Genomic DNA, 144,179 nt, shown 5'->3' with positions numbered 1-144,179 from the left:
ATGTATTGGCAGCTTCAGGGCTGGATAATTGCAGTGTGATGTATGTGGGGCTACCCTGGAACTGGGTTCAGAAACTTCACTAGCCCAAAATGCAGCAGCTAGGTTGCTGAAGGAGTCACCCTCCTGTGAGCTTATAATATCTGTTCTGAAAGCATTGAACTAGCTACCAGTTTGCTACTGAGTTCATTTCAAAGCATTGCAATGATATATAATGACCTGTAGGAGTGCCTACTGTCTGATATATTTGCCAAGCAGCACCACTTGCGCAGAGATGCTCTCTTGAGAATCTTGTATCTGCCAGCAGTTTGCTTTGTGATGACTCAGCAGAGAGCATTCAAGCACACCGGTTCCAGAATTCCCTTCCTGTGGCATAAGATGGTTGTCACTTAGTCTGTTTTGGGTTAGCGGAACTCCTTCAGCCTTCCAATCTATCCTGATCTGGTCTGGTACATGAGTTTTTAAACAGTTTTTAGATTTAAGCATATTATTTTTAGAGGTTTGTACTGAATTATTAATCTTTTAATTGGTCTAGTTTATTGTAAACAGTCTTTTGCTAATTTGCCACTTTGGGATTTGCATTTTAACATTCACAAATAGGTTAAAATATGCATAAATACATGAGACCTTCAGTACAATCTGTATGATTCTCCATAGTCCTTTGTGGCTAGAACACATTCCAAAAAGTAAAGTAGAAACAGAAAAAAAAAAAAAAAGGAGACCAGGCAGACACATTAAATTAATCTATGAGTCATAATGAAATTGGCAACATACAGATTTGATAAATACATGAAAATAAATAAATCTGTAGGGGGTGGGGAGAAGATACAACTGCAGTGCCACATGGACATGGTATGCTTCTGACCTCTATTTAACAACCAGTATCATGCAGAATCATGCATAGCTTTATTCAATGTATCTTGTATTCAATATAAGCACCTACTTTCCCTTAAATCAATTTTAAAGTACAGTCTACCATAGAAGGTGTTATAAATTAGAGAACCGTTCCCCACCCTATTTAAATTGGAAGCAACATATACCTTGTGAAAATCCAGCACAGCAATTTGCACTGTTTTTCAGAACAAGGGTAGGGGAATTCCTATTTATTTAATTACAATGGTTGTCACTCTTTCTTTCTTTATATTTATTATTTATATAATTATGATTAAGTGACTTTTAAGAAACCTGAAGGAAGGTTTGATACTTTGATACATGTGGTGGATTTCGGCTCTGCCGCTAGTTCTCAGGAAGGAGGGAGCACATTCCAAGGAGATAAGAGGATTCACAGTCTGGAGAGCAATGGTGGGAGAACCAAAGGTTCAGGATAGCCCCGCCTAGAGTCTCCCAGGTTATTTCCCCTTAGGTCAGTTAGAGTAGCTTCAGCCTGGCAAGATTCCGCCTGTACGGTGAGAGCAAATAAAGAACTGGAGTTTGAATGCACTTGCTCGTCGTTGTTCTTGGGCTGAGCCTGACATCAATCTTGCCAGACTCAAGCTACTCTAACTGACCTAAAGGGAAATAACCTGGGAGACTCTAGGGTGGGGCCACCTTGAACTTTTTTATTTTCCCACCAATGCTGTCCAGACTGTGAGTCCTCTTATCTCCTTGGGATGTGCTCCCTCCTTCCTGAGAACTAGCGGCAGAGCCGAAATCCACCACATCACCCCCCCTTCAGGGACACATTCGGTCACATACAAAATAAAATCAAAATTAACTAGGATCTCCATTATTTATCATGCTGATTTTTTAAACAAAAGAACTTTTAAACAGTGTTTCATTGTCAAGTACTTAATTGATAAAAAGACGAGCGCTGGGGCTCAGTTGTGGTTATAAGTTGAATGCTTCTCATTATGAAATTTGAAGTTTTCCATTCCATAATGCTGAACCCACTGCTTCAAAGAGTGAGTCTGTTTCAATTAAAATGTCTTCTATGCATGTAAAGAGCCATAGAACATATCAGGAAGCTTCAGAGAAGCTGTACAAAGTGTGGTAACTCAGCATTTTGAGTTGCAAGTTCCCAAAGCATCCTTCTGGATGGTTCATGCAATGATGTATGTATGTAAGTATGTATGTATATGTACAGACAGTATGTATGTATGTGTATATGTATGTATGTGTATGTATGTATACACACACACACACACACACACTGGACTTTTGATCCATTTCATCCTGTTCTAGCATTAGTCTCAAAGAACAGGCTGCTATGGATTATCATGTCTTATGATTCAGTAGGCATTAGTCATGATCTGTATAAGGTACTGATTATATTTATTTCCTTTTACAGTGGAACTTTGATCACAACATGTATTATATATATTTCACAGTGAAAAAAAAAAGTATTTCCTGCTCATTGTTCACTTGAAATGTAGATTTTTCAGTAAAAGTATATGCAGTAATCACATTTGTCTGAACTGTCCTTGATGGATCCCGGCATTACCTTGCAATTATCTGATAGAGTGACAGAGAATTGATTTGGAGCTGATTTTTCCAATACCTTCCCCTGATAACAATTCAGGTAAGGAGCGGATAAGTACTTTAATATAACTTAGGAGCTATCCTGATAAAGAATTAGGCTGGATTTATAGCTATTCTATTCTGTATATAATTTTACTCTGGAATTAATGAGATTTTATGGTTTGATAGTAAAGGTGTACATTATCTTAAGAACAAAAGAACTTTGCCAAGGATTGAAGGAAACACTTCCAACGTAATGAAATTTGCTGTTCTGAAGGTTCTTAATATCCAAAAAAAACAGTTAACAAGTAATTTCCAGAAGTGATTAAGAAAGGAAGTAAGTATGTGATCCCAGTGTCCTCTGGAAGGTGCCGACCGTGGCTTGAGCAAAAAGATGGCTATTCCATCATCTTCCAGAGCTCTAACCCCACCAGAGACCATGGTCTTATGGTCTCTTCATGGGGAGCTACTGTCTGGAACCCAGTGGGTGTCCTGAGTCTTCTCTTTGTCCGGAGAGGAATTCGGAGAAACTGATCCATTCACCAGCTTCTCACTGTGAGCAGTCATCAGCTCTGCTCTCAGCGGAGTCATCTTCAGTTCACCACTGCTTTTTTCTTTTTATATTTTTCTTAGTTTTTCTTAGTTTTTTATCTTTGTGTGTGTAAACTGTAGTAAAAATTATTATAGATCTAAAAAAGAACAGAAGTATTAACACCAAAAATAGAAGCTATTCACTAAACAGGTACAGTATATACTTCCCAACATATTTTTCTATCTATATAAAGAGCAGTAGCCCAGGTAAAAGATATAGAAAATGCAGCCATGATATTTAACAATCAGCTGTTGTGATGATTTCCCTCTCCCCCCCACCCCAGTGAAAGTGAAGCTTCTGTATCCCAACCCAAAGATGAAACACAAGATTTAGGCAAATTAGGTCCACGTTCCATATTTTTGTAAGAGATCTGCTAAAACAACTATAACCAGCATTTCTAGCTATAGTTGAGACAAGAGTTTATTCATGGTCTATTCACCGAGGTTTCCTGAGTGAGCACAGCATGCCCTGGACAAAAATCAACATATTACTTAGCTTTACACAATCAGATATCCCTTTAAATGTTGAGAAATGCCCTTGGCTTTTGCCTGTAAAGAATGTGAAAATCTTCTGGTTTGCAAATGAATGGAAGCACACAGTACACTAAAACAGGAATAGACGGTCAACCAGAGAATGAATCTAATGATTATGATTACTATTAAATTTATATGCAACCTGGCTCCCAGCAACTCTGAGTGGTTTACAATTGGTAAAAATATTTACGAACACAAAAGAATACAAAAAGACACAAAAAAAGCACAAAACAATAGAACAGTGATGGCAAAGAAAACAAACCCAGATGGGAACAAAAAGGAAGAAAAGGGCAGCAGTCATCCTTGCCAAAGGTCTGGTGATACTAGTAAAGCTCATCCCTTCTTTTTAGGTGTGCTTTACAAACCTCTGAAATTCTTTTTTGAGATGGACTATAGAGCAGCCACAGAAACCACTTTGGTGTAGTGGTTCAGGCACCAGGCTAGAAACCAGGAGACTGGGAGTTCTAGTCCTGCCTTAGGCCCAAAGCCAGCTGGGTGACCTTGGGCCAGTCATTCTCTCTTAGCACTAGGAAGCAGGCAATGGCAAACCACTTCTGAAAAACTTTGCCAAGAAACCTGTCCAGGCAGTCCTCAAGAGTCAACACTGACTTGAAGACACACGCACACACACACACACACACACACACACAGAGGGATATTCCTTCATCACTAAAATCTAACCTTAGCACAAAAAAGGATCCAGTCACAGGGGCTATATTCTCCAACAAGACAAAGAAAGAAGATGGCATACAGTCCTGGTAGGGATCAGTCCAGGTTCTGTTTCAACTTACGGGGGCTAATGGAGATCCAGATATAGCTTCATAGTTAGCTTATATCCTGAAAAATACCTAAGCTTCAAACTAGATGAGAAAGTGGATATGTATGATAAAATCTGTGGTAAAAAACTGCCTCTTTAGATTTAGTAAAGATCTGTAAGTGACAATAAGTTGTAGGAAGATATGTTATTTTTAAACACTGTCCCTCATTATCTTAGTTATTCACCAAAGTTGCTATTTTTCCTTGATAGGGAAAACAACCCAATCTATCCATTAATTTGGTTGAGAATGCAAGTAATGGCACTGGATACAGGGAAGCTTTCACTGAGGAAATAACATAAGGTTTAAAACCTCTCCCTTGCTTCCATGATGCTGATTTGAATGGAGAATCTCAGCATTTTTTAACAGAATGTAAAGAAAGAAGGTTTAATAAAAAATTCATAATCAGTGTCCAATTAATGATATTTTAAACATTGCAAATATGTTAGAAAAATCCGATAAGGTCTTTAATTGCACTCTTTTGAAAAAGAGTGATCTTTTTTATTAATGTGTAAGTGAAAACTGCAGCTTTTTACACTGGACTACATTTGTAGTTATAACCCTGAACAAAATTAAGAAAAAAATGGATTTTACACCTTATCAGATTGCATCATCTTAACGCTTGACAAGTTGTCAGCACAGGAGGCAATTATTTCAAGCAAAGCATTAAGAACAACACTTATAATTTTTGTACGGATGGAAGGACCAGGAAAGGCATTAATTTAATAGGAGTCCAAACTTCTTCTTTTTTTTCTTTTTAAACTTTCAATTAATTAGTTTAATCCTGCTTGGCCCTTGGGGAAAAAAATAGGATTGAGAAATGGCAACTGCAAAGTGGCTTAGGAGGCTCAAAAGAAGGCTTATATTTATGGAATGGAGAGATCATATTTCCAGTTTGCTAGGCTCATTGATTGCAAGAACAGTTTGTGTAATAGAAAGAGCATAGATCTCACCATGGTGGCAAGTGGGTCTCTGGAGGGCAATGGGGAAGAGTTTGAAAGGAAGCAGAGGTAGTTATTAGGAATGGAGGAGCTATGATTATTAGAAGATTTTTAGCTTGTTGCGGTGTTGTTGTTTTTAACTGAGCAATACTTCCCAGAACAGCAAGCAATTTTAAACTAAAACCTCAAATGCCTAAGAAGCCTAAGGGGGTTGAAAAACATGTCACTGAGTGGCAAGAACTTGGAGAGCATTTCATTTCAGCTGTTAGTGGAACAGTCGAACAAGTTCTATCAGTGGACATATAGCCAATACTTTTATTTTTTTGCAAAACAAGAGAAAATGGGAGACACTTGACCTAATTTCATGTAAGAGAGAGAGAGAAATGTATGGCACAGGGAGATAAGCAGGCTGGATGGCACTGAGAAATGCAAGGAAGGATGCAAACTCCACCCATTTTCACATGCTTTCTGCTCATTGGCTCTGTGGCTACTCACCATAGAAGAGCTCCTCTTATAGAGTGGCATAAAATAACTCCCCTCATTTTATCATCCAAAATCAGATGTGTGAGATAGGTTGGGCTAAGATATTGTGACTCTCACCCAATCACCTCCATTCTCAAAATCCATGCCCGCAGTCTGAGGCAGCCTTTTTCAACCTTCTGATTCTGGAGGAACCGTTGAAATATTTTTCAGGCCTCAGGGAACCCCTGCACATTCAGCCTCAAATATAGGCCAGAAGTGACAAAAAATATTGTATTTGTTTCATGTGTGGGCCTGTATATATGCATTAACAGTGTTCTTAAACTAAAAATCAAAAATGAAACCTACCTCTTTGATGTGAAGTTGCCCAAATTTGAAATATTTTTTTGAAATATTTCCCAGGGAACCCCTAATCACCTCTCCATGGGAACCCTGGTTGAGAAACCCTGATCTAAGGCCATCGTCTAATATGCTATACCAATTCTCATAGATCAGCATCTACAGTATATCTATATGCAGTGTATATCTGTACTCTCCCCTTTAACTCTCTTACAGTTAAAAACCACACAAGGCCAGTGTAATGGTTGCCTATCCCAAACACTCAGACTCACAAGAGGTTACTTAAATGAAATCTGATTTATTAGGGAAATTATGGCAGATACAGAGAAAGCTGAGAATGACTAAAAGCGCACCAAATACAAACTAAAAACCCTCGGCTCCAAACGTAATCCCTCCCCCCTACCAGCCATAGCAACCACCCCCCTCCCAGGTGCTGGTAATCATTTTCCACACATCCTGGGAAAGCAACCTTGAACACATGAGATAACCCAAACACATTCCAATCCAGCGGCCAACAGATAACCACTCCCTGACGAGGAATCCTCCTCTCTCCCGAGATCAAACACGTATCAGGCAAATGACATGCAAAACGTTACGATGTACCAAGCACATTGAAATGGTGAACATGACAGCCAGCAGCAATCACCTGTAGAACAGTTTTAAAAGAGGGCAGGGCTTCAATCATACCCACTGTTGCCTTTTTTGATGCCTCCCCTGTGGACACTCCTGCACAAAACACAGCTAAATTATACAGGAAGGAGAATTAAAATATATGGGGCAGAGTTTTTAGTCCCTGATGTTGATGATACAACTAGATTGCAGTTTTTTCCTTCAAGTTGGGGAGGACAACTTGACTTGGGAGCTGATGAGAGTATAGATAGTAATTGTTTTTATTTTCTTATTTATTTGGCTTCTTTGAATATACTTTTATGTTTTTAATCTGGAAGCTACCTGGGGAAGCCTGGAAAAACCAGTTTCCTAAAATGAAATACATTTGCTAGGTCAGTCTGGCCTTCATCATTTTTCAGGTACTTGGAGATTAAGTGATAAACATATGTGTGGGGTGTGTGTTGTGTATGTGTGTGTGAGCATCCATATCCATATCAAAACTATGCATTTCAATAATTGATGTAAAGAGGGCCTTTCATTCTTCTTATATGATAAGTAAGGTCTACCTGCTGAAATGGCTGTTGTTCCACTCAATCCTTGAGTGAATTTGTGAAAAATAGGGTGGGGGATTGGGTCGATCTGGGTCCTAGGATCAGCCTAATCATATCAGATGTACGCTCTAGCCAGCCAGCATTGATTAATTTTCCTGCATTAAGAACACATTGGACTCTGATCCATTTTCTCGGGAGGAAACAATTCATTCTTGTGCCAGCAAGCTCTTGTTGACACCTTGCCTCAGAATAGCGGCAGATTCATCAAGAGAATATGGAAGAAGGCTTGTGTAGTCCTTCACCTTTGTCCTGATTGACTGGACATATTCTTCTCCTCTGGTGCACTTTCAAATAATCATATATTTTTTTAACACAAATCTAATTTAAAACCAACCACAACAAATCCAAAGCCTTTACGAAAGTGTTTCAAGTCCCAATCATCACTTGGCCTTTTGATTTATTTACTTGGATATAAAGAACATACTTTTGTATATGTTATGTGCAAACTGGATGTTTTGTGGTTGTTTAGGAAGAAGGTTATTTTGAATAAGAAAGCTGCAAAAACATTTCTATTTTTTTTCAGTTCACTGGCTTTTCTGTTCCAAATCACCGTCCTCAAATTTCTCCCTTCCAGAACCAATACCTGAATAACTCTCTGAAAAAATATACTTGGATCTAGAATTTTTGGTGGGAAAAGAATCTGCTATGTAGCATGGAGCAAAAAAGAGACACTTTTAGGCTGATCTCAGCAGTGATCTCATGGGGTGGTGGAGTTGTTGCTCATTGTTTGAAATTGAGGACCGTTGTCCCATTATTTATAGTGCAGGGAAACCTCTCTGTCATCTTATGTTGGGCAACTAAATATTTCTGTAAAGCTACCTATTTGCCATCTCTGGCAGCTGCAAAAGGGATACCATATATTTGAAGGCTGGATGTTGAGATTATGTGTTCCTCACACTTCCAATTTTATCTCTGAATTTTCTGTTAGGTGATACTTCAGCTCTATCCTACTTTGAAATGACATTAAGAAAGATTCCAGTGTCATTCTGTTCTGGTTCTGACATTATTTATAAGATTTTAGAAAAGCCTGTCTGAAAATCTTTTGAACCATGAATTAAACATTTTATCCACCTCTGTTCTGCTCTTAGATATAAAATATATTTTCTGTTTTTTTTAAGTAACTTGTTTTTATTTTTTTTTCCATTTAAATATAGCCCCTGTATTAAAATGATACTATTCATTACATGAAATGTTGATACTTAATTCTTCAATCACCTGATATTTTCATTCCTCAATCACCTTTCTTTTGTTAGTGCTTCTTATCCTTTCCCAGAATATCCTATGTGAATTATAACAGGTACAAGGAATGTGAATATTCAGTAGAAGAGATCCATCCCCAGAATTTTAAGTAAGCTTCTAGAATGTTACTAATTGTAACTGTAGGACTGGGATGATAGAAAGAACAATGTTCACCATCTAAAGGAGTACTGAAATGATGGGGAAATCAAATGCACTCTGTGTTCAGATGCCCAGAAAATGACTGGCTGCAGCTGGATATTAGAAACATGTGCATATTTCCACTAAACAAGATCATGACAACTGAATAGGACTGATAAGCAGCACTACGGACAGCTCATTTTCTAAAAAGCCTGGCTTGTTGAAAATACTACTTGAGAGCATTTTCATTCAAATGCCAGCACTGAATGAAACCTGATGGAATCCATCTAACTCTGCACAGTTAAATCCAAGCCAAATGTTTATTTTCATGACAATGAAAGATGACTATGTTAGCACAGCAGAAGTGGGTACCAGAGGGAGTTGAATGGGGGAAGCATAAGTTCTTCAATTAGACTGGCATCAGTGGGAGACATGGCATTTCCAAGGGAGGGAGCAGTTTCCCCTGGATGATCCCTAATTCACAGTTTACTAGCATCAAAAAATACTAGTCTCTAGCCCTTTTAGAAACTGGGGTATAATGCAAACTATGTAGTCAATTTTCTGCCTGTTTTCTAGGAAGTTGATGCTTAGTATTTTTAGCCATTTAATGAATACTCCTAGCAATAATTGACATACACACTGACTTTAGAGGGAAATTCCCAAGTATTTTTTATATATATATTGGGGTGGGGGTAGAATATTTCTGGTGGGAACTGGTAGCTGAATCAAAAAAGACAATCCAGAAATCTTTTTTTTATTATTATTTATTTATTTATTTATTTATTCATTCATTCATTCATTCATTCATTCATTTATTTATTATGGAGAAAATCAATCTGTGTGGTCAAATTTATTATTCTTTTTTATTATTCTTTCTTTTTCCTTTTTTCCCCTACTTTTCTATCTTTATCTTGATTTCTTTTTCATTTTTCTCTTACTTTTCTCTATTGCTCTTATCTTTAAAGTTAAAATTTGTATTGTTTTCACTCCCTGGAAAAACTTATTTAATAAAACTTCTCCCTCTCTCTCTGTCTCTTTCTGGGTGTGTGTGTGAGTTACCAAAAACACATGCATAGGTCATGTCATTTGTGCTGGAATGTCACAATGCAGGTTTTGCCATTTACCCCCTTTGTGGGGATCTATGAGGACAACCCTGCAGAATAATCGAGTGTTGCTATTTCATATCCATCTCTCTCTCTCTCTCTCTCTTTGTGTGTGTGTTTAGGGGACTACAGGTGTGGGGTCAAAGTTAACTGACTTAGTGTAAGGATTTGAGAGGTTTCTGGTGTTTGCATTAAGGGCATTAAGCAAAACCAAAGCTTTTTCTTTCTCTTGTCCCCTGGGTGGGCCTTCCCTTCTTTTAGGCCAGACTGTCTGGCATGGATTAAAGCATGGCTGCTTAGAAACTGATACCTTGTGATGTCCTGTAAATGCTCTGTTGTGAAGATATCTGATGTTACCTGGAAAACAGAGCCGAAGGGAGGACTCCAAGCTACACTAAGAGACATTGCATAGCTGAAAGAAGCCAAGGAAAGTAGTCATTTATTTGTTATATATCCTGAAAAATGGTACTCAGTGTAGTTAGTAATTGTTTGATATATCTTTCAAGTGACCAGAAATTTCTGTCAAATTCAAATTAAGCAACAATTTGCTTTCTTTCATATAGCCCATGACCTGATATGACAGACTGTTTTAGGGCTTGAATAACTTCTATGGATTCAACCCTTGAGAATTCTAGCTCATGTGGAAAGAGATTGCCTAGATCTCAGCTTGATGATGATTATGTGTCATCAAGTTGTTTTCGACTCCTAGTTACCACATAGATAGATTTTCTCCATGATGATCTATCCCTAACCTGTTCTTTCAGATTTCCCAATGGTGCACTCATTAGCACTGTAACTGAATCCATCCGCCCTGCTGCTGGTCGTCCTCTTCTTCTCTTTCCTTCCACCTTTCCCAGCATTACAGCCTTCTCCAGGGAGCTGGGTCTTCACATAATGTGTCCATAGTAGAATTAATTTAGCCTGATCATTTGTGACTTTAGTGAGAACTCTGAGTTGATTTGTTTGATAATCCATTTGTTTGTTTTCTTAGCTGCCCACAGTATGCTCAACAATCTTCTCCAACACCAAAGTTCAGAAGCATCAATACTGTTCCTGTCTTCCTTTTTCAAAGTCCAACTTTTGCTTCCATAGAGTGCCACAGGGCTTCTACGATTCTGATCTTTGTAGGTATAAGACACATCACAGCTTCCTGTCAGGGTTCTCTAGGTTTGGAGGCATATTACTATTGGGAAATATTACTGCCCCTGCTAAAAGCTGAGAAAGATGGAAGGGCTAACTGAGCTGAGGATTTCTGATTGCTTTGAATAGCTTTCCCTGATATTGAGACTTATCTCTATTTATTTCATCATGTAACTGAATGACTGTTCCATTTCAGAGCTCACATTGTCCATAAATATTCAGCACTACTTAAGCCTGAACTCATGAACAGGTTCCCAACTCACATTAGTAATCTTCCAGATGCTATGGATACCAACTTGCTTGACACCAGCAGCACAATTGGATCTCTTCCTAGCTGTTGTCCTGCTCAGACTATGAGGCGGCCAGGCAGAATTATTATCAAAACACTCTTTATTAAATGTTTACAATAAATAAGCCCTTATGGTCAAGAGGTAGGCTGGTTCCGATCAAGACCAACTGGGTAATAACAAGGAAACCGGCAAGGTTGCAGGAAGAGGCTGTAGTAAAACAGTGGAACAGGATTCACTGATGAAGGCTGGAAGACTGGAAGAAGCTAGGGCATGTGGCAATGCTGAAACTGGAGACGAATGTCCACAATCTGGAACACCACTTGGACTAGGCTGGCACCAGAAAGCTGGGCGAGGCAGAACTGGACCCACTGGGCAAGTCTTTTCTACAGTGGCAGTGACTCAGCCTGGACTGGAAACTCTGGGCTGGAGACTCGGAATGAGGTGGAAAACTTGAAGCAAGGCTGGATCTGCTAGGGATACTAGGCTAGACTGGATACTCAGGGCTGGAGGCTTGGAACAAGGCTGAGGACTCGAAGCAAGGCTGGACTCGTCTGAAGATTCCTGGCTGGGCTGGAAACCAGGCACACAAAAAAACTGAACTGGAAGCTCTGGACTTGACGAAGGACTTGGAACAGAACTGGACTGGACCACTGGTTCTAGACAAGGTCACAAACCTGGTTCACAACAAGATAGATGTGATGTTCCTGAACAACATCGGGCAACCAGGGCATGGCTAGACTAGACTGGAGATCCAAGGCAAGGCTGGAGATCAAAGGCACCATGAAGCTGTACTGGAGACCGTGAACAAGGCTGGGAGCTAGAAGCATTACAAGGGTGAACTGGAGATTCAAGGCAAGGCTGAGGACTTGAAGCACAATGAGACTGGACTGGAGACTCTGGACACAGCTGGAAACTCGAAGCAAGGCTGGAAGCACGCCTGGAATGCACACAAGGAAAACACAGAGGTCCGAAGCTGGATGCGAGACTGAGGCTGGGTTCAGTGAGGAGAAGATCCTCAGTGGCAGCGGAAGTAGGATCCAAGTCCTCTCCAATAGGAAACACTGATGCTGATTCCCCTCCGGTTACAGATGATGTTTCCGATGCAGGTAAGGACTCTTCTGCTGGAGCTGCAAGCTCGAAAGATCAGTTGTCTCTGTCAGCTTGCTCAATGTGCATCTGCCTTTTATGCCGATCCTTTGCATGCCTATTCCTTTCTGCAACCAATTGGGCTGCATTCTCCTTCATGTGCTTTTCTGCCCATCATTCACATGCACTGATTGGAGGATTCAAATCCTCCTTCGAAGACTGACCAATCAGCATCTGTGACCTTTCCCGCACTGCAGACTCATTTCTATGTTTTGCTTTCCTAGTTTCAGCCCATTAAGTTTCTGACTCAAAAAGAGTTTCGTTTTCTGAGTCAGAGGCTGGCTGGAATCTCACAGCTGTTTTATTTCATATATTAGTGAAATGTGGTCTGTCTGTGCCTAGACATGTGTGTGTCTGAATAAAGAAGAGGGATGAAGCCTGTTTGTGATTCAGTGAGATAATTTTGACAGCAAAAGCAATCAGATGTTGATTGGGGTGATTAGCACAGCTCTTTGCTGTCACATTGTATCTCAATGTTGAGTTCTTCAGTTCAGTGTTTGTCATTTGTAAATCTGCCAACACTACAGTGCCTCAAACATCAGTACAATATTTCTGGGGATGCTGCCAAAGGGGAATTGCTTTCCTCTGGTGGTCCTTTTCTATTCCCCATATGGTGATCTGTAAGGAGGGGAGGTTTACATGGAACGTCATAACCTCCCCCTCTAACTGCTTGGGCAGGGTATAAAGTGAAAACTTAATCCTGCCCATGTTAATAATTCTTGCATTCTTGCTAACCTTTCTAGGAACAAATGGAGACCATTAAAGTTGTTGTTCAAATGCATGATTTTCTGGTAGTCAGCTTCACAAGGCTTGTGTGTGGCGGGGTGGGGGGTATGTGCGGATCTTTGAGTCAGTCTTGACTCCTGGAAACTGCCTGGGCAAGTCCCTGCAGTTTCCTTGGCAGCATTATTGGAAGGGGCTTGTCCTTGCCTTCTTCTTCCAAGGGCCGAGAGAGAGTGACTGGCCAAGGTCACCCAGCTGCTTTGTGCCTAAGGCAGGACTAGAACTCAGAGTCTTCTGGTATCTAGCCCAGTGTCTTTAACCATTACAGCAAGCTGGGTCTTTTACAAAATTCCATGGAACTTATTTTGAAGTAGGCAAGTATAAGATTAGACTGTACATGCAGTTATGGCTAAAATGCCAAAGATATGAATTAATATTCATTTTTGTATTTCATTTATATTCTGCCTTCCCTCTGAGGAGCTTCCCTCTAGAGCAGTGTTTCTCAGCCTTAGCCATTTTAAGATGTGTGGACTTCAACTCCCAGAATACCCCAGCCAGCAAAGTCCACACATCTTAAAATGGCTGAGGTTGAAAAACACTGCTCTAGAGTGCTTAAGGTGGCATGCATGCAATAATCCCTTATCAGAACAATCTTGAGAAATTGCTGAGATACAATGATTGGCCTCATGTTTAAGTAGGAATTGCTATCTGGAATGTTTTTATTCTCAAACAAATGCTTGAACTCTTATACTACAATGGTGCTTGGTATTATCTTAATAACTATACAACTCCTGAAGAAGTTGTAGGATTTAGGAATGTGAAGGTATACTATCTTAGATTTCATTTTGCACATAATATCTTCATCTACAGTACTTAAGTGGACTTCACCACAGCATCAACTGCACAGCAAATATACTTTGCTGTTGGTTTTTGCATGCATGCGTTCTCTCTCTCTCTGTTTTTTTTTTAAATTAGTTTTGAAAATTGCATAAACGTAGCACTTAACTGTGGTATAGTTGCATACAAGATCTTGTGTATTTGGAGCAGGTGCATAAAACATTAGGTTAATTATTGTGTACATAAATCTGTATATTAGGGAATGTTTTATGGAGGTGCATACAGAAAGCAGAATAGCATAAATCACATAAGAAAATGCGTACAAAAATGTACATACTAAAGAAACATATCCCACAATCCATATAACAACAAATATAGATATTCTTGCTTTCTTTAGTGATTTGCTGTATCTTTTAAAAAAGCATTTTAAATTGCTTTTTGATGGAAGGAATTCTCCTTTCCAAAAGGAGTGGACATAACAAAACTAAAACAATCTACCTTAAAAAATTGCAAACTAAAAGATCAGAGTTAAAGTCTTCAGACTTTTTGTTTTTTTTTTAAATTAAAAGCAACTTGACTGCTCTAAGGGATGGGATTTGGGCTACATGATCTACAGCCACTGGGTTACAAGTAGTATTTCCAAAGTCTTTCTCCAGCTACATCTATTTCATCCTTTCTTCTTTGGAAATGGAAAGATGGGAAATGTTGAAAAACTAAACCCTGAACTAGAAGCACAGGAAGATGCTTTCTGCTGAGTCAGGCTGTTAGTCCATCTAGTCCAGGATTATGGATGCTGAGTGACTGTAACCTTTTCATCTTCCAGACAGGAACTTTTCCAGCCCTATCTCAGGATGATGGGATTGGACCAGGGATTATTTGTCTGCAAAGCAAATACTCTGTTCCTGAGCAATAGCTGGTTCCTACTTCATATAGCATTTAGACTTCACTGATGTTTGAAAAATCTGTGCTGGAGGCTCTGATGGAGTCATAGTATGTGGGGAGGTGGGTTTTGATTCTCATGCTGTAATCTCGATGTAAATCTGCCCCCACACTTTGCTATGTGAGAAGCAGTGTGATACAGCAGTCAACCCAGGTTCTACTCCAACATACCCTGGAAGGTCACTGGGCCATTTTCGATTAGCTATGCTCTCACTTGAGGAAATGATATTAAAGGCAAAACTGAAATACTTTGGCCACATAATGAGAAGACAGGACACCTGTCATGTCCACCGTTCCAATGTTGCTGGTACATCGTAATGTTTCGCATGTCATTTGGCTGATGCGTGTTTCGTCTGGGAGGGGAGGAGGATTCCATCTCGTGGGATTGAGATATGCTGGGCTCAGCAAGGGTTCCCGCACTGCTGCACACAATGGAAAGACTGGTCAACGTGCCTGGGAAGAGGAGAGAGAGCGCCGCTATGCGAAAGGACAATGCCTCCGATGTGGGAAGGAAGGTCACCGAGCGGCGGCGTGCCCGAAGGGAAAGACCAATGATCGTCCAGGAAAGTCATCGGGGAAATCTCCCTCTTTACCCAGGAAAATGAAGGCAGCCATGGCTGAAAATGAAGTGGAGGAGATTCCTTACTTTGGGGACGAAGGGGAGCCCGATCTACTCCAGCCAGCGGAAAATGCCAGGCACCTGCTTTAAAGAGCGCCTCTGGGCAGGTGGAGGGGGAGGGGCATGACCATATTTCGATGAGTGGCAACTATCCCACACTGACAGTGAAAGTGAAGCTAGGCTCCTGCACAAGAACCGTTGAAGTTTGGGCATTGATTGATTCAGGGTGTTTGCGTTGCTTGATGCACCCTGACATGGTGGCTGCTTTGGAGGTACCCAGCTTTCCACTAAAACATCCCATGATTTTTACCCAGCTGGATGGTTCTATGGCAGGGGGGAAGCCAGTCACCCATTCCACGGGCATGGTGGCATTGCAAATGGGCAGCCACCGTGAGGGGCTGCCGTTTGTAGTGGCTCCGGTGGGGGGTCCCTTAGTCATTCTGGGGATTCCTTGGTTGGTCCAACAAAACCCATATATAAATTGGGTGCACAGGACTTTGACTTTTGGGGATGGTTTCTATCAAGCCCCTGGGGAGGACGATGCTCCGCAGGCGGCAGTGGGGAGGGCGGCGGCAGCAACCTCACATTTTGCTGTCACACCACTGGAGGGCTTGCCGGAGCAATAAGCTTTGCGGATGTGTTTAGTGAGAAGGAAGCGGACCAACTTCCACCTCATCGAAAAACTGACTGTGCGATAGAGTTGGTCCCTGACGCGCAACTGCCCAAACCAAAAATCTATGCCATGACGCAAAAGGAACTAGTGGCATTGTGGGAGTTTGTGGACAAAAACTTGGCCAGGGGTTTTATTGAACCAGCAAATTCGCCAGTGGGCGCCCCCGTCTTGTTTCGAGCGAAGAAGGATGGGACATTGAGACTTTGTACAGATTACCGCAGATTAAATGCGGTCTCGATATTAAACAAATATCCTCTGCCAATAATAAAAGACATGTTAGCACATCTGGCTAAGGGGAAAATCTTCTCTAAGCTGGATTTGAGGGAAGCCTCTTTCCGTATCCGCATACAGGAGGGGGATGAGTGGAAGACTGCTTTCAATTGTCCTCTGGGTTCTTTTCAGTACAAAGTTTTACCTTTTGGGTTGGTGGGGGCACCAGGGGTGTTCATGCAATTAATCAATGAAGTGTTACATGAACATTTGTTCAAGGGTGTACTGGTCTATTTGGATGATGTTTTAATTTATACTGAAATGGAGGAGGAACATGAGCGCTTGGTGAAACAGGTGCTTAGCAAACTGAGAAAGGCTGAGCTTTATGCTAAACTTTCTAAGTGTGAATTTCATCAGACTCAGCTTGACTACCTGGGGTACAGGATCTCTGACAAGGGCATTGAAATGGATCCTGCGAAGATTCAAGCTATTTTGGGGTGGGAGCACCCGCGTACCCGCAGGCAGCTCCAAAGTTTTCTTGGCTTTTCCAACTATTACTGCCAATTCATCCAGGGGTTCACAGAAATTGCATTGCCTCTCACTGATTTGTTATGTATGAAGGGGTTGGGGGACACACGCAAGGTAAAGAACCCGGGGGCATTGCTCAATTGGACAACTGACTGCCAGTTGACTTTCGACAAACTCAAAAGCCTGTTCACTGCTGAACCCATTCTTCAACACCCTGATCCCGCTAAACCCTTTGTGGTTCAAGTGGATGCTTCCAATTTCTCAATTGGAGCGCTCTTGCTGCAAGCGGATGCTGCTGGCCGCCTGAAGCCCTGTGCGTATCTGTCCTGGAAATTTTCCGAGATGGAAAGGCGATGGCATGTTTGGGAAAAAGAAGCTTTTGCAGTCAAGACTTCTTTGGAGGCATGGCGCCACCTCTTAGAGGGGGCTAAATGTCCTTTTGAGGTTTGGACTGACCACAAAAATTTGGAAGTGCTCAGCACGCCCCATAAGCTCAGTCCTAAGCAGATCTGCTGGGCTCAATTTTTCAGTTGCTTTGACTTTAAGTTGAAGTTCATTCCGGGCAAGAAAAACTTCCTGGCTGATGCACTTTCCCACCTGCCCCAGGATTCAGCCCAGGCACCTGACATTGTGGGTACAGTGTGGACAGCACCCCAATTGGGGTTGCAAGCTGTCACACGCAGTCAGACCCGTGCACAGCTGCCCCCAGCTTTGGTTTCACCGACTGGGGGAAGAACACCAATTCCCTCGCAATTGCAACAACAGTTTCTGCTGGAGGAGAAATCTGACACTTGGTTGCAAGCGAATAGAGACAATGTTACATTTGACAGAGGCTTCGCTTGGAAGCAGAACCGCCTCTATGTCCCTGACAGTTTGCGAAGGGAAATTTTGATTAGGTCTCATGATGATAAAGTGGCTGGTCATTTTGGGTTTGTCAAAACCTTACACCTTGTGTGCCGCCAATTCTGGTGGCCCACATTGAGACGTGATGTAAAAAGTTATGTTGCTTCTTGTCCTGTCTGTGCCATGTCTAAACGGAAGGGGGGCAAACTGCAAGGGCTACTGCAGCCGGTGGCCAGCCCCTCCCGTCCTTGGGAGGAGGTTTCCATGGATTTCATTGTGGATTTGCCTCCTAGTCAGAGAAAGACTGTGATTTGGGTAGTGAAGGACTACTTTTCTAAGCAAGCCCATTTTATTCCATGTGCTTCCATTCCGTCTGTGCAGCAATTGGCCCGCCTTTTTCTAGTCCACATCTACCGGATTCACGGGAGCCCCTCCCGCTTGATCACGGACTGCGGAACACAGTTTACTTCCCAATTTTGGAGGGCATTTTTGAAGCTGGTGGGCACCAAGCAGGCGTTGTCCACTGCGTCACATCCGGAGACTGACGGATCTATGGAGGCTCTTAATTCAACCCTGGAACAATATTTGCAGGCATTTGTCATCTATCAGCAGGACAATTGGGTTGATCTGCTGCCTTTTGCTGAGGTGGCTTATAATAACGCTGTCCATCAGAGCACAGGGCACACCCCTTCCCGTACTGTGTTTGGCCGGGACTTTGTTCCCATTCCTGACTCTCCTCAGCCCTCCACACAGCCCTCCTCCGCTTCTGATTGGGCTGCTCACCTGGCTGATTCATGGCCGGTAATTCAACAGGCAATGGTTGATGCCCAATCTGCCTATAAACTGCACGCTGATAAGCGACAAGCCCTTCAACCTGCTTTTAAAGTTGGTGATAAGGTCTACCTTTCCACCAAGTTCATTAAATCCCCTCAGCCCTTGAAGAAGTTGGCTCCTAAGTTTGTTGGACCTTTTCCCATTGTGGGAGTTGTGAACCCTGTCACATTTAAACTGGATTTGCCACACAATCTGAAGCGTTTACATCCTGTTTTTCATTGCAGCTTGCTCAAGCCTGTCAACCACTCCGATCATTGGCATCCGCAACCCCCACCTCCTGCTCTGATCATGATTGACGGACAGCAACATTTTGAGGTGAAGGAGGTCCTTGATTCTCGCAGACTTCGTGGCACCTTGCAGTACCTCATTCGGTGGAAACACTTTCCCCACCCTGAGTGGGTGTCTGCCCGTGATGTTCACTCTCCTGTTTTAGTTAGACACTTTCATCTAGCTTATCCTATGAAACCTGCTCCTTAAAATTTTTGGTGGGGCGGTATATCCTGTTCACCGTTCCAATGTTGCTGGTACATCGTAACATTTTGCATGTCATTTGACTGATGCGTGTTTTGTCTGGGAGGGGAAGAGGATTCCATCTCGTGGGATTGTTATATGTTAGCAGCTGGATTGGAATGTGTTTGGGTTATCTTGTGTGTTCAAGGTTCCTTTCCCAGGACATCAGCAGAAACAGTTACCAGCACCTGGGGGCGGGGGGGGGGGGGAGTGTGCAACGGCAGGGTGAGGGGAGGGATTACATTTGAGCCGAGGGTTTTTAGTTTGTATTTGGCACGCTTTTACTCATTCTCAGCTTTCTCTGTATTTGCATACTATTCTTTAATAAATCAGATATCATTAAGTTCCTACTTGTGAGTCTGAGTCTATTAGAGTAGGCAATCATTACAACACCCTGGAGAAGATGCTGATGCTAGGGAGAGTGGAGGGCAAAAGGAAGAGGGGCCAACCAAGGGCAAAGTGGATGGATGATATTCTAGAGGTGACGGACTTGTCCCTGGGGGAGCTGGGGGTGTTGACGACCAACAGGAAGCTCTGGCGTGGGTTGGTCCATGAAGTCACGAAGAGTTGGAAGCGACTAAATGAATAAAAAACAACAACATGCTCTCACAGCCCATTCTAACCCAAAGCATGGTTGTAAGGAAAACTGGGAGGAGGGTGCTACTGTATGTATGCTGATTTAAGCTCCTGGAGGAGGAATGAGATAGAAATCTGATAAACAAAGAAATAAAACAAATATGTATTTAGCACAGGAGGGCAGCTTGCATTTAATTATTCCTTTTATTAAACCTGGGGTGGTGGCATTTATTTGACATCAGCCCTTTATCCAACAGGCATGGGAAGAGACATGGAAAATTCAAATACAACAAGCAATTCCAAGTGGGATAAAACAAACATATCTTAACAATCAACTAAAAACAGAGCAAGGCCATTGTTCCAATGAAATTAGAAGATTCTATTAAAAGCTTGCCAGCGCAGCATATACTAAATTCCCCATCTAACCTATTATAAATTGAGTTTAAAGAGTTAGAGAGTTACATAGTTGCTGCTAGAGGAAAATCCCTTTCTCGAGTGTTTATACCAACTTCTTCCCAGACTGAATGACATATAACAGGGTCTTTGATGACAATTCCAGATGACAGAAAGGTGCATACAGTATGCAAAGAAGCCATTTTTTAAAATTTCCTGTCCTGAAATTATTTAGATCTTGAGATTTCCTGAACACTAACACTGGGTAGGTAGGAATGAAACTAATTTAATACCTTTGATAGTGCCTCTTATCTTTCAGAGGCTTTTGAATGAAGCTAATGTAGGGCATGGGTATGTTTTGGTTGGTGCCTTCCATACATGACCACTATTTTGGAATCATGATTAGTGTGTGGCAAGTGATGGAGTTCTTGAGGTACCTTTTGTTGCTTTATGTATTGGTGTTCCTACTGTCTTTGACTTCATTGCTGAGTTCAGAACCCTGACCAGATGACACTAGAACAAAATTGGATTCACTCTTTCACTAACCTGCATAATCACCCCCCTCCTGTGCAGTCCTTTTTTTCCTTTCACAATTTGTTTGGAATTGAAACAGAGATACCGGATATTTACATTTATATTAGCCTTAAAAAAATCCACTCCACCATACAGTTCTTCCCTGAATGGAGGAGAGTTAAATACTTATCATCAATCTTCATCTCTTGATTTTGTCAATTTCAATGAAAGCACTGAAATCTTTTTACAAAAGGAAATGGTCAAGGTCGAGAGATCTCCACTTCGATCTTTTTTTCACAGCTCTTTCAAAGAGCCATGCAATTCCTTTCCCATTCAAATGAATGGTCCAGTGTCTCTCCTTATCTTAAAAAAATAATAAAATAACAATGCACTAATGAAATAAAATCACTGAACTTCAGTTTAGTTATAGTTTATTAATGGGGGGGTTGTGGCTAGATTCTGTCTGGAAATATTCATTTTTAATTTTAAGAATAATCATTCTATTCTGTTCATACTTCTCTTTGAGATTTCCTTTGGGACTGTTCTTGTAGATCCTGTTTCTGAGATAAAAAGCATTTATTAAATGAGTACTGGATAATAAGCTTACAACAGACTCTGGATCTATAATATGGCTGAAATCTGATTCAGATACTTACAAGGACATGTGAACAGCTATGTATCATGTAGAATAGGAGGGTAGCAGAAAGCTGGGGAAAGTGACAGAAACCCCCATGACAGTCAAGAGCAGTCAACCATGGCAACTTTAAGATGTGTGGACTTCAACTCCCAGAATTCCCCAGCCCCCCAGTTTGGCTGGGGAATTCTGGGAGTTGAAGTTCACACATCCTAAAGTTGCCAAGGTTGAGAAATACTGGTCAAGAGACGCAGCATGCTGTGATGAACAATGGCATCATCATGTCAATGACATTACAGCTGATTGTCTTCCATCCTTGCACTACTGAAATTCTGGGGTTTGTGCTGGTACCCAAAGAACAGTGCAGCTAAAACCTTTTGTGTGATAGGGAAATACCTATGTAATTTTTTCCAAATGTAAGGAACCTGGGGATAGTGTCTCTGAGAGAGAAGCCAGCAAAGTTCACTTGGCACAAAAATAAGTCTAAAGGGCCACTGCTTCCATCTCGGGAGAGGTGAGCAGGAAACCCTCCTGAGTTCTTCATTAAGTCAGGGAAGACTTCAATCTTAAGCTCTGCTGCTAGAGAAATTCTGCTTGTGGCCCAGAGTTCACTTTACGTGACTTTCTGCCTCAGACACCATCCACCACCTTGCTCTTCCTAGTGATAGTTCTTTAGTTCAGCTTCTTAATCCCAGAGGCATGGAGGGGAATCACTCTCTGCGTTTTAGAGCCAGTTAAATATGGACCACAGTAGCGGGGAGGAGAACTAGACTATCACAAGTCTCAACTTCTGTTTTTGACTCATGAAGACTAAGATTTCTGACTAATCTTTTTTTACAGTAACTTTTCTTTTGATATTTTTTGTTTGGTTTATAGGAAATTCATCATTCCTCTACTTATAATTATGGTAGTTGTTCCATCATGAGAAGGAGTCAAATACTTACTTCAAGTATTTGGGGTGTGTACAGTGTTGGGTAAATCCATCTGTTTTCCCTTTCTCCAAAATTCAATGATTTGAAAAGCTCAAGTCCTTTCTGTCCCAGAAAGATGTGAATTTTGATACGTTTTTATTATAAAAGTTGATCTAAATAGAATATGTTTTTCTTCTCTGGATAAATGCAACAGGTGCAGCTGTTCCCAGCAAAGAAAGTGCACTGCTTTTGAAGATAAATCCTTTTCAGAGGGGGAAAAAAAAAGAGGGGGAACTCCAGTGGCTGAATACATCACAGTTCAAATAACAGTGTTAAAGATTTACTGTATATACACACTCAGACAGCTAAATATTTCATATTCTCTTGGATTCATTTTTTTAAAAAAATACTTCTTTTTGTTTTCCCTCCTGTTTATGAATACATTTGCAAACAAAAGAAATGTGTTAACAGACATACAATCAAATGAAATTCTCACCCATTCTACCATCTCTAACCGCATTTAACTAGTGGAATGGGATTGTCTTATAAAACCCCTTATGAACTGTATTGAATTTCATTTGGTACAAAGATCTGCAAATGCATTGTGACATTTCTTATTATGTGAAATTTAGTGGCAATTCTAGTTCTGAGTTGTTTCAACTTCAGTTGTTTTGAGAGAGGCAATGACTAATACCAACTTAGCTTTAAAACATGAGTTCATGGTTCCATAGGATGCATGGAAGAGTAAGTAGAAACTCACAGACACATTTTGAAATTCTTTAGATTAGGGACCATGGATTGTTCTTTAAACACACATACACACAAACACAGAATTCAACAAACCAGTACATGAAGAAGATGCTATTTGTAGGAAATTCTGATTCCTAATGCATGTTTAGGAATGTCATACATGTTTAAATTCTTCTCCTGCCCAAGATATGAACTTGAACATAATGCAAAGCTTAAGATCCTTTTCTTCTGTAACATTTATTGCAGATTTTTAAGGCAAATTATGACCACCCATAGTACTATATTTCACCTACCGTATTGTGAGGATAAAATAGGGATATGTGTTATTTTATTTTATGGTTCTTGAGGATCCAGTCTATCCTAAGATTGTCTTCAGAGCAGATCTTCCTAGTGGCAAAAAGATGATAGATAGATAGATAGATAGATAGATAGATAGATAGATAGATAGATAGATAGATAGATAGATAGATATAGAATAGATATGATGCAAAAAAGGAAACATACACACACATACACATATCATTCTGACTGGACTTTGCAGTGGAGATTAATATATAATCTAGGCATAGCTTTCTTCATAGAGAAGACTGCTAGTATCAAGACATATACAATGGAAAAATATCTAGTGCAGTACTCAGCAGTCAAAACCTATATGTAGGTCCATGGTCCAAGTTTTAAATTCCATAGTTTTCCTACCCGGCTCTCCAAGCCAGTGGATATTTGACTGTTCTCTTCAAAACTATGGGAGCCAGCTGGGATAGCTTGATGCAGGGATTCTCTCAAGCTTGGGAACCACTGCTTCCTGGCTCACCAGTTTCATTTTTAACACTGACTGTGGATTATTTCAGACTGATATTCAGTCAGTACTTTGGGCAGTTTCAATTGGAGATCAGACTGGAGAGTCACATAGAAGCATAGCAAGCATTAGTAAATTTGTCTGTCAGACATTTAGGATGACTGCAGTGTGCCATCTGTAGGCCAGAAGTTATGGCAGGAGCTTCTGGAGGAATGAGATCACAGGTTAAATGCTGAAGATTTTTATTTCCCTACTCCATATCCTTCTTGGCACTCAGGGCCTGACTATAGAGATGTCTGTGTGCAAGACTCAATTTTATTTTTAAACAATTATGTTGACAAGGACAAAATACCAGTCACTTAAATTGGACCATCATTGTTTGTCAATGGTCTATGGCATGCAGCTGTCATCCAACTTCATTACAATACCAAAATTAGCACTAAAAATCAACTTAGGACAAATGAAGCACAAAAGTGTGAGGATGTTTTGGAAATGGTGTTCGAATTCTGTAATGCGGTCTTGGAAAGGCTACAGAGCAAGCTGTTCAGCAGTAGAAAATGTGTCAAAAATTCAGAGAGCATTTTTTCTTAATGCTGTCACAAGTAAATAAAGGTACAGAATAAAATCTGAGTTTATTGAACAGAATTATAGGTATTATTATTCAGCAATAGCAGCTGGTGAATTCCTGAGATGATATTGTGAGAACTTTCAGCAGGAGACATGGCATTTTCTTTTTTGATATCATCTTTACTAAACAGGTAAGTAAAGATTTCTAAAAGCAAATAGATGCCTATTTGCAGTGTCATCTTCTAGTTTTAAGCTTACCCAGTTAACATGAAATTCTGCTTGTTCCCCCTTCCTTCCTCCTTATAGAATGAACTGTGTCATTAAACTGATGCATTGCTGTATTTATGCAGTTATACTGTATAATTTGTTTTTGCTATACATCCACCTGACAAAAGTTCATGCTATGTTAGTGCCTTCTGAACTTCTGTTATTGGAAAAATGAAAAAAGCAAGTTCTATTCATTCTCTAAAATATATTTAAACTTCAGTCAATGATACCCATAACCAATTAGCACTGTCTTCATATCAAATAGCAATACCTAAGTCAGACTTGATTAGTTTTGGGATGGGAGCTTAGCAGGAAACCCTAAGGATGTAGTCTAGATAGGAAAATTTTAAAAAGCATCCCAGAAGGCAGTGGTAAGCCTTTTCTATTTCTTTGTCAAGAAAGCATGTGGACATGTCCTCATAATGATCAGAAGTTGAATTCAACAGAGTCTGTCTTTTTTTTTTTTCCAGGACTACCAAAAATGATGATTGTTGTTCCAAATAGTGTGCCTAGCAGTGGCCATGTTTTAGCTGAAGTGAGAAGTTTATAGCAAGAATCCAAGTTTCATCAAACTTGAGATCAAGGAAGAATCAAAATTTAAGCTAGGCAGAATAGGTTAGGCCAGAAGAGCAAATCCTTTACACAGCAACATTTCAGGCAGGAAAGTCATATTAGCGAGGTTCCAACACTGCTTTAGAAATAGATCTTGACTATAACTCAAAAGTGTGTTGCTGCTGCAGCTGCTCAGCTAATTCCATGCTCAGTGAAAGAAATTCCAACAGTTAAACAAGACTAATCTGAAATAAAAGAATCAGAATGGATTTTTATATTGCAATGGAGATTATGTGTTGTTTGAGGGTTTCTGGACTGTCATCCTCTGAGTTAGAAGAGGACACCACAATGTTTTTAAATCAGGGAGAAGCTGTTAAAATGAGCTTTTTTTGCAGTGGAGCAATGGACCAGGGGCCCTGCTCATAGTCAGTCATGCCCTTTTCTGTTGTGGCACCTGCCCTTTGGAACATCATCCTTTCAGAACCTGCTGGCCTTTTGCAAGGTCTTGAAAACTTGGTTTTGTGCCTGAGCCAAGGGCCCCAGGTGTGGGGCAGAGCCTGTCTCCTAGTTATGTTAATGGTGATTTTTTTTTTATGATTTGCAGCTGCTGTATGTTTTTATGTTTTATGGAAGGGCCAGCATGCAGGTTTCAGCACTCTTTATCTTGACGTGAGCCAGTTTCCTTATTTAAATTGGATGTCCATTTCTCTTTTTAATGTCCATTTATCATACAAGGAAACAACATTTCAGGAAGTTATATTTCCTACTTTTGCACATCAGGCCTTTCTATTTATATAAATATGAATAAATTAACAGTATTAATAGATCTTTCTTAAAATAAGAAAATATCATTAACTTTAAAAGAGACGCTTTGTCCATCTGCCCCCAAGTGTTCCTGATCTGATAGTACTTTAAATTGTCCCCTGATCATGATTCTTTCATATTTCCTGTGCTTATATATATAAAATGTTGAAACAAATGTAGTGGGGTGAGATAGAAAAGAGAACATTCCTGGGAATTCAGATAATGGAAATGATTCACATTGCATTGTCTCCTCTGCTTTCCAGAAATAAAAGATACAGATAAATAAAAGATAAAAGGCAGAATAAGATAAAATACTAGCAACTGTTGGTATTTCCTTGTTTTGCAAGTAGCAAGCCACTAAGTTACTATGGTAACAGAGTGATTACTCTGGCAGGGTGACAAGGTTGGACTTAAGTATCCTCAGTTTTGGGTGAAAAAACACGACCATATAAGGTAAAGCTCCTGATTTGCCTAGAGGAAGCTTGCCTGGACTTGTTTCAGTTTCCTTTTTGTTGCCTCCCCTTCCAGTCCTGCCCAGAGCGCATGTGCGTGCATGAGCTTGTAAAACTTTTGTGCCTATCCAGGATATCTGGATATGAAACTGTTTATGTTTTGGTGCTTTCTGTAAATACATTTATTTTTATAGAAAAGCCTGGTGTGTGTTTTTTCTGATCTCTCAGGCCAAATGCTTTCCAGCATTCTGCTAACAGCAACAAACTGCTAACCTGGTTAATTTGGGGGACAATGATTCTACACTGAAAAAGTGAAGAACTTCATTTGCTATTCCACCTCAGGCAGTAAACTTTTAGGACCAGGCCTAAAAATGGAGCAACTAATCTTTTTTCCTCCCATAATCCTCCGTCTTGCAAAATTAGGGAAGCTTATGATCCTGGAGAAATAGGTACAACAGTCTTCTGTTACTGCATATATGCAATCTGCAGACCACCTATTAAGATAGTACCTGCCTTATTTTTGAACATGGTTAGGGACACTCTTCCTGCTTTGATGGAAAGGCATGTTTCTTTTGAACTGAAAATTCACCTCCTAAGGTAGAATATTTCTTTCTTCAGTAGACTCAAAGCCGTGGATTACTGACATCTTTGCTAGAGTGCAGAACTGCTACATCTGAAATGATCACACATGTGCATTTCTGTCTGGATCTTCCCTAAATAATTCATGCGAAAAATGTGTGGTTCATTATCCATAGCAATATCACTTTCTTGCTGTGAATCCAGAAGTGAGAATGGGAAGTCAGATGACATCATAATAAGGTACATGTTATATTCACAGAAATCTGCTGCAACTTTTGTCTGGGCATAGTTGATGTTCCACTTTAGCTAAATAATTGGAGCTGGTTACAAGGCAGAATTCCTTTTTTTAAAAAAACCCAGTGCTGTTTCATTTATTAAAAAAGAAATGGATTGAAACATCACATTTTGTAAATAAAAAACAAATCTCTCACCATAGGTAAGCGTATGGTTGTTGGGAATGCACACCTTTTGTTTCAGAACACTTATTCCTGTCTCCCTGCAGTTTTAATGGAGAATTCTTGGAAAGACTAAGTTTTATGCTGCCAGTCTGCTCACCTGCCAAATGTCCATCCAGGCCATAAAGCCTTATTTTCCTTTGGGCACAAAACTCATTGGCAGTGATTCATTATAGTACCATTTTAAACCAGATGCCGGCTTTGTATAATTCTTTTTCTGTCTCTTGGGGGAACGAGAAAGAGGGCAGCTCCAACAGTAAATCTGCTTTTTTCCATAACTTTTGGAGAATAAATACATGGTTTTAAAAATTGAAAGCTTGAAATTAAGATTTATAAAGTAATTTCCAAAAATATGCTTAGATCAGCATTCCATCCAATCCTTAACTTGGGGCAGGATAGGGATCAGCAGTGGGGATAGCAAATTTTATATCAGTATAGTTTGCTGGTTCAAAGGCAGATGGATAGAACTTTAACTGAAGGCCCTTGACTTAGCAGTTTAACAAGAAGACTGGAATTCATTTTGTTTATGCTTCATTGCTTATTGTATAGCACCAGTACACTGGGGAGGAATTGGAAAGTCAAACCAAATATTCCTCTGCTGCAGAGAAAATGACACTTGAACCAGAGGGAGAATTTCACAACTGCAAACCAACCGGGACTCAGCTGTGCTTTTCTCACCATCCTTCAAAAGGTGTTTGATCCTCAGATAAAGCATTTGTTAATACTTTAAAGATTTCAACTTAAGATCTATAAAGAGCCCTTTCTCTTCTTTTCTTTCCATTTTTTCCTTCTTAAGGTAGAAAACTACCATATGTGATGATTTTTCTGAAATATGAAATTCTCTTCAATACCTGAAGCACAGTATTGCCCTCAAGGCTTTCTGGATGAGCAGCGTATTGCTGAGGAATTTTAAAACTTCAGCTTTTTGGAGGTAGAAGGGGAAAGAAGAGAGCAAAAAGAGAAGTTTTGCTTTCAACTGTTTAATTTGTAGATCTTTCCCACTTAATCCTCATCAAAATAATGCTTTACATATGTTATTTTAATTAATGTGCACCTGTGTATCAGCTCTGTCTCTGAGGAAATGCCTTCATTCCTTTCTCAGGAGCCTTGTAACACATGTAAAACTGAGGGACAAGTTCCTACAAATGAAACTTTTCATATCTTAATTCTAGTAAAAATTATAGTATTTGCCTTTTTTGCAGCTGTTAAGGTCTCAGAAACTTATCTTGCAGCTGGGGTATGCTTGATACTTGTCTCTTGTTGAAGAATAAAAAGTGTTTCAGCTTGCACTGGCTGTTACTTTACATAATAATACCTGTTGAATTGAATGGGAATTATACTGGAATAGGTAAGTAGAGGATTGTTAAATATGTTAAGAAATATTAAACAGTTGGAAGTTCTGTCACTGTTTTTCATATTCCACAATGTGGCCTTTTAAGGGATATTTTTATACCATCACACCTCAGCTCAGATTGTTTAAGTTTTTATTCTTTGCATTGGTATCAAAAGATCGGCTCCTCTTCTGAGGCAATGAAGAAGGAAAAGTATATGTAATTTATGGCTGGCAATAAAAACTGCAGATTGAACAAGTGGAGGACAGTATCAGTGCTGGAAACAGCATAGCTGGGACAGGAGAAACGGCCTTCTCAGTGGTTGCGCCAAAATTATGAACACTCTGTTTCAGTAAGCTAGACTTGAATCAAGGCCTTTCTTAATAGGGAGTCATTCCTTCAAGATGCAGAGGAAATTTTAGATGTCATTTCTGCTTTTGCTAGCTTTACAGTTTGCATTTTAAAATGTTTTTCAAACATTTTGAATCTTGGGATTGATTTTAAATGTGCATCACAGAAGACTGGCTGCTTTGGGGTTGTCATGCAACCTCTCTCCTCCCCTTCTCCATCACACATTCTACCAAACTCCCATCACACTTTTCCCCATGTCCAATTAAGCTTCAACATATTGTCATTTTCAAATGGCTTTATAGCCTCTTTATACTTTCTGCCTATCAGAACATTTTTTTTGGCATGGCAAGGCTAACGTTACTTTGGGATTCATTTATGTCCTCAGCTCTCAACTTTGAAAAACCCTTGCCCTCTTTTGCACTAATGAAATGTTCCTCTTTTGTGCTGGTCCTGCTAGCACAACTGGGATTCAACTCATCTTTCAGCATTCTGAATACAAGCTCAAATTACGTTTAAATTCTGGACAGTTGGGGCAGACATATATGCCACTTAGCAATAGGTGGCTGAGGCCAGGCACACTCTTTACAGGTCCTAGTACAGCTTTTTTACTGTTCCAAAACTAGAGGTTGGATGGCAAGGCTACAAATGCCACATTCTAGGCCTATTTTTCCTGGCTCGCCTGTTTCTGTGGCATTGCGTCTCAACAGGTTATCCTGCTTCTGTTGCCTCTCCTAACAGAGTATTGCTAGCAAGCCACAGCCCCAACATGACCAATGCTGCCTGTAATTAGGGGTTTATTTCCAGGAGGAGTCCAGCTTGCCATTCAGCTATGCCAGCTCAGATGCATTTGTGCAAAGGCCCTCTTGGCTGTGGTTGTAACCTGCTCCTCAGACAGGAGCTGTGAAGTCAGGATGAGCCCGGATTGCACATTAACTCAGTCTGGGGAAATGGTACCCCACCCAGCATTGGTGAAGTAAGCTCTCCAGATCTAGGAAGTCCTGAAATCCAGAGTCATTCAGCCTTGCTAAGGTTGTGTTGGAATCTGTTCTTCCCCATCTAGAGTCTCACAGCCTTCAGCACTGGGAGAAGATCTTGATAGTATCACTTGGGTGGCCCAGGGCAGAGATCTTCAAACCTTTTGAAGTCCCCCCAATATAAACTATGGACAAATATTTTTTTGAAATTAAACTTTGCATTTGGAAGCAGATTGAACTGGGTTACCACTGAATCTTGAATCAGAAACTTACATTAAATCATGCTTGCTTTGAATCTCTAATTTTAATTCTAATCACATCAGGGCTGATTTGTACTAGCATTCTTCTTATAATATAAGCCATGTTTTGTTAAACTGAGGATAACTTTATGCCTTTCCAATTCTGCCTTCCCTTTCTGGTGTGCTATTTGTGCCAGTGATATCATGGACACAACCAGTGATTTCCAGTTAGCATGGCAACACCTGAATTTATGAACTTGGTCTTCTGCCAGATTAAATGGCTGTCTCCTGATCCTTCTTTATTGTTTAATTGGTAAGCCGAAAACACACTTTTTCATTTAAAGTAGTACTCTGTGGTGGTAAATTATGGGTTGGGAGTTGAAAAGACATAGAAAACAAGGGGGAGCAGCTTCTTGGAGCTGAAGAATAGTTGAAACTGAATGCCTTCTGATCCACAAGATAAGGTAGCATAAAAAGCAACACAGAAACAAGTTATGTGGAGTTGCTTATCACCTTAAAAGCTCTTTCTTAGTGGTTGATTCACATCAAGCAGGAATCACCCAGTCTGAAAATTCTGATAGACAACATACTACACACACTCAAACAGTATTACAAGAAAATCACATTTTTTTTAAAAAACAAGTAAATTACAAGATTAAATGATCCATTTACAGGGACTATTGTGTAGAAATAAGTTATAATTTGTCGACATTCCTTACAAAACTAAACAAGATGATTTTATAGCAATGTTTATGTAAAATTCACATGAGATACTCTTTTTTTAAGAAAAAATACAATAAGCTAGATATCAAAACTGCTTATTTGGTGGATTTCTATTTCCATTCAGCACAGACCTGTGAATTTTTAAAGATCTACAGTATGAGATCAGATCCTACAGTATCTCAATAAGTGGGATCTTTGGAATGGAAGCAAAGAAGATACTGTTTCCAGATTTTTCTCCACAAAGAGTTTAGGAGCTCAAGCTATTCAATAAACTTCAGCAAAACAAATATATTTTATCCTTTTCCAGCAGTTTTTTGTTTATCTCTGGATTATGGTGTGGCAAAAATTTTGATCAAGGTAGCTGTAGAAAAGTTTCTTTGTCTGAGATGATTTGGAGCAAAGAAGTAGCAGTCTGTTCTATTAAATATTTTTCTTTTCTTATATTTTAGAGAGAGAGACTACTTTGGCTTGGGGATGGGAGCTCTTTTAGATTTGATCTCTATTTTAGTTTTCAGTATTTTTATTTCCCCACCCCAATCTTTTATTATGCTTAATTTTTCTATTCAGTGTTTTCATTATTTTTTATTCATAGTTTTTCATGATTTTTTTTCTTTTTAGTTCTTTAAACCATTTGTTCGGTTATATGTAAATACTTTTCTTGACTTATGGACATATTGTTTTCTTTATTTGCAGTTTTTTTAATTTATGTCATTTTAGTTATTTATTGAATATGAAAGTTCTTAAAAGTCCTTCCAAAAAGAGGCTGATCCTTAACATACAGGGCAATTTACTGTATACTCTGAATTTTTTTTCTTTTAACCAGAAGCTCATAGCCTTTCACGTCAGAAAAAAATATTTTATCTAAAAGATAAAGCTATATGTTAGTGGATGTTCAAAACCAATTAGAATTATGGTAACTTTGATCAGTAAATCTTCAAAATGTGTAGTTGAACAAGAAATATATGATCTAGAGAGGATTTTTAACACTAATGATTATATTCTAATAACAATATTATATTTATTATTTGCTATACCTCCATTGACGATGGCATCCCAGCTGAACTGTTCAAAATCTTGCAAGATGATGCTGTCAAGGTAATGCATGCTATATGCCAGCAAATTTGGAAAACACAAGAATGACAATCAGACTGGAAAAAATCAACTTATATCCCCATACCCAAAAAAGGGAAACACTAAAGAATGTTCAAACTATCAAACAGTGGCACTCATCTCACATGCCAGTAAGGTAATGCTCAAGATCCTGCAAGGTAGACTTCAGCAATTCATGGAGCAAGAATTGCCAGATGTACAAGCTGGGTTTAGAAAAGACAGAGGAACCAGGGACCAAATTGCCAATATCTGCTGGATAATGGAAAAAGCCAGGGAGCTTCAGAAAAACATCTATTTCTGTTTTATTGACTATTCTAAAGCCTTTGACTGTGTGGACCATAACATATTGTGGCAAGTTCTTAGTGGTATGGGGATACCAAGTCATCTTGTATGCCTCCTGAAGAATCTGTATAACAACCAAGTAGCAACAGTAAGAACAGACCACAGAACAACAGACTGGTTTAAGATTGGAAAGAAGTACGGCAGGGCTGTATACCTCTCACCCTACCTATTCAACTTGTACGCAGAACACATCATGCGACATGCTGGGCTTGAGGAATCCAAGGCTGGAGTTAAAATCACTGGGAGGAACATTGACAATCTCAGATATGCAGATGATACCACTTTGATGGCTGAAAGCGAAGAGGAACTGAGGAGCCTTATGATGAAGGTGAAAGAAGAAAGTGCAAAAGCTGGCTTGCAGCTAAACCTCAAAAAAACCAAGATTATGGCAACCAGCTTGACTGATAACTGGCAAATAGAGGGAGAAAATGTAGAAGCAGTGAAAGACTTTGTATTTCTAGGTGCGAAGATTACTGCAGATGCTGACTGCAGTCAGGAAATCAGAAGACACTTAATCCTTGGGAGAAGAGCAATGACCAATCTCAATAAAATAGTTAAGAGCAGAGATATCACACTGACAACAAAGGTCTGCATAGTTAAAGCAATGGTGTTCCCCGTAGTAACATATGGCCACGAGAGCTGGACCATAAGGAAGGCTGAGAGAAGGAAGATCGATGCTTTGGAACTGTGGTGTTGGAGGAAAATTCTGAGAGTGCCTTGGACTGCAAGAAGATCAAACCAGTCCATCCTCCAGGAAATCAAGCCAGACTGCTCACTTGAGGGAATGATATTAAAGGCAAAACTGAAATACTTTGGCCACATAATGAGAAGACAGGACATCCTGGAGAAGATGCTGATGCTAGGGAGAGTGGAAGGCAAAAGGAAGAGGGGCCGACCAAGGGCAAGGTGGATGGATGATATTCTAGAGGTGACAGACTCGTCCCTGGGGGAGCTGGGGGTGTTGACGACCGACAGGAAGTTCTGGCGTGGGCTGGTCCATGAAATCACAAAGAGCTGGAAGCGACTAAATGAATAAACAACAACAACATACCTCCCTTACAGACATCTGGATGCTTTACAGAGGTATTTTGAAATCTTTTTTTAGTTTGGCTGTGGATCAGTTAATCAGAGCTGGAGATTTTAATCAAGTTTTAGATCCTTTGTTAGATGCATTACTGTTCCAAACAATTTAATTACATACATGGAAAGTGCTACAGGTTTTTGGTGGATATATAGCAATTTTAAAAATCCTTCACAGAAAGAATATACTTATACTTATTCCTGAATGATTTATTCCTTAGTTTTTAGTTTCTTCATTGGATAGATGAAGTATCTAATCATGCTGAAGTAATATTATCAGACAATGTAAGAAAAAGTCATCCTATTTAAAATCCATCATTATCAAAGGATAAACTTTTTATAAAACAGATGAAATAACATTAAATTACTTTTAAAAAATAAACAGATACTCTGCAAATATAATGGTGTTTTGAGATGTTTTTAACACATACATTGGTGGATATAGTATGGCAAATACTTCATAGGAAAAGAAAAAAAATATCAATATGAGAAAATTTGGAAATACAGTTAAGAAACTTTTGAGTACACATGCAAACACCCTACATTAGAACTATATACATCTTTCATGACCACTAAATAAGAACTTTATTCCCTTTAGGCACATGATAGAGAATATTAATTGAATCACATAAAGCAAAGATACTAAAAACAAGGAAAAGGACCTATAATTTATTGGCCTCTCAGCTGAAACCACAACAGTGAAGTAGTATCATTTCTACTCTTAAGGATGCTCAGAGCAAGGTATATAATGACTCTGACTAATAAATACAAATTTAATTTTTTTTATAATTAACTTTATAATACTGAATCAAAGGTTACTAAGGAATAAATATAGCTCCTCCAAAGATTATACAGTACATGACCAGGATGATTATTCTACTATACCTATTCACAAAAATAATAGATACAATTAAACCTATGAAAACAAGGAAAGTTGCTGGTCCTGATGGTTAACTTACTGAGTAGTATAAAATATATATCTTTTCTATATTATTGGAAATTTACAATTACATTTTTCTGCATAACAAATTTCCAGCATCTGTTAACGAGGCTTTTGTAATTGTGATTTTAAGGCTGGTAAAGATTCTGCTCATTGTACACAGTCATCCGATTTTCTTGTGAAATGTTGATGCCAATATTTTGACAGTGACTTTGGCATATAAACAATAGATGCCTTTACCTTCAAAAGTCCATGCTGCACAATCTTTCTTCATAAAGGATGGCAAACAACTATTACATTACTAAATGATATTTTTGGTAGACATTCAGAAACACTGCAAAATAGCAAGTTTTTTGATATGATGCAGTGGAAATTTTTGGAGCAAGTTTTGATCAAACATGGATTTCCTTCTTTTTATTAATTGTATTTAATTGTGTTATTCTCATATTTTGGCCAGGCTTATTAGAAGTAGAATTGTGTCCTCGCTTATCAAGATGCCCCATGAAACTAGTCAAGGATTATTTTTTTTAATCTTTTCTTATGTTTAATTTGATATTGGAACCATTGGTCTATCTTATCAGGCAGCCCAAGGGCATTCTGCACATCAAAGAAGCTGGAGTTGAACACAAATTGACATTATACGCTGATAGCTTATTGATAATTATGATGGTTCTTTATCAAAATGTAATAATGTAGAACAGTTTTCTAGACCAGTATGGTAAATTATTAACTGGAATAAATCGCATGTTCTTCCTGTGCTATACTATATCTATGGAAACCTGTAAAAAAAGATGGGATTTTATTTGGCATTTGATTTACTTTTAATATCTTAGAATAACTGCATCCTGTTCATTGTTTGCTGATGTAAAGATTGCAAATTCTTTACCTCAGATTAATGTTGATATAAGTAGATGCTTTCGAAATCAAATGGGGAAAAGATAAATGTTCTAAAAGAATATTACTCGAAGATTGATATGTGTATTCCCATATTTATACTTTTAAGATACGTCAGTCATATTACTATTAGGACAGTTTTTATGGAAAGAACAATCCCCTAGATTTTCTTTAACCAAGTTACAGTTTTCATGAAGTTGGAGGCTTTAACTTCCCTGACTTTCTACCTTACCATTAGGCATCCTTTTGGATTTCTGTTCTTCAGTGGAACTCCAAGTCCAAAACCCATTATGGGCACAACTAGAAACTTATTACATGACCTGTCTGATAACATGGGAGGGGCTTGGTTCCTTTTTCGTAGAAAAAAAAAAATCTACTTTATTTACAGCATACATGTTTGCAAGATACAGTATATTTGAAACCTCGCAACAGAAAAGTAATTTTACTCCTATTCACATAATAAACTTATTCTTTGGGATAATCCCAGTCTGAAAACTACAGGCAATTTGGAGGAGGGGAATTTATGAGCTAATTGAGGTAGTGATACTTTAGATCAACTACTGCAATCAAATTTTAAGTAACTTAGTTCAAGAGAAATTTGAATTGCCTAAAACTGCAAAATGGCAGGATGTATTAGAATAACTGATCCTTTAGGGTAAAGCACTATAAGCTTAAATCTCCTCTCCCCGAAGCCCCCTGAATCTTCACATCATAGAACTCCTTCTTTAGGATTTGGGCTTGGTAGTTCTTGCTGCCATTTCCTAAATAGGAAAAAGTTCCTATTTTCCAGGGGCAGTCCATGAGACATCCTTTCTCTAACTGTGGAATAGGTGTAGGAGAAAGACAGGTTTTTCACAATATGTGCTACTTTCTGATATTTAAAAGATCAAAAATGCAAGCTTTGCATACCTCCTAGCCATGTACTTAGAGACATGTGACTAAAGTTTCAGCCCTTTCCTTCCTCCTCAAGAGATAGACCAAACTTCTCAGATGTTTAAAAAATCAAACTTCATTTTTTAAAAATTGTGTGAGTGCAGGAAAAGAGACAGGGACAGAGAGAAGATAAACTATTATCTATCTATCTATCTATCTATCTATCTATCTATCTATCTATCTATCTATCTATCTATCTTTGAATATCCAAGACACTAACATTCGGTAGTGAGAGAGATAAATTACAGAGCTGTTGATTTTTTAAAAAGGAAAATTCACAAATGAAAAAGCAATGCTCCAGGCATACTACAAGATGCCACTTCTTTGGTAGAAATGAGCATTCTTCCAGGATCTATGAAAAAAAAACATGGCAAAAGCTTCAAATTAATTATTACAGATAAGATAAAGCATCTAAAGAGAAGTTGTTTCCTGATGTATTTAAAACAGAAATACACACACTTACTGAGTTTGTACAAAGGAACAAAAACAAACAAACAAATAAATAGGAAACTTTAGCGGGCACAGCAAAACAAAGATTAAACTTATTTTTAGTTAAACGTTTTCCCCCTATCTTGTCAGAGCTAGCAGTTTTCTGAAACAGATATTCCTCTGTCTCAGTTATTCCTGGACTTCTCACTTCCTGGAGGTTCTAGTGAATGAATTATGAGATTGCTGAGAAGCTAGATGGTCCTCTTTTCCAGACTCTATCTACAGCTTCAGCCTTCATTTAAAAGGACATCAAATGGTCCTATCTCTAGCATCAAGGGAGAGGTTCAGGTTAATCTCCCTGAGGGAAAGTTGACTGACTATTTCTGGCAAGAGAATTCTGAAATCTCTGAAATATTGTGAATATAGGCAGGTATTTGTCATACAGTATACCCCATTAAAACATCTTTTGCTTTCACAATTTGGTCGAGACAGTAGAAGCATCGAAAACTCTTGAATTACGGTCAACACTCTGTTTTGTTCTGTTTTGGACAATTCCAGGTCTACAATATTTTTTATCAACAACCAAAGAACATTGTTAAGGTAAATATTGCTTATTTGAAAGAACTCTGCAATAAAGAATTGGAACATCCTATTATTAACAAATCAATGGGAAAGGTTTTTGAAGAATATTAAGTATTAACATTAAGCTTTCAAGGATCTTGGGAGAAGAATAACTTTACAAAATATGTTTTTGTGTTTATTGGAGACTTCAGAGAATGTTTAAGAAGGGTTGGTTGGAAATGTAAACTATCCGTGGGTACACATATGCATATGACATGGTTTTGCTCACTGCCATCTCTTTTAATATCCTTAAGTTTGTTAATTCAGCTTTGGGGAGGGCAATAGGATTAAAAGGTATGAATATGACTTTGACTTATATACTCCAAATTTGGAATTGAGGTATTTGAAGAACTATGGATTTACCAAGCATGGGACATAGCAAAAAATATTATTTTTTTACAATGGAAAGACGGTGCTTCTGGGATTTACAGTCTTGGACTGATGCTACATGCTCTCTTTCTGTTTATGAACCTGCTCTTTATTGATGGAATAGAAAAAACTGATCAATATTACTCTGTGTGGTTTAGTGCTGTATTTAAATACTGAGTGTTTTTATATGTACAATGATTTTGCTGTTTTTCTTTGCTTTTTCTTTTTGACATATTTTTGTCTTTCTGCTTTAAAATATGTTGCTTAAACTAGAACATCCACTACATCTGAAATTGAAGATTGTGGTTTAATTTTGCCTCCAAAGGATTAAATGAAGCATGGATGAAATCCTATGTTCACAGTTTTATGGTGCCATTTTATAGAATGCTGATAGTAATTTAAGTAATCCTTAAGGACTTACCAAAAAAGAATACTAATTATATCACCAAAACTACCTCCATATATCTTTATTCTCAGAATTGTTTCTCAGCTTTCTTAAACTGCATTTATGAATATACTGTATAATATACTTATAGACATTTAAAAACATACCAGTTGAGATGAATTGCCATTTCAACTACTCCAGCAAACAAAGCCAATGCTGAGAGATGCTGGGAACAAAATCTGGAAGGTCACTGATCCTCCAGCCAACTAGAATTGTATTTGAAGCAAATATTTCCTCTTTTTTTAGCAGTTCAAATATTTCATGTTTTGCATAGTAATGCATATTGTCACTATATGTTGTAGTCTCTATTGCTGCACTTATATAGCTCTGACAAGGTTGAAGTCATAATAATGTATTAAGCTAAAGTGTATGTAGATAAAAAAGTTAATTGGAATGCCATCTCTTTTATCCAGAACTTCCACAACCTAATTGTTACATGAAAATCTATTATCCTACTGCAAATTGATTGATGGAAATAGTCTAGACTTCCCTATAGGACAGTAGAATTTCTAATTCATTGCTCTTTATTTTGATACCATACTTAAAAACAATTATATTTAACAAAATGTAATGACTATGAAATATTTGAGACTCTTTCACCCACGATGGAGTTAATTGTTCATAACCTTGTCATATTCTTTCAACATTAGCAACGCCTTCTGCAGATTTAAATGGAGAAAATGCAATGTTTAAATAACATTGTTGACTTATGCCAAGAAGTTTGAAATAAAGCTTAAATGGTTCCAGTTCTTATTTCAGAAAGAGATTCTCAAATCAATCAGTACATATCCATCAGATTTCAAAAGTGAGTTGACCATTACTAGTAAAGCAGAAAGAAGACAAATGTGTTTGATTCTGAGAATATATAATTTTTCTTAAAATTGGCACAATAATTACTATCATAGTATAATAAATACATTCATTCTCTCGAAGAAATGATTAAGTGTAATCACGATCCCTACACTTTATATTAGATTAACAAGAACAAGGAAAGGTTTCCCCCTTAATATTCTGGGACAGAAATTGGTAAGCTTACCTTGTATTGGGTACAACCTTATGCAGTGATATACAGCAGCTGCCAAATAATTTAAAAAATAATAACCAAGATCTGACAAGATCATCAAAGCTCACCTTATAATCTTACATGAAAGACTAAAATCTCAATGGAATCTCAATGGAAATTTTGGCATTGGTGGCGCTGCGGGTTAAACCGCTGAGCTGCTGATTGGAAGGTCGGCGGTTCGAAACCGCGCAGCGGGGTGAGCTCCCGTTGTTAATCCCAGCTCCTGCTCACCTAGCAGTTCGAAAACATGCCAATGTGAGTAGATCAATAGGTACCGCTTCGGCGGGAAGGTAACGGCGTTCCGAGTCGTCATGCTGGCCACATGACCCGGAAGTGTCTATGACAACGCCGGCTCCAAGGCTTAGAAACGGAGATGAGCACCGCCCCCTAGAGTCGGATTCGACTGGACTTTACATCAAGGGAAACCTTTACCTTTTTAATTCCACAGTACCAGTCAGCCTAATGCCTTAGTTTGATCTGAAATATTCCCAGACTCCTTTTTCACAAATGCCAGAAAGACAAAACCCTTAAAACACACACACACACACAGAGAAAACATGTATCTGTTCTGCTATGTCAAACCACCTGTAAAAACAAAAGGCAATAGTTAGTTTGGGGTGAAATGTTATAATTAAATATTGAAATAGTTAATTTAAAACAGTGAACATATTTCCATTTGTTGATTTATCTGCTCATAGGAAGGTTTCTGCTTGGCAGTTCAAGCTGAGTGCACGGAGGACTTCAAGCTGGGGAGAGAATAGGGCCAGGCATGCAGACCTGCCCACTACTCTCTATGCATTCATCTGGCAATATCAGATGAGAAGGTGTACTTAGACTGATTTATGCACAAGTGCACTGCTACCTATGAACTGGGACTGAAGTAAAGCAAAGAGATCATACAAAGAGTTGTAGTCAAGCAAACATGAGTATGCTTCCCTCCAGATCTCCAGCTGATGGCATGAAAATTGGGAAGAGAATACACATCCTTTCTCACCCTCCTTAACCCTCCATGTATTTATCTAAGACCTCCACAGAACTGAAAACATAGCCCAAACTCTTGAATGGCATCTGGTCTGAGAAAAGGTCTGTATCTTCCAAGAAGCCCAGAAGAAGGCTAAACCAGAGAGATCTGAGTTCACTGCTGTGGGATATTGATACATTCAGTGCTTTTTAGCTAATTTGATTCTGCCACCTTCAGTCAGGAGAAATTGTTTGGTATATCTGGAGCTCATCAGGTTGAAACTGCTCTATGGTCAAGGCTGTGATTAGCCGCTGCTACAAGGTTCTCTTTTTCTTAATTTACCATGTAATTGGCATAGAAATTGCACTGATTTGTTTGAAGAATTAGAGTACTTTTGTTTTGCCTTGTGTTTCCAAGCTTTGTTTTCCACCCATTTTTCTGCTTTAATGCTGCGTGTGCTGCCACAATTTAAGGTCAAATTATTTTCTCATCACCTTGCTGATGCGTGGAATGAAGTTAAAATTTGATTTTAATGTGCCTTTAAAGATATGCAATTGTGTTGCTGCTACTGTAGCTCCCAGGAATGTTTAATTCTTTGTGTGATACCTTGATGATCAATGAGAGAAACTCTATAGCTGACTAGTTTCTATTAGCCATAAATAGTTACTTTGAATATCATTATTGTTTCTTTATCTAACCAGAATTTCCCCAACTCTTACCTTCTGATTCAACCAGTTAAACACATTGCCAAGTTATGGACATTTAATTTGATCCCAGAAATCAGCGCAAAATTCTAGCTCAGCTTGAAGCACAACTAAGAAGATACCATGTATAAATTGCATATTCCTATCACAATCTTTAAATCCCTTTGCATGAAGTGACTCTGTTTAAGTAGTGCTGATTCAGGAGCCTCTCTGCCACTAACATTAATAATTGTACTGCTATAATAAGGAAATGTGATTAATTTAACATTATGTGTTGCACCATTATTACATTCATGTTTCCCACTGCAAATTCATTCAGGTCCCCAACATGAGTGCATAAGAAAGATTCAGACCTTCTGCATTTTACATAAGGATACAGATGACCACATAGCAGTTGTATTTGCCATATATAAGATTATGCGACCCTATTTTTGGATGCCATATCTAAAATTGAATTTTAGAAATCATCAACACATGTTAGAACATGACTTTCTTTATCAATTGATCAGTTTTTTTCTAACACACCATGAAATTGTTTTTTGGGAGAGTCATCGGTGGGGGGATGGATAAGGGAGGGACAATAGGTGACAGCAGTGTTGTGTCATTAGAATGCAAACTCCGCTGCTTTTGTACATGCACCATGACATTGCACATACTCATAAAAAGGACAAAGCTTACACTGCAACAGTGTAATGAATGCTGCTTTTTTTTTATTTTGATGAAAGCTGCTGATCCTGCAGATGCCTCTGTTTGCTGGGAAGGTCTGATTTTCATAACCTGAAAACTCTTGAATACACTAGGTTATGTTCAGGTAAAGGCCAAACCAGGTAATATACATAACTTTCATATGATTTTCTTCCTTCTTTTTTATTTATTCAACTGCAATCATATAGATGACTTGATCTGGACTGGGCCCACTATGCAAAAGAGAATGAGAAGTTTACATTCTAACCCCCTAGACCCCTTATTTAGATAATGTTAAACCTTATCTGTGTGGGTACACCGTTTCCATGTTTCTTTAATCTCCATTAGCTTTAATTGGGGGTTTACTGAAAAACAAATTTTCACACACCCATGAAGAGGATTTTTGATAAACAAGGGGGCTGGGAGAGAAGGTTTGGCCCTAGGTAAGCCTTCTCAAGTCCCACTGAAATTAATGTTGATCATGGCTGACTCATCCCATTTACCACAGTCTACCTAAAGATAAATAGCCTACTTGGAGTCTAAGCCATCATATTTGTATATTCAAAACATAATTGGGTCATATTAGAAAAGCTTTTTTTCCTTTTCTTTTACAAAATGTTATGCTACGAATGATAATGCTGCATTTGTCTAAACAATGTAGGCAAGGGTTGGGCAATCAGTTACTCTCCTGATAGGTTGGGTTACAATTCTTTTAAGCTTCAGCCAATATGTTAGAAGTTCTGGAGGGCAGCAGAAGGTGGCCTACCATTGATTTAGACAAAATGCAGGAAGGTCCCCTGTTACTGTTGGGTTATTTAACACATTTACAATGCTATTTAATATTCCAAACACTCTTTACTTTTCTCAGCAATGTTCAGAACAGCCCCCTTGAATTTCCCTATATTCTATAGTGGTGGTTCAAGATGGGAGAACTCTGAGTTGTCCAAGGTAACCTAAGAAATTTGTGGCTGGAGCAGGAAATTGTTAGCCTCATGCCTGTAATGTAGAGTAATTATTGTTATTGATTAAGCATGCCTGTGATCTAATGATGTTGCTTAATTACCTTGACCAGCTTGCATATTCTTCCAAGCTCAGGGGAGTTAGTTTTTTAATCATTTTGATAACACAGGTAGCAGAACACTATTCCTGATCCTAGTGTCTTTTTCTTGATCAGTGCGAAAGACACAACAGTGACCTTAGCCACTACTTTATAACAGCAATTCAGAGGCTCCACTGAAAACATTGATATGTATTTCTAAATTGACAGATTAAACTGTAAAATAAATCAACAGATTAAACTACCATCTTATGCAGTGGAGTAAAGCTCAGTGAGACAGGCATTAATAAGTTTGCACCGCAGATGTAATTCATTAAGTGTAGCATCAATTTTAAATGGTTTTTAATCTAAATTTTATGTTGATTTTGATATCTTTATTTTGTCTTAACGTACTTAAATGGTTGAATTTTTAATGTAAACTGCCTTGAACTATTTAGGAAGGGCAACAGTACAGAAATGCATTAACTAGATGTGATAGTTGCTTTGAATTAATTGACAGCAACATACTCTGCACCTTCTTGTCCAATAATTTATAGACATATTAAAGAATATCAGCCCCAAGTCTGGAGCTCCTCACTTGACACCTTCTTTCAGATGTTGAAGAACTGTTAATGAGTTCCTCTTAAGCTTGCTGTGATTCCACCTGAAGGTTAAGCCATATTTACTGACCTTGCTAAACAAACATCCCTGAAGAAATGTGTTTAGAATGGCAAATGATATGTTGGGTTCCTCCTTTTGCTAGGCTTTAAGGGAAGAGACCATTAGGATAAACATGACCCAGGAGCTACTGAATAGGTGCTACATTGTTTTGTAAGGCAACATTTCATTTCCATTAAGGGGGGGTATTACCCAAATAAAAATTATTACAGAAAAAGAAGAATAAGATAAATTGAGGAAGGGAAAACACCCCCCCACACACACACACAATATTTATATTATTTGTAAAAGGGTTATTTCAGTCCAACGGTTCTTGCTTTCAGCAAAGCATCCTTGATTATAACAGGCATCTGGTTATTGTGGACTGAAGAGTGTTTTTCGAAAGCAGTTTTTATATAAATAGTAATAATGCACTGAGCTCAAAGCAACTGTGTCCAAAAGGAATAGAACAAGAGAATTGCAAATGAGTTTGCGGGCAAGTTATATTGCATTATTTCGATGAAGCTTGTATAAGCTCTGGTGTGTGCAGGTTTGCATGTGCACGCCTGTTTCTGTGTATATCTGTAAGGAATGAGAAGAAGAAAATCATAAAGGGAAAGCCAGGAATGTCATTGTTCAGTCATTTTTTTATTGAATTTCTGTTTTTGGAGGTTTATATAACAGGGGAGGCAATTGGGTGGCTTTTGGCTGCTTTGAATTATCCTCAGTTCCTGATCAGTGGCCATATCATGTGAGCTATAGGAGAGATGGAGTCCATTATTATAAAAAAGGGCAACCATTTAGAAATTGTTGGTCATTCACTAGCAATCCATGTGTATACCTATCTATATCTATATCTATATCTATATCTATATCTATATCTATATCTATATCTATATCTATATCTATATCTATATCTATCTATCTATCTATCTATCTATCTATCTATCTATCTATTTTTATGGCATTCATTCATTCATTCATTCATTCTTCTTTGATGTTAACCTAAATGGTATATAGAAAGTTTTTTTAAAATTGCATTTAAAGGATTTAAGGATGATTTCTAAAAGGGGCCCTGCAATTACATCTCTACAGTAGAAAATTATCTTTTCTTCTATGATGTTGACCTAAATGTTAAATAGAATACATTTTAAATTGCAATAAAAGTATTTAAGGATGCTTTCTAAATAGGATCCTGCTATTGCAACTCTACTATAAAAAATGTACAAAATAGGACAGGGAGTTTCCATGTTGTTCATCTGTTCATATAAAACATGTCAAAGCAAACTGGTTTGCCCACCCTGTTGCTAAGTCATGTGAAAACTGCATACATGTTTTCCAAGTTCAGTTTGAAAGTCCTTGAAAAAAATAGTTTGTTTTTGACAGAATGACTGTTCTAACTGTGTTAAACTAAGAGTAGACTTCAAAAGTCCAGGATCTGTGATATGTGGGATTATTAGGAAATAATAAAAGCATATGGCTTTATACATATCAGTATCACCATGATACCATAATGGCACTACGTTGTAGTTTGAAAAGTTGTACATCTGGAAAAAGCATAAAAAAGGACAACTGTAAGTTTAAGAGGTTGGATAGCTCCCAATGGGAAAATATGGGGGACACCATAGTGGTGAATAAATGTGTGCTTATTGTAAAGAAAATTGATAGGAAGATTTTTTCCCCATTCTCTCTGACAAAATATTGGAATTCTAAAATAAATCTGTGATCTTACTATTTTTGTACATGTGCAAAGAGTGAAAGGCCTGCCCTCCCTCCCTCCCTCCCTCCCTCCCTCCCTCCCTCCCTTCCTTCCTTCCTTCCTTCCTTCCTTCCTTCCTTCCTTCCTTCCTTCTCAATAATATAAGCATTTGAGTGTCTCAATCAGATGACTGAGGAAAACTTTGTGGAAATCTATAGGTAAAGGTAAAGGTTTCCCTTGACGTAAAGTCCAGTCGTGTCCGACTCTAGGGGGCGGTGCTCATCTCCGTTTCTAAGCCTTGGAGCCGGCGTTGTCATAGACACTTCCGGGTCATGTGGCCAGCATGACGACTCGGAACGCCCTTACCTTCCCGCCGAAGCGGTACCTATTGATCTACTCACATTTACATGTTTTCGAATTGCTAGGTGAGCAGGAGCTGGGACGAGCAACGGGAGCTCACCCCGCCGCGCGGTTTCGAACCGCCGACCTTCCGATCGACAGCTCAGCGGTTTAACCCGCAGCGCCACCGCGTCCCTGTGGAAATCTATAGAAATACATTATTTTTGAGGCAAACTTACCTGAACTGCTGAGCTGCTGAGCTTGCCGATCGGAAGGTCGGCGGTTCGAATCCGCGTGACGGGGTGAGCTCCCATTGCTAGTCCCAGCTCCTGCCAACCTAGCAGTTCGAAAACATGCCAGTGTGAGTAGATTAATAGGTACCGCTTCAGTGGGCAGGTAACGGCATTCCGTTTAGTCATGCTGGCCACATGACCACGGAAGTGTCTACAGACAAACGCCGGCTCTTTGGCTTTGAAAAGGAGATGAGCACCGCCCCCTAGAGTCGGACACGACTGGACTTAATGTCAAGGGAAACCTTTACCTTTACCTTTACCTGAACATCATTTTACAGATCACTATCTTTGCACTTATCTACAGAAACAAATACTCTTTTTTCTCCCACAGGAAAATCTAGCCATATAAAATCTTTCCACTGAGCATTCATCTGAATCATTCTAATGTGTTTTTACTTTTGGAAATCTGAAGGGATATTACAGGTATAAATAACGACTTACCAAGTTGCCCCTAGAATGCTCAGCCAAAATTTCTCTGATGAATTTTTTTTTTGGGGGGGGGACATAATTTCAGATTTTGTGGGGAGTTCTGCCTCATACATCTAAAAACAGAAGACCAACTTTACAGAGTTGTTTAAAAATATTTGCTGTTTTTAATTAAATTATTATATATTTTAAACACACACACACAGACACACACATGTATGTATGTATGTATGTATGTGTGTATATATATATATATATATATATATATATATATATATATATATATTTGTTTGTGGAGGATGCAAAATGGTGGTCAGGGTTAGGGTTAGGGCCACAAAAAGATCAAACAAAAACAATAATAATAGGAAAAACTATATATGTGTATTATTTTCTACCCCACCATTCTGTTTCTTGAACAATCAAGGGGGCTCCCTATAGGAATACAAAATTAAACTAAAACCACATTAACACAGTTAAAGTCAGAATTAAAATTATACACTGATAGACTTGTGGAAAAAGGGAGATCTTAAAAAACAACAACAACCCTCTCCTGCTGATCCAAATAGCTGGGCAGGTTAGTAGAGAGAGAGGGATCAATGTGAACACCATGATTTGTGCTGGAAGACAACAGATAACCAGTGCAGAACTTTCAGTACAGTCATTGTATGATCTCTATATTTTGTGCTTGTCGGAAGCCTAGCTACTACATTTTGCACCAACTGCAAATTCTGAAAACTTTTGAATGATAGGCCCACATGCACTGCATGACTGTAATAAAAGCAGGTTGTAATCAAGGCCTAGATAACCACTGCTAAATTTAGCTGGCTCTGGAAAAGTTAGGGTTGCCCCACTGGCCATAACTTTAGAAACACATTCCTTGCATGGCTGCCACTTGCAAATCCAGTAACACTGTCACAAAGCACTGCCAAAGTGTAAACATGTTCTTTCTCAGGTTGAACAAACCTGAGTAAGTCTCATTTCAATTCCAAAGTCTAGCTTTTTCCTTACCTACAGTACCTCCAGCGTATATGGATCTAATTTCAGCTCTCATCCAACCCATTACTCAGATTAAGCAATGTTCAGGAGTACTGAGTGCTTCCTTGGAACTAGAAGATAGGAAGTGATAGACCTGGCTGTCATCAATATATTGATGGCACCACATCCTGAAGCTCTGAATGGCCTCTCCCAGTGGTTTCATGGAGATGTTGAATAGGACAGAGGACAAGATCCCTGTGGGACACCAAGTGTCAGAAATTTAGAGGTTGAGCAGTAGTTCCCCAGCACCATCCCAACAGTAGTCACTGCAAAACATTGCTGCTGATGTCCAACCCAGCCAGAAAATCCAGAAGAGTATTATGACTGAGGATACTAAAAAGCACTGAAGTTCAGGGGTTCTAGTTTCTAGCATAGGCCATCCACCATGGCAATCAGAGCAGACTCAGCAGCACATCTTCAACCAAATCCAAATTAAAATGGGTTCAGAAATCATTTTCATCCAGATGCATTTGGATTTGTGAGGCCTGCTGTTCTCAATCACCTTGTCTACGATTGGAAGATCTGAAACTGGCCTATAATTAGAGAGAACTAAGTCAAAGGAGGGCTTTTATTATTTATTTATTTATTCAATTTATATGGCTGACCACCTCAAGCATATGACTGTGGGTGGCTAACAGGAAATAAAAACATGGTAAAAAAACAGTATAACAATAATAAATAACAGATATAGTAGGCAAGATAAAACCAGACAGCACAATCAACATAATCACAATAGAGATGGTACTCACAAATAACCTGTCCCAATGCTTTGTCAACAAAGGTTTTTTAACAGCTTATTTAAGCATGCAGGAACACCTGTGCTTAAGGCATTAATCACACACACAGTCACACATCCTTAAGCATGGAACCAGTCACCATCTGGCAGATCAAATCAGCCAGCAGGGGCAATGGACAAGCAGACAAGTGGTAGCCCTCATTTCTTCATACACCCTGTCCATATCTTTGAGATCTAGAAACTGAAAAGAATCCATGTGAATCTTATAGGAGTTTACCAAGATTACACCTTGTGACCTGCTGCAAAATTGGAATCCAAACTGAGGGAAATCTCAGTTTGTCTGCAAAGAATAATAGAAGTTGCTCACCATGAGCATCCATTGCTTCCAACTCGTCCCCTGTCAAAATTCTGATGGAGGTACCTGACAGGTATGCAAAAGTATTATCAGCCTGTTCAGTGTAGATGCAGGGAATAAGACCCTTTTCACTGCACCCACTGTCACAAAGTAGGGTTTTAAGTGGCCCTAAAAAGGGCCCTGTGCTGTGTACAGTCCAATTTATCATGAGAGTTCCTCCATTTGTACTCCAATCTTCTGCCTGCCTACTTCATTGGTAAACCAAATTGCTGCATGAGCTAAAGGACTCCTAAGAGTGATAGTAGAAATTGGCCTGGACACTGCAGTCCTCTGAGACAAGTAGCCTGAGACAGTCCAGTGACATGCTAGAGTTCACCTTGGCTAGCTCAAGGAGATGTACTATGGGAAGGCACACTAACAGTAAACAGTCCCAAGCCATCTAAATGGAGCAGCAAATGCACAGAATTTAACAGATTGTCAGATGGAGCCTCTGATCAGTGAGATGGTGTTCCTGTAGACTAGCCATGCCATCTCTCCAACCTCCAACCCTGGGCTGCTGTAACACAGAATATCCTAGCAGACATAGCTGGGAGAAAATATCTCCCCCTTTTCTTTCTCAGACCACCGTAACACATGCCAGATCAGCACATATTACAGGATTACACCTTGCATAACAGGTATTTCACCAACAAATGGCTTGACATTAAAAAGCAGGCTCTTGAAGATGGGACGTCCACCGTCGCTGTCACCCAGCTTCCTGGGCCAAACTGCAACCTGAAAGGAAGTGTTCTCCTTTCCCTGCAACAGCAAGGTTGCATCAAAAAAGCGGTGACCATGATGTAATTATTAATATTGTTAATGGTGCCCCTCTCCATCTGTAACATACTTTCTCTTTCTCTTAGAAACGTGTGATGAAATATCTTTCTTCATTTCTCCATACAGGAAAAAGAGGAATAGAGAATGAGGAAAAGCCATTTATATAAAGCTTTTATGTCCATGTGACCCAAGCCAAAAGTAACAATAAACATCAGTAGATGTTTTAATATTGGGCTACATCCACATGCATATTTTGTTCTTTTGCTAATCGAGGTAAACAGAAATACTGGCAGCATTCTTCTAAATACTTGAATCCTCATTTTGCACAGCACTAAATAGTGTGTAGAGACATCCACACTGGAAAGCAAATGTTTAATTATAGATACAATAAAGAGACACAGCTGCACATGACAGAAAATTACTCCTTTTGAAGAAATTGTCACTATGATAATCTACCTTCATTATCTTTTAGAAAACACCTTCCAATTTTGGTAAACAAAACATAAACCCATCATGCTACTTTTATAAACTAAAAAAAACCCTTCATCTTATGGGGAAGGAGAGGAATAGAAATGGTGGTATTTTACCCACAATTTATTTCTAAATAGAGTTGTTGTTCTTGATTAACTGCAGGGGAGTTTTTGCCTCAAGTAAGGCTTGGGCACTTACTCTCTTTCTGGAGCCTCCTTGAAGAAAAAATGGTGTGGCTAAAACCGAGATCATCAGTTCTGTGGTCAGAGAAAATCTGGGAAATTTAAAATAACATGCCTAAGGACTTTATAAAAAGTCAAGTAACATCATATGAGAAAGTCTCTGCCTTTTCACCAGAACTAGAATAACATTATTTTCTTCTGCTTTGCTTTGCTTTGAGCTTTGAACTCCAAGGAATTGATTTCTAATCATAAAATGACTGTTGCTCTTTTTTTTCCCACTGAATTACCTTAGGATTTAACTCCTCTGTCTGTTTAAATGATCTGCTCTTCTATATACTATTTATAAACCCAGAGGTCGAGTTTTTAAATAAGTTTCTGGAATGACCAAAGGCCACAGGGAACAGAAGATGGAGAAGGAATTCTAATTGCTATGTCATATGTCCATGATATGTGCAGGAGATAGCTGATAATTCTTAGTTTTGCAAAGGTTTTATTTTTCACCAGGGAATTGTTTGAAGGGGCAGTTCCAAGCGGTTGAAATAACTTGTGTGATTCATTACTTATTAGGAGAGGGTTTGTCTTCTGGCATTTTGTGCTATTCATCTCTGGAAAGCCCCTGTCTTCTTGACAAAAAGGCTGTTGCGATTACTGTTCAAAGTGAGTTTAAATGCCAACCTTTGAAGCTGACAAGTCTAGCCTATAATCAAGCAACACAGCATCTCTTCAAGACTTACCTCTTGGTCTGTCAGTTGTCCAAGTATGGCGACATGAATCTGTGCAAGAGTCTGGGCCAAAGCTTCCATAGAGATGAGAGTAAGAGACTCCTATTCACTTTCTGGGTGGACCTGTTCCACCTTAGCTTTTGTTAACAGAAGAATCAAGAGATGGTCTTACTACCTTGGAATAGGATTGGGCATACATTTAGAAAGTGTGGCAGCACAGGGACTTCCAGGGAAGAAATGGTGAACTGAAGACGGCTTTGCTAAAAGCAGAGCTGGCGACCACAATGGAATGAAGAGCCGGTGAGTAGACCAGCTCTTCAGAATTCCTCTCTGGACAAGGAGAGGACTTGAGATTGTCCACAAGTGCTCCATACAGTTGCTGCTTCTGAGAAATCCACAAGACAGTGGCCTCTGGTGGGTTTAGAGCTCTTGGGAGATGAGGGAAAGTCATCTTTGCTCCCACCGTGGTTGGCACCTTTTCAAAGGACACTGGGTTCGCATACTTCCTTTTCAAAACACTTTTGGGAATGGCTTGTTAAATGCTTTTCAGCTATTAGGAACCTTTGGATTGACAAGTTTTATAGCACTGGTTGAGTTTCCTTCAATTCTTAGTAAAAGAAGTTTAAATACAAGTTTAAGGACTAAAAAAATGTCCTTTTGGAATAAATAGCAAAAACATGATTAGAACTTTAATTTTGGAAAGTTACAGATGGATTTGAAGTAAGATTTTGGAATTAATTATAAGAATCCTTCCAGTGGGAAAATTCTTTTGTTTTGAATTCTTTTTTAAAAAAATGATAGGATGGAACTTTGAAGGTTAGACACTAGAGGGAGCCAGAAGGAATTAAAGATTACTATTAAAGGGGAACACCACTTAAATTTGACTTATTAACATCAGACTTATTGAAGGATATTTTTGAACAATGGACCCAGAAGTTAATTTTAAGAATGTCTACCTCTATAGATAGACTGTGTTTAAGAGATGTTATGGAAGAGATACAAGTTTCACTGGACAAGACTGAGATTGATCTGAAAGTGGATTTAAAATGACAAGCTAGAAGAATGATATGGAATGCTGCACTGGATATACAGATGAAACTGGCTAATATCTTGATAATTAAAAGGGATATACAAATAATAAACCAAAAGAGTGACCTGGATCACTTTCCTATATTGGATTTACAAAAGAGACTTGTTAAAGCTGTGAAGAATTTTGTGAGAATGGACAAAGAAAAAATGAAAAGAAATAAAGTTCCAGGACATTATTTGAATGGATTAAAGATCATTGTTAAAAGTAAAAGGAAGGAATATTTATTTATTTATTTATTTATTTATTTATTTCTCATGTTTCTGCACTGCCCATCTCACAAGCAACTCTGGGAGGTTTACAATTCAATTAAAATAACAAGAGATTAAAATCATAAAAACAAGTACATCATAACAATATAAATATGAAATATAAAAATATTTAAAATGTATATAAAATATAAATTCCTCGGGGCCCTCTTCCTGGACCCTGCCAATCAACAATCTCTCATGGACAGGGTCTGTAACATGCCCTATCTGCTTGACCAGGTGGGATGGGACAATGTACTGGGAGTGAGGCGGTCCCTCAGGTAACCTGGACCCATGCCATGTAGGGCTTTAAAGTTGATAACTAACACCTTGAATTGGACCTGGAAGCAAACTGGCACTCAATGCAGCTTGCACAGCACAGGTGTTATATGCACCAGCCTTGGGGCTCCTAAAACTGCTCATGCAGCTGTATTCTGAACCAGCTGTAGCTTCTGGATGGTCTTCAAGGGTAGCCCCATGTACAGCATGTTGCAATAGTCTATACAGGAGATGACTAGGGTATGAGTGACTGACCGAAGGGCTTCCTGATCCAGGAATGGGCTTAACTGGTACACAACATGAAGTTGCGCAAAGGCTCCCCTGGCCACAGCTGCCACCTGTACTGTGAGTCCAGGAGAACTCCCAGGTTCTGCACTGGATCTGTCTGGGGCAGTGCAACCCCATCCAGAACCAAAGATGGTAACTTCCTGGATGCCGAGGAGCCCCCAACCCATAGCCACTCCATATTACCAGGGTTCAGCTGAAGCCTGTTGTTCCCCATCCAGACCTCTACAGCCTCCAGGCACTGAGAGAGGGTGGTCATAGCATCACTTAAGTCACCCGGGATAGAGATGTATAATTGGGTATCATCAGCATATTGATGATACCTCATCCTGTGGTGATGGATGATCTCACCCAGCGGTTTCATGTAGATGTTAAAAAGGAGCGGAGAAAGTACCGAATCCTGTGGCACCCCACAAAGGAGGGTTGCAGGGCAGACCTCTCACTCCCTATCAACACTGATTGGGACTGACCCTGGAGGAAGGAGGTGAACCAGCACAGGACCATGCCACCCACCCCCAACTCCCTGAGCCGCCCCAAAAGTATACCATGGTCGATGGTATTGAAGGTCGCTGAGAGGCCAAAAAGAGCAAGGATGGATGCACTGCTCCCATCCCTCTCCCGCCAGTTGGTTGGTTGATTTGATCAAAATTAAAATAGATATGTTGTCATCTCCTATAACCCTTTGCTGGACTTTTGCTGATCAGGACTGAATGACAAAGTTTAAGGATCTGTTTATAGATAAAAGATGGGATATGGAAAGAAGAGAAGGTAATAAGTTGCTAAAATTGTGTACACTTGTGATGAAGGAGGAAGTCAATTCTTTCTTTTCTTTTTCTGTACTATCTTCTTATTACTTAATTTTTTAATTTTTTTCTATTTTTTCTGCACTTTCTTTTTTTTCTTTTTATTCCTTTTTTAGTTTGTATTCCTTTTTATCTTTTTAATTATATTTTTAAAATAAAATTGCTTAAAAAAATAGAAAGTGTGGCGGCACTGAAGAAGATTTCACAATCACAACACTTCCTTTCAAGCCCCCTGCTCTGAACCTGCAAAGCTACTGTGTGGGGTGCTTGTGTCAGTTTATTATTATTACTGATAATTAGAACAGAATATTTCAAGATTGCATAGGAACATAAAAGTGTTCAACAGCCTTCTGTTTTTAAAGGCTTTGGTTTCATTTTCTAATGGCCCCTTTTAGGAGAGTAAAATCCTTTACTCATACCTAATGAAGAGGAGTACATATACTTTGAGAACTGACATGAGGCCTCAATGTTATTCTGTATATCATTTTCTCAAGCCTACTATTACCCATAAGCATTTTGAAATCTATTACAGTAAATCTGTTCAGTTTCTCAGTGCTGGTCTGCTTTCATTCAAAATTTTGTATTTTGTATGCTGGGCATCCCTTTATTTATTTATTTATCTATTAAATTTATCACCGCCCGTCTCCGACAAAAGGGACTCTGGGCAGTTTACAATAAAACATAAATAAGAGGAATATAAAACTATAAAATAATATAATACATAATAAAAAAATAAATATGGTGGGAACCCAATTGCTAAAAGTTCTCTATAATTCGCAAGCAGAGCAGGGTCCATCTAAGAGACTAGCCATCCCCAGAAATGACTATTCTCCCTCCCGCCCCAGGCATGATGACAGAACCAGGTCTTAGGTTGTTTCCTAAAGTCCAGGAGGGAAGGATCCAATCTCACTTCCTGGGGAAGGCTATTCCAAAGGGCAGGGGCTGTTGCCCAGAAGGCCCCCTCCTGGATGCTACCAGATGGGGTTCTTTTACAGACTGGGTCCATAGCATGCCCTCTCTGCATGACCAGGTGGGACGGGTTGATGTGATAGGGATCGGACGGTCCCTTAGGTAGCCTAGACCCATGCCATGTAGGGCTTTAAAGGTGATAACCAACATCTTGAATTGGACCTGGAAGCAAACTGGCAACCAATGCAGCTTGTGGAGCAAAGGAGTGATATGTACTGATCTTGAAGTGCCTAAGATCACCCATGCGGCTGCATTTTGCACCAGCTGTAGCTTCCAGATACTCTTCAAGGGTAGCCCCATGTAGAGCACATTGCAGTAGTCTATATGGGAGATAACCAGGGCATAAGTGACCGTTCGAAGGGCCACTTGCTCCAGGAAGGGGTGTAACTGCCGCACAACACAAAGTTGTGCAAAGGCCCTCCTAGCCATGGCTGCTACCTGCTGTTCAAGCAGGAGCCATGAGTCCAGGAGGACCCCCAAGTTACACACTGGGTCTGACTGGGACAGTGCAACCCCATCCAGAAGTAAAGATGATAATTTCCCAGAAATCGAGGAGCCATTAATCCACAGCCAGTCCATCTTCCCTGGGTTCAGCCACAACCTGTTGTCCCCCATCCAGGCCCCCACAGCCCCCAGGCACTCAGAAAGGGTGGTCACAGCGTCACTTACTTCACTCAGGATGGAGATGTATAATTGAGTATCATCTGCATATTGATGATACCTCACCCCGTAGTGATGGATGATCTTGCCCAGTGGTTTCATGTAGATGTTAAACAGGAGTGGAGAGAGTACCGAACCCTGCGGCACCCCACAAAGTAGGGGCCGCGGGCTGGATCTCTCACTCCCTATCAACACCGACTGGGACCGACCCTGGAGGAGGGAGGTGAACCAGCATAGAACCACACTGCCCACCCCCAACTCCCTAAGTCAGTCCAAAAGGATACCATGGTTGATGGTATCGAAAGCTGCTAAGAGGTCAAGAAGAGCAAGGATGGATGCACTGCCTCCATCCCGCTCCTGCCAGAGGTCATGCGTAAGTGCAACCAGTGCCGTTTCCATCCCATAACCAGGCCTGAAACCTGACTGAAAGGGGTCTAGATATATATCGTTCCTCTGTACTCCTGGAATTTGCTCATCCCACCTGTCTAGCTATCCACCCTGTCTAGCTATCCACCCATACCAGGCTTCCCCCATATTAATTAATTTCCAACATACACACTTGCATGCTTCAGTGACGAATTCAGCCTGCTGGAGCATGCACAGTCATCGAGAAACAACCTACCAGGTGCAACTGGGAAATCTTATGGGCAGCTCTGATTAGTGGAGGGAGATTAACATGAGTACAAACACACACACATGAAAAAAGCTCCTTGCTTATACCTGTGCACACAGCCTCTCACAGCCCTGTGGGGACAGGCTTTTCATGGTGCAGAAGTCACAGGGGAATGTCTCCGTGCTCCACTAGTGAGGCCAGTTGAGAGGAAGAGTGCCTAGGTATACAGGCAGGATCATATCTGGGGACACAACATACTACAACACCAACGAGGGATAGGTTAAGACAGACAAAAAACAGCAGACAGCAGCACCTTGACATTCCCTTTTCCCTCTGTGCACTAATATTCACATAAGCTGTTGTTCAAGTGTTCCACTGCCCATTACTCGCTCCTGCAGATTCAGATGGCAGGAACAGGTTATTTGCCCGTGCAACACACCAGGGCTTGTTTCTGCAGAGTCCGCTAAACACTTCCCAGCAACCTAGCCCTAACCGGTACTTCCAGACAGGTTCTGGATTGGAGAGGGAAAAGGGCAGGGGCAGGAAGTGCGAACATGCAGGGGTACACTGATTGTGACAAGCACCCCTGGCTTTTGACCTTTCGATCCTACCGAGTGCATCAGGTTGTTGTGGGAACAATGCCCACTTCAAAAAGGAACCAAAGTGTTTGGAGACAGATGCAGCAAAGTATCATTTATTGACATGTACAACTACTGTGATCACTGAGCTCCTGGCCAAAAGAGTGCAAAAAAGCCCTGGTTAAAGCAAGGTTATAGGTTATATACCCTCAGAAATGTAACAAAGGAATGATAAAGAAGGCAATGTAAATCATACAGTGACCTTTACAGCTGGAAGGTAGCTTCAGTGACTAAGGTTGGACTTGAAACTCCATTCTCCAAATCACAAGTCCAACATCTTAGCCTGGACACTTCATTGGCTGGTCTCCTGCTTCTGTAAACAAATTGAGAATAGTATTTTCAGGATCGTGTGTGTTTCTTTAAAATTAAACTGAGATGTTCACCACTGAAGAAGGTTGCTACAACTTTTCTCTGTCCTATTGCTGCTGCTACTGCTGCTTTCCCATTTTCTTCAGTAATTTCAGTTACATTGGCAAATGATTATCTCATGATTGTATATTGTTCATTGTGATGACTGCCTTACTTAGCTTACCATTAAATTCGGTTCATACATGGTTAAAGTGGAAATCGCTTTAATGGAGTGTAGTATGCAGTGCAGTGAAAAAGTTGCGAATAGAAATTCCCGTGCTTTCTCCAAGTTAAACAGCCCAATTAACTCAACCTCCCCCACTTCTTCAGTATGCAGCCCCCGCTTCTTGTGCCAGTTCGTTCAGTTCTGTGCAGATGTCTCCAACGGCTTGGCAGCTTGACCTTGGAGGCCAGAGATAGCCCAAACAAGATGCCTTCACACTTCTGGCTTGTCCCCCTCCCACTTCTACTGACTCGCAAGTCTTGACACGTGTTGACTTCATTCATGCATGTGAATCCGATCAGATGTTCTGGGAGCATGACATTCATCAGAATTAGTTTAGTGAAACCAGCTTTGAGGCAAATGAAATCAACTAAGAAGTGAAACCATTGTTTCCTAAATATGTGAGGGAGGACTGCAAGCTGGATATCACAAGCACAAAAAAATAATACAGCATGTACTGGCCAGTAAGTCTTAATTTTGTGATTTTACTGTTCAGGAACACAGACAATTTAAGTGGCCTCCATCTTTAATATCAAAAGCACACAGGTATAAAAAGGATCAGAAAATAATTTTGGAAACACCAGTTGAGTTCATGAAAAGTAGGCACTTTCTAATTGGATCTGCTTAAAAGGAGAAAAAAAAGTATCAGAAATCAAAGCATAACCAACCTCAAGTTAATTAATGAGCTCTTGAAATGGCACAGCCTTAAACTGGAGACACTGCTTATAGATAGTCAAAGTAGGCTTCTGATTAGTTGATCTAGTCAATCATAATTTAGGGATGAAGTCTGCAGTTATTGTTGTTCTCTTTTTTTCTCCCAAGCTGCCAAAAGATAATGTGAAATTGAGGACTGCTTGCTGTAATGCATATTTTGTATAGCTCACTGTGACCACTAAATCTCCATGGGAATGTTCTAGTCTAACATGCTTTATTCAGTCCTATTGATATGCCTCTGAGACTTAGGGATAACTCTATAGCCACTAATGACTCTGTAACTGCATTACAAGGAGACACAGGAAGATGTGTGCAGGTGATAAGGGCTGGAAAAATGGCTGCAGAGTGTAAATGATCTCTCCAAGTGTGACTGCAAATGCATTAACGAGAAAGATAAAAATGACAGGCTAAGAGAACTTTAAGCAAGACAATTACATTAACTTGTGGGGAAGAGAGGCTTATTTATTTAGCTACAGATTTGTAATCTGTGCTATTCTGTAGCGTGCCAATAATCATTTATCTGCAGATCTTGTCTGCATTGGATATTATATGTGTATGCACATACAATTTAAAAATGTAAATATTGTAAAATGCTTGCCAAGGTTGGAAATTAAAAAAAAAAGTTATTCAATTACTGTGGAGAAAAGAATAGAAGGGGGCAAGATTGGAAATTTTAAAAAAAATCCAGTTATTCAGTTGCTGTGGAGAAAAGAATAGAAAGGGCTATAAGATGCTTGCTGCAGTTACACATATCATCACAGGTATTGCCGCATCCCTTTATTATAATACATAAAGGGGCAGTCCCTACCTGTGGGTCACAGATGTTCCTTGGGTCATGTTTTATGGCCACTGTGTGAATTTACTTAATTGTGCTAGCGCTAAGGAAGAGGGGGTTCCTTGAGGCCTTTGCATGTATGTATGCATTCCACCGTTGCTTAGCGTAGTTCCTGGCTACTAAAACTATAGTACCACTGTCATATACTAAAAGGTTCCTATCCTCATTTTAGTGCTACATTCTCACAACCTGCTTAACATGGGTCAGATAAAAACCCAATGGCTTCACTCTCATAATATTCAAGTGATCATGTTTTAATTTTGATTAGTTTTTGGTAGCTTAGTATATTATGGGAACGCATCCCATTATGCTAGTTTATGATTCACTGTACTGTGAAAATCCAATAAATGAGTTAATCCAGTAACCAAGTCAAGCTTGCTGTGCTGTCACTGAATGGACAAGTGATGAATGTAATGAGTAGTAGGATTAGTAGTAGGATTAATATGATTAATCCTTAAAAATGCTATTTATTTCATTGTTATTTACAACTAAGATATGTAGCCTTGTGTGGTGAATCACACTTTTTTTCTAGCTGAAACTGATTTCTTTTATTTTTCTAAACAGGAGGGCTTTCTAAGTGGTAACATCTGATGCGTAGAACTCCCTATCTCAAGAAGTTAATAATAATTCCTCTTTATCTGATTTATCCTGGTAATTGACGACACTTTCTTTTCAACAAGCATTTGACCCATTGTTAGTTAATCCTAGGTATTGACTGCTGGTTTAGGCTCTTTCCATTTTTATCTTTGCTACTACTTTTAATTCGTTGCAAATATATTTCAGTGATTGGTATAGCGCGCGTGTGTGTGTACAGTATGCATATATTATACACACAGACACATATAATGAGCAGCTCTGAGATGTTCTTTTTTGCAGTGAAAAAGAAGGATGTAAAGTTCATTAAAATCATAGTAAAAATCTATATAGTAATACCATTTATATTTCCCACATTAAAAATCCATTGGTGTGAAAATGACTGACACTCGAGAAGTGAAAGAACCAACCTAGCACTAGAATTACAAACTGTTGGTGTTGGATTGTACAGAAGCAATCACAGCAGTTAGAGAAACATTTCACCTGGCCTGGCATTTCCCACCACACATTAATTCCTGGTTTATTTAGCAACATAATGCATAGATAATTGCAAACGGTCACCTTGACATTCATAAGATAATTCTAGCATTATTCATTCATATAAATTCCGAAGAGTACATGTGAAGAGAAATCTGATCTTGCTCACTGAAAGGCATGCACAGTAGGTCTTAGCACTACTCCTTTTCCCGGTTCATATACAAGGGGGCCTTTTGTACACAGAACTATATATTCTTCTTAAAAACAGTAGGCCACTTGGGACAAGCAAGTTCAGCATGAAGGAGGACCTTGCTAGTAGCATAGGCACTATTACAATGGTGCCCACCTAAATGGCTCTTTGTGCAGTAGGGGTATGCAGAACCTTGATGAGGCTCTTTTCTACTGCAGAGATGAATCACTTCCTCTTCCGGGGTCACTTTGCCCCAGTGAGCCATGTTGCTCAAGGTTGAGCAAAAGTTAACATGCCTTTTATTGATTACATCAAAGCAATGCTATGCTTTGCAGTGAAGCTTTGGGCTGCCTCAGTAAAATACTTTGAGATGCTTCAGAGATTCATCACACTGAGATGCCCCCTCTGCAACCCTTATATAATAATTTGAGGCATACTGGACTAGGATACTGGACACTGAGGTCCAAGGTAAGTATTCTAAACAGACTGATGTCATGAGAAATGTCAACTGGGGAGCACAATGCTGTTTGGGACTGCTTACTTGACTGGCAGTGCCTGCTACCATGTTATTAGAGTATTTCAGGCATATTATTGGGTTATTCCATGACTGGGGAAAGATTTAAAGGATTGCAAATAAAACTCCAGCAGCAGGAACAAATATTCAACAAATTAGCAAAAGTTTTAAGGTGGAAAATTTGGTGGTGTGCAAAGTATTTTGGCAATTGAAATATTCCAGCCCCAAAATGTGTTGCACACCACCTAGTGGATTGTCCTTGATAGTAATAGTAATGGTGGTAGAGGAGGGAGAGGAAGAAGAGGAGAAAAGGAAATTCTTGGGATATATGAATATTGATCCTGTAAATGACAAACTTCTGATTCACCACTTAGGAATTTTAAATCCCCAGAAATATGATGTGCTGTCCCACACATAGACATACATAAAAGAGAATGTTCGTGTTGCTTCAATTTGTCTGTTTCTCTTTTCCTCAAAATGAGGTAGAAAAGCAAGCTAATATGCAATTAGAAATCAAAGTAATTCCATGCCATTACATTACTGCCAACCATGCACAGTTTTTAAGAAATTATTCCTGCAAAATGTGTCATGCTAAATCCTTTTAAACATATGGTCATTGTCAGCTGCAGCCCAAATGGCAGCTTTTTCATTCAGTAACCAAACTGATTCATATAGACATTAATCTGCCCTTGGAAGGGAATGCTGCTGGATTTCATTCACATTCCTGCCTAAGTGGGCTTCATGAAGGAATCCAGACTAAGCTGCAAAGGAAAGGACCAGCACTGAGAATGGAAATGATGAAAACTGGTTCTTGATTAGGTACACCATGTGCAATAATGGAGTTAATATATGAAAAGTGATGTGATGTGACCTGGCAGCATTTTATTATATTAGCATGGGAAAGAAAAGTGAGCAGTGTGGCTTACTCATTTTCTCACTTGACATTTATGGAAAAGCTCTATTTATTTACATAGCTAACTAATACAGAGCAATCACTTTACATGTATTCCTGTGGCTCCTGTTTTGTCCAAATTGGACAAAATAAAGTTTTGGAGGCAGAAAAACGTTATTCAGTCATATCTGTTCATTTAGATATGTGGCTGTATTGTAGCTTCTTCAAAGTGTAAAGAACCATTTTTTCTGTTTTTTTTAAAAATAGCAAAATATATTTACAGAGCTCACTATTTTGTTTTAGTTACTCTTGTTAGCTGCTCTGATTACTTTTTACAAGAAATGCAGGACAAATGAAATAACTGCTGAATTTCAATAAACAATAGAAAAGTTTTTACAGTGCTACTTAGTCAGATTGTGATGGGATAGAAATACAGCATAATAAACAAGTATTATTGTTTACATTGTATTTGCATTGTATCCCATGGTTCATACTATGTAATTATATGCGCGCGCGCACACACACACACACACACAATTTCTCTACATCACAATTATTATGAACAAGCTATCAAACTGGCATGGATGAAGCTTATATCTATCCCACTTACCGCACCCTTGAGAGAGGGACAATGCTAAAAGAATGTGACTATTATTCAGAGGTTTTTAAGACTGATCAGAACACAAACCCAGGCCTCTCATATCTGCTGTTTCAAGATCTACAAGGAATAGAGACAACCCTTTTTATTTTGTTGAATGAATTGAGAGATTTTGATTGAAGCTTCTAATAGTCACTGCCACATTTCTCTCCCAAAGCTTTGTCCATGCCAAACTGCTCATTTTGTCACATTCAAATGTCATGCAAAGAGATTAAGGTGTATTTACACTGTCTGGAATGATCTAAAATGAACCTGAGAGCTGGAACCAAATTAATTCAGCACCTGATGGCTTCAGTTCTGGTTGTTAAATAATTACCAGGTTTTATAAGGGAGTTGGCCCTCTTAACTTTCTTCTTCTTTAGTCAGGTGTGACTTTGTTGGATGTAACTGGTAGTTAGCTTCTTGAATGTGTGGCTAAAATTAGGAGAAGAAAAGCCCAAATATTGAGGGAGGGAGGGAGAGAGGGAAATACATACATACATACATACATACATACATACATACCAATCAATGGAATTGCACAAAACCTTGAGCTGTAATCTTTAAGCTTAGTGCTACCGTATTTGGGATGCAAAAATCTGGATGAGTAGAAAACTCTGTTTACTTTTCATAGACATCTGGATTTTTGCATCCCAGATACAGTATTCCTAACTGGGCTGCTTAACAATACAGAGTCAATAAAGTAAATACTTTTCTAGTTTTAGACAGTCTTTCCATGGTGGACTTATTTGCTTTTCTCTGAATATTTCATTGAAAGTGATAACCCCAAATGATGCCATGACTTGAAAAGCTAGCATCACAATGAGCTACTTGAAGATGTGTGTTTGTCACAGTGTCATGGTTCCCGTTCCAATGTTCCTGTGAACATCCTAACCAGTTCCCATGCCATGCTGGTGCTGACATGTGTTATTGTTCGGGAGGGCGCTGCTTTCGTTCTTTTGTACCAGGCACTGATGAAGAGGCTTTGCAATGTCTATTTGGGTTATCTCGCCTGTTCAAGGACACTTTCCCGAAGATCGGCAGGAACCTTTAGAAACACCTGCAGGCTGCAGGGAGTGGACTTTTTCTGACTCTGGACGGAGGGATTGGAACTGTTTAAGCTTTAATTGTTTGAAAGACCCGAGCTTTTGCCATTCTCAGCTTTGCTCTTGAACTTGCATACTATCCAGTAAAAAAATCAGATATCCATAAGCTTCTTGTGTGAGTCTGGTTGGAAACTTGGATAGGCGTTCATCACACACAGGGCATTAGCAAGTATACCCAATATAATTAACCAAAATCCTGGAAAGAGGTTTTTTTTGCAAGCTGAGCTTTGGATAGGTTGCAATTATATTTTACATTAAGTGAAAATAACATTTGCCTAAAGCTAAATTTTCAAAAGGGAGAATGGGGCTCAGGTGAGACACCTTCTGAGAAAAAAGTAAAATTATGTCTTTAAGATTAGAGACATTTCCTAGGGAAGTACCAGTTTGGGGAAATAACTTATAATTAATTGGTTGATGTTAATATGATATGAGCCTGTGTGGTATTCTATTTGTATATTCTGAATTCCTTATTGTTTTCTTCCAGGTAATATAAAGAACAGTTACAGTTCAAAGTGCCTCATAGCTCTGATATGTGAACAGGTGTTTTCTAAGAATATGGAGGTCTTCCATTTTTCCAGATTGACATGCTTTTGCACTACTTGCACTGCGCACAAGCAAATTTATACAACTGCAGGCATAAACAATATTATATTCATAGAGTTGGAATATTGCCCCCATCATCGCCAGTTATGCAGATCCAGTTGCCAACAATCCCAAAGAATAATTTGTGTAACAGAGAAAAGAGATCTTACTGGGATGTTTTGAAACTTAATTAAGCATGTGAGCCTCAGATGAAAGATAGCATAGTAAACCATTATTGTTTATAATGATTCATTAGCTTGTTCTTCAAAACCACATGGTCACTTTGTAAGCTACTGAACTCATGGACCTTTATCTGTCACTTTGCTGTGCTCTTTATGAGTTCTCTTTACAAAATCACAATGCAACGCTTTAGGAGGAATGTGAGAAAATAAAAGGCAGGATAAGAAGTCATCTATCAAGGTCCAGGCACAAGCCTGCTGCTGTTTAAAATTTGGTTACTATAGTAACCACTACATCTGATTGTACAGAAAGCTCCCTGAGATACAAAGATGGCAGTATCAAAGATGGCATAATACTGCAGCATTATGAAGAAAGCAATAGTGTCTTTCCCAAATCTGCTTCCTGCCCTCAATCCCATTCTTGGGAAATCCAAGCCTACCTGGTCTTCCTAAGGAAAAATATTGGAGCCATCCTGGACATCTCCAACCAAACTGAAGGGTTTAGTTTCTATTTGATCAGAGGACAATACAAATATTCTCTTCATGAAACTGAAAAGAGACAAGCTGTAGTTGCAAATGGTCCAAAAATTGGTCAGAGGATTAGGCGATGGGAGTGCAAATGTAGTGTGCCATGGCCAAGATGGTAGCAAACTAGCACTAGCTATATGTTTTCTGTGGTATTACAATTAGCTTGCTATCAGAAGCCAGCCAAGGGAGCTTTGTGGTGGACTTCCGTGTCCAAATGGGTAACAGAACTAGTAAAACAACAAACACCTCCAAAGCAAAGAAAAGCACAGGAAAAGTTTGGATAAACTGATGTCTTCTAAGAATTCAGAGCAGCAGGAGATGATAGATTATTTACTGTCTTTCAACAATCCATTTAATGAGAACAAGTCACTGAACTATTTTTACAGATCAGATAAGTGCAAAACTGAAAGGCAGCTGATAAATGACGATAATAATCAAAATGCTTTTAACAGTTTTAATGATGATTTAGTGAAGGAAGATGGAGATTATATCTTAAATCATCTCCTTTTTCAAGAGGACTCTGCCCAGCAATCTGATTAAATTTAGTGGCTGAACACGGCTTCCTTACTGCCCATATGGCAGTCTCAATTTATGACCAAGTCTTGACAGCTATTAATACAACTGGCAATTTAAAAATTTTAACTGACGCTTTGGTCCAAAATCAGGGAGGGAAGCTCTGAAATAAACAGGCAAAGGAGAAATGAGGAGGGATAAATTCCTCTGCATTGGAAATGGTGGAAAGTTGTCTTAGAGCAATCTGTGGAAGACAAACAGCCAGAAGGAATTGATGAAAAAGAGGCTGAAATATCAGTGGTGAAATAATTACCATCTTCTAAACTGAGTCAAGTCTTTCCCTTCAACCAAAAAGAATGATTTTGCAAATAACAAGAATAATATCAACAAAGGGAAATGGCATAATAGAACGGCAGTTTTTAAAACGTGATCTCAAATTAAGTGGGCCCCAAATCTATTTGTTAATCTGGAGGAAATTATCTGGATGACTACCTGGAATGGATAAAAGAGCTTATTTTCATCCTTCAATCAGTCTATTATTTCCCATATGATTTTTAAGATGGAAACATATTTGCTGAGATTCCAAATCTTTCCAGTTAAAGTATTTAAAGATGCAAAGCCTTCTCTGTTCCCACAAGGATAAAGCGTAAGAACTCTGCAGGCAATACAAGCAGTTTAGGAGCAGGTGGAAAACTAAGAGGAAATATTCTTGACCAGACAAAGGTAATGTTATTCTCCCCCACAAGGTCAAATGACAGGGAGCAGAAATCAACACTAATAAAGTTGGAATATCCTCAAGGGGCAGAATGGGGAAAGAGCTTGTTAGATTCTTATTAAGATGTGCCATAGATGGTAGAGAAGGAAATCATCTCCAGCCTGAGAAGCTAAAATCCACACTGATGGCAATATTGTGCACCACCTAGTCACTTAAAAAGTGTCTCCCTTCCACTGATTCTGACAATCATATAGCAGAAGATCTGCTACCATATAAAGAAAATGAAGTTCTGATTTCCATCAGACAGGAAGCTATTAATCTTCTGCCTAAAGTCGTGCTTAAAAACAACATGTACTGCAGGCAGAAACGTCCACTCAGTGAGTTAACTGCTCCATATTAATTGCAGATACCTGCCCCTCCTCCCTAGTCAAGCTACAGATGATCAATTGCATCTAAATGAAAAGGAACAGAGGGCCATAGATATTACATGCATAGATAATTTGGCCATGCCTTTAGCTATTCATTTTGATTATCAATCTTAGCCTCTTCTGAAAGAAGACCCTTTAGGGAAGCTACATCAGTTGATGGGTACAAATAAGCAGGACAAAACTAAGAAGGAGTAAGCATCCAGAATGGCTCTTCCTCTGTAATCAGTCAATTCAGATTATAGTCTGATTCCTGGTGGGGAATCACAACACTAGATAGCTGCATCTAACTGGCCTGATTGACATTTAGCATATTTATATAATATTTCTTTTATCCCATGAAATATTGCTGAGTGATTGGTTGAAAGTGCTAATCTTTTTATTAAGTATTTATCCAGACTTGAACTGGAGCATCTGGGAGAGCTGAGCACAGATAGTTATGTCTCTCCTTGTGAGAGAGGGAGAATTCCAGGGTGGTCTACAGCTTTTGATTTCTACTACTGATCTCCAATGGACACTATAAGGATGCCCTTTTATGCTCATTGAGTGCTGGGGGCGCTACTGAAAATTTGAACATTTCAGTGTGCTATTTATTAAGGTATATCCATCCCTGCAATGCTAAATTAAATCAATAAATAAATCATAGATCCAAAGCTGGTAACAATTAGAGATTCATATTGCCAGTTGCCCCAAACCCTTTGTCTATGTAATTAGAGGGAGTCATTTAAATGGGGGTATGTGCAAAACATTTGGAATTTGAAATGTTTCAAGCTTGAACCAATCTACTTTGTGCTCAAAACGGCTGTTTCGAATTAAAACTTGGGAATTTGAAACGTTTTACACACCACCATCTAAAAGCCAGTATGGGAATCAGTGATTTAGCTCTATATGTTTATCATCATAGCAGTTTCCCTAGATAATGAGGCTGCAACAAGAATAGTAAAGCCTTCTTTTAGGGATACTAAAAGCAATTTGGCTGGGTATTGGCCTTATGGTGATTTTTAAAACCCATAAATGTAATCCTTCCCCAAATACCACTTAAATCTACTCAATTGGAAATGAAATTATGCATCTCTCTTGAAGGACAAAAAGAAAGCTACTATTCAGAACTTATGGCAGTAATTAATTCTTACTAGTCAGCTTGGCCCAGACATGATTTGAACTGCCTGTCATATCCCTATAGGAGCCTTGGAAACTTATTTTCATTGGAGTACCACAAACATAGTGGTCATTCTGTCATGTCTGATTTTACTGCTGGCACATTACCTGATTGGCCAGCTGTCTTAGTCTCTGAAATCAACAACAACAACAACTCCAACTGATTTACTGGAAGTGGATAAATCCTGCTTATGATAGTATCCTAACAATGGTAAGACTAATACTGATTGGTGGGGGCCAATCCAGCATTGTTTTCTATGTATTTTCACCAAATTGTCCACTTTCACAGGGACAATGCAGAGGGTTTATTTTTCCCACCTAAAAAGAAAAGGAAGTAATAGGGACAACCCTGCTACTGAAAACCCATTCCCCCTCAAATATGTTTAAGCTGCATGCTAGACACATCAGTTGGAAATGTCAAGATTGGTTGGATCAGGAATACATGTTACAGGAGAAGCAACCTGATTGACCCAGAAGAGACCCCCTCTTTGGGGGGAGATGGTCAGTAATAGAAATTTGAATAATAAAATAAATAAATAAACTTCTCTTATAGCATCTGATTGAAAACTATTTCATCAAGCCATCCGATGCAGCCTTTGTTGATTTCAGGACTGCTTTTCATTCAATCTTAAAAGAAATCCTATTGGAAAAAAAACATAAGGCCTTGTTAATAGATAAGTGATTGCTCCTACTCATATATAAATTATATAAAAATACAAAATTGGAAATTAAATGTGCCCCAGAAGATTAACTTTCTGATACTGTTCCATTTCAGGAAGAGTTAAACCAGATGGTATATTAGCACCCTTTTAAAATTCTTTTTAGAGTTAATTTATTTTAAGAGTTTTTAAAGAGTATTTAAGAGTTAATTTATTTTAAGAGTTTTTAAAGAGTATTTAAGAGTTAATTTATTTTAAAAATAATTTATTTTAATTTATTAAGTGTCTTTAAGTGCTGGACTTCATATCCCTAAATTAGCTGGGAAACATGTCAGTCTTTTTATGCACTGATGTCACTGTGGTCCTATCGCAGTTTTGTGGTGGACTTAAGAAATCCTGAAGGAATGTAATTCAAAACTGTGCCACCACTCTCTTTTGAAAACACAAAACTTTTCTAAAAGACCAAAATTCTACAAATGAAGCATTAACAGTAACAGTCTCAACTGGGCTAAGTGTTTTAAATATGTTGGTGTAACATTTCAAGTAAAAAGGGCCTGGTTAATTATGTCATCCTATCTGCCCGAATGAGGGCAGCAGCTCTTTTAATCTTTTACTACTCAAAAAGAGGTGATGTTGTACCCACAGCTGTACAATTATTTGTGGCAAAAAAAATCACTTGCCCAATTTCTTCATGGAGCCCGATTACAGCCATTTTTCAGTATTACCCAGCTCAAGAGACTACAGTCAAAATTCCTGAGACCCCCTTTTCAAGCTTCAAGGCAGAGTTTGGCTCTTCCTGCTTAAGTAATGATTACAATTAAATTTTCTCCCAACTGAGCGGTTGTTTTAGTGGGCACTGATCATTTTCAGTTGAGCTGCATGAAAGCTGCTTTCATGTGATCTTTCACCAAGCTTCTACTATTTATGAAATATTTATTTATTTATTTATTTATTCATTCATTCAATTTGTATTGCCACCCATCTCAAACTAGTGACTCTGGGTGGCTATGATATGAAATATGAGAGGTATAGAGAGACTATGCATTTGGGATACAGACAACAAAAGTGATTTAAGCAAAATACCTGAAATTTCAAATCCTGAAATCTTGGAAGCTGACTCCTAGTTGGAAAGCAGCCTATTAGGGTATTATGTTCACTGTGCCCAAATACTGGAAAACATTTACCAGGGTGTATTTCAATGCTCTGTCTTCTGTTTTGTTAGATGGTAGGTTTAAAAATATCCCTCTAAGGGTTTTTAAAGTGCCCTTTTTAATGAATGCAGCAGCCCTTGTGGGTCTGGAATTATGGTGACATTCCCTTACATTGTGCAGAATTAGCAGGGCCCAATTGGACAAAAGATACAGTGGAACAATCATGCTTCATTTGCAATGGACCATTGCCAAGGCAAATTTCCAAATTTGGATCTGTTCAGATGTTTGGACTATAATTCTCAGCAACCCAAGATAATGTACTAATAGATCTGGGTCATGAAATTTGTGGATGAAAATAACTGGAGGAACCAAGTTGGGAATGGGTACTCCATGTGTCATGTCAGTTGAAGACAACTCTTTCCTGACATCACAAAAACTGGAAAGCTGAACTGATCAAATTCATTTCTGATTCAAAAATCTCATGAGCTTCCCATAGCACTTGGATAAATAGAATTTGTAAACTGGAATGTGTGCTGCATTCATGACACTCATACCGTCTTTTCTAAGATCAGCCATTTTAGTCAAGTGTATAACTTAGGAATGTTGTTTTCAAATATGTTATAACATCATTTCAGTATTTTTGCAGTACAGTCCTATGCACATGTCCTGAGAAATGAATCCTACTCACTTCAACAGAATTCCACCAGATAAATTTGTTTAGGTCTACAGCATTACTTTTAAAAAGAAGCATTATTCCATATTACTACTTGGTTTCCATGTAACATATAACTTCAATAAAGAGCAAATGGCATCGATAAAAATCTCTTGCTTGCTTCAGTAAATAAACCCCTAAAAATTAAATAACCACATGAAAGAGACAGAAGTATAAATGGGAAAAGATGATTGAGAAGAGTAGTGAATTGCAGAAGAGAATGATGGACACAGGAGAAGTAGTAGCCATAACCCTGGAAAAAATATTATATGTTCCCGGGTTTCTTGATGTCCTTTTATTCACAAACTCAGCAAATGGACACTTCATGAAATGTACAGCCCTCCCCCCCAATACCTTTGCCTGATTTTTAGCATTTCCTAATCCTTAATGGACTAAAGATCAAAGAAATAGCACTATTTATTATTATTCATTTAAAGCATTATTATCTACTCTTCTGTCAAAAAGGCTTTCAGAGCAATTTACAGATCAGTGATAAATCAAGACAATGCCCTCATACTTATAATATAACAGGCAGAAAGGAGGAGGAAGACAAGGCAAGAGGAAATTAAAGGTAGTTGTTTTACAATAGGAAAGATTTGACTTTGCATCCCTCCCTTCTGTAGACTGATGGAGCAGCTACTCCATAGAACAGTGACAACTAAGGGAGAGCCAAAGGCAACCCAGGGCTGCTACAGCAGCTCAGCTCCAGTCTTTCCTTTTGTGCCGGCTGATTGAAAAGCACTGTCAACCAAAAATCACTCCCACAAAATTAAAACCAATGACAGGCTTGTAGCGAACTCACAGAATGGAACTGGGTCACTTCAAACCGAGAGGTCATAAGGGCCTATAAAATGAAGAACAAAAAGGGGCTGTAAAACAACCAGGTTGAACAGAACCAGCAACCAGCAAGGTATGAAATTCAGTGAAACCAAATAGGCAGATTGGCTCATCCTTGGCAAGCACTATCAGTCCTAGTTTATATCAGCTGGGTTTATTTAAGATAACTTTACTCCTCTGGGAAGGGCACATTTTATTTATTTATTTGTTCCATCCTTGACTGCAGAGGGCATGCTAGTGACATAAAGGTGTTGCTGAAGTGGGTAAATCTGAATTTTTGATGTTTTTTTGCTTTGGGGGATAAGGTGAGAGAGATTTATATAAAAGATATACTCTGAGCATCCCTCTCTGGAGACTCAATTCAGAAAAACAAAACTCACACTGGCAATGCCAAAGATCACAATGTTGTCACATATTGCAGCAATGTGATACTGAGGGATCCAGAGGCCGCATGTAGGCTATGGACCATGACATGCCCAAGCTGAGCTTAAGATAAGATGACACTCAGGTTTACAATAATCCTGGGTTGGCTGATTTCAGGATGACATGGTCTACTGTACCTATTGTACTGCTTCTTGGGACAAGAAAGGCTACAAGTTTCACGTCCATGATATGAGGGACTAATTATCTTCCACCTTTCCTGGATGTGTTGAGGGTACAGAGAGCTGCCAAGTGATCACCTCTTGTTGGGGTTGGAGTCATATGGGCATAAGTCAGTGTTCCTCAATCTTGGCCACTTGAAGTTCATACATTTTCAAGTGGCCAAGGTTGAGAAGTATTTCGTACCCTTGCACCAGAAATATTAATATTACTGGTGTAAATATTTATATAAAATCTGATGGCAGGTTTACAGTACAGTTGAATCAAAATGAGTTAAGTAGTCTGGTTGCACAGGCTGCTTGACTCTTGAGCAGGCATGAGTCAGTCCATATATGGATACATGTTCATGTGTGTCTAGAGGTAATATGGCAGTGAGAAGCAGTTGTTTCAGATTTAAGACCTGACTATAAGAAATGATGAGCTTTCCATGCTGGTCATGCTAGGGAGTTTTTCAGAATGGATAAGCATAATAAATATTATATTGTATAATATTTAATCACACTGCTATAATATTGAGTTTAGCTGTTTTTCACAATGTAGCTTAAACAAATAAATAAATATTGTTGCTAAGTAAACCCAGACTAGTCTTTCTGACTGTATGTGAACTGCCTCACACTTTTCTATTGCCTGTTTTGCATCTTGTTAGCTGTTAAGTGCATTAGACCATAAACACTACAGTTTTGTAATTGAATTTTCTGAGAAGGGATGTACATTCTCCCTATATTAATTTACCTTCAAAACATAATGTCTATATCCATTTCTTATCTAGGCATTCAGGACTCTAGACCACATCTATTTCTCTCTGACTGTCATTACTTATACATATTAAATATATCGGCAATAACCATTGCACAAATGGTTTTATGTCCCTTCCTTTTGTCTAGCAAGGTTCTAATAATTAGAATGCATATTGGATCCTTTTCTTTTTTTATCCTTTTAATCCCTCTAATGGGCTTTTCATCTAGCTGCATTACAGTTTCTCCCATCTATTGCAGATATATAACAATTCTTCACACATCATCATTTTCTCAAAATAGGGTTTGGGTTTATAGATTTACATTTATTTATTTAGTCTCTAAACACTACATCTGTAGACATGCCATTACATATTGCTACAAGGGCCATTTACCTTTACAGTTATGGATAGTTTGAAGAGTACTGAAAGATTAAAACTAGTGGATAAAGTGTATGTTTTTCTAAAAGTGGCAAAGAGGAGGTACAAGCCATTGTTTGCATATGAAAATACACAAGGGGCTGTTGCTTTAGATGAATAGGTACAGTAGCAATAATTAAAAAGATTTGTGGAAATACTCATTCTGTAGGACTTCACTTCCCATAAGAAAACAGATGCCAACAAAAATGAGGGTGGAAAGAGACTACTACTCAGCCCTCCTCCAACTGTATCAGGTTCCATCTTCCCTACTCTTGACTTGCCACGTTAAGCAAGTCTGGAGGAGCCATCTTCCATATTTACTCCCATGTAAGTAGAATCCACAATGTAATTCAGATTAGGCATCTAAATAAAGCACATTACCACCAGCATGGGCATTTCAAGTCAATGCAAGTTGCCACCCCCTGCAGACCTTACAGCTTTATAAAGCTAGTCTAAAGATAGGAAGGATGAGGTCAGTAAATGTAAACTTGCTGAGGATTTGACTTGCATGGGCATCCCCTGGTTTATCATTCATGTTTGAAGTTCATCGCCTATGTAGGTCTTGAAAGACTCTCATGTGTCTTAAACAAGCATTTATTGATCTTGGTGTTTCTTGGGTGAATAAACGAAAGTTGTTGTTTATTCATTTAGTTGCTTCCAACTCTTCGTGACTTCATGGACCAGCCCACGCCAGAGCTTCCTGTCGGTCTTCAACACCCCCAGCTCCCCCAGGGATGAGTCCGTCACCTCTAGAATATCATCCATCCACCTTGCCCTTGGTCAGCCCCTCTTCCTTTTGCCCTCCACTCTCCCTAGCATCAGCATCTTCTCCAGGGTGTCCTGTCTTCTCATTATGTGGCCAAAGTATTTCAGTTTTGCTGAAAGTAGGGATAAGTAAAAGGGATGGATGGGTGATAAAGACATCAATGTTTCTGCCTTTTAATTTTGTGTTGCTTTAGAAAACAACAGGAGCTTCCCTAAGCAATACAAATAGCAGCTTCAGAGAAATTATTTGAGTTGGGATCATGGAAGGGAGAATATTTGCCACCCCACAGGCTTTTCTCCAGTTACATTTTTAAAAACATTATTGTTAGCCTTATGATCAACATCAGGTCTACGTAACCCTATATTTTGACAATGGATGTGCAATAGTTAAAGATGTTAATTTGCCAGATTTCTGCACCTTCTTCTAATCAGTTGGCAAGCTAAAATAAATCATCTAGCCATTCCAGGGAGTTGGCTCATCTAGGAGAGCCTGCTGACACCAATCAGAATATCTGCTCTTTGCTTATGTAGTCCATGAAATATGGATACTTGTGGTAAAAGTATAAGGAACACAGAAGGTTGCTCACTTACCCAAATGCCAAGCACCTGAACTCTGTGAAAATAGCCAGTCAAAAGTATGTTTCCACATGTATATTACCATAAAAGAAAAGCCACTGCATTGGAAAGGCATGCCCAAGACAACCAAACAATTGAACTAATCTTCTTAAGTAATAATTGAGGTTCTAGGTGAAAACTATTTCTAAATCCAGGATGTAAATAAAATGGAGATCCAGCCATTCATCCTCCAAAACTATGTGGTAGACATGTTTCAATCCACCTCAATACTGATGATGCAGTACTTCTTTTACAGACACAGATTGGCTTGAGGCGGGCATTCTCTATGATAATTGAATACTTCCAAGGAGAAAGGCTTGAAATCAATGAGTCTAAAACTAAGATTATGGTGTTTGTCAAATGCCGTAAGAATCACATGTGGTGATTAAACAACCACCTGTCATGTTCATCATTGCAATGTTTAATGTTCATCATAACGTTTCGCATGCCATGGTGCTGACGCACATTTCGGTTGGGAGGGAGCTGCTGGGAGACCTTGTACCAGGCTTTCTATCTGTCTTCATGGGGATGGAATGTGTTTGGGTTATCGTTTGTGTTCAAGGTCCTTTTTACCCGTTGATTAGCAGGACGTGTTAGGAGCACCTGGGATGGGGAATTTGAAATGGCTGTACGAGGGGGAGGTGTCCTAACAGCCAGGAAACACGCTGAGACAAGGAACTGGTCTCTAATGTTTATTGCTAGTACATAACAGGAATCCTAACAAACTGAAGAAGCGTGGGAAAACCCAGCCATATAAACCCCAAGGGTTAAGGCGGTCCCGATCTGTGTCTCTTTGAATGGCTGACCAATTCCTCAGTGCTACGCATGCGCTTGACAGTCTGGATGGGAGCCCCCTGCTCGCCATCCTTACTCATGACAGGAGGGCTTACATTCGCATCGAGGGTTTTTAGTTTGTATTTGGCGCGCTTTTGCTCATTCTCAGCTTTCTTTGTACTTGCACACTATTCTTAAATAAACCAGATTTGATTCAAGCTCTCGCTTGTGAGTCTGAGAGTACTTTAGGATAGGCAACCATTACACCACCTGATAGAACAAGTTTGATCCTTCAAATACAGTAGATAGGCACTGTTCTACCGGACACTGGCAAATGCAAAGCATGCACTATGTTGTGCTTAATGCTAAAAAATCTGCTTCAGTCCTTCAGTCTTTCTAGTTCACAAAAGTAGCTCAATTCATACCTACTGCATTAAAGTTTTTTGGCCAAGGTTTGTGCACAACTTCCTTTGGAGTCCAGTTGGGCCCCTATAGGCTATTTATTCCACAAGAAAGAATTCATTCCCAGTGTCCGAGGACTATTTTCCAGGTCGCCTACCTTTTCCCCAATGTGGACTTGTGCTATGAAGCTGGTCTTTCTCAAATAGCATCATCTCTCTGGTCCTCTATGTTTTCTTATTGGCTCAAGAAGTTTTTCTTCCCATTTGAGATGGCTCTCCAAACATTGACAGACAACTTACCTACTCTTGGAATTGGTTAGGTAAAGGTAAAGGTTTCCCTTGACGTAAAGTCCAGTCGTGTCCGACTCTAGGGGGCGGTGCTCATCTCCGTTTCTAAGCCTTGGAGTCGGCGTTGTCCATAGGACACTTCCGGGTCATGTGGCCAGCATGACTCACGGAACGCCGTTACCTTCCTGCCGAAGCGGTACCAATTAATCTACTCACATTTGCATGTTTTCGAACTGCTTGGTGTGCAGAATTGGTTACTGCATGAAAAACTAATCTCTTTAGGTCTCTCACTGGCAGCTAGTCTTCCAATGGGCTATGAGCATGTGCTTACCACTCTCAAACAATGCACTTTGGATTTGGCGTGACAAAGGAATTGGTCATCCCTACCTAAAAACATTTTTTAAAGCAGTCTCTCTCATCCATTCCAAGCAGCACAATATTTTAATCTAAGAATGGTCCCTAAATTTAGGAGGGCTTTTTCTTTGACTAAATTTAACACCCTCCTGACAGCTGTCACTGAGGGGAGATACCAGGACGTTCTGTTTGAACAAAAACTATGCCCTGTGGCACAGGAGCAATCAAGACCTTGACCCATGTTGTTTTGTATTATTCCCATTATGCTGTTTCACACCAGGAGCTGTTATCCCCACTGTTAGACAAATATCCTGGTTGCTTGGGTTCATTTTATCTGCTCTACATCTATTGCTGTCTGACCAATCTGATCAATCTCAATGGATGTAGCTAAATACTATTTTGTTTGTCTGTAGTATTTGCCATAAGATATCAATAAGCAGCTTTAATGCTACCTTTTGGTCAAACAAGTTGATTACTTATTTTTAGTTTTATTCTGCTTTATTAAATTATATATAGTTTCTCAGTTTTGCATATTATTGTTTATTTTCAGTACTCACTTTGGGGAATTATGTTTTAATTTTGGAATGTACTGAATTAGTCTATGACCATAATAAATTAAACTGAACTGAACTGAATAAAATGGAGGTAACCTTAAAAGTAGGCCACATGACCCGGAAGTGTCCTATGGACAACGCCGGCTCCAAGGCTTTGAAACGGAGATGAGCACCGCCCCCTAGAGTCGGACACGACTGGACTTTACGTCAAGGGAAACCTTTACCTTTACCTTTAACCTTAAAAGTAGGTCACTTTTTTTTTTCAGAAGTCATGTAAACTACCTAATCAAACTTTGGTGAAATATGGAATTCTTGTTGATATGGCAACCATAATGGCTTGGATTGAGAAATGCCTTACATGAACTGAGGGGGAAATGCCTCTTTTCCAAAATGTGATTCGTCACCTCTTCCCTATGTTCTATCACACATTGGCTGGGTTCACACAATACACTAAACCCTCAAGCTTAACCACATATAACATATACTATCAAAGAAATAAACCACATTATGACTTCATGTTATGGTGTGTTGTACACTGAATGCTAATACAATGAGTGGCTAAATTGAACTTCAACCGCATTTTGGTAAAAATCAGAGGGAGTCTGGTAGCATCTTTTCTGACTAACAAATTTTATTAAAAGGCATGAAATTTTTGAGCAGCAGCAAACTTTTTCAGATGCATAGAGTGGCTAGACTAATGTAGGATTTAAACTGGGTTGATGTAGGGCAGGAAGGAGGGGACGATAGATAGGTTATCCAGATACAGGTTTTATGTGAGACAGATTACAAGTACCTTATCAATTAATGCTAATGTTTATGCTATATATTATTTTATTTATTTATTTATTTAACAAATTTATATTGCTGCCCAACTCACACACAGTAATTCTGGGCAGCCTATTTATTTTAACATTTTAGCACAGTTTGTTATGTTGTGTGAACTAAGCCACAGTTCTAATTTCATAGGAACCCTTCACCCTCACGAGAGGCTTAGGGAGGTGACAGGAGGCAATAGTTAAAGAAAGGAGCCGGGCAAATCTCATGATGGAAACTGATTTCCAGATCACCTTCATTTCCAGATCACCTTCATTTCCAGATTATCTTACACAGAGCATATGACAGTGCCTAATATATGAAGTAAAAACATTGATCCACAGAGCCAGGAACCCATGGTCAATGGTTGATATGTGGCTTCCAGTGCCCATGTTATAGTCCTCAGAGCATCCCTAGATCATGTTGGTAAAATTTGACAACAAAAGTGTCAATTTTCAGCAATGCAACTTATGACCTAGTTTTGCCTTCTAAAGGTTTGAAGTCTCTTGTGTACTGTTTCAATCTTTTAACTTCCAAACCTGGGGGTGGGGCGTATTTAGCTTTGTCTACTTAGTGATTTCACCATATACCCAGAAACACCAATTTTTTAAACATTTCTCCAGTTACACCATCAAAATCTGTTGCCTTACCATTTTTCAGCAACTCACAGTATTTATGTCTTCGTTTTCAACAAGCTTTCCTTTAACACTACCATTTCTACTATTCTCCTATTCAATTCCACTCTTTGACTTATCCCCATCATTCCTTTACAGTACTAAAATACTCCTTCTGTACTCCCACACTTCAGTTTCATCCCAAATCATCCCATCCATTTTATTTTCAATTCCATTTACTCTGTTGGAGGGTCTTCGTTCAGCTCTCCTCACTCACTTCCAAAACATTTTTTTTTAAATTTCCATCCAAATTATTCTGCATTTTCTCTGTCTCTTTTAATCTGAAATGTCCTTTGTTATCTTTGATTAGATGTTTTACAACTATCTTTTTCTCTATGTACCCATTATACACTATCTTCCAGATGGGAGGAGATGGGCCAGGACAAATTGGATAAATAAATGAATAAATAAATAAATCTTTCTCTCATGATACTGTTCTTTACAATTATTCTTTTGTTCATTCCAATTCACAGTACTCTGTATCCAGTAGTCATCACCAGAGAGCTTCTAACGCTACTGCCCACCATAGCTTTGGTTGATCAAGGTTTTCCGATAAAGCTTTTAATAAGATACAGAAGGTGTAGACCAGGTAACCAATCTTAGTCCTACCTGGGGCATATGCAGTATTCCCTGCTAGTAGGAGTATTGGTGGCTCTTTTTAGCCAATATGCCACAAGCACAACCAAAGCCTATTTTATCCCAAGCATGCTCATGCTCATGCTGTTCTGTGCTACTTAGGATTTCTGATCTGCAGGCTACCTTGCAAGTCAATATTCTCTTGCCCACTTCCTACCAACAGGGTAGTATCAGTATATATCAGTATTACATTCTTTAATTGACAGGACCCACAGCATTCCCTTCTGCTAGACCTGATGGGCAAGTGGAAACAATATTTATTACCATATTAATTGGATTTTAGCAATGTTTTAGTATAGTTTGAAAGCTATCTAAAGGTGTTTTCTTTAAAAAATGGAATATAGTTTTTGCTTCAGCTGTGCTATGGGCTTAGGTTTCTCTCAACTGCTTTGTGGCTGAAACTCTTGGGATTTCTCCCACTTCACTACATAGCTAATACATATTTCTGAATCATTATATCAATCTGACACCCACAGGCATCTACAGAAAATAATATGGGCAAACAAATGGGTATCCTTCCTTAACTCTACTTCTGATGTCAGTTTTACAAGTAGCAAAGATCCTAGATATTTTTTTAAATCAAAGAAACAGTCAAAACCACTTATATACCATCATTTCAGCATCTATGAAAGACTGGAGACTCACGGCATGATGGTGTGAGTCCTATAGTAACATTCTATAAATAGGTATTTACAAAATAGACCATTCCAGATGAAACAGATTGGTTTGGACCATGTCTGAAAAGCATGAGCTACTTCCAGTTAGTCTTCTTGGAGCTGGATGGTCTTAACAACTAAAGAAATAAAATAAAATAATAAAATAACATACCTTTTATAAAATCACTAGGACATACCCAGAATGGCTGGATTGGTGTTGTCCTTGGGAGAAATGGAACATTCTACAGTTCTCAGTATCATACTTAGGATCTTACAAATATTTTGTCTTTGAAAGTCAGTTTTCATTGAGATTACACAGAGGTTTCAGCTTTCATTCTGAATTAAAGACATAAATATAAAAAAAAAATCTGAGGTTGGAAATGTGGGAACTCGTATCTTCCCTGATACTTAGAGTGGCCGTTTAAGATTTCTTCTAGAAGAAAAATGTGAAATATGCTGATGTCTTTTAGTCCCCAAACACAAGGAGTTTCAAGCAATAGGAAGAAAGTTCTGTCTGCTTCAAGTTTCTCATGTTACTGCTGCAGAGAGACAGATTTCCTCATAAAGTTTATGGTTTGGTCTTGAAAGAACTCACCTTGCATTAAAAGGAAGTGTGTGGCCATTTATAAATTCTAGTTACAAGATAAATTGAAAGCTCACCCCTAACAAGGAAATAAGTACAATGACACCACAGCTAACATGCTGCCTTTTATCAAATAATGAAAAAAAGGTGATGATCTTTTTTCTTCTACTGGTGCTAAGCCTCAGATTGCAACAGTCGTCCATTCAACAAGAAGCTATTATAACAGCATTAGACCTTCTGGATCTCAAAAAAAGAAAAACCCACACATTAAGAGCGAAAGAGTAATACTGCATGCTCTTTCTTTGGGCTTATAAATAACTACTAATAGGATTTTCGCACAGCATTAGTGGCTTGTAATTCAGATATCCAACACCTTATCTTCCTCTGTCTACACATGTCCTTGCGTCTCTCCTTTGACCAAACAAACCTGGCTTTTTAAAAGTTAGCCCCAGTTTTATTTAAACAGAAATGGCTTGTTTGAGATCAATCCAAGGCATGCCATGAACTGTATACTGAGAGGCAAAGTCAAAAAAATAAATCTTCATTGGACACCTTGAGCCAGCTGTTTGCAGTCATGGTGACATGGTGGAGAAGCTATATATATACACACAACTCTGAGCTTATAAAACAGGAGTGGGGCGGGATTTACTGACTCAGTTTTGCAAATTGTCTTCCTATTTTCCCCCTCAACCTCTTCAGCCTGTACTAAAAAGAAGGGACCAGGATGCAAAAATGGGCAGGGCTAGAGGAAACATAAGTAGAATTCTGAAAAAAGAAATATTAAGAAATAATAAATGAAGCCAAAGTGCAATTTTTTTCTTAAAATGCCCCCCTACCCCCCACTCAAGAACCCATATTCCTCTTTGTACCATCATCATTAGTTTTCAGTGTTCCAATGATGAGAACACATTTCAGAAGCAAATTATTTACTTCATTTTGAAAGCTACAGTGGAGAGTCAGCATGATATTACTTAAAATGCTGAAGTCAGATTAAGGTCCATGCCTAGCTATGGAAGTTCCCTGGCTGACTTTGGGTCAGTCATGCTCTCAGCATAGCCGATCTTACGGGTTCGCTGTTTTGGGGGACAACTGCTATGGAGGAAAGATATGATATTAATCTAGCAAATAAATATGAATAGCATCCCCCTCAGTTTTCAGTAGTCAACCCTGCTGCCATATTTCAGCAGTTAACTACAGGGTGGCATGAAAGTGAATTGGAGGGTCTCCTTGAAACCCAAGGGATATAAAGGAATACAAGAGGGATAGACCAAAATATCATAAATATGCCTTTTAGGACTGTATGAAGGTCAGTCTTAATCTAGCTGCATCACAGTGGCATGTATTCAATGACTATTCTCTCCTGCAAAAAATATGCAGCTAAAAAAGAAAATCCGAAAGAAAAGCTATGTCCGTGGTTGAATGTAATTTTACTCCCAGAATACATTACATACACAAATTTCCCTAACAGAAACTAACCTTTAATATATACCCTTGTATGGCTGTAATTCTCCATAACATACATCCTTTTAAAATGCAACTAAACATAAGATATGATTGCTTGTATACGGAGTACTCAAATATGCAGCTATTTTGTGCAAAGTGTATAAACCAAGAACAGTGGATGCAAGCGATCTCCAGGCATTACTGGCCATGCCACAACAGGCTTTGTATTGATGGATCATGTCATTTAATTCTAAAAGAAATCCATACCAAATTGATTTGACATCCCTATTTCCAAGGAGTCTACAGGTATAGCATTTGTCATCGTGGAGCTCTATATTGCCCGATATAACAACTTGGGACGTATCCAGATTTTATCATGCTTGGAGTATACTAACTTCTGTACCTTTTAATATGGTTATTCAAACTATGGCTGCATCTGCATCAGACCCATTTAGGTACAAGCGCACAAGATTACTGTTGAATTAAAATAAATACTGTAGATTTTTGTGGTTTTTCATAAAACTACAGCTGTGTTTGTCTATTTTACAGAGATGCAATATTTTATACCCTCACTCTTAATTAGCTTAATGGTATTTTTACTTAACAAATACTGTTCTCTATTTAACAACATGACATTATCCTGATTTTGTGATCCAGGACTTTTGGGGATTGCTATATATTAAACAGTAGCAAAGCAGCAGCCAACTGTAACAGTAGAGCTACCAAAAGATAGAAGGCAAGGTGAGCAAGAAGACCGGGCAGAATAATATCTGGACCTAGGAGGACTACTTCTGAAATAAAAAAAGGTTTTATTGGTGAAAAATTGATTCAAAACACTCATAATATCAGCCCAAGGACATTCTAAGATATCCCATGAAAATTTAAAGTTGATGATTGTAAAACAGAATGAATTTCTGTTGCAGTAACATATCATCCTGAAAGGGGAAAAATAGATTAACAGGAGTAGGAACAATGGACCAGTAGAGGAAAAACGATGATTGACTTCAATATGAAAGTCTGAATTAAATTTCTCTGCATTAATTTTTCTATAGCTTGTTTCAGTGCTATGAAACTATGCACCTGGGCTTGGAAAATTGTGTACCAATTTTTGGATGACTGTGATTAGAAAGCAGGATGGTCAATCACAACTTCAGCAGCTAATGTGGACGTTTGTGGGGCTGGAGAAGCAAGGACATACTGGCCTTTGTTTCTCCAGTCTCATATAATCAAATATCCACATCCCACTCCATGCAGTTCAGGAAAGAGGTGAGCAATGGCTCCCTCTGTCTTTGCAGGAAGGGATGGTTTTGCTAACTTTTCATCATTCTTTCTTGTTTGTTTGATTTGGTAGAAAAGTAACAACTATTAAAAGTACTGTTACTCTCCTAACACTGACAGTGAGGGAGAGGAAATTGCTAAAAAAAAAACATTCTTCCTTCTCTGGCCTTCCAAGTAAATTCTCCTTCCAGTTGCTCAACTCCTGTTGACTTTATATGCACATCCCTCACCATGCTTGGTGAGATTATGGAAGTCCTTTGTCATTGTCTTCTTCTGGAAAGACTTTTCAACTTCCCAGTCTGGCCCTCAGCTCTGGAGTTTCCTGATAGTGTCCCATCAAAATATTAACCAAGTCTGACCTTCCCAAGATGAGTTTGGTCGACCTGCTGAGATACTTTCTAAGTAACATCTAGTAACAGAACAAATGTTCAGACATGAAACTCCACTTAATAGGTTGCTGCTTGTATCTGTGTGAAGAAAGGAGGAATAATATCCTATCATGTCTTATTATGGTCAGAACAAGTTATTGGGCTTCTGTTCCATGCAGCAAATAGTTTTGAGAGAATGTTATACTATTCGAAAAGGTTGGATATATACTTAAGTATATTTATATTGGCTCTGCAAAACATATCTTGTCTTACCCCTGTGAGGTAGTCCAGACAAGAAGTACAACCATGAGTACTAATTCTATCTTTATTGTAAGATTACATTAAGAGAATCTTGCAAGACTGAAAGTATCTTTTCCTCCTTTCCTTTTACTCTCTAGAAAAGTAGGGAGGGTCCCTTCTGAAATGTTTCTCATGTCATCCCCCATTCTGTGGGCTGAGACATCTTTTATATGCCAGTTATCTCATCTGTGGCTCTCCCTCCTGTCTCCCAAGGTCATTCCCACATACCATTACATCTTGCCAGAGTTTGCTTAATTGGGATTCATTGACTAAGCCACAACTGGTAGATGGGCCGCAAACTGGATTACTGCAATGTGTTCTATGTTGAGTTGCCTATGCAGACAACCCAGAAGCTGCTATAGCTGGTACAAAATGCACCAGTAGGATTATTGGCACCACAGCCCTGTCAATACAGAAGTTAACCTTGTTAAAGTTGCTGCACTGCAAGATTCAACATGCTGGTCTTTAGCTCTTAAGTGCTAAGCAACCCAGCACAGGAGATATCAAGTGTTATCTTGTCAGAATTATATCTGCCCTTCCAGTCTGGTCACTGAGAGAGGGCCTGGGAAAATTTCCCTCCCCTGGTAAGGTCTGCAGGGCATGGAATAGAAAGCTTCTCTGTAATAACTCCCACCTAATGGAATACTCTTCCCGAGAAGTACAGGCAGTCCCCACCTTGTTGCAGTTCTATAAAAAAGTTAAAGCTATTTCATTTCAGTGTGCTTTCTGTCAACTGTGGGTGCCTATCTTGGGAATTATTTGGGGGTTGCCTTTGCTTTTTGTGATTACTTTGGATTTTTGATATTGTTCTGATTGATTGTGTTATTATGGTATCAGTTTTCTTTTTCTTGATGTTGTATGCTGCCCAGAGTTCTTAGGACTAGGGCAAATTATAAGTATTGTAAAATAGTACAGTAAAATATAACCAACCAACCAAATAAATTCTAATCCATGGTTTATAAATCACAGCAACTGAATTCATACAATGCACTAAGTCAAAATCCAGATTATAGGTGTACTCTTAATCTTATGCAATGTTCTTGGTTTGTCTTGGGGTGATAAACACACAACTTACTTGGATGAGATCTTATTCAACTCTCTCACTCTCCTGTTTATAGATGGGGCTAAAAGAGTACTTAGTGTTATACATTTATTGCTTATCACCTATTGACACAGCATAGATAAAAATCCAGAGGTAGTGTTGAGTAAATAAATAGCAAGAAATTTGGCAATTTAATACCACAATTATTTTAATGCTAAACCGTAAAACATTTGAATTTAACCGTCTATCTCAACTGCATGAGAGTTGACTTTGGCTAATCAAACCTTTTACGGTTTCCAAACATTGAGAATGATAGCTCTTTTCTCCAAAGCATTTACCAACTAATGTAGCAGTGTAAATATTTAGTATAGCATATTGGGATGTAGCTGGATTATTCTTATTTACATGAATAAATATAAATATTTACAGCATGTTTTTCCCAGAATATTTATGCCGAAATTTAGCACAAATGCAGAACATAAAAGGGTGCAATGGAGAGGGGGAGAGAGGAGAAGAAGAAAAGCTATCCACAGTGAATATATTTTAGCATCCAATGCAAATAAGGCTCTATAAAATGCTTACTCTGGTAGCACCTAACAAGTTTCCCAATAAAATGAAAAGGCAAATACCTCTTTGGTATAAACTATGAAGGAAAAAAACTACAGTTTTGAAATTATGTGAGCAATCCTTCAGAAAGGGAAGGGAGGAACAGGGCAGTATAAAATTAATTTTCTTGTAGATATCCAACTAATCCATGTTATGGAATTGGTGCCATCTCATGACTTTCTTCATGCCTTCCTCAAAATTTCTGGGAAGCCCAACTATATTAATAATAGCAGCAACAATCTTGTATTCTGCCCAACTATATTACATGCTATACGTTGTGTGGTCGCCATGTCATAACTTCATCAACTGTCACACATAATGCAGATCAAGACTTAGCACACTGATATCAAATTGCATCCAGAGGTTACTCATAAATTTCAAAAAGAAGGAATGGAAGACACTAAAAATACAAACTTAAGTAATTGAATGATGCTATCTTTCTCCACAATTCCAGTGACCCAAAGACAGTAATCTAGTTCAGTTGCAGTGGGACCCATGGTGGTGGTGTTGAAATAAATAAATAAAAAAGTCAAGATGATGGTCATGGCACATTCAAAGCAGAGAGTCTTCCACTGCACTGCTGCAACTGCCATCTTGACATTTTTGACCACTCCCACCCCCACAGATGCTGCTGTTGTGATGGGAAACAGAGGCTTCCCATTGCGTGAGTAAGCCAGCAAGCATCAGGTGACTGAGCCAGCAAGCATCAGGCACCGAGGGCCATTTTTTTCATCCTCTTCCAAACACCCTATCAGAAGCAATCCAACCTTTTAAAAAAAACAAAAACTAGATTCTTATTCTGGCTAGTTCTTTAGCTGTAAAAGATAGAATTGCTGCTAGAAAATGTGATGGCAGTCACCAGTTGAGGGAGTTTCCAAGTAATGAGACTAGATCCAATAGTGGCTACTAACCACAACGCCAATAAATACTTCAGGAACCATGGCATTAACTACTCATTACACTAATGTCCCACTTGTGAGTTTCCAGGGGTGCCTAATTAGCCACTCTTGGAAGCAGAGTACTCGTTTAGACAGATGTCCTAGTTTAATCTGACAGCTTTCTTTTTATATTCTTAATCCAATGAATTAAGACAGGAATGTATGTTATTTACTTTCAGACTGTGTGCTGGTTAGGTGAGGAAAAAATATCCTAGCTTCCTGGCTTAGGTATTGTTCTATCTGTTGTGCTATCTTCATGGCCACAGGCAAGAAAACTGAAGGGAAAAGTACTCCACTGAACCATATGGTAAACCTTCAAAGATGATGATGATGATGATGATGATGATTTATTTAATTTATATTTCACACAACTCCCAGCAACTCCGATCCTGTCATGAATTGTAAGGAAAAAAAAGTTGATTAGCTTTACTGAAATTTCTAGGAAGATTATTAAGAAATTTCTTCATTGCTTCACAACAATATGAAGTGTTTTGTTATGAAACATTAAGTGAAAATGTTTAATAAGAAATAACTATGAAAGTAGGGGCCATAATGAATTCTAAGTGACCGATGTAAAAAATCTAGTAAGGAATGGTGTAAGTACTATCTAAAGAGAAAATGGTGAAAGAAAATCCATGGTACAAAACAGCAGGAATCATGGGGGGGGGGGGAGTTACAGGGCTGTACTGAAGTCAAAAGTGTCATTAACTACTGTTGTTAATATTGCAAAAAAAATTGTATATTGTATAAGCATTTAAAAGTTTGGCATACTGGTGTTTAGAATTATCTATAAAGCAAAGTGTAGTTTAGCAAATTTAGTTATCTTCTTAGAGGTGTGATTCATGATGCAGTTAATAACCTACACTAAAAAACAGGTATCTGCTCTGAATGAATGTACATCCTATGGCCAGCCTGACCCCTGTATATTGCAATGCTTGTCCATTCTAATCTATTGTCCTTCTCAACCTTGGATGCTCAAAGAGGGGTGACCACAAACCATAGAGATAGCATTGCTTAACACTTGCTACATAGCAAGGCTGTTTGCTATGTTTAGCCAGATGGATCACAGAAAATTCACAATATAGGACAGGAATATGCATATCCCTGAAGAGAAGAACTGTAACTGTACCAAGTAATCACAGTTCCTACTACGTGCCCGCTATGCATTTATGGACATTTATTTATTTATTTATTTATTCATCATATTTTTATAGCTGCCCATCTCACAAACATGATTCTAAGCAGCGTATCATAAAAAAACAAACCATAAAAAGACAACATGAAAAAACATTCCATAGTTAAAAAACCATCAATATTATTAAAAGACTATAAGAGAGCATCCTCAATGTTAGGCAATGTAACCATCTCACCAATTCACCATTTCCTTGGGATCCACTGTCAACATAGCCATGTTTTGAAGGATTTCCAGAAGGTTACCAAAGATTCTCACTTTGGGGTTAATGATGTTCCCCAGGGTGGTTGCCAAGGCCCATCTCCTGGGTCCCACCAGATGTAACTCCTTAATATATGTCTTTCATGTACATTTTAGCATCCAAAACTGCTTCAGTGCTAGATAATAAGGAGGCAAGGCAGAGTGATTGTTATATAGTGTTTATGATGTTGGACCAGCACCAGGGAAATCCAGGTTCAAATCCATCCTCAGCTATGGATGTTCACTGGGTAATATTAGGCCTGTCACCCTCTCCCAGCCCTGCTTATTTCACAGTGTTGTTGTGGAGAAAAATAGGAGGAGGGAACACTGTGTATACCCCTTGTCAGTTCTTAAACCAAAGGGGGGATATAAATATTTAAATTAAATTAATAAACTTACCTGCAAGATCACAAAGGAACATCCTGAGAGCTCTAAGTTCAAGATTTCATTAAAAAAAAAAAAAATCAAAGTGAGTTCTTTGCTGACTGGGGTAAAAGAAGTCATCTGACAATTTGGAATAGATGGATCTTTTTTCTCTGCTATGTCTTTCATAATTTTCAAAATAAATTCTGTTTTTAATTAATGTTAAGAATACTCCACTGTATTGGTTTGCTAAATTACACGTAAGTTATAATTATGCATACTGCATTTTGTATGAATGCTGGACTATAATTAGTATTTATATGAGTCTTGAGCCATATAGGATCCTAATTTATACATGCTCATTACATTCATATATATCTTTCTAGTACCCTAAGAGAAAGAAATAAAATTCAAAATGATCTTGATAAATTAACGAAATGGGCTGAAACTAACAAAATGAAATGTAATAAAGGCAAATGCAAAGTTAGTTATTTAGGAAACAGAAATGAGATGCAGAAGTATAGGATGGGGAATATCCAATATGGTATGTATGAAAAGGACTTTGACACTATTGTTGTTCACAGAATGAATATGAGTCAGCAGAGTGATGTAGCTTCAAAATGCAAAAACACCATGTTAAACTGCATCAAGAGAAGAATTGTTCCCACCAAAGTAAAAGCTTCCATTCTGTTTGGCATTAGCCAGACCCCACACTTTCAGAAGCATTCAGACAAATCAGATTTGGGTTCAAAGAAGGACAAGAAGGATGCCGAGGCAACTGAAGTCTAAGTTGCACAAGGCTAGAAAGAAGGCAAGATGTGTCCTGTTCAGACTATGAGATGGCCAGGCAGGATTATAAAAGTGAAATCTTTGTTTACAACCAACTATTTACAACAGAAAAGAGTTCTTATTAATAGGCAATATGAGTCAATCAAGTCCACCCAGGCAATGGAGGAACACAGGGCAAGGCTGCCAGATCAAGAGTAGCAGGAGATTATGGCAACACAGCAAGACAGAACCCAGCTAACTGTTTCAATGAATCAGCAAGACCAGGCGTGGCTAGAGTGCGTGGCAAGGAGGTAGCTTGAGGTTTGATTGCAGGATGTGGCACGGAGGCGAGGTGAGGCTTGACCATGGAGACTAGGCAAGACTCTGCTGGAGCGACAAGATAAGGCTTGGACCTGGAGACAAGGCTGAACTCGACTAGATCGGCAAGACAAGGCTTAGAACTGGAGACAAGGCTGGATTTGGCTGGATCCACAAGACAAGGCTTGGAGCTGGAAGCAAGGCTGGACTTGGCTGGATCTGCAAGACAAGGCTTGGAACTAGAGGCAAGGCTGGGCATAGCTGGATCGGCAAGACGAGGCTCAGTACCAGAAGCAAGGCTGGGCTTGACTGGAGCAGCAAGACAAGATGTGAAACTGGATGCAAGGCTGGACTTGGCTGGATCTGGGTGCAAAGGAGGTAGGTCCACATCGGTAGAGAGAGCTGGCACTGATTGTGTGTTGGCTACAGGCAAGGCTCTGATTCCTGGCAAGGATTCTCCTGTAGAAGCTGTAAATGCAGTAGAACGCTTGTCTCTGGCAGTTTGCTCCTAGTGCTGGTGCAACTCCACATTCCCTGGAGCTGCAAAACCGACTCCTTTATTATAATTATGATACCAACATGGGCAGAGAGTCCAGTCTCTGAGGAATCTTGTGCTACATTGCTCAGGCCTCATGTATGAAAAGGAAATCAACAAAAACATACCAGTAAGGGCAGCTGATCCCTGGAGCCAATTACCAAGAAGGTGAAAGATTTGTTCTAGCAAAGGCTAGAATTGCCTTTTTGAGGAGGGCTGCTTTTGATTTGGATTCCTACCCTGAACAGAGAACTGGACGCTAAGAACTAAATGCCACTTCCAATTCTACATTCATAGGTTTTTACCCTTTTTTAAAAAAATGCTACCTCGCCTGTGTTACTTGCTCAATGTACATCTCCCTTCCTACCTCCTTTCTGGCCTCAGTTTTTGTTTCCTTAAATAATCTCTTGCCATTCCCACTTTCTCAAATGTGACCAATTTAATCTGAGTCCTGAAAATATATTTTCTTTGCAAACAAGCCTCTATGTTCAAATAATTACATTTATTACTGCTGTCCTATTATATGCATACTCAGTTGGAATACAGACAACCACAAAGCTCTCTAAGAATTCAAAACAGTGTGGAAGCTTGCAGGGAAAAGTATTCTGATTCGTTAATTATTCCAAACCATACATTTTATTAGTTTGAAATGAGGTTTATGTGTCGATGCAAGTGACCATAATAATAAGCAGAACAGACAAGATTTATATGGACCTTGGCCCACAGAATTCAGAGAGAACAAGAACCTCCAGGAATCAGAAGATCCTACCAGAACAAGAGCCACCAAGAATCTGAAGAAGATACTACCTATTTTGCCTTTCAGCTGACAATCCTGGGTAACCTGAAATATCAGATTTGTTTACCTACCAAACAGTACTTAGAAAAGTGTGACATGAAGACTCCTCCTTTTGAGTTTGGGGGGTTGTACATTTTCCAGCCTTAGCATACAAGAAATTTGCATTATTTCATAAGATAGGAAAAGTGCTTAAATGATGACTGGAAAAGCAGATAGTGTCAGGGTCAGTCTCACTTCGCAATAAGACACAGACTCACTTAATGGGTATTAAGGATTTCTGGTTTATTGGAATGGTGGCTGACAGAACGAAAAATGGGAACGGGGTGTGTGGTGTGGAGGTGCCCATTTTATACCCTCTTGTAGGGCCCCGGGCTCCTCCACCCTCTATTGTCCCAATCCCTCTTGATGGGATCCTTGATGGCTGCATGGGCGTTTTCCCGGTGTTTTCTCTTGTCCTCTCGATTCTGGTGTGTCCTCCAGGGCACCAGGTGCGGCTTATCTCTGCTCATCCAATGTCCTTCTTTTCAGCTGTATATGGGTCCATGGGTATGGGTGCTTTGGGTGCTTGTTTTAATCCCTGGTTTAATTATCTTCTTCCTCTATTCCTTGATGATCATGATCTACGTTGTGAGGCTCTTTGTGCCTTGCAACGAGGTCATGACAGATAGTTGCATAATCTCAAAAGCTTATATGCTCGTGTGCATATATGTCTGGATGGAGATCTTTCTATTAGAAGCATCAGGTTTTAAATGTCTTTAAAATAATGAAGCAGAGAGATAGGATGGCTCTGAAACCAATATTAAATTAATTATCCAATTATAAGTAATAATTGGTTAATAGTTTAGATTTGAATTTGTTCTAGAAGAGTTAGCTAATAAAGTCTATTTTGTCTTTTGCTCAGTCCCAAATCCACAATCGAACCGATTCAGATTGATGTTGTGGCTCCATGTGGTGATGTGGGATTCTTGCAAAGTGATCAGAATGCAATTAAAACTGTCATGAGGTTTTTTGCAGACTTTGTGCTTCCAGTTGCTATGTCTGCAAGAACAAAATGTTGATTTTTATTTTATTTTTGTCAAATGATATTTTCAAAAAATTCAAAGGAGAGGAGGAGAGAGAGGAATAAAGCAAAGTGACTGGCAGATCAGCCTTCTAAGTGTAGAAAATTATTCATCAGGGGCATTCCAATCACTATCCTTTGAGGAAGGAATATTGAATATTATATTATATGTCTGCAAAGCCAGTTTGTTCTATCAATAAACAAAAAGTTATGAAGCATGTGGTTTTTGAAAAAAAAATTAAAATCTATAGAAGCTTAGATCTATTGAAGCTTAGATTAAAAATCCTGTACTTATTTCTCTAAAACTGGACATGCTTTATCTCCACAGAACAGACTGTTCCACATTGCAATTTTTATTCTGATTAACTCTGATTACAAATGGATTTCCCAGATTGACTTCACTTGGTTGGGCCTTGGTTTGATGTGAATTTACAAACTGGTCCTGAGCCAAATAATTTGGTCAATGGACAACTCTAATTTGAAGATCTGTAATTAGTATGTGATAGAACTAAATGTTATTCTGCTGCCATCACCATTATTACCACCACCACCAAAACAGCAGGGCCCCAAATGGTAGTTCCATAACAAGCTCATCCCCAGCAGTCAGTGACATAGCCCACATTGTGATGTCATAGCACAGTTTTATTGCTCCGTGTTATCCTTTTTGAAAGTAAAGAATGGGAAAGAACTTGCCATGACATATAATGTGTAGATCAGGGTTTCTCAACCAGGGTTCCATAGAACCCTAGGGGTCCACAAGAGGTCATTAGGGGTTCCCTAGGAGATCACAATTTATTTAAAAAAATATTTCAAATTCAGGCAACTTCACATTAAAGAGGTAAGTTTTGTTCTTTATTTTTAGTTTAAGAACACTGTTAATGCATATACAGGCCTACCCATGAAACAAATATAACAATTTTGTAACTTCTGGCCTATATTTGAGGCTGAATGTGCAGGGGTTCCCCGAGGCCTGAAAAATATTTCAAGGGTTCCTCCAAAGTCAAAAGGTTGAAAAAGGCTGGTGTAGACCATAATTCCATTCTAAATCATTTTGTGACATATCTGTTAAATTAATATACAGAAAAACCTTATTGTTGCTTTATACAATTCACTGATTTGTGAGTTGACTAAACCTTTTGTTTTGCTTGAACAAGCAATGACCAAAAAGAAATTCCCACATACTAAAAGATTTCTTTCAATGGGGCAGGCACATTGTATATGTGAGTCATCACAGGACTTGTTCCTATGTGCTTTTGATACTTAATATATGTTTGCTTGACAGACTATCATTTTCAAGCTGAGAGCACTTTCCCATGGAATCTGCAGAAGCATTTTAAAGTTGGCAGCTAGGCCAGCAAGTCAGACTGATGGATGACACTGAGGGTGATAATAAAAGGGTTTGAGTCATGCAGGGAAGAGCATACCTGATTGAGGCTATTGTGTGGCTGTCACCCTAACAAGCACACAGATTCAGTGACTAGGTAGAGTTAATGTCATCTTCAGCCAGAACTCTCCCTTGCAATATAACCAATGGTAATATTATTGTCATCTCCTTCAGAAATCTGGCTGTCTCAAACTACCTATATTTGAACCAGGCTTGAAAAGAACAATTTCCTTGTTTCATTTACACACACATGCATTTAAACAACTGCAAAATAATAATAATAATAATAATAATAATAATAATAATAATAATAATAATAATAAACATAAGAGCACAGGACAACTTTGGGTAAAGTTAAGCAACATTCTTTTTAATACTAGAAAAGCAGTTCTTATAATATAAGGCTAAGACCACCAGATAAATGTAATGGGTAATCAAGAATATAAATGAATATACCCTTAGTACAATTCCAGTACTTTGTAATAATGATTTTCTTAAGGAATGCTCCACTATGATCTCTTGGGAACTACATAGCTCAAGGACTATATTAAGAATTGCCTTACAGTGGACTCTACATGCAGTTAAAGTTGTCACTATCAGTCATTTGAAGCAGCCCTTGGAATCTTGAAGCCAGACGTTCATCCAGTTTGGCTATGAAGCACTAGAAACCTTATGCATCGTTGTAAAAAAAAAAAAGTTGTACAGCAAAAAAGAATGGCCAGTGGAGCAAAGAACTTAAAGCCATCCAAGCAAAACATTAAAGGAGGTTCATAGAATCTTACAGCTGGAAGAAGCCATTTATACCATCAAGTCCAGCCATCTGCTGAATGTAGGAAAACAAATTAAGCAGTCTGATACATGGTTGGCTAGCTTTCGCTTAAGCAAGTCCAAAGAAAGGGAAGCCATTACTTCTCTATTGCATTGGCCCTTTGCTTTTAGCTGGAGGGAATTGTTTCCTGGCATCAAATATGAAGCAAACTCATCTTCAGAAACCACCCCACAGGTTTTTAAAAAGTGGGAGAAATAGCATTTTGCCAAACTTCTATCCCTTTTCAAATGTTAAAAACCTTCTATGGATTAATGTCCTGGTTATACATTCTCCCATCCCCCACCCCAAGTCCTGCTGTGCTGCCTCATCGTGGCAGAGGTGTTCCTCGAAGGGATAAGTGAGGAATGTTGGAAGTATATGCCAAGGATATATACTACCAACAGGGTCATCCAAGGTGTGAAGGTCATCCCAGCTTCCCAGCTAAAGCAAGCAGGCACCTATATTGGGCAGCAGCAATACAGGAAGATGCCAGAGGGAGATAATCACTTTACTGGCAAAGGCATCAATTCATACTGTGCAGGAGAAGGCCATGGTAGATCACTCCTGTATTTTTACCAAGAAAGCCACATGGATAGAAAATATAACATAATTGACAATGTAGTGCCAGATGATGAGCCCCTCAGGTCAGATGGAATTCAACATGCTACTGAGGAAGAGCAGAGGATCTTTCAGAGTACTAATGGTGTTTATGATGTGGCTAGATTAAACCCTTCAGGACATCTAATTGATTATGCTGCTATACATAAAAGAAAATCTGAAACTGCAAAGATAGAATTACAGTAAGAACATGGAACATAAAAAGCATGAACACAGGAAATCTCAGTACAGTGAAAGATGAAATGAATTGACTGTAGATTGACATCTTAGGGTATCAGTGAATTGAGATGGACTGGGATTGGAAACTTTGAGTCAGAAGATCATCCTGTTTATTACTCAAGACATGAAAAACAAACAAGAAATGGTATTGTTTTTATAGTTAGGAAGGGTATAGCAAGAAGGGTACTTGGACATCACCAGATGGAGTATATAGAAATAAAATTGACTATATTATTGTTAAAAGGAGGTGGAGGAGCTTAATTCTAGTATCAAAGGCATGGCCAGGTGCTGACTGTGGAACAGATCATGAACTGCTCATATCCAAGCTCCAAGTTAAGCTAAAAAAGAAGAAGAAAGCCAGTCATTTTCCATGATACGATCTTGAACATATACCCACCATTTTCAAGAACATCAGGAATTGCTTTGAAGTCCTGGATTTCAGTGATAGAGAACCAGAGGCATTATGGAATGAACTTAAAGAAGTTGTTAAGATGAATGTGAAAAGAGACTGCCAAAAATGAAGAAAGAGAAGAAAGCAAACTGGATGTCAGAACAAACCATGGAAATTGCCACGAAGAGAAGCCAAAGCCAAGAAAGGGAAAAATCTCAGAAAGGAACTTAACAAAGAGTTTCAGACAGCTGTTTGTTAAGAGACAAGAAGCAGTATTACAACAACATCTGTAAAGAGATTGAAGATGAAAACAGACATGGAAAACAAGAAAAGTCTTTCAAAAGATCTCTGAACTCAGAAGGAGGTTCCCACCTCAAATTGGAATGGGATGCCAGTGGACAGACAGTAACGGATTCAGAGAGATCAAAGAAAGATGGAAGGCAAATACTGAAACACTATACAGTAGAGATGTCAACATCCAAGATACCTTAGAAGATATTCCTTACTTACAAGAACTACTAATACTAGAAGATGAAGTTTAATCAGCACTCCAGTCATTACCAAGTCAGAAAGCTACAGGAACTGATGGATTACCCACAGAAATATGGCAAGCAACAGAAGAAAAATCAGTCAAGATTCTAACCAAGCTATGCCAGCAAATCTGGAGAACAAACCAACAGATTGAAAGAGGTCAATCTACATTCCAATACTAAAAAAAAGGAGACTTAACAGAGTGTGCAAACGGTTGTACAATACAAATAATCCTTAGGATCATCCAATGCAGATTAGAGCCCTACATGGAAAAAGAGATGCCAGATGTTCCAGCTGGCTTTAGAAAAGGCCAAGGAACATGAGACATTATTGCTGACACATGCTGGATAATTTAAAGTCAAAGAATACCAAAAAGAAGTTAATATGTGCTTCATTGATTATAAAAAAGCCTTCAGTTGTGTTGATCATGTCAAGCTGTGGAAAGTGCTCAGAAAAATGGGAATCCCAGAATATCTCATTGTCCTTATGAGAAACTTATATACAGGTCCATAAGCCACAGTGCAGACAGAACATAGTGAAACAGACTGGCTCCAGGTTGGCAAAGGAGTGTGACAAGGCTGCATGCTCTCCTCTTGTTTATTCAGCCTAATTGTTGAATATAAATTAAGGGAACTGGATTGGAAGAAGATGAGGATGGTTTTAAAATGGAGGAAGAAACATCAATAATGTGTGGTATGCTGATGACACTACCCCGATAGCTGAAAATGCAAAGGATTTGCAAGCCCTGGTACAAACGTCAAAGAGCACAGTGAAAAAATGGGACTAAAATCAGATATAAAGAAGACCAAATTAATGACAATAGGTTGAACAACCAGCCTTAGAATTGACAATAACGATATCAAAGTGGTGGATAGCTGCTACCTTTTAAGATCAACCAACAGTAAAGGAAAAGCAGTCAAGAAATACATCACAGACTAGCACTTGGTAGAGCAGCCATGAAGGCTTGGAAACGATATTCAAATACTGTGATGTGTCTATTCCTACAAAGATCAGAATCGTGCTAGCCATGGTATTCCCCGTGACGCTCTATGGAAGTGAAAGTTGGACTTTAAAGAAGCAGGATAGGAAGAGTATTGATGCTTTTGAACTTTGGTGTTGGAGAAGACTCCTGAGAATATCATGGACACCAAGAAAACAAACCTTTGGATCATTGAACAAATCTACCCAGAGTTCTCATTCAAGGCACAAATGGCCAGGTTCAAATTATCCTACTTTGACACATTCTGCAAAGACCCAGCTCTCTGGAAAGGGATCTAATGCTGGGAAAGTGGAAGGAAAGAGAAGAGGATGACCAGCAGCAATGAAGATGGACTTAGTTACCATGGTGATGAGTACACAATTGGGAGACTTGAAAGAACAGGTTAGGGATAGATTACCACAGAGAAAATCTATCTATGTGGTTGCTAGGAGTCAAAAATGACTTGATGGCACATAATCAATCAATCATATACATCCCACATGACTTCCTACTTGAATGGGAAAGTTCTTCAATAGTTAAGAGTTTTGCTGCTAATCTTCTCCATCAATGTGGCAGATGGGTGGAAAGAAATGGAGCAGGGCAGGCAAAATTATTTTAGCATCTAAAAGTGGTTCCTGTCTCTTGAATGAGAAATATCTGCATTATACCTTGAATAACTTGAGTTGCTATATATTGAACTAATAATGCTTCTCCCGCTCCCTGCCTTAAGTATAGTTGTATATATTATCTTGGTATAACCACAACTGTCATACAATACTTTATCATGACGATGTGATGAGCTTTCTGCCAGCTTTAGGACATGTGCCTTGTAGCCCATCTTAATCTGATCATTTGGATTAGCCATTACAACTTTTTTGTTATATCCAAATCATCTAAAAGCCATCAATTTCAAGAATATCCTGTGACAGCCTTCTGAAAACAGAAAAATATATCAATGGTTTTGATGCTGTTTAGGCTGAAATAGAGCTTTATACTTATTCATAATAGACTTGGTTATAACATGTGTGTGATAACTTGCAAAGGTACAGTACTACAATAGTATAAACAAGTTGTCAATAGATTGCTCCTCTAAAAATAATATAAAGATCAATAAATTGATAATGTTAACCAGAACTAACAAAGACATCATGAAGGAGCAATAAGCAAAATGATATTACCCAACTACTGTTTTTCTAAGAACAAAATTATATTTAGGATACTCAGTGTTGCCAACTAAATATATTTAGTATTGTTTGCATTATTATGTATTTTATCATTAATATAATCAATAGATTGTCTGTGTTTGGACTGTACAGTTGGTCATTGTTAACAGAATCATGTTTAGTCAGTTAACCCATTTTTCTTAGTTTGAATGACATCTTGAACAATAAACTAATCACATAGGCTGCTTTGCATAACATGGCTAAATATTATGGCTAAAATGCAGTTGACTAATTTGAGGTTTACTATGCCCTGTAATCCCTATTATCTCTAACTGTGGAGTACTGCTCAAAATTCAGTGACTTACTCCTTCTGTTCATTTCACCAAATTCAGTCTCCACTTCTGCAGAGGAGAGAGATAACTTTGTAGCTAGGACCAAGAACAGAAACGTGAAATATCAAAGTGCTGATTTGTGTAGCATTCTGTGTTGGGAATGGAAACTCCCCAGTTTATTCTCTACCTAACCATGTTTGCTAATTGCTGGCAGAGAATTCCCAAGTATATTGAGGAGTGCACAGATGTTGCCAGTCAAGATGGGCTAGACTTGAGTAGGTCAAGTTTCTTGTGAAGTGGCTATGGAAGTGCCATAAAACTGAACTTTTTATTTCTAGGTCAACCAGATTATGCAATTAGACAGGCAAACCAAGAAAGAATAATTAGTAAATGCTACTCTTCCACCCAAGTTGAAGATTCAGTACTATTTTCTTCCTAAAAGGGTGAAATGCAAATGGATGACTGTCCAAAGTAATTATCCTGGTAAATTTTGGTATACTGGAGAAGTTCAAGAGCCTTTTAATCAATGGTAAAGCCTATCAGATTTGGCTGCAAAAAACTAGTGGCTACAACTACTAGAACACAGCAAAGATTTAAGATTTTTCTGGATCTGGCAATCACCTGGATTTTTGTAGTGCAGATCTGGTAGCCCTACTTAAAACAACCCCAAAGTACCCTGGCCTTTCATCACTGGACAGACACGAGAAATATTAGCTAAGCAAACAAATACAGATAAAACCATTGCATTATTTCTCTCCCATCTGGAAACCTTGAAAGAAGCCAAGAGACATTCTTGAAATGGCCTTACTCCTGAGCCAGCACTAGTTGGATTAGCAACAACTGTGAATTACAGTTAATCTATTAAACCTATAGACAGAATTAGTGGTGACTGCCCAAAGATAAGGAAGAGTTTAAGAAACAATAAGGGATCAGTGATTTTATAAAGCAGTTAAATTGGTTTATCCATACCCTCTCTTATCACAAAGTACACAATGTGATACCACCAGAACTACATCCAGTACATTTTACAAACAACACCATTGAGATAATATAGTGTGGGTGAAAAACGATGGAGGGTACATGTTAAATAAAGTTTATTCTTTGTATCCTACTAATCCTTATTCCCTGAATACAGTGATCATCGTCAAGTGCTGCTGCTGCTGCTCCCCACCACTTTTCTTCTTCTTCTTCCTCCTCTTCTTCTTCAGATCATTTTATGCTTCACCCTTGCATTTGTAGCTTTTAGTTGATTGCAGAGATAAATTAGTTTAAATGAGAGCACCAAAGAACAAGTAACAAAGAATCATCAATATGATGATAAAGCCTATGCGGATTTTTTTTTCCTGCACCAAAAAGTAAATGGGGATGTCAAGTTGACCTCTCATGTCCCAGCTGACACCAGCAGTAATTATATACTATTTTCCCTTTCTAGCATACAGTTCAAAGAGAGATCTCAGAGACAGATATCAGTGAACAGGATTTAAACAAGTACAATTGTGGACCCAGTGATAAGAAGTGTTATAAGTTCAGGTGTTACACTAGGTTAATGTCTTTGCAGACATTGCATCATATGCGGGCAATGATTTATGCTGCCGGAGTGAGAAAACCTGTCTCTGGATGCATGACCCCTTAGCTGACCCCAGTCCTTTCAGCCCAGACATAAACTCTAAGAAACAATGAAATTAACTATCTTGAAATGCTCTTGAAAAACACTCTATTAGTGTGACTGCCTTTACAACCAAAGAGATACACCACAGGTTTCAGTCAGGCCTTTGCCCTTGCCCTCATAATAGCCCGAAAAGCACTATACCACCCAAGGAGAATATTTACATACATGCTATGGCTACCGTGAATTGTTACATTATATTCTTGTTGACCGGATCAAGTGCAACTGAGAACTGTCTCTAAATTAAACTGCTTTAGAGCAGGAGTGCATATTTTTTTAGGGCCTGAAAGCCACACTGGCCTTTAAGTAGTGTGTTGAGGGTCATACTGCAAAAAGTAGAGGAGGCCAGGATAAAGAAGGAGGTGGGACCAGGATGAAAACAAACTTTCTCCTCTCTCCTTTCATTTTTTTTTAAAGTAACTTGCTTATGCTCTAGGCAACTGAATTAAAATTACAGTTCAATAGCAGCTGTTGGGAAAAGTTCTGGGACCTGCTCCCAAGGTTTTGAAGATGCCTCAGGTCATGCTTCCTTTCCTTGGAGTATCAAAGGGAAGCAGATACAGTCAAAACTGTTCAGTTGACTCCTCAGTGACTGATGGGACACCAATGTTGTGGACTGAGTTCTCTCCTAAGGCTGTGCAAAGTTTCAGTGAAGCGTTGACCAGATTGCCCTCCTGATACCAGATTTGTACATCAAAGCAGGGAAGAACTTCTCTGCAGCAAATCGAATTGGGTGCCTGTGGAATGCTTCATAGTCTTGCAAAACTCTTTGCAGACACGTTGAAGTCCCCCCCCCTCCAAATTCATGGATTCTTCCAGACATTTCACTTCCATATATGAAAAATGCTGACAGGGTTAGGGTGGGCCTTCTGATGGAACAATGACAACCAATTCTGTCACCTCATCAAACTCTCTTGGAATGGCAAAATTTTGCTTTGGGCTTCCTTCACTTCCTCAGCTCTCAGCATCTGTAACAAGGCAAGCCTTAACTTTGTTCTCGCTTGTGCTAATGGAATGTTACTTCTCTGTAACATACCTGGACATTCAACTCATCTCTCCATGCTCTGATTATGAGTTTATGTCTGACAGATCCATTATGCACACTTACCCAAATGTTTATGGCTTTTAAGAATAGGGGGTTGTCAAGTCTATGTTCTCTATGCCTTGAAGGTATTTATATGCAACTTAAATGATTTCCTGTAAAGGGTCTGTCATATATCCTTTCATCCTGCCAAAAAATAAAAGAGCTGAAGGTATTTTGATGCATCCTATTACAGCCTACGGACAAATCTTCTTCTAAGATTTAATCTCCAATCTTGAGGCAGCTCAACTTAAATCAGTTTGCCCTTGAATCCTGAATTGCAGACTCAAATTTAATTATGCCCTCTTCAAATCTCAGATCTCCAGTTTAATCTAAGCAGGCCTGATTTGCATGAGTTTCCTCTCTGTCACTTGTATAACCAGGAATATCAGAGTATCCAGGAGTATCTGGACCTTGAACTTATTCTGTTTACTGTTTACTCACCATCAGTTTCAAAAGAAACTCCTTCACTAATGGATACTGAATGGGTGTTCCAACAGGTAACAAAGCTGGATATAGACTGTAATGCTCTTTTCCTATACCTATTTCAACATTTTTTGTTAACGTTCCACTGTGTCACAATTTGCCAGCAGAACTTATGGTAGGGAGAGATCGAGTCTCAAACTTGGACAGATCATCATTATTTTGAATATACAGTATTTACCTAAAGCGGCTGCAGAACTTTCTAGCTGCCTTAAGCTGTGCATCTCTAGTTGAGTTCATAATATTTCCAGGAAATTATTTTCTTAGCTCTGGCTGACTAGAACCAATTCAACAATGTTAACACAAACGGTCGCTCTTAAGAAGACAGTTTACTTCCACACTTTGATATTTGAAAACCAAGGCACTAAATATAATACAAAATAATTTTGAAACAAATACAGTGGAATTTAAACAAAGCAACATTATCCTTTTAATCTTCTGGAGTTCTGAAAAGTCTTGTTAAATACAGTTTATTCTTGTTGTAAGTATTAGATAGATATGGAGATGGAGATGGAGATGGGGATATAGATATATAGATATAGATAGACTCATCTCTAACAAATCCATTTTTGATCAAAATAAGTCAGTGTAGGAACAGCACAAAGAAAAGCAGACACATCTGTTACCACTGCTCTCAAGGAAACCTTGCTAAATGATAGCCACATTAAAAAGATACACAAATTATGTATGTGCCCTTTTCCTGGGATACAAGGAACGTTGTACTGAGCGACTGTTTTTCTTGTGTTGTAACAGCCAATTTACAGGGGTCTTTAAATATTAATGAAAACAGGTTTGACACAGAGTATATATAATTTGTACAGATAAATTTGTGAACCATTTACTTGGCTGTAAATAGCTCTCTGAGCTAGAATCCAAAAGGCAAGGCCAGAGATTTGGGTTAGACAAGTGGGACATGCAACAAAATGTTATAGAGTGGACTGTTCTTGTTCAAGATACTAAGCAACCAGTCAGCCATGCTCTTTTCAGTAAATATCATTCTGTTCTCCACTGCCTGATTTCTACTTTGCATCTCCATTAGTCAATCAATGCAGTTCATTCTTTTTGAGTTATTTAATGAAGATCTTTTCTGTTTTAAGATTGGTTCTACTTCTGCAAATGCTCCAGTCTTATAATACTTTATGTATATAGATGGTGTACATTTCACACTGATCTGTACTTTTTTATTATTATTATTTTGTGTGCCTTCAAGTCAGTATTGACTCCTGGCAACTGCCTGGACAAGTCCCTGCAGTTTTCTTGGCAAGATTTCAGAAGTGGTTTGCCATTGCCTCCTTCCTAGGGCTGAGAGAGAGTGACTGGCTCAAGGTTACCCAGCTGGCTTTGTGCCTAAGGTGGGACTAAAATTCATGGTCTCCCAGTTTGTAGCTCAGTACCTTAACCACTACACCACACTGGCTTTCTGTACTTAGTTCGCAATTAAAATATATCAAGGGTAGTGTGGGCAACATTTTTTGACAGGGATGCAATATGAGCTACCTGATGACTACAGGGAATGCTGCTGCTTTCATGTCAATAATGCTGGAGTGAACAGGGCTAAAATCATATTAAAGGGTTGTCTATGAAATCTAATCAATATTATTTGGTCACTGATTGCATTGTAGCCAAGTACTGTTCTTGCTGTAACCTTCCTAACTATAAAAACAATGCTGTTCCTTGTTTTTCATATCCTGAAAATAAACAATGTGATCTTCTCACTGAAAATGTCTAACCCCAGTCCATCTCAAATTACTGATGCCTAAGATGTCCATTTGTAATTGTTTCATTTCATCTTTCACTGTGTTGAACTTTCACACATACACGCTTCTTATGTTCCATGTTCCTAGTGTAATTCTGTCTTTGCAGCTTCAGATTTTCTTTTCCTGTGTGGCAACATCATGACCAGATGTCCTGAAGGGTTTAAGCTAGCCATGTCATAAACACCATTAGTACTCTGAGAGATCCTCAGCTCTTCCTCAGTAGCATGTTGAGTGCCATCTGACCTGAGGGGCCCACCATCCAACACTACATCATCAATCATTTCATATTTTCTATCCATGTGGTTTTCTTGGTAAAAATACAGGAGTGGTTTACCATGGCCTTCTGCACAGTATGAATTGATGCCTTTGCCAGTAAACTGATCATCTCCCTCTGGCATCTTCCTATATTGCTGCTTCCCAGTATAGGTGCCTGCTTGCTTTAGCTGGGCATCTGGAATGACCTTCATGCCATCATTGACCCTGCTTGGCATATGCACTCTTGGCATACCCTCCCAACATTCTTCACTCATCCCTCTCAGGAACAACCTCTGTCACGATGTGGCTGCACAGCAGGACTTGGGGGGTATTACATATAGATGAGATGATTTCTCTTCACTCATCCATTTAACTATATTATTCACTTCATCATATTAAAATTCTCAGTGGCAGACCCAGCTTGGGGGATTGCATGTGATCCTTGTGCCTCAGGGTAGGTACCTAAGCAATAGAAGCTGAAAAGATAAATAAGGTCTGAAGGTTGACATTTGAATGATGGATATTCACATGCAAGAAACTTACTGGAAGAGTTTTTATTCTAATATCTATGAGGAAAATATTTCAGTGCTTCTTTTGTTGTAGTATATATAGTGAGAGAAGGAAAGTGCTGTATTTACCTGAGAGGAAGATTGAAAAAAAAAATGCATAGAAAATCGCAGCAACTAAACCTGGCTTCCCTCATCTTGCCATCCTAAGGTTCTCAGCTTCAGCTGGAAGCATTCCTGGAGATTTCCCCTTCCTCAGTAAAGAGGAACTTTGCCACCACTGTGTCTGCAGATATGTCCATGAGTACATCTGACTCCCAGAAGCCACCCTCCAAAAAACGGTAGGGCCAGTTCACACAAAAACTGATTTAGTAATTACTGATTGAAATGAATTGAATACAAAGTAGGGCAGCCCAGCTATAAAATGGACCCTATCTGCATATGTCAGCCATTCTCCCTCACACACAAACCATTCTCATGGTCAAAGCACACAGGTTCACACATGCAGAGCTGCATTTTCCTTCCTCTGGAAGCAGCAAAAGAGAACAGGATGAAGTTGGGTTAAGAGGAAGGAATAATTGCACTGGAAAGGCAAGTGAAGAGAAAGAGGAAAGAAAACTGGGAGAGGAGAGGAAGAGGTAACTGGACGGAAAGGAAGAAAAGGGAGGGAAGGTCCTATTTAGGAATTACAGAAAGGGGTAAAGTTCAGCAGGCAAGCACTGGCTAGTCTTCAGGCTGATCTTTAAAGGCATTCACAGGTTGGGACAGCATGGGCATTTCCAGGCATTTGTACTTCTAGCCTCTTCCTTTGGTTTCAACAATAGAGCACAGCAACTTAAACGCAAGCCCCACATAATTATTTGGGAATGAAACCTCATTCTCCTATTGGGTAAAGAGCATAGTTAATACTACCCTCCAGCAAGGCTAATGTGAACAAAAAAAAATTGGAGGACTGGACTACCATACATAAGAGATACAGAATAGAATACCACTTTGTCAAACAAACAGACAAACCCCTCATTTTAATAGACAAATTGTGGAAACAGGCATTTGTTATTGCAAGTCTCCAGAAAGCACATCATCTCAGCCATTTACTTCATTTGCATGATGATCTCAAATCACATATTTGTGTACTGACATCATTATGCAAATGATTAAATTTGGTCCACTGCATGAAAAGTACATTGTATCAAATCCAGTAATTTCAAATCTCACTGTAAGTTGTATTAGATAAGAGCCTTTCTTCTAAAATAAGTCTGATTCATTCCCTTACTACACATTTTGCCCATTTTTTTTGCATATGTGCAATCAGAATATGCTTTTTATGTAAGAACATATCTAATACTGCTTACTATTCCATTTCTTGTACACAAATTGGCATTGAGACAGGGAATAAGAATTAGGTAGAGGAGTACTGAGCTTCTTTTGAATCCTCTTATTAGTGAATGCACTCAAGAGATCCCAAATGATAATGATACTACCATCTCTACCATCTTCAGCTTGTCGGGGTTCTGGAGCTTCAGCACCTCAATGATGCCATGAGCTAAACTGTGAAGGGCCACCCAAGATGGGAAGGTCATGACAGAAAGGTCAGATTAAATGCGATCCCTGGGGAAGGTAATGGCAACCCACCCCAGTATTCTTGCCGTGAAAACTAAATGGATCAGTACAACCAGAGATATGTCAGTATACCATCGGAAGATGAGACCCCCAGGTCGGAAGATGGTCAAAATGCTACTGGGGAGGAACAGAGGATGAGTTCAACTAGACCCAGATGTGATGATGCAGCTAGCTCAAAGCCGAAAGGACGGCTAGCGGCCGACGGTGCTGGTGGTGAACGGCGAATCCGATGTTCTAAGGATCAACACACCATTGGAACCTGGAATGTAAGATCTATGAGCCAGGACAAATTGGATGCGGTTATTGGTGAGATGTCAAGATTAAAGATAGACATTTTGGGCATCAGTGAACTGAAATGGACTGGAATGGGCCACTTCACATCAAGTGACCACCAGATCTACTACTGTGGACAAGAGGACCACAGAAGAAATGGAGTAGCCTTCCTAATTAATAGTCAAGTGGCTAAAGCAGTGCTTGGATACAATCCAAAAAACGATAGAATGATCTCAATTCGAATTCAGGGAAAGCCATCTAACATCACAATGATCCAAATATACGCCCCAACCACAGAAGCTGAAGAAGCTGAGGTAGAGCAGTTCTATGAGGATCTGCAGCACCTACTGGACAACATGCCTAAAAGAGATGTTATCTTCATCACAGGAGACTGGAATGCTAAGGTGGGCAGTCAAATGACACCTGGAATTACAGGTAAGCATGGCCTGGGAGAACAAAAGGAAGCAGGACATAGGCTGATAGAATTTTGCCAAGACAACTCACTCTGCATAACAATCACTCTCTTCCAAAAACCTAAGAGACGGCTTTATACATGGACTTCACCAGATGGACAACACCGAAATCAGATTGACTACATCCTTTGCAGCCAAAGGTGGCGGATATCTATACAGTCGGTAAAAACAAGACCTGGAGCTGACTGTAGTTCAGATCACGAACTTCTTCTTGCACAATTTAGGATCAGACTAAAGAGATTAGGGAAGACCCACAGATCAGCTAGATATGAGCTCACTAATATTCCGAAGGAATATGCAGTGGAGGTGAAGAATCAATTTAAGGGACTGGACTTAGTAGATAAGGTCCTGGAAGAACTCTGGACAGAAGTTCGCAATATTGTTCAGGAGGGGGCAACAAAATACATCCCAAAGAAAGAGAAAACCAAGAAGCCAAAATGGCTGTCTGCTGAGACACTAGAAGTAGCCCAAGAAAGAAGGAAAGCAAAAGGCAACAGTGATAGGGGGAGATATGCCCAATTAAATGCAAAATTCCAGAGGTTAGCCAGAAGAGATAAGGAATTATTTTTAAACAAGCAATGCGCGGAAGTGGAAGAAGACAATAGAATAGGAAGGACAAGAGACCTCTTCCAGAAAATTAGAAACATCAGAGGTAAATTCCAGGCAAAAATGGGTATGATCAAAAACAAAGATCTCAAGGACCTAACAGAAGAAGAAGAGATCAAGAAAAGGTGGAGAGAATATACAGAAGACCTGTATAGGAAGGATAACAATATTGGGGATAGCTTTGACGGTGTGGTCAGTGAGCTAGAGCCAGACATCCTGAAGAGTGAGGTTGAATGGGCCTTAAGAAGCATTGCTGATAACAAGGCAGCAGGAGACGACGGCATCCCAGCTGAACTGTTCAAAATCTTGCAAGATGATGCTGTCAAGGTAATGCATGCTATATGCCAGCAAATTTGGAAAACACAAGAATGGCCATCAGACTGGAAAAAATCAACTTATATCCCCATACCAAAAAAGGGAAACACTAAAGAATGTTCAAACTATTGAACAGTGGCACTTATTTCACATGCCAGTAAGGTAATGCTTAAGATCCTGCAAGGTAGACTTCAGCAATTCATGGAGTGAGAATTGCCAGATGTACAAGCTGGGTTTAGAAAAGGCAGAGGAACTAGGGACCAAATTGCCAATATCCGCTGGATAACGGAAAAAGCCAGGGAGCTTCAGAAAAACATCTATTTCTGTTTTATTGACTATTCTAAAGCCTTTGACTGTGTGGACCATACCAAATTGTGGCAAGTTCTTAGTGGTATGGGGATACCAAGTCATCTTGTCTGCCTCCTGAAGAATCTGTATAACGACCAAGTAGCAACAGTAAGAACAGACCACGGAACAACGGACTGGTTTAAGATTGGGAAAGTAGTACGGCAGGGCTGTATATTCTCACCCTACCTATTCAACTTGTACGCAGAACACATCATGCAACATGCTGGGCTTGAGGAATCCAAGGCTGGAGTTAAAATCGCTGGAAGAAACATTAACAATCTCAGATATGCAGATGATACCACTTTGATGGCTGAAAGCGAAGAGGAACTGAAGATCCTTAAGATGAAGGTGTACGAAGAAAGTGCAAAAGCTGGCTTGCAGCTAAAGCTCAAAAAAACCAAGATTATGGCAACCAGCTTGATTGATAACTGGGAAATAGAGGGAGAAAATGTAGAAGCAGTGAAAGACTTTGTATTTCTAGGTGCGAAGATTACTGCAGATGCTGACTGCAGTCAGGAAATCAGAAGACGCTTAATCCTTGGGAGAAGAGCAATGACAAATCTCGATACAATAGTTAAGAGCAGAGACATCACACTGACAACAAAGGTCCGCATAGTTAAAGCAATGGTGTTCCCCGTAGTAACATATGGCTGTGAGAGCTGGACCATAAGGAAGGCTGAGAGAAGGAAGATCGATGCTTTGGAACTGTGGTGTTGGAGGAAAATTCTGAGAGTGCCTTGGACTGCAAGATGATCAAACCAGTCCATCCTCCAGGAAATAAAGCCAGACTGCTCACTTGAGGGAATGATATTAAAGGCCAAACTGAAATACTTTGGCCACACAATGAGAAGACAGGACACCCTGGAGAAGATGCTGATGCTAGGGAGAGTGGAGGGCAAAAGGAAGAGGGGCCAACCAAGGGCAAGGTGGATGGATGATATTCTAGAGGTGATGGACTCATCCCTGGGGGAGCTTGGGGTGTTGATGACCGACAGAAAGCTCTGGTGTGGGCTGGTCCATGAAGTCATGAAGAGTCGGAAGTAACTGAACGAATAAACAACAACAAACCATCTCTGCTGTTTGTACTGATGAAAAAGGGGTCATTCATAAATAAGACTGGTGATACCATCATTGAGGAATCAAAAAAGCAGTTTTTATGATATAAGTTCTCTTCTGTTGGCTCTAGCAGCATTTTGGTACCTCAAAAATCTTGGATGTGCCCCTCAGTGCCCCCCCAAAGGCTCATACAAATTTATAAATTTAATGGGATAGAAAAGCAAATTATCATTTAGCTGGGGAGTAACCATACTAATTAGAGAGCCAGTTTGGTGTAGTGGTTAAGACATCTGTCTAGAAACCGGGATACCATGAGTTCTACTTCTGCCTTAGACACAAAGTCAGCTGGGTGGCCTTGAGCCAGTCACTCTCTCTCAGCCCTAGGAAGCAGGCAATGGCAAACCACTTCCGAAAAACCTTGCCAAGAAAACTGCAGGGACTTGTCCAGGCAGTCTTTGAGAACTGGACATGATTGAATGGATTTTTTTAAAAAAATATACTAATTACACTTAATTTAGTTTAAGTTGATCACATCTACCCATTTTTTGTATGATCTCCCCATCTGCCTTTCTGAGAACAGCCCTTGAATTGAAAAAAAGTGATACTGCTCTAAGTGATACTGGTTACTTGGAAATCTGAATGAATATCAAATTTCACACATCCATTGCTTCTGCTCCTCCCCTTTTTTTAAAAAAAAGTTTTATAGAAATATACTGCTCTGAGCTATAGCTTGATCTGTAATTGATTTCTGAGGCAGATGGATTTGGTCTAATCAAATAAACACTATCTCAGGGGTTGTTAGTTAAGTTGGGACTTCGCCACATGTCTTTGTCTAAATAGATTTAGATGTCAGAAAATAGCTTCTCCCCACTGCACAATTAAATAAATAAACCAAAATAAAGTATCGTTTTTTTTACACTTTCATTCTGTAAATGCACTTACAGTCCATTACAGCAGGAAAGATAAAATCCATATAGACATATCAACAATATAACTTGTGCAAATTCAATCTAGAAAAGCACTTAATTTTTACTTTAAAATATTTGAATGTTTCAGTGTAAGTATTAGTATTTTAATAATCGGAATTCATTTTAAAGGAAAGGGGCTCAAGAAAGTTTTAGTGGTTCCCAACACTGTTTATCAATTCATCCATACATTGGGCCTACAATTCTCTTCATGTAACAAGGAAATGGTAATGGAACAACATCATGCAAATAACTTTATCTGCAAACCTGTGATGATTGCCTTTATCCAAATAAAACTCTCAGACTCAAAACCACAATTCAGGTTCTGGGTTTATTTAGAAGAGAGTGCAAACAGGTAAAAAGCTGAGAATGAGAAAAGCGCGCCTAAACTCAAACTAAATATCATCGTTTCAAACACCAGTCCACCCTCTCCCTCGCGTACAGTACAGCCCCACATTCCCAGGTGCTCCTAACGAGCTCTGCTGATCAACGGGTAAAAAGACCTTGACATTTAAGAGATAGCCCAAACACATTCCTCCCTGGCACAGTCCAGCAAGTCTTGAGTACAAGGCACTCAGCAGCACCCTCCCAGCCAGTACACGTATCAGCACCTTGGCAAGTAAACCGTTACGATGCATAAACACCGCAACGGTGAACATGACAAAACCCTACACCAGGGCCTACATCTCCTCGTGGTTCAAAGACCAAATCTGGGTTTTTTGTGTCATGTGAAGCCCAAAGTCCATTACCGAAGTCCATACACAGACTCTAGATGGCTTACAGTATAAAGAAAAGCAATAACAATAATTTTAAAAAATGTAAAATAAAACTGACAATAAAAAATACAAATCCTAAACTCCAAAAGGCATCTAGTTTCAGCCCGCAAAGCCTTCTGGAGAAGCTCAGTTTTAAGAAGCTTCTGGAAGATGATCAGACTTGGGGCCAAATGCACCAATTCATTTTAAATGCCATGAGTAAAAACACTCCTTTATTAAAGTATCAATTGGATGCCATTAAAAAAAAAATGAAGATATCACTTTCTTTGCAACTTCGTTCTGGGCAGTGGCATTCCACAATAAACCATTATAGTACCAAAATTATGTCATGTGTGATGACATAAACACCCAAAGATTTATTTACGGACATTTGGATGCTGCATGTAGTCACTCTGGATATACTGCAGTGTTGTTTAATGTGAAGCCGTTCTAGTGTTTCATTATGCATAGATATGATCCAGAAATCTCCCTACACCATTTTGCTTCTTCTTTATGAAATATAATTCAGTTCATTTCATGTCATAGCCTTCACTGAACGTTTTCAGAATAAGGAGGTTATAGAGATGATTTTTGCATTCATTGTTTTCTACACTGCTTGGGTTTTACTTGATGTTTCTCTGAGCCTGAATGGCAGAAAAAGAAAATCTAAGCTTGATCCTATAATCCCCCATTGGGAGAAAAAGAAAATGGAATAGACTGAAAAAAGCGACTGTTAAAATATCTGTTAGAAACTGCAGTAAAGTTACATGATCACAGGAAGAAATCTCCATAGATTCTTACTTGAGATAAATACCACTATGCATGGGCATAATCTAGCGAGATGTAGACCGAAATGATGGGGCTGTTTCAAAATCTGCAGCTTTCTTTTACAGCTTGAGAATGTTCAGATATGCAAATGGGGAGACAGGCAGTGAAAGGCAGTTGGTGTATTGGCCCCTGATGTCACAAAATGGTCTTTAACTCTGCAGTAAGATATATCTTGTCCTTACTGTTTTTCCAAAGTGAACTTAATAGATAAGGGTAGGATCTTTCCTTCCTAATTAAAGATGACTATTAACCAAACATAACTAGTCTTACCATCTTCTCTCAGCTTGCTAACTAGGGGTACATTGGACAGAGAATGTGAGTGGGCTTAGATGTCCTAATGGACATCTATACATTGTTACAAACAGAGATTCAATTCATCATCTGGGATCTAGATAACTTAGACATTTTGAGGGATGAACGTAATTGCCCTTATCTAGATCATGATTAAATTAAATTAAATTAAATTATTTTTCCTCTTGACTTTCCTTATTATGTTAAACCTTACATAACAGAATGAACAAGCAATAACACTATGACACAGTGGATCTCCAGAGACTTTTTTGCAATGATTTGGGGAAGGATTGGAGGGAAGACTTCTATAGAGAAAATGAAATATCTTCAGTTCACTTCATTAGGACGTATGAAAAGTCATGTAAATTTCATTGACTCAGACATTTTATTGGAAAAGAAAATAAATTCCATATCATGTTGCATTTTGTTTAAGCTGAGTGGCATCTGAGAGAACTAAGGGACTCTCATGAGCAAACATTAGTGATCTCATTGGAAATTTTTGACCAACCATTAAAAAACCCCAAGCTTGTGTTTTGCCAGAGAAGAAATCAAATGTTCCTATTAAAAGTTGGTAATTAATCAACTTTCATGATTTCCTAATGCAGTCATGTACAGTATAATATTATGCTGTCTGAAATTTCTGGAGATTTTCTCATGTACTATGCCCAGCAAAAGTTTGGCTTTGTTTTGCTATGAAATCTCAATCTTCTTAGAGTAACTTCCTAGAGTTACAAAATCCCATTCAATTTAGCAGTGGTGAATTCTACAATGGTATTTCAAAGGTTTTAATTTTGTTTCTGTCTTTTATTTAAAAAAAATGTGTGCAGTCTCAATAGAAAATAATATATATACCTCAAGGTTGAACTATGGAGTCCTTGGTGCTCTCTGAGCTTGATTGTTTGCTTGCAGATGTTTCATTACCTGACTACATAACATCAGTGCTAGTGAGTATGGAGTTTACTCCCTGTTTGTATACAGTAGCTTGCTCTGCCAATGTTGGTGGGGCTGTGATTTTCTCCTTGGTAGTTCCTTGATTAGGGTGTTGTTTTCTGTTTGTTTGTCCGGTGTTAATCCCTGCTTATCTGGGGGTTGGTTGCTGGAGAGGATGTGTTCTGGTCTTTTTGTTTCCTTCTTAGCTTCCTTATTGTCTCTTCTGAATGGAGTGTAAACATGAGTTATCTCTATGTGTTTATTGATGGCTGATTTGTCTGAGTGCCAGGCTTCCAGGAATTCCCTAGCAGTTTTGGATTTGGTTTGGTCTAGGATGCTCACAGTTTCCCAGTTGAAACTATGGTTGAGTCTGTCCATGTGTTGTGAGATTAAGGAGTTTTCATTGTGTCTTCTGACTGCCAATTGGTGTACAGTCTTCTGCCTGTCTGTCCCATATAGTGGCTGTTACAGTCCTTACGCTGTACATTGTAGATGACTCCTTTTTGGGGGGGAGGGGCTATTGGGTCTTTTGGTTTGCTTAAGATGTTTTGGAGGGCTTTAGTTGGTTTGTGTGCTACGGTGATGCCGTGTGGTTGTAACAGTCTGTTGGTTGTTTCTGATATGTTTTTGATGTGTGGCAGTGGTATCCTCTTTTTAGTTTAATTTTTTTTTTAATCATAACCTATGAAATATCATTGGATGTACATTCCTTTCATCCCTGCTCCAAAATTTTCTTTTCTCTGCCAAGAAAATGTTAATTCCTAGAAAGGCAGTGACTGTAAAATAAAAGAATCACCATTCTAACCAAACGCTGATGTTACAGCCATTGTTTCCTAGCTATAGCATTTCACATGACTAACATTCTGTTGAGATTTCTGTAAGGTACTTTATGTGAGGCTGCCCTTGCACTCAGTCTGGAAACCGCAGTTCATACACAATCCGGTACCAATGTTACTTGAGTGGGCATCTCACCGTTCACAGTGATATATCACTACTGAAACCACTGCACTAGCTGCCATTAGCTACTGAGCCAAATTCAAGGTTTTGCAAAAGACGACTTTTGCTGTTACAGATCTAGCTGAGTGGTAATCTGATTATTTTAAGGAGACCTTAAGATAATCAGGAGAGATTTAATTGCACATGCTGAGAACTGCAGAGTTCTATTTTGTAGTCCTATTCATGACAGCTCTCTCTCTCTCTCTCTCTCTCTCTCTCTCTCTCTCTCTCTCTCTCTCTCTCTCATCTAAAAGTCCTCAGTGACTGACTGTCATGCAATATCTAGTATATCATTATAATTCTGTACATTCTAAAAATATGCAGAGGAGAAATGTAAGAGGAGGATTATTAGGTAATGTTTCAGTCAAGTAATGATATTTTTCCTAAATAGGGTCATTCTGTAACAAGTGGCATGTTACACACCTCTACTCATATTGTCCACCTTAGTGGAAAGCACTCCAAAAAACTCCTTGAGGTTAGAGCATTCCACATCTGAAGCTTATAGCTATTTCACATTTTCAGAATGTTGCTCTCTAGCCTTAAAAAAAGAAAGAAAGAAAGAAAATGTATTCAGATTTCTGTTGTTTTCTCTAGCATATAGCAGGATTGGCTGAGAAGATAAATGAAGTCTTCAGTCCTTTAATTTGATTCAGGGCCCTCCAAAGTCTCAGCATCCAGATTTGAGCTAACATCCTGTGGGAGAAATCTTCTTTCATTTCTTTCTGTTTCTTCCCAAATCAAGAAATACATGACATCATTAGGGTTAGGAAGCAAATTTCTCAGTCAAAGTGCCAACAAAAATGATAGTAGAGAGAAAAAAATTGTAATATATACTAACATATATATAAGTAAAAGTAGCATATAACAGATTATAAAATCTGCTAATAATGACAGAAATTAGAAATGTGTAAAATAGAGAAAAGTGATATAGAAACAAGTGTATATTAAAAGAAATGAACAGGAAAATGCAAATGTTCATACCAACTTTTTTTTAAAAAATCTTGCAAATTGATGCAGGTATGAAATAATAGCATGAATTTAAGTTTGAAAACATTGAGAAAGTTAAATAAATTTGACAGATTTACCTTTCCTTAGATACCACTCTTCAATTCCAGAAGTTGCTTATCATCTGATTTTATCTTTTACTCTTGGGGAAACCAAAGGATGGATAATTTGGTAAACCAGGATGTAAAATAAAACTTTTTGGTGTTTTTGGTGAAGAACATAAGCTGTCTTATCAGCATCAGAGCACTGGTCTTTGCCAGTTTATACAGTCAATACTGATCACTGGCTGCTCTTCCAAGTTTCAGACAAGGGTTTCTTAGTATCTCCTGGAATTGTTCTTGGCTCCTTTACACTTGGTTCCCGACAGGAATGATCAAAAGTTATCTATGGTTTTTTTAAGTGAGAAAAGGGCATACTGGTGATGGAGGGTATGGGAAGTTTGCAGAAGATAAGAACATTCCTATGCTTGAGCATAGCTTCCCTATTTTTTGCTGATCAGAAATGGCATACTTGCCACTGTTCTCTTTCCACCTCAATCTCCTTTTGTGATTGACTCATTTATAAGAAAACCACTCACTTCAATCTGCCATGTGTCCATGAAAAAGCAGCGGAGAGCAGAAGAAAAACCCTGCCTTCCTAAGACCATTTGCTTTTAGGTAAAGAAATCATATTCAAGCTTAGAAATTGCTAACTGGTCTCACCTATAATGTCCCCAGTTGATGAGTGACTAGATGCTGGGCAGATGCAGCAGGGAGAAGTGCTGAGCAGAGTGGATTTTTTATTCTCTAGCTCTCTTCCTGTATTACCCACATCAAATGGATATAGCACACCTTCTGTTACCTCTCTTTTCCCCCAGTGGTAGAGGCAACCCACTCAGCCAGACATGGTGGTGTAAGTATATCCCAATAATTGTTTCACTAGCTAGTTTTTGCACATGCAGTTCCATACATTGTGTCACTAGCCATTCCACCAACAACATTAATTGTTGCAAAGCCATCCCCCTAGCTATTACACAACTCATTATAGTTAGGCTGTAACTGAATTAGATATTTTGTTGGTTGTGATCATTGCTGTGCTAGTAGTTTTGTAGGCACTGGGACAATAATGGCCGCTCTTGTTTATTTATTAAATTGATTTATATGGTGCCTTTCCTCCAAGAGCTCAAGGCATTGGTACTTAGTACTCTCTTCCCCAGTTTGTACCCATGGTAGAAACTAAAACTGCAGTGTTTGGGAGGGGGCTTTTACAATCACACTGAATCTCTATGACCTGCTTCCCATACTCAAACCACTAAAGCACACTGACTTCAATATATGTAACAAGCATACCATTCTCCACTGAGTTGCACCTCTGAGAAAGAATGAAGAAGCTGCTCTGGTCAGCGAAATGGGAAAGCAGGATGAAAGACACTTCCAGTCCACCACTTAAAGGACTGGTTAATTTGACCAAACACTGTAGCCACTCTGTGTGGTCTTTTAAATATTGTTCAACCCTAGTTTCCAGCAATGCTTTGCTATTGATATGCAGGAATGGATGGTTGGGAATTGAACATAAGAAACATCTAGACAACTTTATGTTCCCTACCCCTGGCATCCATGTTCACACTGAGAATCAGTTCAGACATAATGATCTAAGTCCACCTTCATATGGTTTATTGGGAGAAGGATAACAATTGTGTCTGTAACTTTTCTCCTTGGTTTCTCTGTAATGGAATATTTCTGAGGTATGTAAAACCACAAATCCAGCTGTTAAGAATGGATCCAGGTCTCAGTTTGATCCAAAATAGTCACTTCCCCATTTACACTTCATTTGCAGAGGGCAGATTGGTTGAGTTTTGACTGAGTTTTGGTTCAACTTCAAAAATTGTTTTGCAGGGCAAAGATGGAACCTATAATAGTATCTTTTTCCTTTTATTTATCACTTTTAAGGGCACCAGGTTAAATACCATTTTGTTTTCCTTCTACTTTATTTCAAAGTTTTCCCCAGATTCAACCCTATCCTATAGTGCAATCTTGTTTTGTGGGAAAAGGGGCTCCTAGATTTTTGTTTCATGTATATTGAGAAATTGTTTTAAATAGACCTGGGAAGTTTTCCATTACGGTATCCCAGGGCATGGGAGGAATGAATATTTGAACACACAGTTATCTTTGATCCAGTATACTATGATTTATTTGATTAAGGTCATTGCATGTAAATTGAACTCTTTCTCTCTGTACATTATAGAATCTTTTTGGTCATTTTCTGTTGTTATCAAAGTAAAATATTTAAATATAAAGTTGTCACCAACTAAAAAGTGAAGTAAGATTTTTTAAAGAGTAATTGTGCTTCTTTGTTGAAGTTTTATTGTGGCAGCTTTTGAAATACTTTAAAAGACTGTTTTAAAATATTTATTTACTTTAGCAAACTAACCAAAGTCTTAAGCATTTGGCTAGTGCTCCTGTTTTATAAGGATATTATTATAAAAAAATTAAAGAAGGAATGTAACAAAAGAAATAGAAAACATGTAAAGAGAATAAAAGAGTAGAATACAAATATTAGAATATGAAAAAGTAAAGAAGGGATCTAAAATATCATAAAAATTACAATTTTCCAATATATAATTAATTGCTTATAAAGCATTTTTCATTAATTACTCACATGTAACTTTTTGAAGAAAGTACTGAAAATACCTATTCAGCTTTAAACTAAAATACTTAATGAACACAGTATAAATCACTAACTAAAACTGTGTACTACCATGAATTAAATCAGTACTGAGATCTAATTTTCCATGAAGTTGAGTTATAGACTCTACATGTAGAAAAAGCCATATTTTGGGTGTGGTACAATCCATGTACTAAAATATACTTTAGGAATGGTTTCCAATTAGAATTGGATTCTACATCAGATGTACTTTTTAAATACGAAGTTATTCTGGTCACTGAATCCCATAACATGGTTAGCCATTTTTCTGAGGAAGGAATCAGACATCCTTTCCAGTAAAAGGCATATAGAATCCTTACAGCATGTAGCATATATAAACCTAGTTCATTATATTTTGAAGAAATGTATGATAAGGTTTTATATTTTATCATTTTTAATACAATGCTGGGACATCATGTCATACCAGGTCTGTCACTTTCATGGACAAGTCCTAAATTGTTTAATCAAAATGTTTAAGCAGAGTTGAACACAACCGTAACATGTTCCTTCCTGGATCCCAATATATTTCAAATGAGATGTAAACATAAGACTGTATTATGCTGTGTCTATCTTTAAGAAAAGGGGGTCCAAGTTAAACTGTTTTGGGGACAGTAAGGTTATCATTAATATTATAATACTCCACCAGTCTTTGCCAAAAGGGAACACAGTATGAGCAGTAAGGGATGAGGGTGTATCAATTATAAGAAGTGGCTCCTCTAAAGCCTGGATAGGTCCTTCAAAAAAATGTGAGCAAGACTGGAAGTTAATGATAGATTTTGAGTCATTTGTGCTTCAACACTCTACTTTTCAATAGCTTACAACACATTATTTGTCTTCTATCTTTTGTTCATGTGCAACAGGACTTCTGAAATTCTGCTCCTCTCAGGACACTTTCCCCACTATACAAATAACCATGTTGAGGGAAGTATGAAGGCCAAGATTATGTAATTCACTGCCAAGTCTCTGGGAGAAGACAGATAGTAGATAAAGTTTTTTTTTAAATAATCTTGGCCTTGTTAAGCATTACCACAATATCACGGATGGACTTTTTAAAAGGTCTAACTACCCTTCCATTCCTATGACAGAGCACAAACCCTGAAAGACATGTGGACACCCAGCAACATATTAAAAAATCCATTGATTGATTGATTGATTGATTGATTGATTGAACTTCTCAACCATCCAACTCATATGCAACAACTCTGGGCAGTTTACAATAATTTAAATAATTTAAATAATAACTTAAACCTAGCCTGAAAAATGTTTGTCTGCAACCATTTCCATAAATAACTATATTTAATTGGACAAGACAGTTTTTACTACTAGTTAGGTTCTACTACCACTATTTCAGTCCTTGCAGTTTCCTGGAACCTCTGTACAGCCTTTGGTCCTTTACTGTCTGATGGCTGCTTCACACTGAACATTCAAATGACTACAAACCACAATGGCTACATATTTTTCCCTATTTCAGAGGCAGTATGTCTCTATTAGTATCAGTTGCTAGGGAACATGAGCAGGAGAGTTATATTTATATCCTGTTGTGGGCATCCCATAGGGGTCTAATTGGCTAATCTGGAAACCTGAATAAAGCTATGTCTCAATTCTGATCTAGCATAGTGTTTCTTATGGTCTTATGGTACCTCTGTAAATACCAGTAGTAAAGTTAAATCTTCAAGAATTGGTAGGATTGAACTCCCTCTTCTATGGACTTGTGAAACATTGCTGCTTAATGAGTGGCCCAAAAAATTCAGGCCTCATGGAGTCCTGAATTACAATATCATTTATTTGGGATGACATCAAATCTAAGTAATGCTGTGGTATGATATGTCATATTTTTCTTCCTCTTTGTTATTTTTCTTTAAGCACTCATAAGTACACATCCTTGGAGATGCGTCTTTATTACACATCTTTTTTCTTAGGCAGTTATGGAATACAGTGGGGGGAATTGGACATCTGTGGTCATCCATATCTTACTAAATTACAATTCCCATCAGCCCCAGCCAACTTAGTCAATAATGACAGGTGCTGTAAACTATAGGAACTGTATTCAAAGCAAGGTTTCTTGTCTCAAAATATACCATGCGATACTCATTCACAGCAATCTGAGATTGCATCAAAGAGATGAGAATATGCAGTGATGTCATGTTATAAACTGTCCCCTTACATATTTGTATCCCAATGTCTGACAAAGTATGGGTTTGGGGTCAAGACAATGTCCTCTTGCCCCCTGCAGATGCATATGAGAATAATTTATTATGTTATTTTCTTTATCTTCTGCCCTTAAGCATGCATACCTAATATCTGTATTAACAAGAACTGTTATCACTTCCAGTGAGATTTGCTAATGTCTAGAGATTGCTCCAAATGACAATAATAAAAACCAATTGCATCCTGCTTTGCTCAGCCCAAGCCTCCTAGTGTCATGTTCACCGTTTCAATGTGCTTGATACATCGTAATGTTTTGCATGTCATTTGCCTGATACGTGTTTGATCTCGGGAGAGAGGAGGATTCCTCATCAGGGAGTTGTTATCTGTTGGCCGCTGGGTTGGAATGTATTTGGGTTATCTCATGTGTTCAAGGTTGCTTTCCCAGGATGTGTGGAAAATGGTTACCAGCACCTGGGAGGGGGGTGGTTGCTATGGCTGGTAGGGGGGAGGGATTACGTTTGGAGCTGAGGGTTTTTAGTTTGTATTTGGCGCGCTTTTAGTCATTCTCAGCTTTCTCTGTATCTGCCATAATTTCCCTAATAAATCAGATTTCATTTAAGTAACCTCTTGTGAGTCTGAGTGTTTGGGATAGGCAACCATTACATAAAGCTGAGAATCCAAAACTTCAAATCCCGCTGGCCCCTATCCAGGAAAAGACAGGTTCTTCAGATCCTGTGAGGGAGAGTGCTGGCGATGACTGATCCAAATGTGCTACTCGTGGAGAGTGATGGGTCGAGTGAGGGAGAGCCCGACTCTATCATGATGCGCCCCGACAGACCCCCCCTGGGAGAACTCTCAGCGATCCGGGAGGAGGTGAGTTCAGGGTCTGAAGGTGAAGCTACGGGCATGAAGACCACGCCAGAGACCACGGTCACAACCCCGGGCGAACTGGTCACCTGGGATGACAGTCGTGGGGACTTCTCGGAGGCGAGGGGCTTGTCCTGGAGGCAGAGATACTCGCTGTCCCCAACGGTGGTACAGGTGCCGCCGAGGGGGGACTCCCCCACTCCAGACCGAATTCGGGTGCTAGAGTCGAAGATGGACTCCCTGGAGCTCATTTTGCAGAAAATGAGCATGGACCTGAGTTTGCTGAAAGAGGTGCGGGAGGGGACAAACCAGCGCCATTCGACCCCGTCCTCCCAGGCACAGTCCCCAGAACAGAGAAGGGGAGCTCACCCGAGAGAGGGGAAACGGGCTCCCAGAGTGGAACTAGCGTTGCCGCCCGTCCCTGAGCGGAGGCAGCCAGGAGCTGTCAAAGCAGCTGAACCGCCAGTGGGGGGGCGCGGCCCGCCGGGCGGAGGACTGAGGGACTTCTCTGTCAAGTTCGACGGGGACCCGACCAAACTCTCATTCTTCCTGACGAATGCCAAGGTGTACATGGAAGAGTGGGGGTCGCTTTTTCACTCGGGAAAAGCGAAAATCATCACCATTGCCACCAAGCTTAAGGGGAGGGCAACGGACTGGTATGTACAGATGTGCCAGTCGGAAGCCCCTGAACTGGAGAAATTTGACGAATTCCTCTGGGCCCTGCAGCACCATTTCGAAGATCCACTAGCGAAGGAGCGGGCAAAGCGTGCCTTGAAAGAACTCAAGCAGGGATCGAGAACCGTGGCTGACTACGCGCTGGAGTTTAAAGCGCTAGTGGGGAAGGTGGAAGATTGGTCGCAGGCAACTGTAATAGAGTTGTTCAAGGATGGTTTAAACACTGAAGTGCTGCGCTGGTCGCTGGGGCGAGATGACCCTGACAGCTTGTACGGGTGGATCCAGCTCGCTGGAAAGGCTGAGCATGCCCACGAGGTGTTTGCGCAGAGACAGGCGACGAAGTCGGGGCGAGATGGAAAACCCACCCGCCCTTCGGGCTCCTCTGGATGATCCGGACAATGTTCGTGGGAAGAGGAGAAGGAGCGCCGTTATGCGAAGGGGCAGTGCCTGCGCTGTGGCAAGGAGGGGCACCGTGCAGCAGCGTGCCCGAGGGCGAAGGGCGAGGACCGGCAGGGAAAGTTGACTGCAAAGTCCCCCTCTTTGCCGAGGAAAATGAAAGCAGCAGTGGCTGACAGCGAGCTGGAAAGCGTGCCGTTCTACGGGGACGAGGGTGAACAGGAATTGCTGCAGCCAGTGGGAAACGCCAGCCACCTGCTCTAAAGGGCGCCGCAGGGCAGGTGGTAGAGGAGGGGCACAAGCCTGTGTCGGTGAGTGGCAACTATCGCATTCTCACTGTGAAAGTAAAGTTGGGATCCTGCTCGAAGACGATAGAAGTGTGGGCGATGATCGATTCTGGGTGCTCACGGTGCTTAATGCATCCTGACGTGGTAGCTGCCTTGGAGTTGCCCACCTTTCCATTGCAATGACCCATAGCTTTCACTCAATTGGATGGATCCATGGCAGGGGGCAAACCGGTCACGCATTTCACCGGTTTGGTAGCTTTGCAAATGGGTAGCCACCGGGAAGGGTTGTCATTTGTAGTGGCTCCGGTGGGGGGTCCTTTGGTGGTTTTGGGTGTCCCATGGTTGGTCCAACAAAATTCTCAGATAAATTGGGTCTATTGAACTGTAACCTTTAGGGACGGATTTTACCAAGCACCAGAGGGAAACGAAGCCCCAGAGGAGGTGGTGGGGGTAGCGGCAGCTGCGACTCTGCAGTACCCAACCTCTCCTCTTGAGGGTCTACCGGAGGAATACCAGGCGTTTGCTGATGTGTTTGGGGAGAAAGAAGCGGATCAACTTCCCCCTCATCGGAAAACTGACTGTGCCATTGAGCTGGTGCCTAACACCCAATTGCCTAAGCCAAAGATTTACTCAATGACTCAGAAGGAGCTAACGTTACGGGAGTTTGTGGACAAAAACTTGGCAAGAGGGTTCATTGAACCAGCTAGCTCACCAGTGGGGGCACCGGTTCTCTTCCGCCCGAAGAAAGATGGGACATTAAGACTCTGTACCTATTTCCGTGGGCTCAATGCAGTCTCAATATCAAATAAATATCCCTTGCCTTTGATAAAAGATATGTTGTCACATCTGGCTAAGGGGAAAATCTTCTCGAAACTGGATTTAAGGGAAGCCTGTTACCGTGTGAGGATCCGGGAGGGGGATGAATGGAAAACGGCATTCAATTGCCCGTTGGGAGCTTTTCAATATAAGGTTTTACCGTTTGGTTTGGCTGGGGCTCCTGGGGTGTTTATGCAATTGATCAATGAAGTATTACATGAACATCTGTTTAAAGGGGTATTGGTCTACTTGGATGATGTATTGATTTATACTGAAACTTGGGAAGAACATGTACAGTTGGTTAAGCAGGTGCTTCGCAAGCTAAGGAAAGCTGAGTTGTATGCCAAACTGTCAAAATGTGCATTCCATCAAACACAAATTGATTATCTGGGGTACAGGATCTCAGATAAAGGCATAGAGATGGATCCCGCTAAAATCCAGGCCATCTTAGAATGGGAGAGACCCCGCACCCGCAGGCAACTTCAAAGTTTCCTGGGGTTCAGCAATTACTACAGGTTATTCATAAAGGGGTTCACAGAAATAACCTTGCCCCTGACCGATTTGCTTTGGACGAAGGGGGTGGGAGAAACCCACCAGGTAAAAAACCCAGGCGCGCTGCTTAGATGGACTCCGGCTTGTCAGGCGGCATTCGATAAGCTGAAGGAGTCTTTTACACAGGAGCCTATTTTACAACATCCTGACCCCTCCAAGCCTTTTGTTGTTCAGGTGGATGCCTCTGATTATTCTATTGGAGCCCTGCTGTTGCAAGCAGATGGGGCGGGTTGTTTAAAGCCATGTGCATACCTGTCCCGCAAATTCTCTGAGACAGAGAGACATTGGCATGTGTGGGAAAAGGAGGCTTTTGCAGTCAAAGCGGCTTTGGACTCTTGGCGCCACTTGCTGGAAGGGGCTAACCATCCCTTTGAGGTGTGGACTGACCATAAGAACTTGGAAGCCCTTAGTAGCCCTCGCAAGCTGAGCCCTAAACAAGTTCGCTGGGCTCAGTTCTTTAACCGCTTCAACTTCAAGCTGAAGTTTATCCCAGGGAAAAAGAACTTTTTAGCAGATGCACTGTCCTGGCAACCCCAGGATTCCAGCTCAGCACCAGAGGTGGTCAGCACATTGTGGACACAGCCACAACTGGGAATGCCGGCTGTGACCTGCAGCCAAGCCCGTGCGCAGCAGCCTGCCGGCAGTGATTCCGCTCCGCAAGGCACCTTGTCCATTTCATCTCAATTGCAACAAAAGTTTCTAAAGGAGCAAAAAACTGACACTTGGTTGGTAGCCAATAGAGACAATGTTACTTTTGACTGGGGATTCGCTTGGAAATCCAACCGTCTCTATGTCCCTGACAGCTTGCGAAAGGAGGTTTTACTCCGTTCGCATGATGATAAGGTTGCTGGGCATTTTGGCTTTGTAAAAACTTTGCACCTGGTTCGCAGACAGTTTTGGTGGCCCACATTGCACAAAGATGTGAAGGATTATGTGGCATCTTGTTCTGTTTGTGCTATGTCTAAACGTAAGGTGGGAAAGCCTCAAGGTTTGTTACAACCAGTGGCCAGTCCTGCTTGCCCCTGGGAGGAGGTTTCCATGGATTTCATAGTGGAGTTGCCTCCCAGCCAACGAAAAACTGTAATTTGGGTAGTAAAAGACTATTTCTCCAAGCAAGCTCATTTCATCCCATGCGTCTCCATTCCTTCAGCACGACAATTGGCCCGCCTATTCCTTGTACACGTGTACAAGTTACACGGATGTCCCTCCCACTTAATTTCTGACAGGGGCACACAATTCACCTCTCAATTTTGGCGGGCATTTTTAAAATTGTTGGGCACCAAACAGGCATTGTCCACGGCGTGGCATCCTGAGACTGACGGGGCCACAGAGGCGCTAAATTCAACACTGGAACAATATTTGCGTGCTTTCGTGAATTATCAACAAGATGACTGGGTTGACCTCCTTCCCTTTGCTGAGGTTGCCTACAACAACGCTGTTCATCAAAGCACCGGTCAAACCCCTTTTCGCACCGTTCACGGCAGGGATTTTGTCCCAATCCCTGACTTGCCGCAGCTATCTATCCTGCCTGCTTCACCGTCCGAATGGGCAACACAGCTGGCGGGCTCTTGGCCGGTCATCCAGCAGGCACTAGCGGACGCGCAGTCTGCTTACAAACTGCACACTGATAAAAAGCGTGCCCCTCACCCTTCGTTTCAAGTGGGTGACATGGTGTACCTGTCTATCAAATTCATCAAGTCCTCTCAACCATCGAGAAAATTGGCTCCTAAATTTGTGGGTCCATTTCCTATTGTGGCACGAATTAACCCAGTGACTTTTAAACTTGATTTGCCGCATAATTTGAAATGCTTACACCCTGTCTTTCATTGCAGTTTGCTCAAGCCCCTTACTCGCTCTGACCGCTGGCATGATCAACCTCCGCCGCCTCCTCCCATCATGATTGACGGGCAAGAGCATTTTGAAGTAAAAGAAATTCTTGACTCTCACCGGCTTCGCAACACACGGCAGTACTTAGTTCGCTGGAACCATTTCCCCCACCCGGAATGGGTGGCCGCTCACGATGTGGCTTCCCCTATTCTTGTTCGTCGTTTCCATAATGCTTACCCTTCCAAACCTGGTCTGTAAATTGATTTTTTTTGGGGGGGCAGTATGTCATGTTCACCGTTTCAATGTGCTTGATACATCGTAACGTTTCACATGTCATTTGCCTGATACGTGTTTGATCTCGGGAGAGAGGAGGATTCCTCGTCAGGGAGTGGTTATCTGTTGGCCACTGGGTTGGAATGTATTTGGGTTATCTCATGTGTTCAAGGTTGCTTTCCCAGGATGTGTGGAAAATGGTTACCAGCACCTGGGAGGGGGGTGGTTGCTATGGCTGGTAGGGGGGAGGGATTACGTTTGGAGCCGAGGGTTTTTAGTTTGTATTCTCAGCTTTCTCTGTATCTGCCATAATTTCCCTAATAAATCAGATTTCATTTAAGTAACCTCTTGTGAGTCTGAGTGTTTGGGATAGGCAACCATTACACCTAGCTAATCTTTGCATAAGATTCTGGGAAAACTTGGCTATAATAACTTGGCAAAGTTCTGTTTAATTACACATAGCTACTGTATGGAATTTAGCACTAGACCATGTGCTATAAATATTAGACCTTTTTTTTTTTGTAAATTATTACATAATTCACAGGAGATTGGTCTTATGAAGACTCAGTTTAGTTAAGTGAATATCCCATGTTATGCCTATTCTCTGAATACCAGAGGTTCCAGGACAAAGCTATCCATTCAGGTCCTTCCTGTTTCACTATTGGAAATAGGAAACTGAATTCAATGAAGTGTGTTATATTCCACCAGGGAAGTTCTTAATATTCTTTGCTGTCATTCTGGCCTCCTGCTTTTCATCTGACTCATTATTATTCAGTTTGTTCTACTTTATCTAGATTTTGACTTCTGCCTAGATAATTGATTGCCCCCTCTGGTTAGACATGTTGGGCTGACCTTATCTAATGTGTTTTATCCCTACCCTGCCTAGACCTTTTTCTTAAGCTGTTCTATCTCTGCTTATTGCTTTGTCATGGTCCTGCAGGAAAATATCAGAGTCCGTCTGGTGCCCAATAAATGCAGAGTGTATCTATTTTCATTTACAATTTCCCTATTTTTCATTAATAGCAATGAAACAAAGAACCACTTTTATTTAAAAGGAAAATGTTAGTATTTGGACAAAGGGGAGGAAATAGCAAAGCTGTATCACTTCAAACATTTCCCCTGACTTCCCCTTGGAGTGAGTATATGTGTTTATGCAGTTGCTTAAATGTGAAAAGCACTCATAGGCAATGGAAAGTTGGATAGCTGGAGAACTTGTAAATTAGTTTTTGCATATTTGCATGCTTTTTCCAGAACTAAAAATGATCGAACAGAGTTCACATGTATGCTACCATGTGTCACGGGTGTCCCTAGTATATATAATCCTTGATGATCTCTAATGAGAGAATTTGCAATTTAGCAGTTGTAAACAGGGCAGTCCACAGGGGGAGTTTTTTAAAAAAAAAACCAAGATGGCAGCCACAATCTTATGATCAAAGCCACACCCTTTTTTACATACATGTAAAAAGAAGCATGGCTTCAGTTGTGCAGTTGTGGCCACCATCTTGACTTTTTTGAACCCCTGCTTATATAACCCGCCTGAGATGGCAATGTTTAAAGTATTGAAGGAAGAATATGAAGATGAAGCCCTGCTTGACTATTGTGGATGGGTAAAAATGCATCCAGTTTATTTTTTATAAATTAGTAAATTTCTTCATAAAGAGGGTAGAATGTGAGATTAAATTTTAAAAATAGGAGAAACCAAACAAAAAGATTTGTCCTTCAGAACTAGTGTGTAATATGTAATGTTTATTTCTGAGAGATTCCTTTTTCCTCACTATCACTCACAAAATTCATGAGAGAAATACAGTTTTGGATTGGCAGCTCCCTTTCCACACAAGATTTTCTCTTATTATATATCTATATACATTCAACAGAAAGAGAGTGTGAGAAAGAGGGGTAATATCATCAAGTCATTCCATTATCATATAAGAAATTAAAAACTTTTTGGTATTGTATTCATGAACACACTTCTTCCTCATTTTCCTATGCAATTGAAATGTGTACAGAAATATAATAGTAATTGTCACATCTTAGTGACATAATGCTTACTTCGCATGTCAAAATTTCGTAATTTAGTCCCTGGAATCTCTGAGTAAAGAGATTGTGGGTTGAAGGATTTTTTTTTTTGCCTGAAATTGTGGATAAAGGCTGTCAGTCAAGACTATATAGTACCTGGTAAATGGTCTCTCACTCGACAGAAGGCAATTTTAGTGCTCATCTTTAAAAAGTGTTAAGCATAAAATGATTTTCCTTTTCTCTTGCCTGTAACAGAACCAAATAGCTGGGGAATTAAAACAATGCATATTAGAACTGATACTCAGTATTTTCCTATAATACAATTTTCAGGGAGGTAGTGCAGAATCCCAATACCTGGCAGAAAAAAAAAAAAACATTCACCCTGTCTGATCTGAAACATGTACATGGGTGTTTATAAAACAGTTGCCAACAAGGGTTTGGTGACATTTTTATTCTTTTTTTCCCCTGAGACTGATATCTAGAGGGTGGCCTGGTAACATAATGCCATCATGGGAGAAATTTTCAGATCATTTGCCTGTGTGGGGACGTGAGCCATTAAAAAGAATATTTCTGGGCGAGGTAGGTCTCTTTGAGGCTTTAGACCATTTTATTTTGTTTCCTGCTAAACCTATGCCACTGTTATTATTCAGCAATCTATCCCTGCATTTCAGCAGTGCAGTGATTGGCAGCTGTAACTGGGGGATGCAAACACAGGGTTTGAAAGGCTACATATAGCCCATGGATATTTGTTCCCACTTCAAAATATAGGGAGCTGTAGGAAAGAAGGTTCATCCTTCCAAGGACTAACACAGCTTTCTGCAGTTCGTAACTCTGTCTCTTAAGGGCTCCCAGTGTTTTCAGGCTAGTAGGCACACTTGGAAGTTTGAGAGATTTTGATGGGCATGTTCACAAATGGCTGTCATGGTGGGCATGGCCAATCACAAAACAAGCAATTACTAGGGAAAACTGTGAGGTGATTCCTTACCAGCTCCTCTTGCCTCTTGGGATAATCATTGCCACCTTGGTTTATTTCTACTTTTTGCGGGGCAGGCAAACATACAAACAGGCTGCTGTTCCCTTTGATTTTTCTTTTCAAATGCCTGTGTGGTTTGGGTTGAGGTGAGTAGCATGACTGGAAATAAAAACTGCACTTCAACAAATGAACAAAAGAAAACCAAACCAAACCAGGTGGGCAGGGAGCCTGGCAGGCGTCAAAGGAGACATCAATATGCCTGTAAGGGGCACACTGACAATACCAGGTTGTGAATCCCTCAGAACAGAGGAGATTTCCTTGTATGTTGCATTTGGGCAAACTAACTCAGTACAACCTATAAACATCAAGGAGAATATTCCTATTCAACTGCTCTGAAATGCTCTGTGTTGAGGAGCTACAGGCCAGATGGGCAGAACTTGCCTTCTCCATCTTAACCTTCCTGCATTGAAAGCTGAAAAATGTGAAGGTGGATTGTAGGCAAGTTTGGCTGCCTGCATAGTTATAATGAGAATTCCTGACTATGGGAAAGCACTGTAACTGTATTTGGCAATCACTGTGGAAGGAGAGCAGGGAACACACCAAATGCCTGCACTGGATCATCCTGGCCTAAGGAACAGACTAAGCAAGGCTTTCATAGTGGAGGTGCCTCAGGCAGGACCAGCAATGTCAGGTGTAAAAGAACAGCTCTTTCTTCTGCTCTTGATTCCTATTCATGTTGCTTACAGTATCTAAAAAAAAATAGTTTAGGAGTCCATGAAAGGTTAAGATTTTAGTCTTTAGGAAAACATAATTCAATTAGAAATTTGAAGCACCAGCAAGAAACAAAGAAAAGCAAAAAAAGGTAACCAGGAACTAAACATACTCGCAACACACACACTTTTAGACAGATATTATACAGAGGCAATGTACAGCTTTCTAGAAGTAAACACCATTTCTGTTATTTAATTCAGTGTCAAAAATAGGCTTTCTGCCTCTCTTTTTTAAATCTCCAGGGTCAGTCTTTGAAACTTCATGCAACTGAGTACTCATAATCTGTGAATGATGTACTTCTCTGCCAGCCTTTTATCTAAGTATGACACCATTCATTCCTTTTAGGAGATGACCCTTGAACTTCAACTGCTTGCTAGTGGTTTCCATGGCAACTGACATGCATTTGGCATGAAAATTCTATTGAATCTCAGAATTGCTTCCTAAGTGGACTGCTTAGAATGCAGGCCTAAAACAATGTCCTGGGGGTAAGGTGCTTTGAACTCAATAGATCTTACTTCAGAGTAGAAAGCAGGCAATTGCACTGTTATGAGTTTAATAGGGATATATGGGGGGTGGACAGGAGGGGAAGGGGCAGAAAATGTATTTCTATTCCTTGGAAGTCAAAAGTGCTGTGATCATCTGAACAAACACAGGGATGAATTCATCTATTCATTGTAGTTCTAATGAGATTAGGATTTTATTGGTACCCCCATGTACACAATCCTCTGGTTTAAATAGTTAGTTTGGGGGGGGGGTTGACAAGGGGTTTTTATTCTTCTTATTGATTTGTTACGTTTTGTGGTTTTAAATTGTATCATAAGCTATCTCAGAAGGGTTGCCTTGACAGTCATCTTATGAATCTTTTAGATAACAAGTGTTTTCTGTATTCAGTTGAATAGTGAATCTGAGGTGGGAGATGGTTAGTGGGGTTGTTAGAAGTAAATCATTGCTGTGATCAAAATTTCATTTTGTGGTTCTTGGTTTTGGCTGGAAATGCAAACCAGCCATCCAAGGGAGAAAGGATGGTGGTCCTGAAAAGAATAGAAGCTGCTTTTGTTGTTGTTGTTTATTCGTTTAGTCTCTTCCGACTCTTTGTGACTTCATGGACCAGCCCACACCAGAGCTTCCTGTCAGTCGTCACCACCCCCAGCTCCCCCAAGGATGAGTCTGTCACCTCTAGAATATCATCCATCCACCTTGCCCTTGGTCAGCCCCTCTTCCTTTTGCCTTCCCTTTCCCTAGCATCAGATGCTGCTCTGCATAGTTTAACAACTCCACCCACCCCCATTTCTGCTTTTACAAGGAACTTCGCAGCCTTCACTACATTCTCCCTACCACACACACATATGCACATGCACGCATGCACGCACACACATGAAGACTGAATAATAGATCCATACTACTTTGGAAAATAACTGAAGTATGAATTGTTCTGAGCCACCCTTTAGCTCTTTCACTGTACTGATAAAGCAGTGATGGATAACTGTGCAAAATTCATATAAGCCATAGTCCCTCCCCATCAGTATTAACTGCCCCCCCCCAATCAGAGGTATAAAAATTGATTTTGCATTTGAACTGAGTATTCATACCAATTTGTTACAAAGTCACTGCAAAGAAGTTTGTGACATGTTGTTGGTTTTGTTTCAAAAGCTGAATACAAAAAAGCACATAATTAGGGAATATGTAGACACACACGTACACAGAGACACACAAATGAAAGTTGCATACTAAAAAGCATATATTAGAGATAGTTACATTAAATATAATATATATTAGAGATGCTTCCTACAGAATTTGGTGCTTCTCATTTTAGATATTGTAGGAGGAGAGCAATACTAGTCTATGCAGGCCAAAAATCAGAAAGATTCTGATAGCACCTTTTTAGACTTACAGATTTTATTAAAAGGCATAAGCTTTCATGAGCTATAGTTCACTTCACCAGATGCATAGTCTGAAAAGGTGCTACCAGACTCCTGATATTTTGCATACGAAACTGTTATTTATTAGGCAAAGATGTTTACAAAATGTGTATTTTAGAGAAAGTTGTTCACAAAACCAAATATGGATTTTCTTGTGATAGTATGTTTTAAGTAAGTTGTTTAAAAAAATGATGGAAAAAGTAATTCTGATTCACACTAAATTTAGACCAATCTATGTATCTTTAGTCACAGCTGTGACTTCCCTCATTGGCCACAAATAATGCAACGTGAAAGAAAGCACGTTTCTGATCTAACCTTTGGCTAAATTGGCAGAGGATGAGGGGAGCTTTAGTTCAACACATCTGTCAGGCTAGCAGAAGCTCTTCTAATCATTATTCCCAAAGAAACCAATGTTTTCTCAATTTCTGGATTACTAACTACTTGATGCAGATCTATTGAGATGATAGAAAAGCTATTTTATACACCACAGCTATTTTATTAAACACTGAACATTGTATTAAAATGAAAACGGTAAATATTTTTAAACTGCAGGTAGACCTTGCTTAATGACCATTTGTTCGGCAACTGTTTGAAGTTACAGCAGCGCTGAACGAGTGGTACTTATGCCCAGTCCCCGAAGTTACAGCCGTTGCTGTAACCTCTGCAGTCATGTGTTCAAAACTTGGGCTCTTGGCAGCCCACCTGAACTTATGACCATGGGGTGCTTCAGCTCCCCTCACTCACCTATCTACCCTCCATCTCTGCCCTTTTGGCTGCTCTGCACAGCGGCACTCCTCGGCAACAGTGGCTGAAGTAGAGGCCCAGAGCCTTCAGCAGTCTAAGCCAGCCGTCACTGCCCCTGGACCTCTAGTTCAGCCCTAGCGTGAGAAGGCCAAACCCACCATTCTCCAAATTGCGTGTGCCACTCTCGCAATGCTTCGGAAAGCCTTCAGAAGGCTTTTGAGGCCTTCTGAAACCTTGCAAGAAGGCCACCCCTACCATTCTCCAAATCACATGCATTGCAAGAATGGTGTGGGTGATTTGGAGAATGGTGGGTGTTGTCAGGGGAAAGGTGAAAAGAACTAAGTCAGATGCAGACTCTAGTTTCTTTATTATTCTCTACCATATACAGAATACTAAAGGTCCCTTAACTGAGCTGAAGGGAAAAATCCTCTTGTGAATCTAGGGTGGGGCAAGTCTAACTTTCTTCCTTGGCTCCACCCCCTTCTCCAAGAAAAGCAAACTGTGAGAATGCTTGTCAGCCTGGAATGCACTCTCTTCTTTCCCCGGACTGATCTCCATTTCTGGTGTGGCCTTCTTGCAAGGTTTCAGAAGGCCTCAGAAGCCTTCTGACACAACTTGAGAACAGCATTCACTATTATGAGAATGGCATGAGTGGCTTCACAAAGAAGGCCTGGCACAGCCAGCAGCTGCCTCAGATAGGGCCTGGCCAGGTGCACCTCATCAGAAGTGGGAGGAAGATGGGGAAGGTCAGCTGGGCACAGCAGGGCCTGCAGAGCACAGGGTGGCTGGGGCTTTATGCTATGGTGCTGACGTGGCTGGCTGCAGCACAGGGCTTGAGGCAGCACTCTTCAGTGGTAGCGGTGGCAGTGGCAGTGCTGGGGCTGAGGTAGCGGCCTGGGGCCTTCAGCAGCTGCCACCACCCCCAGGCCTCTACTTCAACCCCAGTGCTGCTGCCAACGAGGAGTGCCACTGTGCAGGGAGCCAAAAGCAGGGGAACTGCTGGGATGTCCGTTGCTAAGTGATGCAGTCACATGACATCATGCTTCACGACTGCATTGCTTAGAGACAGAAATTCCAGTCCCAATTACCTTCATAACTTGAGGACTACCTGTAAAGTTACTTTTATTTCAGTTTATGCTGCTTTGGGTTTTCATGCATCATTGTAGTATGTGCATCAATCAGGCATTTTTATTTAAGGGTGAAATTCCTAATACTATACTCTCAATCTGTTTTCAAGCCTGTTATTGAGGTCTTCATTTACATTAGAGATTTCTGATGTGCTGAAGATCTTGTGTCCTTTATTGTCCATATCAGTAAAAGAATATTCAAATCAGACTGGCTTTCTATGGAATTAAAAAAAAAGTCATAGGAAATTTCATAACATATTAGATTTACAACATCACATACCATATGTAGATTTAGTACCAATCTTCTCTTCATTTATATAACTTAATCTTTCCCTTCATTTACATAGCTTACCCCCAAACCTTATTTTTAAATACAAACTCTGCTCTCATTCTTGAGGCACACATTTCCCTAATGCAGACTTTTAAAATATGAATTTCCCAATATAAACTATTTTTTTAAAGTTTGCATTCAACTTTTAGTAGAGTACCATTTTAATTTTTTTTTAGCTCATGTAAAGATCAGTGCTTTGTTTAACGTCCATCTTCATTCTGTAGAATAAGAAGAATGCCCCAATTTGGAAATCTGTGGCAGAATTCTATATATGCTTAATCCATATAAGCAGTTAATGCAATATATAATTTAGTAACACATCAGTGAGTTGGGGTTTTAAGTGTATTATGTAATATTTATTAAATATTTTACTTAACTGTTTTATCTAATGTCAAATTTTAGATTATATTTGTAACTTGCTATTTGGGCCTTTTGGCTGTAAATAAATTGAAATATATAATATATAGCCACTTCCCATGCAAGCATGAGTCATGATATGCATTTTGTCATTTGTACCCCCATGTCCTCTCCCCATAGGTATATGGTTGCTGGGACCTATCTATGGAAGTACTTTCACTGAAACTTGCCTTGTTCTCGCATGAGAAGTTTTTTATTTTCTGATCCCTTATACACATAGTTGAAACAGAAGTAGTTTTAAAAAGCTGTTTCTTACCTTCTGAGTGTGTATCTTTCACTCTCTTCATTTTATTGTCCCATAAAGGCAGCCAATTCTTTCTCCATTCACTGAGCTTTTAAGATATTAAGTATCAATTTAATTAGCACATTATACTACACATCAAAAACAATTCAGATGCTTAATTAAAACAGTGAACATAAAGGAGTATAGTCTCATTGTGATGTATATGTGTACTTTCCTTCAGCTTTAAAAGAGTCATTGTACACAAATTGGAAGAAACCCTCAGCTCACTCTAAGGATATTTTTTCTTGTTTGAAAATTGAACAAAGTAATCCCTAATTACTAATAAAATTCTCATTAGCAGAAAATGCACACATCTGAGAAATTAGGATCAATGGCTTCTATGTGCTAATATAATTATGCAAAATCCTTATTTTTTAGAATTGTTCCAGAGTTATGGTCCAAAAAATCTAAATTGCTTATACATACATACATACATATGAATATACACACACAAACAATGACTTTGATCAGAAACATGGATGTAGATATTCAACTGATTATGTCGTAGTTTAATTGTTATGTTATAGTGCCTATTGTTTCTTTAGCATTATTTATGTTACTTTTAATGTGTTTCATGTACTTTTATTTTCTAGTGGTTTTTGTTGTTATTATGTACAGCTTTTCAGTTTGGTTTTCAGTTTAACACCCTTTTGGGGGCAAAATAGATATTTACAACAGAGATACAAGGGAGGGACAAATTTATCTACTTTTGTGGTGTGTCTATCTTCCCAGCCCTTTTCTTCATGAATCTATATTTTTAAAAGGATTTCAAATTTACAATATACAGTTAAAGACCTATTTGATGCATAAGTTGCATGAAGAACTGAACTGCAACATTTGGGGAGCTGAACCCTCAGGACAGTCAGAATTATTTATCATCACTGACCTAAATATATCTCAAAAATTGATGGGTGCTTTTTAGATTTGAAGAAGGAAATCCAAAATTCTTCATTCTCCCTTCTACTTGCCATTTAAGAACATAATTTCAGCTCTGAAGCAAATATGTTAAAAAAATAAAATGTTGTTTTGGAGAAGCAAAGCTCTTCATTTTATTTTCTCTGAGCCGTTTTTGAAAATAACTTTTCTTTGTAAACCAAAAATCTCTTTCAATTATTTAAAATAAAAGTGTGATCATCTCTTTGGCTTCAGTCACTTTTAGGCCTGCCCAAAGGTTTTTCTGCTAGTGAAAGACAACCTAACCCCAGACTGCACCATGCCACCTGGCACCTCGTGGGTGAGCAGTTGCTGATGGCTTTGTGCAGAATTGTGGATTCAGTTCCAAAAAGGTGCTTTGGAGCATGCAAGGGCACAAGCATACCATCTATCTACAGCTCTTTAAAGCAGCTGTGGCTTTATCTACAATCATAGAGATAAAACACAATTGCTTTAAAAAGTTGCAGACAAATGCTCCCAAAAGCACTTTTTTGGAATTGAATTTGAAATCCTGCACAGCCCTGGTTTATGGTATATATCCTGATAACTCCCACCATTTTTCTTCCTGATAGTCCATTCTTGGTAGTCTTGCAACATCCTTGACATACAGTATATCAAAGTGATTCAGAATTAATTCAGTTTATAATGCTATAATGCTATTGAATTAATGGGCTATTTCTCATAGAAGTGACAGGTAGTTCTGTGTCCAGAACTACTTCAGACTTCAGTGATACTCACATAATTGAATGGTTCTCCATAATCAGGTGCATAGAAGAGCAATGTGTTGGATCCAAACTCAATCGTGTTTTACATACAGTATATCCATGGAAATTAGAGGGACAGCAGTTAGTCAAGGCTGAGTTCAGTGTTCTTGACTTCTGTTAAGCCTCTGCTTCCAATCCAACATTATGGAAGAAGCATTATCAGCTAGCTTCTTTTCCAACCTGTTAGGTTTATGTGTCTTGAAATTTATTTATTGTTATCAGGAGAAAATTCAGTTGGCTTCATCCAATTCATGCCAACTTCAGGGACAGGTAGAACATTAACCTTCTGTCAGCAGGTCTTCTTTTCCCTGAGGTCCACTAATGTACAGGGAGTGCTTACCACTTTTCTTTTTATTAAGGAAAGGCCATGGTTACAGCTCCCTGTAAGAGCCGAAGTTTATATCTGACAGGAATGGTAGATGAATCAGGGATTACTTTGCACTTTACCTTTTATTATCAAAGTATGCATGGCCAGGCCCATTTGAAATGTGGGGAGTAATCTGGGCTGTTGCCTGGGTGCCAGTAGCAAATGGGGGAAATTCTGTTCCAAGATGTTTGGACACCGAAAGAGTTCAAGGAAAAGCTGACTGACAGGTCAATCCAGGAAGCAGGTAAAGACAATTGAAGCCCTGAAAAACTAATTGCTAAGGAGCCTATCAGAAGTGAAAGTTCCAATCTCAAGTGTTGCTGTTGATTTGTAAAAGGAGGGGGAAATCTACACTTTTCCCCCTTTGGTCTTTGTCTTTCATGAGAGCATCCCTTCATTGTTGGTGGCAGAAGCCGAGTAAGAACAAAGCTTAAAAATCCAAAGTTTATATGCCCCTCCAGCCATGCCTGACTCTTCCAGCAGCTTCCACACTTGCAAATGAGTAATTTATATTGTACTGTTGCATTTTAAGTTTCATTATTAGTGATGTTTGCAAGTGTGCAAGCTGCTCAGTCAGGCATGGCTGGAGGAGCATATAAACTTAGCTAAATAAAATAAAACCTACAGCTTAATCTGTCCTTCCTTGTGCATATTTCTGGTGTAAAACTGTCTTATTCTTTTATTATCCTGAAGTTGTCAGTTACTTACTTTTATCCTCTTGATGTGGCTGTTGGTTAGTACACTGGAATGATTTTATATGTTGGTAAGCAGGCATGCCGTTTGTCTTCAGGTTGTTATGATAAGATGTCTGAAGAAACAAAGCATATCTTGTAGAGAAACTATTTAAGAATCTAATGCTTCTATCTATTCCTGTTGACTGTCTATTTCTGGATAAAAGTTTTCTCTCAGAGGAATCAAAAGAATGACATTACAACCCTTTTCATATTTTTTCTAGGCGTAGACAACAGGAGTTTGTAAAATCACTGCAGCAGGCCCAAAACTCATTGCATTTTTAGAGTTTTTTAGTTTTTGTTTAGTTTAGTTTGAATGAAATCAGTCCTATCTATGTACAACTTTTATTCCTAAAATCCAATTAATATGTAAATATCAGTAAGAAGCCTAAAATATCCATGCAGCAATTACCATGTACAAAGTTTGTTTGGTATACTTTGTGGGGATGTAAAGTTTAGTAATATTTAACATAAAAAATAGCAGGTTGGGAAGAAATTCAGTTTTTAGAGTTTGTTTCCTTCTATTATAAATCATCTTTCAAAATTGTTGAGCTTTGCATTATTTATTTATTTATTTTCTATCCCACCTTTATTATTTTTATAAATAACTCAAGGTGGCGAACATACCTGATACTCCTTCCTCCTTCTATTTTCCCCACAACAACAACCCTGTGAGGTAGGTTGGGCTGAGAGACAGTGACTGGCCCAAGGTCACCCAGCCGGCTTTCATGCCTAAGGGAGGACTAGAACTCACAATCTCCTGGTTTCTATCCTGGTGCCTTAACCACTAGACCAAACTGGTCTATAGCTACCAAATATAGAAAAATGATCAAACCTGACCAATATATTTTCAAATTTTTTTAGAAAATGAAGAGGCAATTTTAGAGTAATATACCAGCTATAAAAGAGATACCAGCTATAAAAGAGATAACAGATTCGTCTAAGTATAATGTTTTGTATAAATTTAATTTTTTCTTCCACTGAAATTCCCATTACTGCACTGTATCCAAATTCTGCATTGATTTAACCATACAACCTCTAACTTGTTCAGTTTCTGAGTCATACTTCACTGATAGGTTATAAATACAGCCCAGCAAATACTCCAAATTTTGTGTCATAAAGTGTTCAAGTTCAGTCAAGTAACAAAATTCAACTTCTAGGTAAATTTCTTTTACTTCCATTAAATCTAAACTTTACTTTTTAAGTAAACAGTGATATGGATAAGCACAAACAAGGATTGATTCTCACAGCCTTGGTTTGGAGCTGTTTCTTATGCTCACATTTAGCTGTTGATGCTCCTCACAGTAGTCCTATGTAAGCCTAGAAGAACTTTGAGGGCATTAACATTTAGCATGCCATTGAAGACTCTCAGCAAGCCTTTTTTCAGAATGCCAGGCTAAAAGTCAATGTATGCAGACAATCAGTGTGGGTGATTGACCTGTATATTACCATTTCTACAAGTGACAACAGCAGCTAAAAGGTAACATGGGCAGTTGGTGCCGGGCTAGAAGAAGATGTAAGAATCAGGATTAGAATGTAATCCAAGAAGACATGTATTTTGAATCAAAGCACATTTGCTGAGAAGTAAGTCCCACTGAGCTCAAGAGACCTTCTTCCAGGGAAGTGTGCTCTGGACTGAAGCCTTAAGCATTTCTTTCTTCCTAGCTTCACTAAATGTCAACTTTCCAGATTTTTTTTTTTTTATTACGAAGACAACTTCTAAAGTCAGAGTAAGGGATACCCTATGTAATACTTACTAAGAGGTTAGGCAACTTGTTGCCATTTACTTCTGAAACTTCAATAACTATTAGCCTGCAAACATGACCAATGGCAAGGGGCTATAAAATTCTAGCACAAAGCACCCAAGTTGTCTTTGTAGTTTTATTGTACATAAGAACATGAGCAGGACCCTGCTGGATGAGCCTCCTGGCCCATCTAGTGCAGCAGTCTGTTCTCACAGTGGCCAATCAACTACGCAAGGAAGCCCACTAGTCTCTCAGAAGATGGCAGTTCCATTGCCAACAAGGCTAATAACCATTGATCCCCATGACTTCCATGAATTAGTCCAACCCCTTTTTGAAGCTACCCAAGCTGGTAGCCAGCACCACATCTAAAATGTGCTATTTCCATATATCAGTTAGTCAACCCTTTGCACATTGTATTTTTTTCCCTTCAAAAATTTATTGGAGGAAAAATTGAGGTAACACTGATTAGAATCCTGCAGTTCGTGCCCCAGCATACATATTTAGCAAAACATATGCACATGAACAGAATCAGGTAGAAAGTGTAGGCATGGACCTCCAGCAGAAAGAATGTCTACAGATAGACTTTTAAGAACCAATATGACAAGTTATGTTTATGAAGGAAGTTATTTGCTCAGAGAAAAATCCTGCATCTGTAAGCTTTCTGTCTTCATGATGGAAAAAAGGGGGAAGAAAAGGAAAGGAATAGTGTATTCTTCCTGAAAAAGCAATCTGAAGGGAGAGCCTTAGAGTATCAGTCTTCCAATTGGGGAAGCAGACAAATAAAGGAAGTATCTTGCTTGCTATCACTACTTCTAATCCACCTAGTGTTCAATGAGATAAAAGGATGCAAAAAGTTGGTGCTTTTAGTGCTGTATTTCCACCAGAAATTGCAAAGAGAAATGAGACTACCTTCTTTCTCAATAAATGAACAGAAAATGAAATGTGGGATTTCTGAGATACCGAGATATAATGGAATTTGAATGTAGAGAAATCTCTCACTTAAGAATGTGATAGCACCATTATCTTGTAAACTTACTGATTCACTATTGCTTTCAGCTCATGTCTCCAGGAGGTTTTGAGTTGAAAGAAAACACATAGTCATGCAGATTCACTTGGAGTTGGACTCCAACTGGACAGGTCCAGTGAAGTGCCTGAGGCAGAGTGTCACTGGGGTATTTGGAGTGAGATTGCAGCTGTGACTCCTGGGGAAGTGGACAGGGTCCTCTGGACTGTGAGGCCACCCATCTTTCAAGACTACCTGGGAGGTGACCCATGGTTGGATCCATACAGTGATACCTGCAGTGATGCATCCCTTTAAAAAAGCCATCACTGGACCGAAGAATTTTGGTCAGTTTTTCCTTTTTAGGAAAAGTTGTTGAGAATGTGGATAGGCTTCAGCTCCAGAGGCTCCTGGAGGAAACAGCTGGATTCATTTCACTTGGGTTTCAGCTGGACAACAGTCTGGAAACAGCTTTGGTCATGTTTATTGATGATCTGTGGTAGAGCCAGGATGGAGGTAGTACATCTATTTTTGTTCTCCTTAATCTGTCAGCAGCTTTCAGTACTGTTAATCATGATATCCTTCTGGCCCAGCTGACAGGTTTGGAAGTGAACCACCATTTGGAACCACCATTTTGTAGTGGTTGAGTTCTTTCTTTGCAGCCAGTTGCAGTCAGTGTTAACAGAAGAAGAGAGATTGAGTCAATGGCACCTCACTTGTGGGGTGCCACAAGACTCAGTGTTCTCATTGCTTATGTTTAACATGTGAAACTACTGAGTGAAGCCATCTGTTGGTTTGAGGTCAGGTATTATTAGTGCACTGATGATACCTAATTATACATCTTGGTCCTGGGCCAACCAAGTGATGCTGTCAATGTCCTGTCCTAGTGTCTGAAGGCTGTGTGGGTCTGGATGAGGAGGAACAGGGTCAGGCTGAATCCTGACAGGACTGAGTGGCTATGAACATTTCCCTCCCACCCACCCCCCGGGTCTGGGGATCTTTCCGCTTTGATCTTGGATGCATTTCCTCATTCAAGACAAGTGCACGGTTTGGGGCTGTCTTGGACTCACAGCTCCTGGTCAAAGAGTAGGTGGCAGCTGCGGCCAAGAGGGCCCTTGCACAGGTTCATCTAGTGCACCAATTGTGACCTTTCTTGGACTGGAAGGCCCTTCAGACAATTGCTCATGCCTTAGTCACCTCATGAATGGTTTACTGTAGTGCACTGTTGATGGAGCTTCCCTTGAAGATCACTTGGAAGCTACATCTGGTACAGAATGCAGTGATGCAGGTAATTATGGGCAGGCATTGCTATGCCCATGTGACCCAACTGCCCTGTGAGCTTCACTAACTACTAGCTGGCTTCTGAATGGAATTCAAGGTGCTGGTTGTCACCAATAAAACCCCTCATGGAATAGGGCCTGTTTATTTGAGGACTGCCTATCTATGATTATTTCTGTCTGTCAGGTGAGACTGGGCAGAATAGGTGCACTTTGGGTCCCATTGATTAAACTATGTCATCTAATGAGACCCAGGAAGCATGCCTTCTCTGTTGTGGCACCTGTCTGCCATTGATATCCACCCCCCACAATGTCTCCCACCCTGATGATGTTCAAGAAGTTATTAAAAACCTCACTGTTCTCCCAGGCTTTTGGGCACTGGGGTGGTTGAGCCCCTATCAGTGGGTTTTTTGGGGGGTGGTTTGCTTGTTTGTCTTCAGGCCAATTGTGATTTGTGTATTGTACTCTTTTTAATTTTTTTTTTTTAATTGTAAGCCCTCCTAGAGTCTTTGGAAGTCAGACAGCTCCACAAACAAACAAACAAACAAATGTTAGACAGAATTCACTTAGAATCTTTATAAAAATCTATTTCAGCACTGTAACAGTAATATATCACAATAAGTCTTACAGTTTTATATTTTTACCTTACATTGGATATATTATCCAATCTCTTTCTTTATAAAGAATAATGAATTATACTTTGGGATTTCTTTATCCAGTATCAGATTAAAAAACAAACAAACACCTTTTTATAAGCCTAGAAATACTATGTAGTATATGTTAGCAACCTAAACAAAGAGAATATACTTCAGCAGCTTAATATATTCATTATGATCCATTATGAAACTTATTTTTTTTGATAGTTAAATATTTTTTAAAAGTAACCTTTCCAATTCCAAATTAATTTTCTTGTGTTGAAATGGCTAAATTCCTGCATTTAAATATATCCATTCTATTACCCTATTTGTTTTTAGGAATATTAATTCATATTTACACACCAATCTCCTTTATGAATGACTTAAAGTAAGTCTCAGAAACCATTTTAGTAAGTCTAGCATAATTTAATGAAGTTTGAAGCAACACTTGGCACAAAAAAGAGGCAAACCTCATACATATGTAAAGCTGACCCTGATTCTTGCCTATAGCAAAAGTGAGTTTCCAGCTCATATGGAACTTCAGTGAATTTTAAAGAAAAGGAAAAGAGTTCCTGAAAGAACAGAGAATTTTGAGAAAAGAGTTCCTCCTGTGTGAATCACAAATGTGGAGGTTGCCTGCCCCTGTCTTCTTTGGTCCTGAAACGAGGTTTTCCCCATCCATTCTAGTGATGCTCAAGGAATTCAAGATTTTTGAGCTAGTATGTTGAGATGGTTAGAGCAGCTTTCCTTAACCTGGCACCTACTCAACACATTAGGACTGCAAATCCCAGAATTCCTGGTGAATAGGGCAGAAGGTCCACCTTTTTCAATTTTGATATGTTAAGAGGAGATGCCTATGAAGACTGGCTGTCTGAAGTGAGAAGGTGGCCAGCTGTTTGAGGGGAGTTCAGATATTGTTGGAAAATTACAGTGGATAATTTCCATTTTAGTTTGCACCTTGTGCATTCCCAGCCAATCCCTCTATCCAGATCAGAGCAAGCACACATGCCACACAGTTGAGCTAGCAGAACATATAGCTTGATGTCTATTAAATTAGCAAGCAGCACAAAATGAGACAAAAGATAGGCAAAAGCAAGGAGACATGAACAACAGCCAACAATTTACACTATATATCTATATCAAAAGGCACAGAACTTTCCAGAGCCACTGGAAGCAATACTATGGACAATTAGTGTAGACAATCCCAAAGGGGTAGTCTTTGATTATTCAAGCTTTAACTCTTTTACGTACATAATGGCAGCAGAATATAGTTGGAAAATAAGGTACAAAGCAATCCCCCCTCTATTCTGCACCATGGAAGAAACAATTTGGTAAATAAGGATGACATACCCAACAGATATTACCTCCTCTGCTCCCTTACATTGCATTCCCTTCTGCTCACCAATTCAGCCTTGGAAGGATAACTTTCCAGATGCTTTATAGCCACTGCTTTCATGGGAACTTTTGATGCAAAGGAAGCAGCAGCTGTCACTGGCAGATCAGGAGGTAGGCAGATTAGGGTTTGGCACCAGTTACCTTGAACATATTGGATGACAACTCCAAGAAGTTGCTTCATGTCCTCTCAATGGAGGATTGGCCTAGTGTTCAACTCCCAGGAATCTGGCAATGCTCTCTGGGAATTCTAAAAGTTAAAGGCTGGAATGTTAAAAGTGCTGGAAAATGGCAGTAAAAATGTTGATGTCAAAGATGGGAGTAACAGAATTTGCTTAAATGTGTGGAGGATTATGCACAATGATAATTGACTAGATACTGATGCGTGGCTTGCAAAATGGAAGTGGTATCTGGAAATGTCACATGAGCTCAGAAACCTCAGAGGCCCTTTATTGTCCCAGACAGGCTCCTTATGTTTAATAGGTTTGTGCCAGGCAGGTATAAGCTGGTCATCTCCATGCTACAAATTGTACTGGCCAGTACAGATGGCAATAATATTATTCAGTTTGTTTTTGAGATGAACCCCTCAGAGCATTCAAATCTCTCAGTGAACAAAATGAAAAGAACTGTAAAATATTTGAAGAATATAAATAAATATAAAAGGAGCAAAACTGAGTAGGCATATATAACATATTATTGCCATGATCACATTTTCCTCGTTCTTTGCATTTGAGATACATAGGCAGACAATAGATAGATAGATAGATAGATAGATAGATAGATAGATAGATAGATAGATAGATATGCAGAGAGACCTACTGTTTAAAAATAACAAAGAAAAATAATGAATGGATCAGTTAATTGCGGAAAGAGATTTACACCCAGTCTTTAGATAATGGTCTCAAGTTCAAATGAGATACATCTGTATCTGTATCTAATCTATAGCTACAACTGCCTATTTCTAGAAAGAATAAAGCCATTTTCTTTCTTTCTTTTTAGAAGGGTCCTCAACAGTTCTCAGATCTTTCAAATAAAAAATAAGCAAGTCACATTCTCCATAGAGGCAACTCTGATGTGATCCCACTCAAAAGTCACTTAAAGCTCCCTTTATTATCTTCCCATTCTTTGCTGCACTGCTGCCCATTTCAACTACCTCTCCAGGATTTCAATATCCTATCCCTCCCAGCCAAAAAAAAAAGGTATTGAAAGTCAGCAAACTCCAAAGTCCTGAATCTAACTCATTAATTCTGACTGATGACGGTCCTCAAAGAAGGCAAATGAAAACAGTTCTTTGAGGGTTTTTTTTTTTTTTTTTGCTTTTTCAACATGGCTATAAATGCAGGAATTAAAAATAGCAGTGCAGATAAAACAGATACTGTGATATGTTAATTGTTAAAAGGAAAAAGAAAAAAGGTATCTATCTCAGGAAGCTCAGAAGATAACATTCCTAAACTCTCAGTCTCCCAAGATGAGTTGTGAACAAAAAGGATATACCAAATCAGCATCACCATATCTCTGTCCGATGGTACCATCTATCTATCTATCTATCTATCTATCTATCTATCTATCTATCTATCTATCTATCTAACAAATTTGTCACCGCCCATCTCCTCCGACCCTATGAATGTTGAATATTTGGAACAAGAATTGGATAAAACAAATAGAGAACTTGTATGGTTAAATAACTTCAGCAAAGGATTGTTACCTTGTCGTGGTGCTGGAGCTTGAGCACCTCAATGATGCCATGAGCTAAACCGTGAAGGGCCACCCAAGACGGGAAGGTCATGACAGAGAGGTCAGACTAAATGCGATCCCTGGGGAAGGTAATGGCAACCCACCCCAGTATTCTTGCCGTGAAAACTAAATGGATCAGTACAACCAGAGATATGTCGGTATACCATCGGAAGATGAGACCCCCAGGTCAGAAGATGGTCAAAATGCTACTGGGGAGGAACAGAGGATGAGTTGAACTAGACCCAGACGTGATGATGCAGCTAGCTCAAAGCCGAAAGGATGGCTAGCGGCCAACGGTGCTGGTGGTGAATGGCGAATCTGATGTTCTAAGGATCAACACACCATTGGAACCTGGAATGTAAGATCTATGAGCCAGGGCAAATTGGATGTGGTTATTGGTGAGATGTCAAGATTAAAGATAGACATTTTGGGCATCAGTGAACTGAAATGGACTGGAATGGGCCACTTCACATCAAATGACCACCAGATCTACTACTGTGGACAAGAGGACCACAGAAGAAATGGAGTAGCCTTCCTAATTAATAGTCAAGTGGCTAAAGCAGTGCTTGGATACAATCCAAAAAACAATAGAATGATCTCAATTTGAATTCAGGGCAAGCCATCTAACATCACAGTGATCCAAATATATGCCCCAACCACAGAGGCTGAAGAAGCTGAAGTAGAGCAGTTCTATGAGGATCTGCAGCACCTACTGGACAACACGCCTAAAAGAGACGTTATTTTCATCACAGGAGACTGGAATGCTAAGGTGGGCAGTCAAATGACAACTGGAATTACAGGTAAGCATGGCCTGGGAGAACAAAACGAAGCAGGACATAGGCTGATAGAATTTTGCCAAGACAACTCACTCTGCATAACAAACACTCTCTTCCAACAACCTAAGAGACGGCTTTATAAATGGACTTCACCAGATGGACAACACCGAAATCAGATTGACTACATCCTTTGCAGCCAAAGGTGGTGGACATCTATACAGTCGGTAAAAACAAGACCTGGAGCTGACTGTAGTTCAGATCACGAACTTCTTCTTGCACAATTTAGGATCAGACTAAAGAGATTAGGGAAGACCCACAGATCAGCTAGATATGAGCTCACTAATATTCCGAAGGAATATGCAGTGGAGGTGAAGAATCGATTTAAGGGACTGGACTTAGTAGATAGGGTCCCGGAAGAACTCTGGACAGAAGTTTGCAACATTGTTCAGGAGGTGGCAACAAAATACATCCCAAAGAAAGAGAAAACCAAGAAGCCAAAATGGCTGTCTGCTGAGACACTAGAAGTAGCCCAAGAAAGAAGGAAAGCAAAAGGCAACAGGGGGAGATATGCCCTATTAAATGCAAAATTCCAGAGGTTAGCCAGAAGAGATAAGGAATTATTTTTAAACAAGCAATGCGCAGAAGTGGAAGAAGACAATAGAATAGGAAGGACAAGAGACCTCTTCCAGAAAATTAGAAACATCGGAGGTAAATTCCAGGCAAAAATGGGTATGATCAAAAACAAAGATCTCAAGAACCTGACAGAAGAAGAAAAGATGAAGAAAAGGTGGCAAGAATATACAGAAGGCCTGTATAGGAAGAATAATAATATCGGGGATAGCTTTGACGGTGTGGTCAGTGAGCTGGAGCCAGACATCCTGAAGAGTGAGGTTGAATGGGCCTTAAGAAGCATTGCTAATAACAAGGCAGCAGGAGATGACGGCATCCCAGCTGAACTGTTCAAAATCTTGCAAGATGATGCTGTCAAGGTAATGCATGCTATATGCCAGCAAATTTGGAAAACACAAGAATGGCCATTAGACTGGAA

The sequence above is a fragment of the Candoia aspera genome, chromosome 3 (genome assembly GCF_035149785.1).
Source record: "Candoia aspera isolate rCanAsp1 chromosome 3, rCanAsp1.hap2, whole genome shotgun sequence".
Classification (NCBI taxonomy): domain Eukaryota; kingdom Metazoa; phylum Chordata; class Lepidosauria; order Squamata; family Boidae; genus Candoia; species Candoia aspera.
This window is presented reverse-complemented; position numbering follows the sequence as displayed.